Here is a 141,643-nt window from a genome sequence, read left to right as displayed (position 1 = left end):
AGCAATCCATGGTCTCCTCCGGCGACGGGACGGGATCAATCACCATCTTCATCGGTTGAGTTCCCCATCTTCAGTATGCAGTCCAGCTCCACAGGATCTATTCTCGATCCCTTTTTCTTCTTCATGTTTGCCCTATCCTTCACGCGCCGACCGTTTGTTCCTTCGTACGCAATCGAAGTTTCTCTCCTCTCATTCATTTGCTGCGAAGCCCACCTCCTCAATTGGGACATTGTCCCGATTTTTATATTCTTCGGAGCAAAATCCTCTTTCTTCTGTGATTCGCGCTTCGCGGAAATACTACGCTTCTTCTAGCCGTACTCCCCAGACATTCTCTTCCAGGAGGTCTGTAATTCCTAAAGAGGGCGACAACTGTGCTGGGTTTCGCTCCTTCTCCTTTAAATCTTCTTATTTGGGTAAAGTCAATGGAGGTTTCGCAAAAAAGGTCATTGATAAGCCAGTGACTGCAGTGCGTTCTGCTTTCTCCCGATACAGTGAGGCCATCGGTTTGCAAGTTGAGGCATTCTTTAAGAGGAATTACCTGTTTCTACTCGGGGCAGCTGGCGTTATGGTTTGTGCGCTGCTCTGGAGGATCATGTTTGGGATTGCAAACGCCTTCATTGGGCTGTCGGAAGGCATGGCTAAGTATGGGTTTCTTGCCCTTTCATCTGCTATCGTTGCTTTTGCTGTAAGTTCTTTTAATTGTCCTATGTATTGTACCTTGTTGAGTTTGTGTTGCCTGAACATTCCTTGCCTTTCTGACTGGATCAGTTCCATTACTAAACGCTTCATATACCTGTTACTTTGGTTTGTCTCGACTAAGATTAGCATTCCTCCTGCATTAGGCATATTAATGTTGTATGATGTCTACAAGCTTTTCCTGAATATGTTAGACAGATTATTGTATTTTGTTCCCACATACAAACTGGACTGGAGCTTCAGAGCATAGATCAGTTTGCAGAGGGATAACACAAACAATATGAAATGTAGCATCCATAGCCTCCCATTAAGCTAATGGTTGGTTCTCCCTTGCCGAACTTTCACTTGGAAAAATGGTTTTCTCCTAAACTTTGCTCCATTGATCGATGGCAGTGATTCTATGTTCATTTCTTTTCTACTTGCATTATGTATATCAGTTATATTTCAAGATTCACTTTCCAGGATTTTCAACTCTGAGACATCGAAGTCTAGGCTACAGAACGCTACTTCTTCAGCTATTTGTTAGAGGTGCTTGTTCATAATGAATATTTAAAATCATGGGATGCTTGCTAGTTGCTGTCATGAAGTGCAGCCCTATGTATACCTGTGATGCCCAGTTGCTGATCTCATGATGTTAGAGTCAAACTGCACTCCTAGTTAGTTTTCCATGCACCCCTTTTGGACTGTTGATCAGCAACATATTCCTTATAGTCACTAGCCAATAGGTTGTGATTATTCCAATCGTAAATTTCTGTGCATAGTGATAGTACACTCCTTAATGTACTTCCTAAGAAAAATTTTGGAACTGTATGTTTGCCACTGTGAATTACTACTGATGGGACTAATCTCTACTTGTTAATAAATCACACGTTAGCTTGTGGATCATCACTAATTATCTTTAGCACTTTGCATTTTCAAGGGCTTGTACATTCGCTCAAGATTCACAATCAACCCTGATAAAGTATATAGAATGGCCATGACAAGACTTAACACTTCTGCTGGGATTCTTGAAGTTATGGGTCCCCCCCTTTCAGGAACTGATTTAAGAGCCTATGTGATGTCAGGAGGTGGGCTGACAATAAAGAAGTTCAAGCCAAGTATTAGGAGCAAGCGATGTTTTCTCATTTTTCCCATAAGAGGTTCTGAGAGGAAGGGTCTAGTAAGTGTTGAAGTCAAGAAAAAGAAGGGCCAGGTAAGCTTTGAAGTGTCCTATTTGATTCTGAAATTACTGCATCTAGCCTGGCTTATATGAATGTGTCATATCTCCCATACTGTCCACACATTGTCTTTCAACATCAAAGTTTGCTACGTGGTCATTGTAACTGGGCATGTTTTGTATCTCCGTGTTCTGGAATTCAACATGACATATCGCTAAAGTATTAAATCCTCTTAAATTGTTGCTGCTTGGTGTATGAAAGGGTTATTTTACTTACGCAAATGGTTGGAATAAATAGGTTGGAAATAGCTAAAACCTAATTGCTTGAATTAGCTTGAAGCAAGAAATAGATTTTTGTCATTGAATACATACACAAGCATGCTTTAAGTATGTATCTTAGGCAACTCCCACAGAATTAAAGACCATGAAATCACTAAGAAGCTACATGTTTGCCCTTTGTTCCTGATTTACACCATTCTTGGGGGCCACAAATTTCTTCAATTCTCTATCTTTTCAGTATATATCTTAGAGATGGTAGAGCGGCAGACTAATGTGGAGGAAAGCTTCTGAAAGCTGAATGACGGAAGCATAGCTAGATTTTTTTTTTAATTTGGTTTCGTTTCTTTTCTTCATTACTTCCTTTTAAAAAAAGAAAAAAAAAGAGCAAGAGGCTTCTGCCACCTAAATTGAAATTAAGCGCAGAACAACTTGGAAACATGATTGATTCAGTACTGGATAGTACTCATCCATTCAAGAGCAACAGACGTATTATGAAACACAACAGCCAAACTGGTAAATACAAAATGCAAAAATAAGGGAAGGAAACCATGTTTAGCATTCAAAGAGAGCTCTTGCCCAGAGAATCCTTCATCAAAATCGTCACACGTACCTACCTGCCTACCTACAAGCAAAGCACTCTCAAAATAACCTTCTGTCTCTTTCGTACTTGTCTAGTTTCCCATAGGTCCATGCCTCAGCAGAAGTATTTATCACCGGGGGTTCTGCTTTCCACCATCCTTCCTCACTCGTCTTCCTCTTGCTCTTCTAGAATACGTTTTCAACCTATTACTTGGGCATCAATGTTCGGGGTTAATTACTACTAGATACTTTAATAATATCGACCTGGAAAACTCATCAGGGTACTCAAAAAGAAGTGGTTGCTGAAGCTATTATTTGGGCCTTTGGACCTTGTATGCTTAAAATATTCCCGCTGCAGGTTCTATGACCAGAATGGGGTCTTGTTTGTGCTCAGCAATATACATCTAGATGCTTCAGAACAGCTGATTTTGATACTGTGTATTATTGCCATAAAAAAATTGAATGCAAGCGTCTTCTGGGTTCCTTTGAAGTCACGTCTATACTTATGGTTTGTCATGTGGCTTAGCCTGAAAATTTGTACCAGAAGTGAAGATATTTATTTGCGGCTTTGTGTGTATAGAACAGAGCTGCCAACTGAATGTACATTGTGGAGACGGACTTCTGCACGCCCCCTTACTCACTGGTTGAGCTGTTTGCTGTTTGTAGAACCTGTACTTTCCGCTTGGTGAATTCACTGGTCCTTTTCCATGACACAAAAAAAGTCAGCTCTAGTGCTCTCAGTTTCCAGAACTCTGCCATAGTATCGTTTCTCTTGTAACCCAAAATCTGTGAAGGATAATCACAAACGTTTTTTTTTTTTGTGTCTGCATCCCCCCCCCCAAAAAAAACTTTATTATTTCTTTGGCCAAAAACTTGTCCTTTAAATTAGTTATGGAAATTTTCCAAGAACTAAAAGAAACGGGAAGTGAAAAACTTATGCAGCCTTTGCTGTAATCTATCTATGCAGTATGATATGAAGTTATTGGCTGTCGATGTTCCCATGGCTTCAGGCCCAGACCAGCGGTTGTTTTTGATCGGGGATGAAGAAGAATACAAAGTTGGCGGGGGACTGATATCACAGCTTAGAGATCCTGTAGTGAAAGCAATGGCGGCAACCAAAGAATTTGATGATCTTGACCTGATTGAAGAAGAGGAAGATGCTGAAAGAGAACGTCAGGAGGCTGAAAGAAAGCAACGTGAAGAAATTGAAAAGCTGGAAAGCAGTGGCCCTCAGCAATAGTTCCTAATTTCTGGTTTTAATTTATTGATTTGTTATCTAAGTTTGTTTGAAGGATGCTGAGGCTTCAGTTGTCTGAGCTGCATTATTGTGGTTTATAACACATTTTTTTTGTTGAGTTTCAAGCTAGGTAAGTTCACAACATCCTGTACCGCAAATTGCCAATTTTATCCGAACCAAAGTTGAGAAAATAAAGCATACAGGTACTGAGGTGCACAATAAAGGTTTTGACGTTTGACCCAAGTGTTTTAACCTTTATGAATGGTCGTTACTGTTTTAGACTTTAGTGTTGTTCCACACAGCGATGGCCTATGCATTTCCAAATAGAGATGTCCAGTTTCTTATTTTGTTGAAAAGCGTGTGTTATCTCTGTAACGTCAGCATGATAGTTGCTGACAAGCTGTGACAGCCCACCTTGCCCTTAGAGATGCCATGAGTGAAGAAGGATCTCGAGGTTGGTTTGTGACAATAACTACGTTCTTGCTTAATTGACAAGTCTCCACCCAATTGACCCCACATTCACTCTGAGAAATTTGCCGACTTTTTAAATGGCACTTCTGCTCAACCTATGTTTTTCCTACTTGTCTGCATGGGCTATCTCCCGATCAACGTTCAATGTCTCTCTCTTTCTCTCAGGTTCATTAGCGACCGGTTTTGAAGAAGACAACCAACCAAGCATCAAGAGAACGAACCAATGCCCAATGGACGGTGTGAGATTTTGGCAACTAGGCCCAGTTGCGAGTTCCTCCTTCAGAAATCCAAGTTAGGTTTGACCAAAAACACAAAAAATCCAAAATGAAGGTGTGTCTTTTTGCTGAGTTTAGTTAGATTGATGATGATGTGCCCGCCACGTCATATCATGACTCCTTTCAATCCATGTGCGGAACATTATGACAGGTTCGATGTTGAATATGAAATCAAAACAAACAATGATGTCTGTCATTTTTCTCCTCTCTGAATCTGAAATTACTTTGACCAAAGGTTCTAGCTTCATCATACCCCATTTGGCTCCTACCGATGTTTTGAGGATTTGGCGCGCAACTTCCAGGAACTCCTCATCCTAGCTCTCGGCTCGGTAGGCTTGTTCACAAAATGCTCACGTATAATACTACTGGAGGTAGAGAAAAGGAATATTATTTGAAAAGTGCACAACTGTATAAGGAGGAGCGAGGGAGTGGCCTTTTTGAGTGGTGGAAGTTTGAGCTTACAGACAACAGTACAATTCCTTGTATTGTTTTCATCAATGTTGCGTGGAATTTGGTGTCTGCAGTGTGGTTTCAGTGTTCAAGAGCAAGGGGTGGACAGGACAACACTAATGGATGTGGTATGGTACTTGGTAGTTAAAAAGGCTTTGTTGTTAAACTCACTCATTATTCATCATTGCTGTCATTGAAAGTTATGAAGAACAATTATTTCCGGATTCATAACCAATCCAGTCTGGTATCAATGTCATTTAGCTAACTTTCACTCTCTCTTTCTCGCTTTGTGCAATCTGACCTGTGAAGGACATCAAAAGTCAGCCGCTGATATATTTCAGTATTACTTGTTTATTTAAGATTATTATATATAAGTTAAGAAGTATATAAAATATAATCTATTTGTATTTAAATTCGTCTCTCATTTAATGCCCCTAAAATATTATAATAATAGATAATTAATTATTCCAGAAATGAAATTAAATTTTTTTTACTAAATGTTGTATTGGAATTTTAAAAACACATATAATATGAAATAATTTTTTCCCCAAGGACTAATATAATAATAGTAAGATGGCGGGAGTAATAAAACTGCCGTAATTGTCAGTCTGACGCAACCAATCCCCAGGGTGATGAGCAATCGAGCATCAGCAATTAATAGGGCTGTATCGAATTTTTAAAATAAATTACCATGTTACTCATAATATGTAAATAATATAATTTGAAGTGAAAAAGTTGACTTTACTAATAAAAAAATAAATTAGTAGGGGATTAACTCTTAAAGAAATCGTAATTTATTTAAGTCCTTAAATTCATATGTAATAAAAACCAATGGTACATTAATTCAATAAAATTTCAAGGGTGTTGTGAAATTAACCGGTAAAGAAAATAGATTAAAGAAGAGATGTAGATAAGAAAATGAGATAATAATATTGTGTTCCTTCACTTGTTTCACTTGCATCACAATACAATAGTATGTCCTATTTATAGACATAGTCTTACATATGAGTTACATTATTACTTAAATGATAGATAGTATATAATAAACCAAATGAATGTAAAGTGGGGGTGAGTTACAAAATTAAAAGTATAGTGAAGAAGTAATGGAATAGTGAAAAATTAATGCTTAGTGGAAGGAGTGGGAGTTGATGAAGTTGAAGAGGAAGAGGAGATGGACATTCACATTTGATAATATTCATAACACTCCTTCTTGGATGTTCATTATATCAGGATGTGCTTTATTAAAAAACTTCAATTAGAAAAAACCTTGTGGGATAAAAACCTAGCAGAAGAAAAAGAGTACACATTCATTGATACACTATTCGGTGCTGCCTCATTAAAACCTTGCTAAGAAAATCCAGTGAGAAAAACCATAGACAAGGAAAAAAGAGTACAGTGTGTATTTAACTCCCCCTCTTGATAACATCAATTGATATCCCTGAGTTTGTGGCATGCGATATCATGAACAATTTTTTCAAATATTGTAATTGGAAGTGACTTGGTGAACAAATCTGCTAGATTTTTATTTGAACGGATTTGCTAAGTATATATTTCACCATCTTTTGAATATTATGAAATACTTCATTTGGAATTACTAATATTTGGATCAAAAAAGAATTTACAACCTTTATTTTAGTGTCTTCGTGTTGGTAAAAAACTATATCTTACTAGTAAGTTAACAACAAATGATATATCAAGTCATATGTGACTAGCAAGATATACAAGTGCACTAATTGTACTAACATATGGTACTTTTGGATCAAATAGTTCTTCATCAACTTCTCAAAGCCTAAAAAGATCTTTATTCACATACACAAATCTCACAACCATCGAAGTACATAATGAATATGATTTATCTATATAAAACACTTTAAGACCTTTCTTGTATCAATTATTTGATACACAAAAGTTTTTATTTCTCAGGCATTCAATTTGCAATTCGAGACAAAACTTTGTTCTTCCCAAGTTCTTCATTTCAAATTCTTTCTTTAAACAATCCATAGCTTTTGTAAGCTCTTCAGGAGTTCCAATAATATTTATGTCATCACCATAAACAACAATTATAGCAAATTCATTTTCAAATCTTTTTCATAAAAATGCATTGGCAAATTGGATCATTTTTATATCACTTTTTCAACTGATATTTGCTTAGTCGATTATACCACATATGCCCTGATCGCTTCAATTCTTATAGAAACTTATTTAGCTTAATTAAGTATTATTCTCAAGACCTTGAATTATATGTTTCTGGCAAGTAAAATCCTTCAAGAAATTTCATATATTTTGATCCATAATTATAAAATGAATGATACATACTGAAATTATTTTAATCTTCATAACATTTCATATACTGAAATATTTTCTTATATATGCTTTTGGTATATTTTGGATACTTTAAGAATTATCATGTAAATTTTACTATTTAATGATCCTTGTAACGTACTATTAAAAATATATATATATATAAAATAAAATAAAATCAATTAATTAAATAATATTATATTATTATATTATAAAAACAAAATAATAATACCCACCTTTCCACCGAATTCGGTGGAAAGGCTGGGCATCATTTAATGAAACAAGAAAAATGGGAGGGGGAGGTATTAATGGTCGAAGGAAAAGAATGGGGAAGGAGCAGATGGATGTAGAAAAATGGACAGGGGCGGTGGAAAAATTTGAACATGGTGTTATTAAATACCTTCACCCCATATCTTTTTCAAGTCGAGGGAGGAGACGAAAGAAGAAGAGAGAGCGAAGGAAGAGAGAAGAGTGTGAGAAGGAGAGAGGAAAAGAGAGAGAAAGCTAAGTTGCAGAGTACTTGACAAGTTTTGGGAATAATTTAAGTACACAAAACTACTTCTTTCTGTCAAATTTTTTTTATAAATATTTCCTATATATTTATAGCTTTATATTTTTAGTATCATTATAATGTTTAGAGAAAATTTTACTGTTTGGGTATAGAGTAAATATGGAGTTTTGACAATATATGACCGTAGAAATTTAAAGATCCATTATTAAGGAATTTTAATCAGTTTATTTTTGTTTAATGATTATTTTGAGAATTTTAAACTAAGATTTTAGTTGAAAAGTTTGTTATTTAGACTTGTAATATGTTTTTACCGATTAAATTTGAGTTAAATAATTTATTTGAGTTATTTAATATATTATTGAGATTTTAATCGATTTAAATATTGAATAAGTTAAATATATATTTTTGAAATAATTTTTGAAGGATTGAAAAATTATAAATTGAGAATTTTGTGAAATTAAATAAAGCTACAGTTTGTTTATAATTAAATATATATATATATACTTTTGTTAAATTTAAATAGCCTTATATGTAAATTATTTTTCAAAATAATATTTATTATAAATGCTTAGATTTGGGAGAGTTAATATATTTATGTAATTTTGGTTTAGAGGGTAGTCTTAGAATTTTAGAGTAGCTTTGGAGTAATTTTGAGTTTATGTTAATAAATATTTATGTGCAATTTTGTAGACTTGAGAATTTTGGAGTAATCTTTGTGTGAACATTTGTAAGCTAAAGAGTATCAGGTAACTCTGAAAATTCTTTCTTGTACATGTGAATTGTGTATGAATATATTGTGGATTTACTAATTATTATATTACTGAAATATAATATTATGATTTTTTTGTAAAATAAATGTTTTGATATGCTACCTGTTTTATTAAGGTTTGTTGCTAGTAATTATGATCAATATTTAAATATATTAATAGCTATGAAATTATCATGAGATACTGTTAAATGGTATATGAATTTTATTGCTATCTTATTTTTAATAATATATTTGAGAATATATTTATGATGTACCATTATTTGCATATGACATGCATTGTTGGGTTAAGAATAGAAGGAGATTACATGAATATAAAATTACCACATGGTATGCCATCACTCGGTGCACAGTGGATGGCACTTGTCAGGGCCCCTTCTTCCATGTTTTCCTTTGGCCGGGAATTCATTGGAACTGTAGGACATGTGACACCTCCCTATTCACAAAGGAGGGGAGCCATAGTCCGAGCTTGAGCTCTATATCTTTGGCCGGATATATCTCTAGTATCGGTGAGCTTGGAATAATTCAGTAAAATGGATTAGTTCCTATCGGACTATGTGTTAGCCTATGGCTCTAGTCAGCGGTATAAGGGTGGACGGTGATATAAGGGAGGTAGCATATTGCATTATTTTTGAATATATTAGAAAAATGATATTGGTTTATTGTTGGGGAAAAAAATGAAATTGAATTGGATGTCTCAAATCTGTGATTTTTAATATATTTATATACACACATATAAACGGATTTTTGGGTTTATCATATGTGATTTGCTTGTATAGGTTAGAATTTCAGTAGTTACTGAGACGTTTGATCTCATCCCATATCTTAACAATTTTCAGGCGAAGGACATAATAGGAATCAAGGGAAGGCACCAATGGAGTGAGCCGTGAAGGCTTTTGTACTCCTCAACACATGCTATGTTATATTTTTATTTGCCATGACTATAAGACTTTAATAGTTTATTTTGTTGTTATGTTAGAAATATTTTGAAATTTATTTGAGTTGTTTGAAGTATTAGAAATATGTATGAACTTTTAAATTAAATATTTTGTTGCGTATATTGATATAATTATGTGAGGTGTTACAATCCTCATCCATGGGTCATAATAATATCTAACAGGCGCATTTCATAACTGCCAAACTATTCAAATATATAAAATTGTATCCATCACAGAGTAATATGTCTCATCATAATTATTTGTGAAAATCTTTATTTTCACATAAACATCCATATATTCCATAGAAACTTTATATTTCATGTGTTTGGACTGCAAGTTTATTTTCACATATCGAAATAATATTTTCATCACATCTTTTCCTTTTTACTTTTGTTCTTGGCCAAATTTATGTCTACTTTATATGATAGATCTATGTGCAAGATCCTCTTTTTATCACGTGATATTCTTACGAAAATCATTGTCGACAACTTTACCTTTTCGGTTCCATTTTTCTTTTGTGACATAACTTGTTGAGATCTCTTTGTTCCTTTTTAAGTACCTAAACCTCTTATGTGGTTTTACAATTAATTATGTCTTGACACTTTTTTAGAGTACATGCCTTCTTAATACAACTTCTAAGTTGTATGCTCCTCTTTATTTAAGATATTTATATTGGAACCGATTAACCTCTCATGCTTCTGGCATGTCTCATTTTTATTTATACTAATTGAAGCATTTTAAGCTGAAATAAGAGATTTAAAATTTTTCATTCAGGTCAGTAACATATTTTGTAGCATTTCATAAATACAATTTTGATTAACTTTTGGTCCATACTGATATATTTGAGGATCTATATTTGATAGTAATAATGCATTTCATGCGTTCTCTTTTCTAGTTACTCAATTTCTCCTCCTCATGTTAGGAAAATTTTGTCGAATAACAGTCAACTAATTATATAGTATAAATCTTCTAAATCTATTTGTTTCTTTTAGGAACATTGTTTTGTTCCATTAAGAGACAAACAAGAAGAAGGGGGTTCTTACCCAACATATGTCCCAACTTTTTTTTAATATCCATCTATATGTATTGTACTAGATTGGTAAGAATAAATATCGTACATTTTAATTTTTAAATGAGAAATATTTGGCTCCTGACTAAAAGCCAATTTTATTGGGAGAATTTTATTGCTTTGATATCTATAAGTACTGCAATATATTAAATCAAATATGCCAACACTAAAATGGAAAAATTTGTTCTCATAAATATTGATTAAGCTATTCACGGAAGTATTAACAAATAATTTTACCAAATCAATTTATTAAACAGGCTTTTCAACATTAAAAGCCTGATATATAAATTCACTAGTATATTTAAAATCAAGTTTTGGGAATCACATAGGCCAGAAATATTTATCTAGATAATCTCGCAAACTTCATGTTGCAAGTTAATGTCAATCACACATCTTACCATTTTATATAGATACATCTATCAAATATTAAATACTTGTATGACTTATGTGCTTCTAAATGGGCCCATATATATTTCTAGAAATGTAGTGATCCATTCAAAAACAAAATATAACTAATGATATTTTATAATCAATTTTCTTTGAGAACAAGCAGCACATATGAATTCTTAAAAATGTTGGCTATTCGGAAGAACCTTCTAGTTCTTCAATGGATATCAATATATAATTTTCAATAATTTGTTATATCATATGGTTTAAGATGATCGAACAAGTCATGTCAACAATAAATCTAATTGTATCAATAAATTTCTGGTTTACTGTACCATGTTTTATTACCAACAATAAATTTTTTAATATAGTATATGATTGATGATATCCATTTATAAAATTGATATGAAAAATATATCTAATATCAACTCATACTTATATTCCAGTAATCTTCCCCTCAAGTTCGAGTCATTCAAACATGATTCCTTTATTCATATATTTCATAAACAATTATAAGCATATAATAGACTAAGGCCAATAACCCATCTTTTGCTTGAAAGCCCAAGTATTTCCTAATTCATACATAGTTATGGACTTTAATCCAATTATGCTATAACACTTACACTCTTTGGAGAACCAAAGTTATGATGTAGATCTATGGGTCATATTTTTCACTATCAATACTTTGTCTGCTCATAAAGAAAAATCAATATCAGTTTTTCTGAAACTATATTAATACTATTGCATCTAATTCTTCAAGAACTATATAATTTAAAAGGAACATGAAAGACAATTTTATTTCAATATATTATTAACATAATAACAAATAATTATGAGTATCGCAGATTTAACTTGCAATACACATAGAGAACACAAAAAAATGATGAAGAACATTTACAATGAACTTTTAAAAATAAAGTACAAATAAGACTCAACGTTCAAAATATAGACATTTAAAATATTCAAAACTAATATTGAATCAGATCATATAAATAAGATATAAATAAACAAAATACAACTAGTAACTTTTGGGTCTATTTGATCTATTTAGTTTTATATCACACACTTATTAATATCACAATATCAAATTCTTATAACAATTTGTTTCTCACAAATCACAATAAATTTAAAGACCGATAAAAATTAAACATTATACATATAGCCTTCTAGGCATATAGTTATATATCTTCTATTTTTATATATGCTTTTGGCATCTATTTTTCCTCACAACTTATTGCTTTCAGGCATTAGAATCGCTTTTGATATTTTCATAATATCACATGGTCTTTTTATTTCACAACCATTTTTTTAACATTTGCTTTTCAATAAATTAATACATATTTGTCTATATGACTTCTGGTCACATTATAACATTTGTTCATAATTTTATCATATTGATCATAGGGCTGTTACTAATTCTTCTGTTATGATTCAATAGTCAAGCCCTAAGATTACTACCCTTTTAGTTATCAGTTCTACTGATACAATGTGATCATACTCTTTATCACTTTTATGGATATATTCCTTGCTTTCAATAGCACGCTATCATTTTTCTCAACTATTAGTCTTCAGGACTATAACAAAATTTTCAAAACTACGAAATTCTTTTGTATTGTTTAATTTTTTAAACCATCAATCTTCAATACTTTAATATAGATTATCAAATTATGACAATTTTGTCATGCCGTCTGTTACTATTATAAGATGGTCTTTTATCAAATAATCATCAAAACATGATGTGACTTCTGGCCATCTAATTCCAAAATCAAGAGTACAATGGCTATTAGTCATTTATTTATATGTTTAACATTTTACTTTCTAATACAACAATTAAGTAATATTAGAGATGATAATCATATATAGTAATGTTATAGATGAACATAAACCTCCTAGCAAATCAAGAAATATAAGAATAATATGATCATGAAAATATAAGAAAAGTAAGAAATAAAAATAAAAATTTTCATATCTCAATATGATAAATAAAATATTCGGCTACCAATAAATCAATAAGATTAATATGCAAAACCACCACTTTCTCTAAATAAATTGGAGAAATCTTACTAAACTGTTCGGATCAAACTATCTTCATTCAACGAACAAAATATCAACGTGTATCAACTAGAAGTCATGAACTCTAATGGTGCCGGAGTGGTTATCTAGCATGACTAGAAATCATGTGGGCTCTGATAGTAGAGTATCGTGCTGATAATGTGTTGTGAAATTAACCAGTAAAGAAAGTAGATTAAAGAAAAGATGTGGATAAGAAAATGAGAGAATGATATTGTATTCCTTCACTTGTTTCACTTGCATCACAATACAATGGCATGCCCTATTTATAGGCATAGTCTTACATATGAGTTACACTATTACTTAAATGATAGATAGTGGATAATAAACCACATGAATGTGAAGTGGAGGTGAGTTACAAGATTAAAAACATGGTGGAGAAGTAATGGAGTAGTGAAAGAAAAGTGCTTAGTGGGAGTTGATGAGGTTGAAGAGGAAGAGGAGATGGACATCCACATTTGATAATATTTATAACAAAGGGATGTATTGTCAATAATAAAATTATTAAAAAAATCTGAATAAGCTATTAATATAATGAACCAATCTCTTGTATTGCTATTCAATAATTCCAACCTCAGCTATCATTTGAATTTAATCTTTAGTTGCAGGTAGCTGAGGGGCTTCATGGCAGCTTAAACGAGCAAGAAATCACCACCAATTATTTGCATAATATTTTAATGTTAGGATAAAGAATGCTACTTTTGGCAGAGAGTGCTTTTTCTTTAAAAAGAACCAAGCACAATGAAACATTAGCTTTTTCTTTATAAGTCCTGTTTTATCTTGGATTCTCTATTATTACCATGCTTTTCTAAAGAGGAAAGTACACGATATTTTTTTTATGAAGGATTTAGTCAAATTACATTTTTGCATCCTTTAGTTTTAAAAATTATACTCGGAATCTCCTTTAATATATCTTTTTATCCTTGGAGGTAGTACATATTTTTTTTAAGAAAATAAAATCATCATCATCTTCTTCGGCTTTATTTATCATAATAAAAATAAAATGATATTGGTTTCTTTTACTGAAAAAGAAAAATTTTTACAATACATTTCAAAATAAGAAAAGAGGGAGTATTATTTTGTTTTAAAAAAATATCTTAATCTACAAAAATCTTTGTATATCTATATCTATAATTTAACTAGGCCTCAGGGAAATACATGTAATTATACTGCTTTCTTTAAGGATTGATTTTATTCGTCTCCCTACTTACTAATTTTTCATAAAGGCACCGATTTTCTTTATTCTATAAAAGGGAGAACCTTAGTCCCCCCACTAGTTAAAGTTCAGAGCCAAACGCTTTTCCTTTTTAGCTTTTTCTCTTCTTTCAAACGGAAGGGTCACTATAACACCCCTCATGGAAAATTTGAACTTGGCCCTGTTCATCCATCTGAAAGGAGTTATCCCTTCTTCAACTCCTGCCTTATGGTAAGCATGCGCAATACTCACTTTTGTTCATGTTCCTTCTATTCAGATTTGCGATAACTGATGTTTCTGCATCAACTCCATCAAAATTCTAGTTTTCAGAAACAGTACTTTGTTCAGATTAGTTGAATTGATTTATGCACAATTTCATTAATTACCCTCAATCCGCAACCATCTCAACTGTTATTTGGGTTGAACATGAAAATCTGGGATGAAATTTCTTCTTCATTTACAGAGTGAAAAATCATTCTCATTCACTGAGTTTCTAGCAGAAACCAAGTTTAAGCTTAGTTCCGAAAGATTCCTGTGTTCCTAATTTCAGCTATATGATCAAATCCAGGAAAGGATAGAGAACAGATAAGGTCTGAACTTGGAGCTACCACTGGACTTACTTTTTTGCAAGCACCCATGATGTTCAAGTCCTTAATTTCTGCAATTGTTTCACTAAGCTTCTTGCCAATATTCTCTGGCACGACTGTAGCTGATCTGAACTCTGATGGACAAGCTCTCTTGGACTTTGCTTCCAGTGTCCCACATGCCCGAAGACTCAACTGGAATGATTCTGCTTCAATTTGCAGCTCATGGGTGGGTGTAACTTGTAACCCAGACAAAACTCGGGTCATTGCTATTCATCTTCCAGGAATTGGCCTCAAAGGCCACATTCCAGAAAACAGCATAGGAAAACTAGATGCCCTTACAGTACTGAGTCTTCACACCAATGGCCTTAATGGGAAGCTTCCTTCAGACATCCTTTCCATTCGTTCACTCGAGTATGTACACCTTCAGCAGAATAATTTCTCAGGTCCAATCCCTTCATCTGTCTCTCCTAAACTCATTGCACTTGATATTTCTTTCAACTCCTTCTCTGGCACTATCCCACCTACATTTGTCAATCTCAGAAGACTCACCTGGTTGTATTTTCAAAACAATTCCATCTCTGGACATATCCCAGACTTCAACCTCCCAATGCTCAAATATCTTAATTTGAGTAATAATAACTTGAGTGGCTCAATTCCAAACTCTATCCAAAAATTTCCTCACACTTCTTTTCTTGGGAACTCTCTTTTGTGCGGGCCACCTCTGAATCATTGCTCTGCAGTCAACCCTTCTCGATCTCCTCCGTCTGCTTACCCCCCAGTCACTCCATCAAGTACCCACAGTCAAAAAGCTACCAACCCAAAGAAAAGATTTGGATTGGCTTCTATACTTGCTCTGGTAATTGGGGGCTGTGCGTTCCTAGCTCTCCTAGTTTTGGTAATCTCTTTGTGCTGTTGCAAGAAGAAAAACGGTCAAAGCAGTGGCATACTGAAAGCGAAGGCAGCTTGTGCAGGAAAGAACGAGATTTCAAAGAGTTTTGGAAGTGGAGTACAAGAGGCTGAGAAGAACAAGTTGTTCTTCTTCAGAGGGTGCTCTTATACCTTTGACCTTGAGGATTTGCTAAAGGCCTCAGCTGAAGTTCTTGGAAAGGGAAGCTATGGAACAGCCTACAAGGCTGTTTTGGAGGAGGGAACAACAGTGGTGGTTAAGAGGTTGAGGGAAGTTGTGGTCGGGAAGAAGGAGTTTGAACAGCAGATGGATATTGTGGGGAGAGTAGGAAGCCACCCTAATGTCATGCCTCTTCAAGCTTATTACTATTCCAAAGATGAGAAACTCCTAGTTTGCAGCTTCATGCCAGGCGGAAGCTTGTTTGCCTCATTGCATGGTACGTTTATGTTTCCCCTATGATCCTGCTCTGCTTGCTTCATTTAGTCCATGCACTGACCCTTTTTCTAGCATTCCAAAGAATGGAGAAAGTGAAACTCTTCTTTCCTTCGATCCAAATTAGGATTTTTTTCCCCCAAAGGGAGCATCATCACATTACATACTATAAATTAGGTAGACTGACTAAATAACCTTTCATTTTCCAGAAAAATAGCTTCTATAGTCTAAAATATTCCCTAGATCATGAAGACAGTCAAACATCTCAACGAATAAAGCCTTTTGACAGTCAAAAGCTTTGGCTCCAGCCTTCCATTGAGAACTGAAATTTAAATTCGACGACGACAAGAAAAATTTAGAACCAGATTAGGTCCCCCGTTGTTATCATTCTGCAGCTGCTTTAGATTTTTTTATATGGTTAAATATGAGTAACGAAAAAGGGTGAAGTGAATGTCAGCTGAAGCGTTTGAAGGAACTCTCTAAACGATTCATTATTCTGGCAGAATTGTGCTCAGTTTGTTTGAGCCAAAAACTTCACTTGATCACAAAATTAAGGAAATTATAATCAAATTCCTCGCACGCTTAAACTGCATACGCATTTGTGAGAAGATCATTTTGTAATTAATAGCTTGGTGCATCTTCTGATAACCCAACTGCTAGTCCAATTTGTGCATGTGCAAGCAGCTTAACTACTACTAATAGTGAGCTGAATGAACATTTGCAAAAGCAAACACTTAACTACCATGAAGATTCTTCACTTGGTTTTGTTTTATTAGTCTTCTATTCATCTAAAATTGTCAGCTGCGGTAATGTTGATATATCTGCCTGAATCTTCGATCCCAAAACAACACCAGGAAACAGGGGAGAGGGAAGAACTCCACTGGACTGGGATGCAAGAATGAAGGTCTCACTTGGAGTTGCCAAAGGAATCGCTTTCATACACTCCGAAGGGGGTCCAAAATTCACACACGGCAACATCAAGTCCACCAATGTCCTCCTAACCCAGGACCTCGACGGCTGCATCTCCGACGTCGGATTGCCTCCGCTGATGAGCACTCCGGCAACCATGTCCAGATCTAACGGCTACCGAGCGCCAGAGGTGACGGACGCCCGAAAAATCACCCACAAATCTGATGTCTACAGCTTCGGGGTGCTCCTCCTGGAAATGCTGACGGGGAAATGCCCGATGAGATACCCTGGTCATGACGAGGTGGTGGATCTGCCGAGGTGGGTTAGGTCCGTCGTCCGAGAGGAGTGGACGGCGGAAGTGTTCGACGAGGAGCTATTGAGAGGGCGATATGTGGAAGAGGAAATGGTGCAGATGCTTCAGATTGCGCTGGCGTGCGTAGGGAAGGCGCCAGATATGAGGCCCAGGATGGAGGAAGCTGTGAGAATGATGGAGGAAATCAGGCAGCCGGAGTTGAAGAACCGGCCTTCTTCCGAGTCCGACTCCAATCTGCAAACACCTTGAATGTTGCATCAAGAACGAGCCGGAGGTTGAGTGAGAGAGAGAGAGAGAGAGAGCATTTTCATGGTATTGGGGACAAATTCGAGCACCGATTCACGACAGGTATTCTGTGTCTTCTGCCAATAACAATTGCATTGTATAATAAAAGTGGCTGCTTCTCCCCGGTGGGATTTTAGTTAATGTTGATTCCATTTGATGCCTGTTTCCTATCATGTGGGCTGTAGCTGTCTTTGTTCAGTGACAAATCAAACCTATTTTCATCCTTATAAAGCCTAGAGTTTCATTCTTGTTCTGTTAAAAGTACATTATACATGCATATACCACCGAGCACTAGTTGTTTCTAATTCCTTGAAGGAGTAAGATAAACATGGTGAGACCGCTTACTACATTAATTAACAACTTGTTAGTAAAAAAATGTTTATAACATATTTCTCTAATACTCGGTCCTTAATATAGGACATTCTTAAGTTGGTTTGGTCTAAATATAAGACCCATTTATCATATTTATCAATTTTCTCTAAATTACTATAGATACTCTCAACCATAATCGTAAAAGAAGATGATATTAAGAAAGATGATAGGAATGTGTCATATTCTTATAATTAACTAACTTACCTAACTCCTTAATCTAATCAATAGTTAAATGGGTCTATATTCCTAACATTTATGATCGATCTTTCTTATTGGCCTGAAATAATTATAATGAATCTTGAAGTAGAGCCCCCAGGCCCGCACAATGATCTGGCCTGGATGCTTACCTAATGCTTATCTTTTCATCGATTCGAATTTAATATTTTTAATTAATTATTTTATATAAAAATGATTTTTTAAAAAGTGATTATTAAGAGATTATTTTTATTTTAAATTTTATACTTATTAGAATAATATCTTGAAAAACAAAAGTAAAAAAATAAATTTAAACCGCTAAAACAGATTAGAAAAGATGAGAGCTGGTTGTGCACTCAAAACAGATTCGTCGCATATCCTTCCACTTTGGTCAGGGTTTGTGCGTCATGTTTCGTTCCAAACTCGAAGTCAAGATTGTTTGGAATGAATAAGCCATCGCGGACAATGATTTATTTCCTAGAACAGTTTCCCACGTACGGATACCAAGCAACTTGCATAGCCTCCCTTATCAGGGATCGTGTTCCGACGATGGCAAAACCAACTTGCGGGACATATAATGTGCAAAACAAGCTCTTGTTTAATACGAAACCGGGTGCTCATCGGCAACCAAACTTGTCAGATTTGGAGATTTGGATCGTCTTCATCTAAATGAATAGTACAAATTTAAAATTTATATTTAATTATTTTTAAAAAAAAATATTGTTTAAAGATTGTCTTTATTTTAAATCCGATACTAATTAACATAATTATTTTAAAAATTAAAAAGATAAATATGAATTGTCCAAAACAAATTTAAACGATCCAAATCGGATGAGTTCAGGATGGTAAGTCGAAACATATTTAGTCTGAAAGACTCTTGAGATGGATAAAAATAATAAGTGTTAATACAATGTTTGGCCCTTATAATTTATCTTTAATTTGGTTTTAGTCTATATAATTTTAAACATAGGTCTTAGTTTCTTAAGAGAGGAAATGATGCAGGTTCTTATTTAAATATAAGAAGTAACATTTTGGACGCAATAATTGAGGAACCAAAACCTACCGTTTAAAATTATAAAAATCAAAACCGAAATAAGAACTAAATATCAGTGATGACGATGATGGAAAAGAGGAAATGAGAGGAACGAGGGGGGGATGGTACGTACTTACAGTGGAGGTATTTCATGTTGAAATTTGCAACTCGAGAGGAACTTGTGGGGCAGCGCAACCTGAGGAATCTGCCTGGGGACGTGATGGTGTTGGATAGGAACAAAATTGTGTTTACACCTGTAATTAATTGCAGGTGGCAGGTGCAACAAGTATATAAAATGAGAGAAGTAGAATATCATTTTCATGAGGCGGTGCGTAAAAGCACTTCAAGGCAATAGCACCATATCATGCGGTGCAATTGCATCAGAGGACGTCTTCCTTTTATTTCTAACCTTTTAAAACACCAACCAGGAGAGTTTGTGTCTTATATTGAACCAACGGTGTTCTTTATTTTCATAACAATATCATCACAAATCTCCCAACTGTCCAAGTTCAAATACTCCTTGAACTTGAACAATTTTTACATAAAAGTACAATGATGAATCCCAAATTATTGCGTAAAATGCCACAAGGAGTATGAAATATTAATATGGGGGATAATCATCATCATCATCATCAGTGCTGGATATAGAAAGTGAAAAGATGATCCTTCCAGGCGTTGGTGCTACCCACATCCAGATACATCTCATAAAAGCTGACTTCCCCACTCCATGTTACAGACAGGGCAGTGATGCTCCGAGTCCCATAAACACCCTGCATCTCATCAGTATTACCACTATAACAAGAACAAAGAAATGAAATGGAAAGGAACGTTGAACGAGAAATGAAGAAGGTACCAGTGCGGTTTGGCAATGGACAAAAATGGGGCTCAAGGAAAGTTCCCAGTCAGGAGAGCAGATGTGAGGGAGGAGGGCAGGTGGGGATTTAACAGAGTCCTTCATAATAGCACCAGCAATGTGGCTGAGTGAAACTGGTTTTTCCCCGTACTTGGCAAGCTCTTGTTGGAACCGCACACGAAGCCTCTCAGACTTGTGCCAAGGCGAGTCTAGCTGAGCGTTACACAGAACATGGAGGCCCGGCTTCACCTCCTGTATGTAGAACTTGCCAGCCTCTGCTTTTGGTCCCCTGTTGCTCATATAAACCATGGATTTCGTCTCTATGTCTCCCACCACCAAGTTGAAGCCGTTGTAATACTCTCCTTCTGTCTTTAGCTCTTCTGCAAATTCCCTCGGGCTCTTTCTGCTCTGTCACACCCACACCCACATGAATATATATATATATAAATATAGTACATAATTTTTTCAGCATGTAAATGTATCTCAATATGTACCTTGAGAAACAGAAGGGGAAGCTCGCCCCGGGTTCTGGCACGAGGACTAGTGTGAGGTTCCAAGACGTTAGTAAGAAAAGCGATTCTTCCGTCTCTGCAACAACCCAGCCATGTCCCTCCCCCCAACTCGTCTCTTCCTCCCAGGATCTCTGTTTCCGAATCTTCCCACCATGACGCTGCCTTCGTCGCCCTTCATTTCACCGACATTAACATTAATTCACTCCTCAGTTTTTTTCATTCATATATATATATATATATATATTAATCACTGTCTACATAGTCAATAAGAAGGATGGAAGGAAGGGAAAGAAAAGCTTGCCTGTTGTGGTACTCGTCTCTGTTGTTCAAGAGGATCAAAGGGTAGAGTGGGTGGGCTTGCCAAAGAAACGCCACTATGCACATTTGGAATATTGAAGGGTGCTGGCCGATACGGAAGGAAGGGCTGAGTTAGAGAATTGATGATGACCCAGAGAGTGAGGGATATAAATATATAGAGTCTATTATGCTCTGATTAAAAAAAGAAAAAAAACATGATTGAACATGGTCGTTTCCCAAAGGACACATATATACGTGATTAAGAATGAATGGCCCTATGAAGAGGTACTGTGGTCCTTTGTATTGGAAGCATATATATATCAATAGCTCTGTTACTTAATATGGAAATTTATTTAATTTTTATTTTGATTCTAAATATAAAATCTTAATTCATTTTGTCTCTCATATTTATCTATTTTTTTTATATAATTCTCATAATAATAGTAAGTCTAACCAATATACTGAATTAATAAGGATATTTTAAGAAAGATAACACCTATTTATTACAGATAACTAACTTAACAAATTTTTTTTAATCTACTCAAATTAGTTAGCTAGTTCTTATATTAAGGATCGAAACTAATATTTTCTTGTGAGTATCATGCGTCGCTCCAGTATTTGGTGCGGACCTACGGATATACGTCTGATTCAGAATTTGACAAAAAGACGTGTAAAGGAAAAAAAAAACCCTCTAAATTAACCAATAATACTAAGAGAAAATTCCAAAAAAAGGTCCTTGGAATATAGAAAATTTCAGATTGGGTCTTGGAATTTTGAAAATGACAGAAAGGGTAAGTGACCCAATTTGTCATTTGTAAAATCAAGAGAAATTGACAATTTTGCCCTCATTTGTATTCATTTACTACAATGATTTAAGGAATCACTATAAGGGTTTAGGCGTTACTTAAATTTGTGTAGCGAATAACTACTCATTTTTTCATAGTCAGGTGTCTTGTTATTAACTACAACTAATTTTGTAATCATTAAAACAATGTAAGCATTACCTAGATTTGTGTAGAGAATAACTACTCATTTTTTCATAGTCATGTATCTTATTATTAACTACAACTAATCTTATAATTACTAAAACAGTGTAAGCGTTACCTATATTTGTTTAGAGAATAACTACTAACTTTTGCTTAGCCAGGGGCAAAATTGTCAATTTGTCTTAATTTCACAAATGACAGATTGGGTTACTGACCCTTTCTGTCATTTTCGAAATTCCAGGATCCAATTTGAAAATTTTTATATTCCAAGGATCTTTTTTGAAATTTTCTCTAATACTAATAACTTTAAATATAGTAGCATTATCATTTTCAGTTTTCAATGATTTTGTGAGATTTGGGATATATTATTCCTATGAAAACCATGACCTGCCGTTGAGCTTCGTGGCTCAACGTGATCCGTGTGAGGATCCATTAGTCACGCACGTGTCGCCCAAAAATTAGGTGCGGATATGTGTTTGATTCAGAATTTGATACGACCTCATCTAGTCTTGATTATAAGATTTTATTTATAATTTATAAACGAGATATTATAATTAGAAAAAGATTAAAGAGAAAATTATAGTAATGTCTTGCTGGACTATTAAAAAATCATAACTCTAATAATAAGTCAACAATTGAAACTATGTGTTATTTCTTGTTCTCGTGCTTATCATTACAAACTACTCACTTTTTGTAAGACTTTTTTGCAAGTTTGTTCGTGCTATGAGATCTTATTACAATTCTCCCAAAATTAAATGTGCTGATTTTTCTTTTTTATTAGATAAAAATTTAATTACATACTACCTCTAATCTTTACTATAAAAGCTAATTTGACATTTAATTTGGTTTTAAATATAATACTCAAATTTATTTAGTCTCTCATATTTATCTATTTTTTTGGAGGAAGTCCTTGTATCAGTTATGCATGTTAAAAGTTTTACCAAATGATAGTTCAAGCTAATACATATGATTAATAAAAATATTTAAGAGAAAACAACACTTATTTATTACTCCATCCGTTCCTTATTATAAGAGACATTTCATGCTTATGGTATGTTCCTATATATAAGAGACAATTAAAAGTTGTCTCTACTTTTTTTTGTTGATTTCCTATTTTATCCATATTTATTATCTCCAACTCACACTCTCTCTCTCCTACTTCTCTTTCTTTTAATAATTTAATTGTTCTCTCTCATGTTCTCTCTCCTTATTAATGAGGACAGTTTTGGAAAAAGAATTATACTTTTTACACATTGATGTTCTTAACTAATTTTAACTGTTTTTTTTATCAACGTAAATCGGTTATTTGTCTCTTATAATAAAAAACGGAGGGAGTATAAATTACTAATTTACTCCTCACCCGAGGTGCGTGGATCTGATCACATGCGGAATGACATTGCTTAATTGCTTTCTTGTTTATTTTTGGGTGTTACTTTCCCGAGTTACAGCTTGACCCTTCTATGTTTTTTTTAAAAAAACAACATGCGAAGAAAGAGCCATGTAAACCAATAACACTAATAACTTCATACATATATGGGGACCAAGGTTCCACCAAAAATATATACTACTTCTCATCTTTAATATAAGATCTCGTTTAATTTTTATTTTAGTTTTAAATATAAGATCTCAATCTACTTTGTCTCTAGTATTTATATATTTTTTCCAAGATAGTCCTTCTAACAATGATAGTTCTAGCCAATACACCTTATTAGCAATGATATTTTAGAAAAGACAATACCTATTCATGACAAATAACTAACTTAACTTTTTCTTTAATCTCCTCAAATTAGTCAACTAACTCTTGTAATTAGGATCAGAGATAGTGTGTATATATATATATATATATGGGGACCAAGGCTTCAAAATTTAAATACATACACACACAATATATATAATTAATATAAATTTATATATAAAATATTACATCACAATCCGAGTTTACCTTCTCGACATGAGTTTTGCTTAAATTCGTAAGTTTAACAGTATTAGATGAGATTGCCAACTCTGATTTTATGGCTGATGTGGAACTGGAAACCATCTACATCCAATATATTCCCCCCACTGCTGGCGTATGATATCTCACTTGTAATGATCCAACAGGAAGCAGCAGCATTCGGATTTATGCTATCCGGAGGCGCCGCCTGTGCCTGCCACGCTTCTTCTTGTGTGCCGTGGGCTTTCAAAACCGCGTTTTGCTTCTGCGTGCTTTACCGCCTCATTCGTTAAAAATTTAATTTTGTGACCTTAATTTATTTATTTATTATTTTTCCTTAAAAATAGTTTTCATAATAAGTGCACATCTTAAATAATCTTCATTTAGGAGTAACTTCAATTCAATACACATGGTTGATAATAGTATATATTTTGAGAAAAATAACATTCATTTATTATAAATAATCAATTTAACTAGTTCTTTTAATATCCATAAATTAGTTATCTTGCTATTATATTAAGGATGAGAGGTAACATTTATTAGTAAGAGTAATTTCTCCAGCTCTCCATCAATTAGTTATTTTATTACTATCTCCAATTCTTAATATAAAATCTAGTTGGCTAATTTGGAGAGATTAAGAAAATTATTTAATTTAGTTATTTGTAATATATAAGTGTTGCCTTTCTTAAAATACCCTTATTAATCATATATATTAACTAAAATTATCATTTGATAAAACATTTAACATGTGTAACAACAAAACTACTTTAAAAAAATGATAAATAAAAAAGATAAAATGAATTAGAATTGGAAAAATCACAAAAAAAAATTTAAAAATTTAAAAAACACAGATAAGAATGACAACATCACTATGACTTTTGAGTAAAAGCTATAGTAAAGTTATCATACATTCCTTTCTTTCGTAGAATATCGGAGATAAGTAAGCGTGCGAAGGAAATCCTCGTTTGTGTGTCAATAGGAGAGATAAAGAAAAAAGATACCTTTTATTTCGTCATTTGAAGAAGGGTGTGCTAGTTCGGCTGTATGAGACGTCACTCTGACTTGCAAAGCCACAGTAAAGTTGTTATGGGTTTTTATCCGCGTTTTTCAAATTTTAGAATTTTTAATTGTGATTTTTCCATTAGAATTTTATATATATAACTAAATTAAAAACTAAATTATTTCTTACTCTTCCGATTATTGATATATGACCTATTTAACTAATTTGATTAGATTAGGTAAGTTAGTTAATTATAAAAAATATGATGTGTTTTTCCTAAAATACTATAATCATTTTACTTAATATCCTCTTTCTTTCTTTTACTTGATTATGATTGAGAAAAATTTATAAGTATAATTTTAAAAAAATTAATAAATATGAGAAATAGATTTTATATTTAAGATCAAAATCAATTTAATAATTAGATCATATATTAAGAATCAGAGGAGTATATTAAGTAACGAAATATTTTATTTGGCCAGCGGCCGGTCTTTCCATCTCCAACTTGCTTAGGATCGCGTGTGTCACGTGCAGCAATTAAGTGTCAACACGTCAAAAGGATTTTTTTTTTGGTGACAACTTTAGTTTATCTCGTAATGAAAGAAATACCATAGACGATGATTGCAAAACCATAGAATGAGAAACCACATGCTCCGTGGGATATTTTATATTCCTCTTTCAGAGAAATTATATTTTCTATTTATTGTATATAAAATATGATTACCTCTTATCTTAAGTATAAAATTCAGTTTATAGTATAAATTACACTATATATTAGATCTTATATTTATGATAAAAAAATAATAGTACTAGACTATGTTGACTTTCTTGCATTTGTGCACTGTAAAATTTGAGAAATGAACTGCGCACACACGTTTTCTATAGTTGAATTTGTTCTTTTGAATTTTGTGCAATGTATAGAACGCAAAATTCATTATCTAATATAATATTTAGTTTGTACTTATAAAGCTAATATAAATTACTTTTACTTATAAGTAAAAAAATTATTTCTATAAATAATTAATTTTATGATCTCTTGTTAGCTCACGGATTGAACAATTCAGTTTGTTAGAAGCACGATTCTTTTATGCTTTGCTTTAAAAAAAATTCAAGAATTATCTGGTTTCTTATTTTGAAAATAATTTTCATTTTTAAAAACAAAAAAAAACCTTGTTTAGTGCTCCCTCAGCTTCAAAATATAAGATAAACGAGGAGTTTAATTTTTATTATAAGATAACATTTATTTTTGTTTAAGTATTTCATGATTTTTTTAAAAATTTCACTCGTAATATATATTCTCTTTTTTCTTTGATTCATTTATTGTATCTTTTACTTATCCTCTTTATTAATAGGGGCATATTTAAAAAAAATACATGCCTTACATATTTATTGTTTTAAACTACTTTTAATTAATTTCTTGATAAACGTAAATAGATAAAGTTCATCTTATTCTTTGAACTAGATGAAACAATTTACTCTCAATTGGCTACTTCAAGAAAAAAGGTTGATATATTTTTAAAAACTAAAAAACCCAAACAAAGTTTTAGATGTTTTCTTGTTTTTGTTTTTATATTTTTTATTTTAGAAAATTAGAGAAACTTTTTTTTCCCTCATTCCCCCCCGCCACGTATCAGAAACAATGCTGCCCACTGTCTGCCAAACCTAACTTTTTAGGATTTTTTTGGGTTCAAATATGATTTTTTTAAAATAATTATCTAAACATAGTTTTTTTTTATTCTCAAAAATTATTTAAAAATGATTTTATGAACTTGCTCTCATAACAAACAAAAAAAACAAAAAATATAAACAAATAACCTCAAAAATTTTTTTCTTTTTATAGGTCATATCATTAAATTTTTAATATAAATTTTATTTTTAATTTATAATTGTGTAGATTGTTATTTTATTGATAAGTGTATATATTAAATCTAGATTAAGTGAGGAACTTGTTAATTTTTAAGACATAGTGCTTAATAAAATTTAATATGTTTCGTCATTCCATAAAATCCGTTATAAAAATAACTTCTTTAATCATTATTTGCACACTCCATTATATTCTCTTGCTGCCTTATTCGCATCATTAACAGCGTGATGACAAGGTCAAATCCTCACAACTTCAATCAATTATTTCAAAACTAAACTCCCACACATCGACTTCCAAGTCTTTAATTAGACATCATATTAGTTTGCATAATAAGGTTAAAAAAAAAAAACATTAATGCGACAACCTGGGAGTAGATGCGTGAAACAATTGTATTCTTGTTTCCCTTTCCTGCAAACTTGAGTCATCCAAAACTGATGCCCCCATATGTGTACTGGACATTTGTAAGTCCACCCACCATCAACTAATTAACTTCCAATACATCAACAATATCAGAAGGGTAGATATATGCGGTCAAGAATAATGAAGAATTCTACACATACATACTCTTCCGATCCTTAATATAAGATCTAATATTGAATTAGTTTTGGTTCTAAATATAAGACCCATTTCTCATATTTATCAATTTTCTCTAAATTATCCCTATAGATACTTTGTCAACCATAATCAAGTAGAAAAAGAGGAAGTATTAAGAAAGATGATTATACTCCCTCAACCACTTTCCTTAATATAAGATATGAAGAGATAATATGGTCCTACAATGAATGCCTTCCTCCCCATATTAGGGCAGTGGTAGCTAGTCGAGAAAACGCGCGAGGCCTCCAAATAGATAGGAACCACTATAACTTTATCTCTCTCGCTGTAACACTGATAACTTTAAATATGAGGACCAAGCCTTCAAAATTTTTATATATAATTAACATAAATTTATATATAGTATATTATGTAGCTTTTTCCATTCGTATAAGTGCGAATCACTGTCTTCATAATGAATGAGAAGGAAGGAAGGAAAGGAAAACTTGCCTGCTGTGGTACTCGTCTCTGTTGTTTAAGAGGATGAAAGGGTAGAGTGGGTGGGATTGCCAAAGAAACTAAACACCACTATGCACATGAAAGAATACTGGCAGATATGGAAGCAAAGTTTTGAACTATGGAACTGATGATGACACAGAGACTAAGGGATATGCATATACTCTTCCGGTTCTTAATATGAGACCCAATTGTTGAGTTAGTTTTGTTTTAGATATAAGACTCATTTCTCATATTTATCAATTTTCTCTAAATTACTTCTATGGATACTCTATCAATCATAATCAAGTAAAAGAGGAAGGGGGTATTAAGAAAGATAATTATGGTATTTTAGAAAAAACATGTCACATTTCTTATAATTAACTAATTTACTTAACTTTCTTAACCTAATTAAATTAGTTAAATGGGTCTTATATTAAGAATTAGAGGAGTATATATATATATATATATATATATAGAGTAGTCTGTTATGCTTTGGTTAAAAAAAAACAGATTTTAATAAGCTCGCTTGTTAGCAAAGTTATATTGTACTCCTCCGGTCCTAAATATAAGACCCTTATACAAGTGTATATAAGGGTCTTATATTTAGGACCGGAGGAGAGTATCTACATTTAATGTCGAGTAGTAACTCAAATATTAATGTCTCGTGAGAGGATACATGAGCATAGAAAAAGAAAAGGTATACGTGGTTAAGAGTGAATGATTCTACTATATGCAGAGGTAACGTGGTATTGACGGGCATATGTTTGGCTTGTACTCCTCTGGTTTTATTTATAAGGGAGAGAGAAGGTATTTTTTGTCCTATTTATAAGCTACTTCATTAAATTTTTATTATGAATGTACTATATTGTCTTTCAATTATTATAGCATAGATATTTATTTTTTTAAAAGTTATATATATTAAATAGGGGTAAAATTGAAAAGTTGCTATAATTTAATAAATAGTTAATACAGTTTAAGGTTTTTCTTAGTTTATATGAAACATATTAGAAGCACTCTTCTGATCCTATTTATAAGACACTTTGGTTGTGTTTGGTACGAAGCATTAAAAATAAGGGATATGGATTGAGATTAAGATTGAGAAAGTTTATTAAAAGAGTATTGAGTATAAGAGATTACTTGTTATATGGGATTGTCCAAACTCATATATGTGAGATTGGGGAATACCATGGGAAGAAGTGATATTTCCCAATCTCACTTCTATAGGTTTGCTTAATCCCATGTGATAAGCAATTATTATACTAAATACTCCTTCGGTCCTTAATATAAGACCCAATTCTTGAGTTGGTTTTGGTTCTAAATATAAGACTCATTTCTCATATTTATCAATTTTCTCTAAATTACCCCTCTAGATACTCTCTCAACCATAATCAAGTAGAAGAGGGAGAGAGGGTATTAAGAAAGATTATTATGGTGTTTTGGGAAAAATGTGTCACTTTTCTTATAATTAACTAACTTACCTAACTTCCTTAATATAATCAAATTAGTTAAATGAGTCTTATATTAAGGACCGGAGGAGTACTATTTTAATAATTTTTTTAATCATAATCCCAATTCCCATCTCTTATTTTTAATGTTTTAAATCAAACGGGACTTTTAAATATGGAACCAATAAGGCTTCAAAATTTAAATACGTATATCACTTTCCAAAAGTGGAAACGGGGGCCTGTGTGCTGTTCGTCTTTATGGCTTTTCAGCTGTTTGGAAGGTGCGAAAATTAATATACAGTTCATGAACTTGGCTAATCTATCAGCCTCCAAAGCAAAATGCGCTGCATGCAAAAACTGGAACATCAAGTCACATCCATTCGTTGTCAACTGCTTTAACTACTCACTCTAATGCTTAATATAAAAACTAATACAAAAATTAAGTAACTAATTTATTAATATGGTTAATATAAATTTTGATCTTTTAAGTTTGTTCTAATTTTAGTTTTGGTCTCTCAAATTTTAAATCATAAATTTTAGTCTTTCAAATTTCTTTTCATTTAAAATATTAATTCTTATAATTTGATAAAAACTTGACCATTTTGCTATTTGAGGAATTAAAACCTATGATTTGAAACTTGAAGGACAAAAATCAAAATAAGTATGAATTTGAAGGATCAAAAACTATATTAACCCTTATTAATATTAAAAATAACTAATATAAAAAATAAAGTAAATTAAAATTTTATATGAAAATTAAATTGAATATTTAAGTAGTTCATATATTTATATTGAATATGGAAGGTGCTCAGAGCAAGGGTGTCAATAATAAGCAGTAACCAGCACATGCGTGTCCCCGTTCCAACGGAATCGGAGGCCTTTAACTGATGGTCCCTATGAATTTGGCGTTTCGCCATATCCGGGGCCAACGACATATCTGGTTATTTATTACACCTTTATTATACACCGGAAAAAACGAATGGATGCCAACGAGCAACAAGGACACATACTATAACGAGCAATGACGATAAAATAGACGTGGCCTTTATGTATTGGCTTGGGCCTTGATATTATTATTAATATTTGCTGGGCAGCACAACACACTCCTTGCAACGTCGGCAACTAAATTTTAAATTCTCACCAAAAAAAAAGGTACCCACATTTAGGTCTCATTTGATATAAAGTATTTTAAAAATAAAAACTAAGATTGTAGTTAAAAAATATTTAAAACATTTTTAGTATGAGTAATTCTTAGATAAACTCATGGAAACATGTTTAGAAAATATCACTTTCTCCCATGATATTTCTTAATCCCACATACATGGGTTTGTCTAATCTTATATAACAAGTAATATCTCATACTAAACACTATTTTCTCAATCTCAATCCCAATTCCTATTGTTTATTTTCAATACTTTATACCAAACATTACCTTAGTGCCCGACAGTGCCTTAAATATGAGGAAAAAAGACAGAAAAATGACAAATGAACTTCTAATGCAAAAAAGGTCTGCTGAATTTGAGAAATCCCAATTTAGTCTCAAGAGACTAATTTGGCATTTATAAGTTTGCTGAAATAATCATATTGCCCTTCATTTTATTTATTGTTTTTAAAATATCAAAGTCCTCACTGGCCAGTCGGTCACCGGAGCTCTAATGACTAGCTGATAATTAGTCATCGGAGCTCCGCTAGTTAGAAATAATTTTTTTTGAAAATTTTTACAATTTCAATATAACGGTTAACAAATTTTGCATCGTCATTAACAACTTCAGTATAGTTAACAATAGATTTTATAGAAAATTCAACAAGCTTCGACATCCAGAAACAATTTTTTTTGAAAATTTTTACAACTTTAGTACAACAATTAATAACTTTTGTAATGCTATTAACAACTTCAGTATACTAATTAACAACAAGTTTTTGGGAAAATTCAACAATTGGTTACCGGAGCTTCGGCGGCCAAAAACAATATTTTTGAAAATTTTTACTTCAGTACAACGGTTAACAACTTTTGTAACACTATTAATAATTTCAGTACAGCGGTTAACAACAGGTTTTTGATTTTGTTAATAGCATTACTGAAGTTGTAAAAATATTACTTTTTGAATTTTCTGAAAAACCTGTTGTTAACTACTATATCAAAATTATTAATAGCGTTACAAAAGTTGTTAACCATTATACTAAAGTTGTAAATATTTTATTAAAAAAAGTAGTTGTTAAAGTTATAAAAATACCATTTTTTTAAATTTTTAAGAAAACTCGCTGTTAAATGCTATACCGAAGTTGTTAATAGAGTTACGGAACTTGTTAACGATATTACTAAAATTATGAAAATGCTACTTTTTAAATTTTTTGAAAAATTTGTTGTTAGCTGCTATATTGAAATTGTTGATAACATCACAAAAGCTGTTAACCTTTATACTGAAGTTGTAAAAATTCTAAAAAAAAAAAAAGTAGTTGCTAAAGTTGTAAAAATGCCATTTTTTTAATTTTTAAGAAAACATATTGTTAAATGCTATACTAAAGTTTTTAATAGGGTTACGAAACTTGTTAACGGCATTATTAAAGTTATAAAAATGCTACTTTTTGAATTTCTCGAAAAACCTGTTGTTAATAGCGTTACAAAAGTTATTAACCGTTATACTGAAATTGTAAAAATTTTCAAAAATATTGTTTTCGGCTGTCGGAGCTCCGGCGACCAATTGTTGAATTTTACAAAAAACCTATTATTAACTGCTATATTGAAATTGTTAATAGCATTACAAAAATTGTTAACTATTATACTGAAGTTGTAAAAATTTTCAAAAAATTTATTTCTAGCCTTCGGAGTTTGTTGAATTTCCTAGAAAACCTATTGTTAATTGTTATATTGAAATTGTTAATAACGATACAAAAGTTGTTAACTGTTATACTGAAATTGTAAAAATTTTCAAAAATATTGTTTTCGATCGGCAGAGCTCCGGTGACCAATTGTCGACTGGTCTCCGGAGCTCTGGTGACTGCCGCTGTCGAAGTTCCCGTGACTGGTCGACCAATGAGAGCTTTGGTATTTTAAAAATAATACATAAAATGAAAGGTAATATGGTCATTTTAACAAACTTATAAATGCCAAATTAGTCTCTTGAAACTAAATTGGGATTTCTCAAATTTAACAGACCTTTTTAGTATTATGAAATTCATTTGTTATTTTTCTATCTTTTTCCCTGAATACGATTACCTCTTATTAAAAAAATATCTATATGTAACAAAAAAATGACTGACATGGCAATATATAATTAACATGAGAAATTTCCCCTGTTTCCCCTATTGGTTGATTCTTAATATAAGAACTATTTACATTATATTAAGAGGTGGATGTAGTATTAGAGTGCATATTAGTTTCTAAATAAGATAAATTAGTTTAACAAAAAATAATAAATATAAAAATAAAATGCATTTAAATTTTGTATTTTAGATGAAATTCAACATTTAATGGCTAAATCTTGTCACATAGCTCTTCATAATAGATTAGGGCTATAGTGTTTATTTTTAGTTTTATAATAAAAAAGTAACGTGTGTATAAACCATGATGAGGCCTCATGTTACTAGAAGATAACTACTCAATACAAATAATTCGAAATTATATTTAAATTTTAGTTTATTCTTATAATCATCTACACTAACTCTTCCTTTTGGGAAAAAAAAACATCTATTTATTCTAATTACCAATTATGGGGAGTACAATGAAATATTTAAATAAATTTAATAGGTAGGCAAAAGCCACAGGAAGAAAAACATTGCCATTTTGTGACCGACCCAATAAGGAAGGAAGCAAGTTTTTCTTCCATCATCATTAATTTTCTCAATCGTCTGGTAAACCTTCTCGATGTTTTCTGGTCATCGTGTTTTGATCAAATTAAAGCCCTAGAATTTTGGCATTCTGAGTAGAAGGGAAATCGTATGTGCTTCGAAACAAACCCTGTTCATGTACACGATCCAAGGTAAATTATGTGATTCGCCTTTGATTCTGATAAAATTGATCCCTGCAATTCCTTTCTATTTTCTTTTTAACTTTTCCCATTTGGCTAGAGGCGCTTCTTCTTCTTCTTCTTCTTCTTCTTGTGGGGGGATTCTTGTTTGTTTCAATCTAATATATATAACATCGTGTCGTTACCATCCTTTGTGTTTTTTTATATGGAGGAAATTAGAAACACATTTCATTTGCTGCAGAAAGGACATCATTTCAACAACGTAATGCGGTAATTTATATCGATCATTTTGCATTATGGTGATAAATATTCACGTCCTTTGCTTGTTATTGATGAATTAAATGTCCCGATTCCCATGTGCCAGCTAGTGACCTTTAAATATATATCCTCTGTTTTGGTAATGCTAATAAACTTTTCTTCTGAATTTCTGAAATGGGTATTGTTTCTCTGGTCTTCTCTGATATTAGAGTCGGGAAAACGGGCCGAGCCCGTCGGGCCGGCCCTTTTAGGCCCTGAAATTATGAGGGCCGGGCTTGATATTTTTCTCTTAAAATGAAACATAAGCCCTGGAGGGCTGGCCCTGGAGGGCCGAGGGCTTAAAAGGGCCGGCCCTGAAGGGCCACGGGCCGGCCCTTTTAAGCCCTTTTATATTTTTTTTTTTATTTTTAAAATTTTTTTATATAATATTAATGTTATTAATTTTTTACATTGTTAATAATATTTCAAATATTTAGTTATTATTATCATTTTAAAAGTAAATTTAGTTTTAGATAATAATTTATCCAATTAAATTTTTAAAAAATGGGTTAATTTGGACTTTAATAATGATTTGATTTATATTATATGCGTTGATATTTTTAAACTATATATATATTTGATAATAGAATATTTTTATACTTATATAACTTGTGATTCTATAATTTGAATTAGAAATTCATGAGTTTTAACAGCAATGTTTCTCACATTAAAGTAAAAAAATAGTTAGATTGCAAAATTTAAAAATAAAATTCTTATAAAGAAGAAAAACTTGATATTTTTGTTACGAAAGAAAAGTATACTTATGAAGAAAAGTAATTAATTATAGTGATGATGAAATTTCAAAAGATTAATAATAGCGTTTATTTATTGCACAATTGCATTATAGATAAAACTTTTAGATGTTGTTATCTTGTTAATGAATGTTTTAGATGTTCTTAGATGTTGATGAATATTTATATATGATGATATTTTATATGTGACTTAATTTTATTCATATTTATGTCTTTTATTAATAATTTCATTGATTTATTTTTATAAAAAATATGATAAATATAAAAAATAGTATTTTTTTCTTAAACGGGCCAAAAGTCCGCGGGCCGGCCCTGGCCCTGTAGCTTAAGGGCCGGGCCTAGCAAATTGGGGTATTTTTAAAATTCCAGCCCTGGAGGGCCGGCCCTTTTAAGCCCGTCAGCCCTGAAGGGCCGGCCCTGGAGGGCCGGGCCAGCCCTGATTCCCGGCTCTATCTGATATTATGGAAATTCCTTCTCCCAAAATAATGTAAGGAAAGCAGTAACAAGTGACCATTGACAACAAGGAATTTCCATTTGAGCGGTGCCTCGCTCCCCATTGAAGAAATGTATTCCGTAAAACATATCCACTATTTGGTATATCATGTAAACTTACAATGTTCAAAATAAAAAAGCTATATCTTTCTTTTTCAGACTCTCCTCCGAATCTCTAAACCTTCTTTAATTTCATTGCCAAAGTAATAGTATGTTTACTGATTCATGCGAAAAACATCGAGTAATGTGAAGCCATATTTAAAGCAGGTTCACTGGCTGGGCACATGGCGGCTATCTGATAGGGCTTCTTGGCAGGTATTGCGTCAGAGACTTGCTATAACATTATAAATATTCCATAGTGGATGCTCAATGGGCTGTTGTTCACTTAAACTATCAAAGCCCAGTTGTGTATGCTCAATCGGCTGTTTTTGGCCTCAGGTAAATTCTGCTCTGGACGCTTCTTCTGCTTTTAAGCTATCAAGGAGCTAAATTTGTTTATTAGAGCATCTTTTTCCCTTCGGTATATATTTCTTGCATGGCCATTCTTGTTACATGTGTGCTGAACTTTCCAAGTATGCTTCTCATTTGTCTCATGACCTCCCCTTTAGAAATTGGTCACATCTTGTGACTGACAACTTTTGCCAGTCTTCAAGATTTAAGCTGCGTTCCGGTCAAAAAAAAAAAAGATTTAAGCTGCGTGATTATGCCTAATGTAAAGCCCTTAACCCACAAAACATTATAAACTCGTCGTAAAGTCACTATTATGGTAGAAAAGGAAAGATGTTACAACAAATTACCATAGTAGAAAATTTTTTTGCATAATTTTAAAAATTGACATTTAAACTCGGTTCAAATCCAAACTCCGTTGCATGCAACTAAAATCATTCATTAACATCCACTGGGCCTCCGGCCCGGGTAACAAAAGACAACAACATCAGCCCATACAATTGGTTTCCAACAATTTATATCAAAGTTTCACAAAACACTAGAAATGGCCTCCGGGCAACCAAAAATAAAGAGATAACATTTCCTCCAGTTTACAATAAGACCAGACAATCAAAATATTTCAAAAGGGGCCCTAAATGTGGCAATATACAACTAGCCATACATATACAAGGGCCAGAGGCCTAAAGCTAACCAAGCTCAAACCTCTGCGTCTCTTCTCGAAAGCACACGCCTAGAACCTTCACCTAAAAACATGTAAACCACGGGGTGAGATAAACGTCCCAGTAACCAACCTTTTCAATTCAAGGTACTACTAAACAGGTACTCGTGAGGTGTCAAGTAGGGTAGTTTACAAATAATATGATAAATGATAGCCACAACAAGTCATGCAAGTGCAATGATGCAATCCCATCAACCATATCCCTCACTTTGGGAGATTTTCAAGAGCCGAACTCGGCCTATCCCTCACTATGGAGGACGTAAAGAGCCAACCATCATGCATTAATGGAGGCCTTACCACGTGGTAATAACAATCGAAACTCTCACCAATTCCTAATTCATGCATCATGCTCAAACCGTAATCAAAGAGTAAAGGATCATTTCACAATTAACTTCTTCCAGTGGCCTATCTTTCACAAGTTCCAGATTCAATCAATATCAATTTAAACCTCACAAGACGGTTTTTCCTTTTCAATATACAACATACACTTTGAACACAGTTCTTACTCGGAGTACAAAACATAAAACCACTTACAATACCACAAAAGCATGTACAAAGGATTGGAAAGTGGTTATCTCTCGCCTGAGTAAGGAATAACAAACCAACAATACGGCCCCGTGCACCAATAAGGCTCACAACCAGTCTACACAAGCACACAACTATCATGTATTAGCTTTCAACTAATAATGTGGCCAAAACAACACTTAGGGACACAAAATTTCTAGCTCCAACCACAACTCTACCCAACTAAAAAGGGTATAACCATCAAGGCAACATTCCAAGGTCATAAAAATCCATTAAAACCTTAATTCCTTTCCAAACATCAATTAAAACTCATAACCTCAAGGACCTACTATAGGAATTCAACACCCAAACATCCCATTTGAACAATTGAAGTCTTAACAACATTCTAAACCGATTAAACATCCAATTTAACCCTCCTTAACATAACCCAAATCACAAAACTCAAAATCAACCTCCACATTATCATCCTCAATCACAAACCTCCCATTTTCATAAACCCTAATTTCAAAAACTCAAAGTTCTTTAAATCTAAGAAAACTACACCGATTAAATACTTAGACTAGCCCAAAGCAATCAATTAAACTCAAAATAATCTATCAAAAACCTCAATTCCATCACAACCTAGAAAACTCTAGGGTTTCACCATAAATCCTCATAAATTCCAAGAAAGAAAGTAGATTAGAGGTTAAAATCACTTACTTGAGGTAATGGATCCTTAGAAATGCCCCCTCCAAGCTAAAAATTCAAAACCCTAGCAGAGCCTCTCTCTTTTCCTTTAGATTTTCTAATTTTCGCACATCTGACCCCTCCTGCGACTATATAGATTCGACCCCCTTCGCCGCGGCGAACTAATCCTGAAAGGGATTACTCACCTGAAAACCTGACTTCGCCGCGGCGAAAGCTTCCTGAGAGGAAACTCTCGCTCGCCCAAAAAACTTTCGCCGCGGCAAGACCTCCCCGAGAGGGAAACCTCGCTCACCTGAACAACTTCGTTGCGGCGTCCCTCTGATTTCACCGCGGCCAAACCTTCCTGAAAAGACATCCCCCTGGAACTCCCGGCTCTTCGCGGCGAACAAACCCTGAGAGGGATTGTTCACCTATTCCTTCAACATATCTCAATCCCAAGCCAAACACCAAGATCAAGGTTTAATCACTAATCTATCCTCAAAATCAACCAAAAAGAGGCTATTAAAACTCGATAAAACTCAGGACGTTACACCTAATACAACTCCACCAATGTGTAACTGGTTCCAAGCTTGGATAAAGGAGGAGGATTATATTAGGCTCTCAACAACCAGCGTAAAACTATCGAATTTACATGAACAAGGATCAACGAAGATTATGCCTATTGCCTGTCCAACATGACTAACTAAAAATGATCACTGGTTTAAAGGTGACATTTTGTAGAAAACCTCTAGAAAATCCTTTCTTATTTCTATCGATTTGATGAGAGTTATAAGGGGCATTATTCCTTTTGGGTTCACTTCTGATTGTGTGACTTCAAGGCATTTTGTTGTCTTTATAACATATGAATCATTTCCTGATTCTTGAATGTCCTGCGGAGATGTTTCACTGCTTTTCGAGTAGACATAAATATTTCCATGAAAATTTTCATGGTCTGTTCTTCCTTCATATTCATAAAATCAAGTAATTTCTTATTATTATCCCGGTCACATCAACTGATAGTTGCATGATTATTGCAGTTCTGTGGAAGTAATAGTGAGGATCAGAGTTCTGATAGACTGTACCATACTTCCAGGAATGTACACCACATAACTAGCATTCAGAGTTGGGAAACAAATCTACTACGAGCCAACCAGGAGGGACAGATTGTAAGTTTATAGTACAATGATTAGCTACGTGGGCCAAGAAACAAAATATTAATATGGAATGACAAAGGAATCTTGTCAGGGATTAATGCATCACGAGCTTCATTTCATTTGGTTGCTACTCGAGAAATTTAGCAGTTTTGTATGTAGTTTCTACTTTCAGAGACATACCAGTATTTTAAAAGTAAGCCAAAAAAAATCTACTCAGGCATCCAACGTTCCCACAGAAGTGCATTATACCGTTGTTGCTAGCTTTTTCTGAGTTAGTCACTTGTTTTTTTTTTTTTTAATTGGTGAACAGTTAGTCACTTGTTTTAGTTATAACTTAATAGCTACAACAGTGTCGTTATCTATCTCTGACAAGATTTTTTTTCTTTGGGTCCTGGGCATCTATTCTATAGGTTGTGGCAAACTTTACAGCATCTTGGTCTAATCCCTGTAAAGATATTGCACCTACCTATGCTGAGCTGGCCGATAAGTATTCGAGCCTTTTGTTTCTGACAGTAGATGCTGATGGGCTTGCTGTAAGTATAGATTTTTTTTTATATTGAAAAAGTATAGATTTTTTGATGCAGCATACTGTGACTAAAACAGTGAGAATAGGAAACCATATTACTTTCCCTGATTTAGGGTGTGTTTAGATGAAACCAAACCGTGATTTGAAAAAGTGATTCTGGAGAATAGATTCTGGGAAGAATAGATTCTGGAAAGAATAGATTTTATGAAAAAGTAATTTTGAGAAGTGAGAGTGTTTGGATAGTTGTTATCAGAAGCACTTTTTATATATACAAATTACTAAAAAAAAGACATAAGTTAATATGATAATTACAGAAAAAATAAATTTTATGATATATTTTAATTTAAAGGAATAAGATTGTTAATAATATATTTTTTATTAACGTAATTAATAATACATAAGATAATATAATTAATAAATAATTAATATGTATATATATTTATAAAATATAAGATTAAATGTGTTTATAAAAAAATATGTTTATAAAAAAAAAACAAGATACATATCCTATAGGCTCTCACACTCTCCCTTTTTTTTCCAAAAGCAAATTTTTTTTGCTTTTTCCAAAACCATGGTTTTGGTTTTTGGGTGGGTGTTTGGGTGATTTATTCCCCAAACCATGATTTGGGGTGTCACTCAAACACAGCCTAGTCACATGCCGTTTACCTTATCAATTGCAACCGAATTTTTCCCTCTAGACACTACCGCAAATGAAGCTGTTATCTGCTGCACAGCTTACGTTTGAATATGGTCGAAGCTAATTCCTTATTGGAAAACGTGTGTTGGGTAAATGTAGGAGTTGAGTAGTTCATGGGATATCAAAGCACTTCCAACATTCTATTTTCTGAAAGATGGACGACAAGTAGAGAAGCTTGTTGGGGCCAACAAGTCAGAGCTACATAAGAAGACAGCCACGATGGCTATGTTATCTAAGGCTCCTCATTGAGTCCCACCAACGTATCTTCCACTGGCTGCATCGGCATTATTGCTACAAATATGTATAAATCAGTTCTATTGGAGAGCGAGTAATACACTGGAGGAATTATTGCTTTTTCAATGCCAAAAGAGTCATTCATCTATTTGATTTTCACTTTTAATTAGGGCCACGAGTACCATTTATACTGAACATTATCAGAGAAAAGTATAATATATGAATTTTGCACACATTGGATACTTTCTCCCTCATATCGACTACTTCTCCGGTCCTTAATATAAGACCCATTTAACTAATTTGATTAGATTAAGAAAGTTAGGTAAGGTAGTTAATTATAAAAAATGTGACATGTTTTTTCTAAAATACCATAATCATCTTTCTTAATACTCCATCTTCCTCTTTTATTTGATTATGGTTGAGAGAGTATTCATAGGAGTAATTTAGAGAAAATTGATAAATATGAGAAATGGGTCTTATATTTAAGACTAAAACCAACTCAACAATTAGATCCTATATTAAGGACCCGAGGAGTATGAAGTGATAAAGCTTGCTTGTGTTAAAGCCTGAGAATGCGCATGGATCACCTGGGTTTGATGTTATGGTTTGTGACTCGTTTTGAGCTGAGGCTGTGGGAAGTAGAAGTATATGAAGTCTGAAATAATAGACTAAGCTAATAGTTCTGGCAAAAAAAAAAAAGGCTAAGTATATAACAGTGATATGAACATGTCCCATTATCTGAAAACAAGTTTCCTTCCCTCGTTGATGTGTTTAGAGGGGTGTTTGGCAACCCTCAAAGTCATTTTTGAAAAACATTTTTTCGTAAAACGAGATAAACTCCTTCACATATTTATTTCGTAAACTGTAAAAACACTTTTGAAATTCTGATTTGATTTCCATCCAAACACTCCCTAGATCGCTGGTGCGTATTTGTCCAAGTCACTTACCTATCATATAACTTTTTAGCATTTCAATTAATTTGAGGGACCGGCAAAGGAAATAGATAAATTTGCTTTAGGGGGTGCTTGCAACGTTGGGTTTATTTTATTTTGAGTGATTTTATGTTATACAAGATAAATATATGAGAGGAATTTTTCTCATAATTTCTAAGAGAAAACCTGCTTTTGAAGGAGTAAAAAATAAAATAAAAAATTTCTAAAAAAATTTGAAAGACCAAAACTTGTTATTTAAAATTTGAAGAAACAAAATAAAAAACAAATTTAAATAACCCAAAAATTTTTTTTTGGCCAAAACCAAAAATTATATTAATCCTTAAATTATATTAACCGCCTCTCGATCGCCTGATGGTTGTTAACTCTGTTACAAGCACATGCCGTGCGTTCGATTCGGCATGCTTCTGCTTCGCTCTGAATCTGGAAAATTATATTAACCCTTATACTAATAATAAATTTATTAAAACAATTATGCCACGGTTAAAAAGTGGTGTTCCCATAACATTCTCGCCTCGGCCACTATCAGAAACTGGAGAGCAGAGACGAACTTACGGTTTGCTTGAAGATGGAATCAGCGAAGGAAAAGGGAAGGAGGGGTCCCTCAGCTTTGGCTTAGGAAGTTGCATCCAACGTCAAAAGCTGCAGCTTTCACGAGCAAGCCAAAGAGGACGAATGGCGTGGAGAAAAACGGGCTATGGTCGCTGTCCAGTTCATACACTGCACATGGTGGCCACTTCTTTATCATCGCCTCTTGTTGCTCTCCCTTCACCACCTTATCGTGCTTCGTCCTTATGTACACGCGCCTCACCTTCTCCACTTCCCCTTCATCGTCAAATCGCGCGCTGGTCAGAGCTAGAAGCGGCCCGGGCTTCAAAAGCATCGCAGCTAAGGTTGAATCCTGAAACCCAAACGGCATTTCTTTGTGTGACATTACTGAATTGATAAGTCTTTAACTGTTTAGATATATGATCTAGGTTTTCATGTTCTCGCTAAAAAATTGGGGGCACTGGCTATAGCTATTTATGGTCCTACTCGTAGAAAAAGCAGATCTAGAAATTGTGGGCTGTGGGGTATTCTACAGCTTAAAGTCCTGAGAAAGTAATAATGGTTTTAAACAGTTTAATGGAGATTTCATTTTTGCCCTAGCTGCTTTGTCTGTTTTTTTTTCCTAATTTTTGGAGTGATTTACCTCATGGGGGCTCAAATGGTATATGATTTTGCGTTGAAACTCTTTCTTCACCACAGCACTTGTCGGGGGCTTATCCTTTCCCAGTCCAAATCCTAGCTCGTACACATCCCCAAACTCAGATATGTCAGGTACCCCCTGCTTGATGCATAACGTAAACATCTCTAAGTATATCATTATATCCAGAGTTTAAGGGCCACAGAAAGTTCGCTTTCTGATGTCAAGAAATTCAAGCAATTAGGGGTTCACTTGCAATTATTTGCTTCTGTTCAATTCTTGGCGCTACGTTAGACTCAGACACAATAGAAATTGCTATTATCAGTGGATGATAAAGTAGACCTGTGGGTGTTTTGCTTTCCAGTATATCAAAAAAAAAAAAAGTAGACCTGTGGGACAGGGTTGTCGGATATAATTCCTGTTCAGGTTAAGAAAAGGAAGAAAACACGACATTTAGCAATTTCTTGTTTGTTGGAAACAGGATAACGTGGCTATAAAAATGCTTATAAAGTTGTGATGATTATTATCACAATTTGTGTTATGGGTTTTAGATGGCAAGAAATTACTTGATATAGATAAGCACAGTTCGAAATGAAAAACTTCATTAGATTCGAGAAGGTAATGATTGTGAATGAGTTAGGGCATCATGGGTGGGGGAATTTTGCAAAGGATTTTCTCTGTTTAGGTTAGAGTAGACTCCTCGTCATCATTTTTCAGAATCAACCGCACGAAGGAGATAAGCACGCTGGGTCACAATGCATGAGATGAAATAAAGAAGATGACTTTTAAAGCCATTGTTATTGACTCTGATAAAATTAACAATAGCAGTTTGATGGCAGAGGAGAAAACATTGAAAACGAAAAAATGGAGGGCAGGCTAAGCAGGCATCGTAAGTGGTCTACCTTGTGAAGTCTAACAATGGCACAGAACGTTAAACCGTCTCCTAGATAAGGGCAAGAAGAAAGGGAGGAAAGAAGGGGGAAAGGAGGGAGAAAAGACAGAAGCCCCCCATTTTAAAACAGTGGCTACATTGTTTGTTTATGGGGGTATTATTCGTTTGAAAAGAAAAAAATATGACAGAGTAAGTGAGTGCTTTGCATAATAGTACTGTTGAGCCTCAGACTTGCCCAAGAATTCAATAATTTTCAAGACAGTTGGAAGCCAATTACTTCAACATACTACCATCAATATCATCCTTGCTGGAAACCTTCAAGATTCATATGTCAGGCAACAACGAAATCCCAGCATATGAATCACTGGCTCGTCCCAATTTTTCTTATCTGACTCCCAAATCTGAAGTCATTAAGACTATAAAACCTGCCTACTTACAAATTTCTTAAATTCTAATTCTATTTTGTTGGAGCCTTTCTGACTCAACTGTTTCCCTGCAATTTTAAGATCACACCTGAGGACTTTTCTACTCACATCTTGATATTCACATCCTCAGGTGGGCATATAATTATTGTTGTTAAGGTGAACTAATTAAGAAGAATGAGACATTAAATGTTTAAAACGATAAAAGTATAAGGAGTTGAATGAAAAGGAGTTACATCTTTCATATCCTCTTCTGTCTGGTATCCCAGCTTGAGCATAGTTGCGGCTAAATACACTGCTAATCGGATCTTCTTTGAAAACTTGTGACAGGCCTGAGTAATACTCAACCCTCCTGCGCTATGTGCTACCAATATCACCTATTTGATATCATCAGCAGTTTAATTGGAATCTGTGAAGAAAGAGACTGACAGATGGGGAAGAAGAGACAGGAGCAAGTGGTGAGCACAACCTGTTCGTTCTCAGGCAAAGCAGACATGAAATCCATGAGAGGTTGATTGTAATCGTCGAAGGAAATAATAGAATCGGCATCAGATCGATCAATTCCAGCGCTTTTGAGGTCTATGCATGAGACCTTGTAGCCAGAATTCTCCATAAGGCACCGAATTTTGTACCAGCACCAACTTCCTCCTCCTATGCCATGTACCAGAACAAAGTGCTGCCTCAAGGGAACCGTTCTTGATTCTGCCATGTCGACCCCTTCCTCTCTCACAGTCGCAGGCATGGCCTTCTCTGCGCTCGCAGCATTGTATGTGCTTACCTCTCACTCAGTTATTTTGCTTTGGGCCCTGTTGGTGAGGATACATGCGAGGCATATATGGGATTGGGATCTTGTGAATAGTCTCGTAGGGTCGAAACGCATGCTTTTTGATCATTTAAGGGGACTATTGAGGCGTTTCAGTCAACGTATGCCTTCGTTGGATTGATGGGGTCATTTTGCATCATGAGAACTTCGGGAATGTGAGTTAAAACTTGATAATTGTTGAGAAATTTGGGTGAGGTTCATCAAAACCGTAATTTTATGGTCAATATCAGTATATGAGTATCAATATATATTATATAAAACAAAGCTTTATAAGATGAAGGTTTGCTTTCACTGAAGCGAAGGTCGTCTGCGTGTTTGATTGCTGTTAAATCTGTGGTCATGGTCACTAAACTATTTTTGGATGGTTTTTATGGCAGGAAGCGTCTGGAATGTAATAAATTAGACCAACTGCAAATATTGAATGATTGTAATAATTCATAAATAAGATTAAGTGTACAGTGTACAGGAACTGTGATTCGCTTGAACCTGAAAGGGACAACAAATGGAGTCCCAATGCACTGAATTCACGGCGTCTCCTTGTTACTATTTACTACTCAAACTGGAATTATCGCAATATCGTCCCTTTCTAGCGAGATATTAAGTGGGTACCGTGTCCTGCATGGGTTGCATTTTATACCCGTTTTGCTTCAATAAATGTTTATTATAAATTTTATACTTCATTAGGCATGTTTTCTTGAGTAACACTTCGATTTCTCAAATTTTTTTTATCATGTATGAGAAGACACATCTTTTTAAAAATAAAATTTATATTGGAGTATACTATTCTCAGGTAAAAATATGCATAGGAAAAAAGGTAAATAATTAGTTATAATGAAAATAGAATGAAGAGGAGGACGTCCCAACACAGGACTTTGCACGGTCTATCCTACATGTGTCCGCCATCTTCTCTCTAAGAGACGCAACTAACCAAGACAAAAAATGTAACACGTTTGAAAGAAAAAAAAAACTTTTAAACATCACACTAGACACCAGTTAAGCCATGCCAACAAGAGTACGAGTTTATTTAGAATAGCTTATAAGTAGTTTTTTAATCATGATTTATAAAATATGAAACAAGTATGTGAGATGTGTTTTGTCTTAGTTTACATAAAATGTCTTTGTGAATGATTTTCACTGGTATCTCAAACAGGCCTTATAGGATTTCAAAGTCAATTCACAATTATTAAGGGTCAATTCACAATTATTAAGGCAGGAAAGAGGACAAAACACTGCTTTGAAAGTCTATCATGATTGAGTAAGAATCAACCCATAAATGCAGCGTTCATGAGGCCTTGTCGTGGTTAGAAAGAGCCTCTCATGGTATAAAAGAATCAACATAATTAGCGTCAAAAATCTTATAGCTTAGTAACATGAATACTTTTCTATACATGGGAGGTTATGTATTCTGGGTCGCTGACCAAAAGTAGCTTAAAATGAGTTTAAATTTTAAAATAAGTTAGGTTGCAAATGAGACCTGTTTGGTAGAGTTTAAAACTAATTGAGCTTATGTTAAAAACACCTATCTGAACGTCCAATTGCCATAAGCTGCAAAAAAGAGCTTATGACTTAAATTAGAAGAGCTTTTGGCCAAAAAAAAAAATTCAGAAGAGTTGTTCTGCAATGTTAGGTCCTTTTTTCCTTTTCCATTTGCCTGTGCCTCTCACAAGCATAATTTTCGTTTCTTTTTCACCCAGAATTTTATTTCTTCATATTAATTTATTTAAATTTTATTGTATTGTCTGAAATCAATTTTTCATCATGTTTTATTATTTATTAAAACTCATATCTATTTTGGTAATTTTTCAGCCAAACTTACTTTTACTCAATTATAATCTAAACAAGCTTTTACCAATTTCACTTGTGTAAACTAGCTTTTCTGAACTCCAATCCAAACACAATTCAGCTTATCCAATTTAACTTTTACCAACTTTACTTTTCTATAAGCTACTTTTTCTATAAACTGCTTTTCCAATCGCTGATCCAAACAAGCACTCTATCTCCTTGTAATCTCATACCACTGTGTCTATCTCTTCAATTCAAAAAATATATTCAACCAAACACTTTCAGAGAGTGAAAACATAAAGTTTACCGTCCACAATAGTGTATAAACTGACAATAACCGTGTTTAAACATATTGATTCAAATATCCATAATCAATCCATAACCTAACGAGGTTTGCACAATGATACTCAACAACATAGTCCAAATCCGAAATTCCATTAAGATTCATGGTTTACAACAACAAAATTTCAAGAGTATGCAGCATCCGCAGGGACGAAAACGCACCCCCCCCCCCCCTTTCTTTCTTTCTGCCTTCTGGCATATCTAGAGGGTTTATTACCCTTTGCCGTTCTTAGAAAGCAATGAACTCGTAATTATAATTCAAGTATCGCCTGACATTGACTACTACCTCAAAACGATGGCCCCAAAAGAAAGCGGCTCAAATACCAGAGTCATTTTTTTAATCTCCATATGAAAGTATCTCTCGCACGCAAACTTCTCTGGGAATAATGGCCATGATGATGAGCTATAAAATTGAGTAGCTATATATTTAATGCTAATAATTTCCTCGTAATTTTTTTTTAAAATTTTTTTCAATCGTTGTGGGAAAAAATAATGGGAAAAGGACAAAAGAGGGTCCGGGAGGAGAATTAAAAAAAAAACTAATGATTTCATACAATTTTCATTTATATTAATAAATGTTTCAATCAAACAACCAAGTGTATTATTCTTTAATATCATAAGTACATTTTTTCCAGGAAAAAAATAGGAACGAGAATTGACTCAAAAATAATAAAATTATCTGTATAAAAATAAATAAATTTATTTATTATATTTAAATTAAAAACCATGACATATAAACATGATAGATAAAAATATTGAGATTCAAATGAATTTCAGAAATTAATATCAGATTTTAAAAGTCCTTTTTCTTGTATTAAAAAATTTAGCAGCAGGCCAAGTGGGCCCCACAACGACAAAGTTGATGCGACATTTTTAAATTTTAAATGTTTAGGCGTTGTGAAGGTTTCTAAAATTTAAGCTCCGCTTTTCAAAATTCATTCATTTCGCGGGCATGGAACATCTGGGCCCAAGGCGTTATATGTTGCGTTCCCGAAACACCCCTATGCAGTCCTCTAATCATTGTCAAGATTTCTACGCGTCCAGATTCTTTGTTCCTTTCTAAGGGTTTATTTTGAACAATTTATAAATAATTTTTTAATAAAAATTTACGGAATACGAGGTAAATATATGAGAGAAATTTTATTTCGATTTACATAAAATGTGTTTATAAAGAATTTCTATCGCTTTGTCAAACGGGGCCATTGAAAATGTACATTCAAGTGATTAATCATCATTAATAAATTACTAAACCAATTAATTAACTTAAATATTTCATTTTTATTATAATGATATTAATCAAGTATCAAATGTTTATTCAAATAGAGTGGGAAGATCTTGCTTTTTTTAAAAAAGAAGAGAGGAAAATCCTAGAGCGGGAAGAGAAAGTGACGAGGGTATATTGGGAAAAAAGGAGCTTACATGACAGCCCAAATTGAGGATTTCTTACACAGTTGTCCTCAACCCATACCTTTCCCGTTGGCTTTGTTTCAAGGCAAACCCACATGCTCTGCTCTTGTTCACTTTCCCGTTTCAGCTTTTTTGGTGATCCATAGAAATCAGAAAAAAGTCTCTATCTCTTTTTTCTTCAACTTATCACAGGTCAGTGAACTCCCTCAATTCACAATTATCTCCATTATAATCTTAGTTTTACCTCGTTTAAATTAAATTCTTCACTTTCGCTTTCGTTGTTGGTCACTGTGAGATTTTGTATAAGCGGTTCACCCTAATTCCGACGGTTTTTCCTCTTATACGATTAGTCGGTTGCGTGCCGTTCTGTAATTTACTGGATCTGCTTTACGTCTTCATTCTGTTGAAGATGATGCGCCCCTGCGACCAGTTTGGCCGGGCAAGGCTTAAAATTAGAACTAAACAGAGAAAGAGGCGAAGATCGGTGGAGAGGCATATATTAATAGAAGAAATAATATAACTTAGAATCTTGGATTTGATTCAGTGCTTTGAAGGGACTAATTTCCGCTCACGAACTGCAAAAGAATATTTGCTTTTTGGTCCAATGTTAATATCTGCGATTTGAAATTCGAGCGACAACTGGATACTTGGTTTCAGTTTAGTGATAATTATGATATTATTTTACTTAGCTCCTTCGCTTTTCATTTTGTTTTTAACTTTTTAGGGGCGAGGGTGAATGAGATAATTAGTCAACCGGTGATTTTTGTGGCGTTGCATTATCATTTCATTCCATTCGTTCTTGTTAACTCTAATGACTTGGTCCTTACTGATTCTTGTGATTGTCCGGATGTAAAATTATAACTAAATCAGAGTTAAAGCAAAATTATACTGCCTTTATAGTTCTCTAGAGCATGACAATATCTTACCTTTTTGACTCTTTCGAATCTCATCTCCCGATGATTGTAATGGCCAAAATTACACTTTGAAGGCAGTTTACATTCCTTTAGGGCAATTTTCTTGTCTAAGCTGTTAATCTCTGAATTTTAGATGGAGGGCTTCAACAATTCTGCGTCAGGCAACGAAGGAACTGCGTTAATGACTCCATATTACACTCCATACCAGACGAAGGGGCTGAGCAAGTCTGATCTTCCCACTGTCGATATGGACCTGTTTCCTGGCTCGGCTGGTCATAGCTCTGGGGTTTCTTCAAAGCAGACCTCTGGATCACCTTTCTCCTCGTCCTCAGAATCAGAATCTGAAAATTCTAATTCATCCATAAATCGTTACCATGGCTTGCCAATGAATACTGATGGCAATGGACTCCACCACCGGGAGATCAAGCTGAATGAAGGATTTCTTGGTCCAGAGTCTCAAAAGCAGATGGCTGGGGAGGATCATACGGATAATACATTGTGGGAAAGTGATTATACAAGTTATGAGGAATTGCTCAGCAAACTCATTAAAACTGAGGAAGAGCTGAGAGATGCAAGATTAAAACTTCGGCTCTCAGAGGAGGAGGTTATCAATTCAAAGAGTCAGATTGTGAATTGTGAGGATCAGCTCCATCATGTGCTAAAGGAATTAAAAATGAGGGAGGGCGATCTTGAATGTGAAAAAGAAAAGGTCCTGAAGTTGCAAAATCAAACATCTGATATGGAAACTCGCGTTCAAGATTGTTGCTGCAAAATTGCAGAGCTGACGGAAGAATTAGCGGTAGCTAGAGAACATCTTAGAGTATCGAAATATGAGATTGCAGAATTAAAAAATAAATGTGATAGTGGTCATGAATTGCAATGTCAGCTTGAACGGGCACAAGAAAATGTCGCCACATTAGAAGCGGAGCTTGATTCAGGGAGAAAGCAGATTCGAGAGCTGGAAGAAGAAATTACATGGTACAAAGGTAATGAGAGCAAACGTGAGCATGAGGTGCTAAATTTGAAGGCTGAAATGCTTGATGCCCAGACCAGGTATTCTTTGGAGAAAGAGCTTTTGAAGTCTGACGTTTTAAGTTTGTCAGAAGCAAGAACACAGCTGGACTCTGCACTCAAGGAATGGGAGTTAAGAAGCCACTTGTTAGAAAATAAATTTAGGCAGTGTGAGGCTGAAAAGTTGAAACTAGAAGAGCAAAATGCAGCCCAAGAAATGGTTCTACGAGGTGAAATCAGTTTTTTGAAGGAAGAACTTGGTGAAAGAAGGCATGATATTGACGCCTTGAACAAGGAAATCGACGGCCATAAGCATAAGTATGACATGGTGGTGGCTGAAAATGACGGAGCCAGTGCAAAGATTCATAAACTCATAGCAGACGCAAGAACCCGAGACAATCTGATTGAGAATATGGAGAAAGACCTTTGCCTGTTTCATGCCCACCATGAAGAGCTCAAATCAATATCTGAAGCTAGACTTAATCAAGTAAATGAGTTGAAATTGAAACTGAAAGAGCTAGAGATAATGGTGGCTAGACAGAAAGCCGTAATGTCGGAGAGAGCTGAGGAGAAGAGGGAGGCCATACGGCAACTCTGCTATGCACTTGATCACTTTAAGAGTGGATACCAGGAACTCCGTCGAGCATTTACTGAGCAAAGGCGTCATGCTGTTGCAACTTCCTAAGTTACATTCAGTTTGAGTATCATCACTCCTATCTCGCAGATGCTAAAGCTTTGCTTATCATCAATATTTGCATTCATTTTTCTTGCATCTGTGAGCATATCAACATTATATGATGTTGACTAGCTTATCACCAAGCATCAAACAGTTAGATTGATAATTGACGTTGTGCAACACAACACTTGTTTTATTTTTGGGTAGCGGGGATTATAATTAATGCTTGATAATCTATTTCTCTTTAGATATTTGAACTGAGCCATTATGTGCCATCCATTTGAACTCTGCTTACTAGTCAAGTCAACTTCACTTGTGGCTGTGGGAGTGGGAATCTTATGGTTAACGTAGAAGACATGGTTGATCATCGAGCTTGACATATAGTAGTCTTTTAGTCAGGTCAAGCAGTCTGATAAATATTAGATGACGTCGTAACCCCTGCATTAATCTGCAACTCAACTACTCAACCTTAGAAAAAGACAGGTTTTAATAAGACAATCATCCTTTTAGGTTTTTTAACCATTTGAGGGTCACTTAATTCACTTGCGCATAGCTCAAAGCCTCAAAGTAGAAGACAGCTTTCAGGTGAAAATGTGAAATCAATAATACGCATGCTGCATTCCTGATAAACGTTTATTTGAAAATTAAAACAGCTGACTTCAACAAATTAAGCCATATCAACTACGATGATTGCTGCAAATATTAAAGCCATCCAGTTATTACACTTGGAAAAAATTAAAGATAAAAATGCCACGAAATAGAAAGTTATACATTTATATGTTGTTTTTTTATAATAGCTTGGTGCCACCAATTTTCATGTTGTTACTTGGGAGATACTTTGAATAAAAATTTTTTTATACATGTATTTTATTAAATTCAAATTCTTTTCCATTCTAAAGCAATGTGATAATATGTTGTATCGCCGGCATGGGAGCTTCCTTTGAAAGAGACTGTGACCTTTTACATGTGAAATATATGGTGTCTGGACGTAAATTAGTTGCTTGTTAATTTTCATTTATGAGATTCAAAAAGTAGGTTTCTCCCCCCGGGGTGGGTGGGGGGGGGGGAACGACTCCGCATTTAGGATAGATGAATTTTAATTGCGGAAAAAATGAAATTTATTGATGAGTCCCATGAATTCACACATACAATATAAAATTTATATGAAAAATCAAACCATTAACGAGGCATAATCAGATAACTTATCAGACAAAGCACAACGCTACAATTTTATTTCTTTTTTATATTAATGTAAGTCCACAGTGTGTTTGATATATATATATATATAGATATAGATATAGATATATAACTAGTATAGGTTTATATATCATCACATTGAAGATGTTTATTTTTGAATTTATAAAAATATGGTGCGGGAATGTGGCAAAAGGGGACTGAACTAATGTTGTTAAACTCACAAGTTTAAACAAATTCGTGATAATAATATAAACTCGGATCGTCGTAAGAGTTTACTTTTATTAATAAATTAGTATTAAAAGTATATAATCAGATAATTAATATATAAAAAATGAGAATAATTTTATTTAAATATATTTTAAATTTAAATAATTGAAATTATATTCATTAATGGTCATAATTTATCATATTTAACAAAAAAAATTTTATAAAAATCACATATAAAGTCATTAAATATAATAAAATTTAAAATTTTAGTACAAGTTTAAAAGCAAATTAGCATGATTTTGTAAGTTAAAAATGTAAAAACAATAAAATCAGTAAATGAACTTGTAAGTTTAACCGAGTTTATATTTATCACAAATTTAAGAACGAGTCAATACGATTTTATTAACTGAAAATATAAAAATATTAAATTCGGAAAGTCAACTCACAAGTTTGATAACAGTATACTGACCACAAATTCGGTTTTGTGGGTCTGGCTCTATAGTTTCCCTTGGCTGGGTCTGGGTAAGACACTCTCAAATCTCAACAATAGGCCGAGTAATGAGCAAGAGTGCAAGACTTTGACTTAGTCAATCATCATCGTCAAATCATCTATAAGTCAAACCTCCCGGGCTTCTTTACCAGGTCATCACCTGCCCCTCCTCTCTCTCTCTCGTTACATCCTCTCATCATGCCCGCAAATGAACACCGTGTCCGTACTAAAAGAATCCTTTTTTTTTTGGGGAGGAGGGGCTCATACATTTTCATTATTGTCACTGTTTGTAAATTATAGTAAGTTCAAAACAATCTTAAATCATAAATGTAAGAAATGGTTGTGCACTTGTGTTCTCCCTTGATTAATTTAATAGTAAAAAATTATTTTTCCAACATGAGAATATAATTAAATTGACGTTAGGGAGGATTTACTCCTTTTAGCAAGATTATCATGTACCGCCACGCGTCGGGGACAGCTCGCATGAACCCAGTCAAACCTCACCTGCGTTGACTTCGTCCAACGACTCAAAATTTTTCGCGCGGGTTCTTCTGCTGCGTTTCTTTTTCACTTTCACTTTTTTAAATAGTACGATTTTTTTTTTATAACTTTTCCCAATAAAAGATAAGCGGCACTGATTTTTATAATGTCTTAAAAAACACTCAAAACTTGTTTTTTTGACCAGCAAAAAAAAAAAACACTCAAAACTTGGAGGAAAACTAACGACGACATAATTAGATGAAAAATTAAGAATTGAGAATTTTTCTGAAGAAAAACCTTCTAATTATGAAATTAATACTCCCCTGATACGAGGGTCTTAGTTTTAAATATAATTTTTCATTTATTTTTTTATAATAATTACAAATAACTAAATTACTTTCTAAATTTTATAAATTAGTTAGAAGATCTTGTATTTATTAAAGAATCTACTCTTTCAATCTTTAATATAAAACCTATTTAACTAATTTGATTAAATTAAAGAAGTTATGTAAGTTAGTTAATTATAAGAAATATGACATGTTTTTCCTAAAACACCATAATCATCTTTTTTAATATTCTCTCCCCCTTTTCTACTTGATTATAGTTGAGGAAGTACCCATAAGGATAATTTTAGAAAAATTGACAAATATGAGAAATAGTTTTTATATTTAGGACTAAAATTAACTTAACAATTAGATCTTATATTAAATATCGAAGGGATATTTTATTCATCTTCATCGACTTACATCAATAAATATTAATTCCCTCAATTCTCTCATTCTTTCATGGAATGCAGGTTAACGAATTCATTTCCTATTTATCATTCAATGCGAAAATTACATAAAACCGTTTTAATTTTAAATAAAGGAATAAAAGTCTAAGTGGGACCCACTAGATGCCAGATCATCAATGGCTTTTGCTTTAAATGGCGAAGGCGCCGACTCCAAAGGTCCGGGTCCCCTCCACGGTGGAAAACACGCCCAACCCGGGAGAGAGAGATATGAATATGAACACAGACCGTCGAAGAAACAGAACATAGATTCAAAGCAAACGAAGCAGAGAGAGAAGAGAGGAGAGAAACTCAGTTTCCTCTACCTCAGAGTTGACTAAATTTCCTTCTAAACACGGAATAGAAGAATCAAGGAGGAACAAAGAGTCAGTCAAGTAACTTCATCCATCTCTTCCTCTCTCTTTCCTATTTTTATTTCTTTCGCCGTAAGATTTGTGCCACACGAAGCATTTCTCACTTCTGACAATTCTCTCTCACAATTTCCTCACAGGTTCGTTTTAGCTCCCCTGCTTTTCAAATTCAGTATACTTCGTGTTGACCCTCTGATCATGGATTTCGTCTCCTTTTATTTCTGAGAATTTGCGTTTGCTTTTCTGAATTTATATCTCTACACATACATTAACTTCTGTTTCTCTGCTTTCTTCAATTCATCAGCCACTGCTATTTTGTCGGTTGCAAGCTGCTGAAGAAACTGAATATCTCATTCGATCTACCCGGAAAATTAAGGTGATTGGAGGTAATTTTGGCATTTCTGCTCGTTCTTCTTATGTACGCATGAATGGGTTCTTTTTAATCATTTTCTTTTTCAACTTCTATTTCTTTGAAGAATAATGTTTCGGTATTTGCTACGAGCTTGTCATAACTTCAACTTATATTAACTATATTTGTTGGCTAACTAAATAATAATAAATATATTGAGATATGTGGATCACGGAGTGGTTGGCTGTTAGTGCTAATCTATTCATCATCTATAGGTAGATAAAAGAATGGGTACATAGCCATGTGCCTACAACACTTAAAATCTTTGTTTCCCGAGTTTGCTCGGGGAATTGAACTTCCTGTTCTGTCGTTTTTGTCCTCTTTTTTTTTTTTTTAATATTAGATTCAATTTGTAGGACGATTTTTAAATAGTTGCGTTGAAGAATTGAAGCCAAACTTTACTTTTATCTGATGCAGATAGCAAGAATTCTGGATAGATTTGTGTTTTTGGTGTCATTGTTGTGTGTGGATGAATGAGTTGAGCTTGACATCTACAATTATTTGGAGCGAGTTCCATTTTTAGTAAGATGACTGAACAACCTCGGATAGTTAGGTGTCCCAAATGCGGGCAATTGCTTCAAGAGTATTCACACTTTACGTTATATATGTGCGGAGGATGCTATACAACTCTTGAAGGTAACAAATCACGCCACTTTATATGATTTTGCTCCTTAATTCTGTGTTTAAACTGGGATTTTTTTTGGCTGTTGAACTCTCTTAACACTTCAAACAATGCGCTCGGGTTGATCACTCTTGTAGACTTGTTCAACCTAATTTTTGTGAACTTGTTTAATGTCTACATACTCTTTTGCTTGATTGCTATAATGTCTTGTACATGTGTTAGTTTTCAATGAATATCCAACTCCTGCAAATGGGGGTGTTGATTCTGTATGCCACGTATAGTTTTGATGTTGTAACCGAAATCATTTCATTTTGCTGTATACAGCCAAGAAACGAAAAAAGGAGGCTGCCAATCCTGAATCCTGCAGACGTGAAACTGATGCAGCTCCTAAAAACGTGGTGAATCTTGTTTCAGAAGATAAAGGATGCAGCAAAGTAGAGCAGCCTGCTCTTCCTCATGAGAATGTGCTGAGGAAAAAAACAACTAACTCGTCCTCAGAAGAATGCTCTTTGAAGGGAGGTGATGGCGGCAATCAAATTGAAAATGGGGAATGCAATAACAGGCAGTTAATTCTTCAGGAGAATGCTGATAGTACAAGAAGAACTAGTTCTTTCTCAGGAGAATGCTCTTTGGGTGGGGATAGTGGAAGTAATCAAAATGAAAATGGGGAATGCGATGCAAACCAATTAGTTCTTCCTCAGGAGGAAATTGTGATGACAGAAAGAAATAATTCTTCCTCAGGGCACTGTTCTTTGAATATAAATGTTGTAAGGGATCAAAGTGAGGGTGGGGAATGTGATGAAAAGCAACTGCCTCTTCCTCAACAGACTCTTCTGAGGGAAGAGTCAACTATTTCTTCCTCAGCAGAACATTCTTCGGATGTCAATGAAAATGGAGACCTCAATAGAAAGCAGCTAGGTCTTCCTCAGGAGAAAGTTCAGATGACAAAATCGACTAGTTCTTCATCAGGAGAATATTCTTTGGATGTAAACGACCGCAAGGATCAAAACAGAAATGAGGTATGCAATGGAAAGAAGCTAGTTCTTCCAAATGGGTCAAAAGCAACTAGTTTTTCTTCAAGATCTTTGGATCAAAATGGCAATGAGGATCAAGATGGTAAGGGGGAGTGCAACAGAGAGCAGATAGATCTTCCCCATGAGAACAATAAGATAACAGAATCAACAAGTTTTCCCTCAGGTGAATGCTCGTTGGATGAAATTCGTGGAAAAGATCAAAATGAAAACGGGGAGTTCAATGTGGCTTTCAGTCTATCAGATGAAGAGATGGAAAAGGAGATGAATATCGATAAACTGTCACATGCTAGATTCAAGCAGCATAAAATATCCAACAATGGCTGTCCTACTGAGCTAACAGAGACAAAGATTGAGGCCTCATCAATGATGGGAGGAGAGAGTTCAGCAGAAGAGACAACTGATGCCCACTTGCGATTAGCAAGAGCAGCAAGGTCACATAATAGAAACTTGGCATTTCAGGAAGCAAAAGAGCAGTTAATCAGTACTTCAGGTGGAGTAGATGCCAACAATGACAAATCCACTAAAATAGAACTGAAAACTGAAGTGGGAGTTACTAGAAGCGATGATACTGCCAAAAGTTTAACAGAAGATAACTCAGCATTGGGTAAGGGGAGTACGTCGGGTGATCCTGTATCTTCTCATGATAAACAAATGAAGCAAGGTCTGGAGCCTAAACCATATACTTCTGATAACACAGAAGCAATCAATCAGAGTTCAGAGATTAGTGGTGATCTTGGAGAATTGTCTAAATCCCCAACCACAAAAAGCTGCCATGCTTATGATGGCAGTGCCTCTTCTTATGATGAAATGGATAAGCAATTCCCTGACCGACATTTGAAACCTTTTGAGAACAATAACGATGCGGCTAATCTCATTTCTAAGGGAAGGCATAGAAGGGGGAAAGGCCCTATCAATAGCATGAATATTCCACCTGATTTGCCCAGGGGAAAGCATCATGTCATGAAAGACACCAAAAGGAGTCAATACGAAGTGCTAGAGACTACAAGGCATGACCGTGCAGTTCGTCATCGAATGAGAGCAGGGACAGAGCATCATCCACCTCGGATGCCTTACCATCGAAGTGGTTCACAATCTAGCTATGGAAGTGTCATCCCATCAAATCAAGTACCTGATGATGAGCACTATTTCAGTAGCTCAAGCTTTCATTTCACATGATCATGGACCAATCTGGCGACAAAGGAGTAAGATATCATCAATACCTTTTTCCGATGAGGCATCAAGCAGCACGCACCATGTCGATAGTTCTTGCTTCCATTGTCAGCGCCAAGAGTGGAGATACTCAGCAGAGTTGCCTCCACATGCTCTTTGCCAACATGAAGAGTTATGCAAATATCGTCCTGTTCACAACAATTGTTGCTTCCCTCACCGCTCTTATCCTTTGAGGGCACCAAGGTACATGAGCTCTAAACTTCAATTATATGGCCATGAAACAAAGTCTAATGATCAGAGGCATCGAGCTCATGAGAAGAGAATGTACTTTAGGGAGAAACAGAGCATGAATAAGAAATATTTTCGACCAGTTTCAGGTGGGGCCCCCTTTATCACTTGTAGTTATTGCTTCAAGCTGCTTCAGTTGCCTGCTGATTTTCTCCTTTTCAAAAGGGTGTGTCATCAGCTAAAATGTGGACACTGTTCGGAGATCCTCAAGTTTTCATTGCAGGATAAAAGTCATATAGTTTCTTATGACCCGAGTCAGCATGATGACCGAAGCGAGGTGATCAATAGGAGCACTCAGTTGGCTTCTTCAGCTTCTCGTGCCAATTATTTTCATTCTTCTCATGTGGTCCCCGTTTCATTTTCTGACGATTATGGAAATTATGTGTCTAAAAGCTACTCATCAGGAGGAGATCCTGTTTCACTGACCTCATTTCATCCATTGCATGGCAGTGGACATGACACAAATGACTCTAGTGGTGCTTTTGAGGAGGAAGACAAGATTGCTCCAAGACATTCTCATACAATTAAGGCTCCAGTAGGAACACATGAATCAAAAGGGGTCTCCTCAGAAAGATCATCATCAGACATAGAGACTGTGCCACCCACAAGGAGTTCGCCACTTCATCAATTGATGGGTTATTCCTCACCAAGTCAAGTGATGAGAGGAATTCGGTCATCTGGTAAAGGTAATGAGCTCATGAAAAATGAACACGACCATAGTTGAGTAGAAGTGCTTCAAGGATTAAAGCATAATTTCTAGGAAACATGATGTCATTGAGTGTGTCAATTGGATGTTCTTTTGTCAGAACGACATTTATTTTTTGTTGTTGGGTTTTGTAGTCCCCATTTTGTTATCGTCAATGTGAGCAATTGGATTGCCCTGTTGCTCTAAACATGTATACTGGAACTTAGAAGTAGCTTAGATTCATTTTTCAAATTGATCTGTATTACTCGGGCAGTTGCCCTCTTGTTGCGCATGGGAATTTAGGTTCTTGGTATTAAAATTAGATTTTGGTAAATACAGAGTTCTTGTGTATTTTAAACTTGTATTTCATAATTGTACATTGTATTGTGCTCACAAACGCTTAAAAAATATTTCTTTTAGAATAATCACCTTCTCAAGTTCTACAGCTCATTGGCACTCATAATTAATTGGTTGACATTTCACTTAGTTACTATGCTTTTTTAGATTTCCTATTTTTCTTCGTTTAATCCTATTCCTTCTATGCTAGACTTCTTGTCATGAAAACTACGCAGGCTCTTCTCAGGCATGACCCCAATAAATTTATGGAAAATTAAAAAGAATTGCAATGCAAGGTTTTCTTTGCTCAAATACAGGGTATGCTTTAACTGTAAGATGACAATATTGAATAAAAAAGTCAAATTAGTCATAAGAAGTAACTTTAGTTCACCTCCATTCAAACACAAGTTAGAACAAAACATAACATGTGGTTGAGATCAAGTCCAAAGAAGTTTGAAAGTGGCTTCAAAGAGCCGCTTTAGCAGATGAATTTATACTACCATTAAAGAACTGACATTTTAACTCAACAGAATCAGCAGACCAATAGAGCAAAGATCACTCTTCTTCTGCACATCGAACATGTCAGGCATGAATGTAATTTTGTTCAGGAAGATGAAGCTAAATGATTCAAGCATTTGTTTCTGAACTGGATTCTGATTCATCATCAGCTTGCAAAGCAAAAGGTCTCATTTTTTCGTGTACAACTTTCAATGGGCTAGTCCCTCATCTAACATCGCTGGACTCCATTTCATTCTCTTGTGGGAAGGCCTCTATGCAAACTTTAATTTGAATCATCTAAAACCCCAGAGTTAGAAATTTCACGCCTGTGTGAAACAATGCCGGCAAAAGTCTCTGTAGAATGAAGAGGATGAGATTTCTTTTGATGACCAGAATTACAATATGATACTTCAGCAAAGAACATAGTACAAGCTTCAGATTAGTGGGTATTGCTGACTGGCAAACTCGATCGGTTCAATGCTTTCAGAGAATGATAAAATTTGAGGGCAAAAATGGAAAATGCAAAAAAAAAAGAAGAAGAAGAGAGGAAAGGGTGAGGTAATTATGCAGTATTTTATATCTGCTTGTTAGCAAAATCAGAATTATCGCCAAGAAAACACCATTCTGGAGTAGTTTTTTATTTTTTTAAGCGCTCAGAACTCATTCCTGGAAAAGAACTGTGGAATCAATACATGCAACCTTGCTACCTTATTCAAAAGCCTTTTGCTTCCCACTTTCTTCAACCACAACAAAGCTCCCTCCAAATTGTGACAGTAGCTTGAGTTTGTTGGGCAAAATGAAATGAAGGTGAAATTCAATCAAGTAGCTTCGAAACCCATGACCATTTCAACTTTGTGGTCTCCAGATCTCAAAAATCACCGAACTAAAAATTTCCAATGTCCCCAGACCACAATATACGTTACAAACCACCGACTCATATGCGGTCCTTTGAAATTTGACCAAAAAGCCAAAGTTCAGATAAGATTAGCTACTGGTGAAAAAGAGGGCCAAGGATGAGTAAACTATGCAGAGTGTGATTGAGCTTGAGGCAAGCTTGAGCTTTAAAAGGAATAGAAGTTGTGGTCTTGAGAAAAAAACTGGTCAATAATTTCTTCGGTATAGATAAAAGTTGAACATAGGTATGAGTAGCTTTTTCACCAAACTAGGAAGCATTAGATTGCTTCATATATTGGAAAAACCTCGTTTTGTGCACTTGCTCCTGGTATTTTGCTGGAAATAGAGCTAGGAATTTCTCACCACGTGCTACACGTGTTGGCGTGTAGGTCAAGGAGTTGGTCAAACACTTCTAAAAATGGGAATGCAATCTTCAGGTATCCAATTTGAAAACAATTTCAGAGGGTGGACCGAAAGGAAGGAAAGTGAGATGCTGGAAGCCAAATTGAAGAGCGACACGAATATTAAGACAAGGGAAGATCCTCATCGTTCCCACCGAATTTCCAAGGTTGTCTTTGTCTTTGGAAGATGCTAATCACAGGCTACATACAGCTCTCCCTATACGAATCGCCTCCCTCTGAAATTTTTTTCACACCTTCGTTTCTAGCCTTTCAATAAATAATAAATGATTTTTAGTGTTATAATCATGTTTATTGCTTTCAGAATCTCGGCATGATAAATTGCTTTCGATAAAATACTTTAAAATTTAGACAAACATGCCATAAGTATCTAAACTGTTTCACATCTATAAAAAGGCCAAGGGTTAATTTATATTTAGCATATTTAACAACCAAAAGTAGTTTTACAGTAGTAGTAGTATTTTCAAATAATTTTTTTGTACATTCAGCATTTTAAAATATACTCTTCTGATCCTATTTATGAGTCACTTTCAACATATTTTACAAAGACGAAAAAAACTTTAAATTTTACTGACTGTCTTTTAAAATTTAACAGCTTTTCAAATTTATCTCTATTTCATATATATTATATTCCATAAAAACAATTAACATAATAATAAATGAAGGATAAAATTATACAATTATATAAAAAATTTATCTCTCTGTCCTATAAATAGGACTAAGGACTTTTTTTTTCTCTTTATCTGATAAATAAAACTAAAAGAGTAGTTTTCAGTATCACTTAATATCATAAGATGATTTTGATATAATTAGCATTGTATTATCTTTGATCCTTAACATAAGATCTCGTTTAATTCTTATTTTGGTTTTAAATATAAGACTCCAATTCATTTTGACTCTCATATTTATCCAATTTTTTTCAAAGTAGTCTTTGTAATAATGATAGTTGTAGCTAATATACTTGATTAGCAAGAACATTTTAAGAAAAATAACACATATTTATTAAAAATAACTAACTTAACTAATTTTTTTAAGTTACTTAAATTAGTCAACTAATTTTTATACTCCTTCCGGTTCTTAATATATGATCTTGTTTGATTTTATTTTGATTCTAAATATAAGACCAAATCTATTTTTGTCTCTCATATTTATATATTTTTTTCAAGGTAGTCTTTTTAACAATGATAATTCTAACCAACACACTTAATTAGCAAGGATATTTTAGAAAAGACAATACCTATTTATTACAAATAACTAATTTAATTTTTTTTAATTTTTTTAAATTAATAAATTAGCTTTTATAATTAGGACAGAAGCTAGTATTAAGCACCGGTATAGAAATGAAATGGGTGAGGATGTTTGGACCAAAGCATCGGACCACATGCCGAACCTCAAGCTAAAGGATGTGAATGAACAACTTGATGGTATTGGTTTGTGACCGATGCATGTATGGTAAAAGTTAGATCAACTTTCTAGTGATTATCGGCGGCGGCGGCGGTGACAGGAACTGATGCCATTGATGATAATCAAAGAGAGAGAATAAAATATCAACTAGACATCTGGTGTACTATTTCGTATCCTATTTGTTGACCTATCATTCCTCTTTTTATTTATCTAGTTACCCTTACCTCCCATTCCCATGTAACATCTTAGGTGTAAGTATATAATGAAAATTTTAAGATGATGTAAACGTGTCATGATCGCTGGCAAAAAAGAAAAAAAAAAGCCTCATGATCGTCAACTCAATTAATATTAATGGTTTAGTAAATATATCAATTAAGAAAATAGTGCAAAAGTATGTATTAAAGCTTCACTCGTACCCCATGGTCATGGAAAATGCAAACTCGCTGGAATAATGAAATCTTATTTTATTTCTTTTGACCTGACATTATGAGATTTTCCGATCAATATATCAATTGTGTTAAATTCGATTTATGACAACCCCGAACGCTGTTACAGGATACGCATGGTGAGAGAATCGTGAGACGAAGCGAAAGACAAAAGGTCAGGGAAATTGGAGGAGTTGTAATTGCGGACAATCACTCTTTCGGACGCGTGCATCGTGCCCTCTCTGTCTGTCTCCTCTTGCTGCTGCCAAGTGGATGCCATCAACCAATCATCTCCAATTCTCTGTCCCTCCCCTCGTCTTCTGCCACGTGCACCGGTGGGGTTGGGCTTCTCTTCCGTTCTCCGCCTCTTTTTATATATATATATATATATATATATATATTCCCCTCCACAACGTCAGGTCTCCTCATTCCAAGTTCCAACCAAGGAACACGCATAATCCACAAAGCCTAACCATGAAAGCGTTTCTGTGTCAAGCTAACCCACAAAGCCTCTGTTCGCTTCTCGCTCCTTTCGGCCCCAGCCAGAGCAGCTACTCCTGCCCTCTGGTTCAGAGTCATGGCTTCAAACCTAGCAAGATGAAGATGAGCCAAGGCTGGAGGATAGTTCAGAGGAGAAAAGGAGATGATGGGGCAGCAGTGGGATGTGCGAGCTGGAGTTTGGAGGCAGAGTTGCAGAGAGAATTGGAGGCAGAGATGAAGGAACAGGAAGAAGGAGAAGGTGAAGAGATTGGGATGGCGAGGTTCAGGCATAAATGTGAGGAAGGGCAGGGATTGGTGGAGCTGTTGGAGTGTCTGGAGAGGGAAGCCATAATGGGTGAAGATGTTGGCAAGGAGCCTTTGGATTACAACAGAAGGGCTCACATATTTGATACAACCTCCAGAGTCATCCAAGCTCTCAGGCAAAACGACACTTCTGTTTCTCCTCAACACTCTTCTGAATGAACAAAGCGACGGACCCATGATTTTGATATCCATGCTTGTATTTCCACGACTTTTCCTTTCTTTCTTGTCATGTTAGTAACTCCTGAGTGTACGTGAAGGGGTTTCTGTAGCTTCGATTTCTTTCTGCATTGTTGCTGTCACATAACTGCTTCTGCATTTTGAAAGCTGTTCTTGGGCTTTCCTACAAGATTCTGGCTCAAGGGTTTGCATCCACCTTTATTGTTTGGACCCACTATGTTCAATCGTCTTTGTAAGTGATACTGCTACAACGTGAGAATTTGACAATGATGCCTCACAAATTTGAAATTCCAATGATACGTTAAGAACAGGGAAGCAAATCATGAATTATGTTCTGGCGGCAGCAAACACAAAATATGACTGGCAACGATTTTGGTGATTAATTAGAAATTGTGTACAATATCACAAAAACTTCAAATAAAATTCTGCATGAAAAATAGTTCCAGCTTGAAAACTCAGACATGGCTGCAAAACTGAGCTGCTGTGGCTGTAGCACTTGCAGTTTCATAAGCACCTAGTGATGCCGTTGCCAGTCAAAACAGTTCCAACGATATCGCTAGATGGTGCGAGTGACAGAGGTTGCCTCATAGGTCCTATTTGATAACATCTACCACATTTGGATTGATTACCTGGGGCTCTAGTTTGGCCCGCACGTACAATTCTGTAACGAAGCTTTCTTCCTCAATCCCCCAATCCTCCTTCCTCTGATCACTCGCCATCCCTCCGAAAATCTGGTTATTTGCATCTTTCAGATTAAATATTATTTCTATGGTTAATATAATATTTGGCATTGCACTCATTTTGATTTTAATTTCTCAAATTTTAAATCTTAGATTTTTAAGAACCAAATTTTAGATAAAAAGAAATTTTAGAGACTAAAACCAAAATTAAGACAAATTTAAAAGACTACAAAATATATTATCCCTTATTTCTATTTCAAATTCTTTAATTTTACACAACACATTTCATCGCTTCTCCTTAATAAGATTGATTCTGAAAAAGAAATTCAGATAAATAAGCTAATCTGTTCAAGTCGTTCGTGCAATAACAGATCATGTCACATTTGACAACCAGAGTCCTATGGACTACAGCAGGGGCGCCGGCGAAATTGTGAGCTCATCACTCTAATGAGCACCAACCAAGAACTTAGGTTCATGAGCGCGACTGTGCTTGACGCCTGAGGTCTGTGTTTGGTGCGTATTTTGGTGATTAATGTATGCATAAAATCCATCTGCAACAATCAACTAACTTTTGGGCGAATCGGAACTAATCTGAACAAATCTATAGTTAAGATCGGATGAATTTAAGAATCAAGAGTATTTATTGCCTTTCTTAGTTATCGCAGCGACTATCTCCACAACTGAACTACAAAAGGAGGAAGTCCAGACCAAAAACCATGAGAAAAATTAAAATTCAATATCTATGTCCATCGCAGAAAGAGATGTGAGAAGTTTCTCCGCAAGAAATCACATTATTCAACTGTTCTCAAATACTCGTCATTGAAATGGAAGAAAAATTTTGGACAATTTCAGATCCCAACTCACTTCTGCTCAGGCTCAGGCTTCTCCAAGAAAGTCCTCTTCAACCAACCCCACGGCTGTCAATCGTTTAAAGAAGATACATTAGAATTGCAAAATAATAAGGTATTGGAAATTAAAGTTACGAAGGATCTTACAAACAAAAGCATGATACCCAATCAAAAGCTGAATTTAAATCAAAGTCTAACATTTTACAAAGAGTTGATGCAAAAGTTGCTAAAAATACTGATAGAAGGAATTTGGAAGATATTAAACCCCAGCCACAGCCACTCCCCACGTTTGAAGTGAACATATTACGACGACAAAAGACATTGGGACTTTTAGCAACATGACCATCGGTTAGCTTTTTTCAAAGGTCAGCAAACTTTGGCTTAAATTTCATGCAACTTTCTCAAATAACAAAATTGAGCTTAGACCTGTTCAATGTACCAAACAAAATTTCTTTATTTTCTCCAGACAAATTACGTGAACTAGTTTGTTAGGACGCAATTTCTAAACAGAACTTCCATCGCCAGTATCACAAAGACACAAAACAACAGTTTATCGTTAGGACGCAATTTCTAAACAGAACTTCCATCGCCAGTATCACAAAGACACAGAACAACAGTTTAAGACCCCCAGCAGCTATTCACAGTGGCATTAGAAAAACTCAACCAAAAAAAAAAACAACGACGTTGAAGAAGATAAGCTCGTTTGACATTATGGTTGATGGGACAAACCTATATTTTGAATATACGTATATAAAATTATAAAGAAAGAGGACCTCAAAGATCATGATTATTCATTAAACCACACAGTTGATGAGAATGCCACAATGGGTGGTTTCCAAAGGGCCGGAACGGACATGATAGAATGGTATTTTTCCACGATAGGGAACAAGGCTACAGAAGCCAGAAGCAGCTCCCAACGTAACGCAACAAGATCTATTTCACACACTGTCATATACCAGAACAATGTGACCAGGACAATACGGTGCACAGAATCATTAAGATCATAAGCCTTATGATAAACTGCTCGATTATCTTTCTTCTTTCAAGCTTCAGATTATGAGAATTAATTGCCCAGCGGCAGATGCAGACAAAGGCGGCTCCAATAATTGTTCCCCAAAAATTTTGAAAATCACAGCTCGTTCACAAATCGAAGAGAGTTTGACAGGCGTTAAAATCAGATGTGATTCCAAGAGGTTTTGCGGATCAGCAAGACAAGAAAATCATAATGCCCTCCAAAAATATTTAAAAAAAACAGAAGCATTAAAGGACAACGAAATGGAAAATCGCAATATCTTGAGGGAAAAGAGAGGAAATTAGGAGTTGTGCAATACCTGAATCAGATACAGAGCTCCAGTGGCGGCGGTGACGCCCCACATGGCAGCAGCTTTAACGTCAGTGGGTTGGACGCGAAGCTTCGAAGCTAAACCAGCCATTACTGCAATTTCCGAACGCAAAATTCTACGCTGAAAGGAACCCTAGCACTTCAATTAATTCGGAATGTTGTGAGGGAACATATGATCTGGAGTTATATAACACGATCAAATCTAGACCGTCAGATCCTTGTGGAAAGGATTGGTATGAGCCCCGTTTTCGTCTTTTGGTACGGTCGCCAGTAAGGCCAATGATAATGCGCCATGTCAAAATAATTAACTAATTTTGTCCATAGCGCAACCGAGACATCATCGCTAAAGCCCAGAATGTTCCCCTGATTTCAATGCTGTACTAAATAATAATGTGACAAAATGTAAAAAATAATTGAAGATGACGTTCAAAAGAAATTCCACTTCCTCTTAAAAGGCTGTTTAGATAACCCCAAAATCATTTTTCTGTAAATAGAGACAATACTCAAACACCCTCTTAGTTGATCAAGTGATTAGTGATAAGTATGATTTACCCTTTTCTTCTTTTTTCACAAGACGGGGCATCAGATTAAGAAATATACATAGTACTCTAAGTTGATTAATGAATCCCACTTATGTTAGTGAACATAAATTACCCCATCCTGGCCCTAGTACGACCCTTTTTCACAGTTGAATTACATAAACGAATCCACACAACACTGCATCCCTCCCCCCCCCCCAAAAAAACTAACTTAACGGTAGTACTTCAAGCTTTTCTTCATTTCCTAATTACGGAATAAAAACCCAAAATTTGCTTCAGATTATAACTAAAAATCACCATGAAAGCCAGGACTGAAGGAAAATAAGACAATATTGCCATGACAAAACTCAGTGAACCCACATGGAAGGGGAAACGTTGAAGGTAGAACTAAAGAAGTAAAATAATACAGTGGAGTTTATGCTGAACTAATCAGTTACAGCACAGCACAGAATGCCAAAAGTGAGGCTTCTCAGGCTCAAAGCTCACAAATTGTTCCTAGGAGGAAAAATCATACTAAACGTGCATCTATCAGTTCACTTCACTCTGCAAGAATAAGAAAGCACAAACCACTTGTTCAAAGCAGAAATGTCTAGCCTTTTCTGTCTGATTAGTTAAATTGAGCGTGAAAGCTGATCAGATTTCCTACTGCCACTATCCGGTTTACATGCTGGTCGGCGACCTTTATCTGGACCACCTATGATTCCCCATCTCTGGAACTGTCTTTGCCGAGCTCGAGCCCTCTCCTTCTCTTCCTCTGATTTCTGTGAAAAACAATGTGGGCAGGAAACTCCATATTCAAATTCTGGAGCTTCCATGTCAGCATCACTCACAGGCTGCTTACAACCATAGCATAGCTTGAAATTTCCTTGCACCAAACCATGGTCCACAGATACTCGCTTGTCAAACACAAAGCATTCACCCTGCCATAGGCTTTCTGTTTTTGGCACTTCCTCCAGATATTTCAGAATTCCACCTTCCAAGTGATAGACCTACAAGATTCCAAAACAGAAATATGATGTAATTATATAGCATTAAAACAAATCGAAGTATGAAAAAAGATAATGGTGCTGGTGGTGGTGTCAACTAACACCAGTGTTACGACATAAATTTAGAACAAGATGGATATTTTGATCATATTAATGAAACATCGGGAAACTGCTTGATTAAACGATCCAAGGATACGTCCGAAGAGCTAAAAATAAAAGGAGGCGCATACCTTGCCGTCAGAAATGTTAATTGTATTTCAAAAGTGCACTTGATGACAACAGAATTACGAGAGACAGGTCAAATATATTATAAATGGTTCCAGAAATTGAACGTAGACCTGCCACTACTTACCACTACGCAAAACAAATGGCAATTTATTTTATGCACAAATATAAAATAAAGGTAATCGTAGCTAACAAGCAAGGGGTCTTTCCTTGCGGCTATTAGATAGGTTATACAACATCCAGCGACGTTTCACAAATAACCAGAACATGGAATTTAAGGGGAGAATCACCTCTTTGAAACCTTTGCTGAGGAGCAAACTTGAAGCTTTTTCACATCGAATACCTCCAGTGCAATACATTGCAACACGAGGCATACGTTCAGGATTTTGTGTTTCCTTTTCTACGCTTTCACCTGAATTGTTCGCCTCAACTGGTGCAGGCTTGCCATTGTTTCTAGTAAGTTCAAAATTATCCTCCACCCAATAAGGGAATATATAACACGATCAAATCTAGACCGTCAGATCCTTGTGGAAAGGATTGGTATGAGCCCCGTTTTCGTCTTTTTGGTACGGTCGTCCAGTAAGGCCAATGATATGCGCCATGTCAAAATAATTAACTAATTTTGTCCATAGCGCAACCGAGACATCATCGCTAAAGCCCAGAATGTTCCCCTGATTTCAATGCTGTACTAAATAATAATGTGACAAAATGTAAAAATAATTGAAGATGACGTTCAAAAGAATTCCACTTCCTCTTAAAAGGCTGTTTAGATAACCCCAAAATCATTTTTTCTGTAAATAGAGACAATTTATTTCGTATACCATAAAAATACTTTTAAAATTATGATTTTGTTCTTCTACCTAAACACCTTCTTAGTTGATCAAGTGATTAGTGATAAGTATGATTTACCCTTTTCTTCTTTTTTCACAAGACGGGGCATCAGATTAAGAAATATACATAGTACTCTAAGTTGATTAATGAATCCCACTTATGTTAGTGAACATAAATCACCCCATCCTGGCCCTAGTACGACCCTTTTTCACAGTTGAATTACATAAACGAATCCACACAACACTGCATCCCTCCCCCCCCCCCCCCCAAAAAACTAACTTAACGGTAGTACTTCAAGCTTTTCTTCATTTCCTAATTACGGAATAAAAACCCAAATTTTGCTTCAGATTATAACTAAAAAATCACCATGAAAGCCAGGACTGAAGGAAAATAAGACAATATTGCCATGACAAAACTCAGTGAACCCACATGGAAGGGAAACGTTGAAGGTAGAACTAAAGAAGTAAAATAATACAGTGGAGTTTATGCTGAACTAATCAGTTACAGCACAGCACAGAATGCCAAAAGTGAGGCTTCTCAGGCTCAAAGCTCACAAATTGTTCCTAGGAGGAAAAATCATACTAAACGTGCATCTATCATTTCATTCACTTCACTCTGCAAGAATAAGAAAGCACAAACCACTTGTTCAAAGCAGAAATGTCTAGCCTTTTCTGTCTGATTAGTTAAATTGAGCGTGAAAGCTGATCAGATTTCCTACTGCCACTATCCGGTTTACATGCTGGTCGGCGACCTTTATCTGGACCACCTATGATTCCCCATCTCTGGAACTGTCTTTGCCGAGCTCGAGCCCTCTCCTTCTCTTCTCTTCCTTTCTGTGAAAAACAATGTGGGCAGGAAACTCCATATTCAAATTCTGGAGCTTCCATGTCAGCATCACTCACAGGCTGCTTACAACCATAGCATAGCTTGAAATTTCCCTGCACCAAACCATGGTCCACAGATACTCGCTTGTCAAACACAAAGCATTCGCCCTGCCATAGGCTTTCTGTTTTTGGCACTTCCTCCAGATATTTCAGAATTCCACCTTCCAAGTGATAGACCTACAAGATTCCAAAACAGAAATATGATGTAATTATATAGCATTAAAACAAATCGAAGTATGAAAAAAGATATGGTGCTGGTGGTGGTGTCAACTAACACCAGTGTTACGACATAAATTTAGAACAAGATGGATATTTTGATCATATTAATGAAACATCGGGAAACTGCTTGATTAAACGATCCAAGGATACGTCCGAAGAGCTAAAAATAAAAGGAGGCGCATACCTTGCCGTCAGAAATGTTAATTGTATTTCAAAAGTGCACTTGATGACAACAGAATTACGAGAGACAGGTCAAATATATTATAAATGGTTCCAGAAATTGAACGTAGACCTGCCACTACTTACCACTACGCAAAACAAATGGCAATTTATTTTTATGCACAAATATAAATAAAGGTAATCGTAGCTAACAAGCAAGGGGTCTTTCCTTGCGGCTATTAGATAGGTTATACAACATCCAGCGACGTTTCACAAATAACCAGAACATGGAATTTAAGGGGAGAATCACCTCTTTGAAACCTTTGCTGAGGAGCAAACTTGAAGCTTTTTCACATCGAATACCTCCAGTGCAATACATTGCAACACGAGGCATACGTTCAGGATTTTGTGTTTCCTTTTCTACGCTTTCACCTGAATTGTTCGCCTCAACTGGTGCAGGCTTGCCATTGTTTCTAGTAAGTTCAAAATTATCCTCCACCCAATAAGGGAATTCACGAAATGATGTTGTACATGGATCAACGGCTCCTTTAAATTTTCCTATTCTGGTTTCATAATCGTTCCGCACATCAATCACCACCTAGACATTTACATGTTTGATAAGAGACAGGTTTGCACATCTAGTAAATAAAATGCCTATACCACGTCTGCCAATAGCTATTCTAGTTCCTGATGATGTTCATAATTTCATATAAACTGAATAGCTGAAATTTTTATTCAACCACATTGGAGATATAAAATTTGCAATCCATATACAGTAGGGATAAACAAAAATATGCTCAACTAGGTGGAAGAAGAGCCTGTACCCCTCAACTTTTTCTTCCCCGCTTGAGAAATAAAATTGATAAGAAAAGACAACCAAAACATTAAACTTGGACCATGCATTCAGAAAGCAAACAAACTACAAAGCCAAACATCTAGAGAAAAGATAGAGAGGAAAAGATAATTTCATTCATCAAAATGCCACCCTGTGATTATGCCAATGATGATTAGAGAACCACAAACTTTAACCTTTCAATACTTTTTACAGATGACATGAAATCCTCTCCCTTTTTGATAGAAAAATTAGGCAGGAACTAGTGCTAATACTTTTTAACGAAGGAAAAATAAAGATAATTAATAAGAATAACTAAGCGGAAAAAAACAATTTTCCAGAACCAAAATGTTTTGGGTTTTGAGTGGCAGGGAGGGACTACGGCACACTTTCTTTGGCATTACATGTCACCTTAAAAGGGGGAAAGGTCTCACATAAAATATATAACCAAATGAACCATCACACTCGTTGTTTTTCCATCTCTTGTCAGTCAAGTTCGGCCAAACAAAGCCTTTAGCGTAATTAAGAATTCCAACAATTTAAGAAAAGCAAACATATTTGACATAATAAGTTCCTGCAGTGTCATGTAAAAGACGGCCAAAGATCAGAGAAGAATAATAATATACAAAGTAAGATGCTCACTATATCAGGTTCACTAATCAATGCATTCCAATCTCTCGCGCTCACATAATTTCCGACCCTTTCAATGGGCGATACAGCAGGCATCCCAAGCGTAACAATCTGTCACCACCAAGCAAAAACAAAAGGAAACCAGAGCAGATAAAAATGATGAGATACTTAAACTCAACATGGCCAAACTCTTTGTAAATCTATATTTGATCAAGTTTTTCATTCTCTGGGCACTGTGAATGATTTACCTCTTTCTTCAACTTAACCCTCACATGATCCCATCGGAAAGGTGCATCTTCCCCTGCAGCAAGAGGAGAACTGGCACTATGGCCATGATGAATAGCTTCTTCCTCAGGACTCACAGGTGATTCCACTTGTCTAAGACCCTTGAGACGGTCGTCACTTTGTATAAACGCAAGAACTTTCTCCACCGACACGCGAGTGCCACATATGCTGCCATTGATTCCTTCAGGTGCAAGAATGATACCCCCTGAAACGCGCTGAATAGGATCAGGGCGGTGAGGCACGCGGAGTACGATAGTTTGAAGTCCCAGGAATACTAATGAAAAATCTCAACATGCTGCATGCACAATCTATGATGAAGGGGGGGCAAAAAAATTCTATAAATAACAAACCATGCCCCCACATTCTAAAATTTTGAGTTAAAATTATGATCTCAAAATATTGTTGCCCTGCAAATAAATACTGTAAGCCAGAAAGAATGAAATTTGCGACAACGCGAATGCATTAGTTCCAGCCATTCATAAATCCCTGAACCGTCATATCTTCTAGTGTTGTGTGTGTGTGTGTGTGTGTGTGTGTGTGTGTGTGTGTGTGATAATATGCTTAGGCCACAAATATGCTTTGCAAAAGAAAAATGTGATTGAGGGTTATCACAAGCAATGAGGTTCCAGCAGTCAAAAACTCCGGATTCCAAAGAAGCGTCTTCAAAATGTATTAAAAAAAAAAAAAAAAACGAGAGATAACATTATACTGATATTTGATTCCAACCACAATAATAAAGAGTAAACATAGTTTGTCTCTTGATTTTGTGCTTGAAATCCATAGATATAAATAAGCATTGCGAACACCCGGAATTCAAATATGTCTTGAGCTTCCAGTGGAAAAGAAAGCACAAGGATGCGTTAACATTATGAGCACCAGAAGAAGTACCAGCTCTTCACAGAGTGCCTTCAAAGGTTTCCGCATGTTGGCGTGGTCAGGGAAATCCGCGAACTTGTAGAAGGACACCACCACAAGCGACTGATGGTCATCGGATTCGGGTTCTTGGTTTTCCAAATCGGGTTTTCCGGATATGGGAATGGGGCTGCTGGCCCCAAAACAGCTGGTCGAAAGCGTCATTCTTTGAGGGCTGGTATGAGACTTTGAAGACGGAGGCGGAAGATAAGGGAGAGAGATTCCAGGATTTGAAGAAGGGGTTCTGAGAAAGGAGGGTCGTTTACTTTCACAAGCAGCAGCAGAAGACAACGGTGACGACGAAGATAGCATCCTCAAGGTGGGCAATGGCAGGGGCGGTGTCCTGCTCCAACTTCGAAGCATTGAGGCCGTGTTTGGATATGGCACATTAAGACGACGATGGCCGCTAGCTATGAAACTGGATTACTATAGTATCAAAAAAAAAAAAAAAACTGGATTACTAAGCCACAGTCATTTCCTGCCTTACAACAGAATTGGGCTCGATCATGGCCCAGGCGTAGCATAACAATCCAAATTTTTAAGAATTTGTTGGCGATAAAACATAATTTTTTTTTAAATCAAAGGATTCTTAAAAGTCAGGATATTTTGCAAATAATTTCTCTTATCTTGAAGGTCTGACAAGCGACAACAAAATCTCCTATGAGCATGTTTGCTTCAGTTTTTTTTTTTTTAAATGAAAGGTCATTTTGATATTAGTAAATGGCGCCCCCATAATATGCCTGCATCAAATGCGATTCTGGTAATTAATATAAAACTTAATTAATGTGATTAGATTCAGGAAGTTAGGTAAGTTAGTTAGTTATAAGAAATATGACATATTTTTTCTAAAATACTATAATTATTTTTTTTAATATCCTCCCTCCATCTCTTGTTTGATCATGATTGAGTGAATATCAGCAGAGGTAATTTAGAAAAAATTCATAAACATGAGAAATATATCTTAAATTTAGAATCAATATCAACTCAATAATTAAGTCTTATAATAAAAATCGGATGGGTAGATATTATCTAAAATATACTACCTCCGGTCCTATATATAAGAGCTAGTTGATTAATTTGAGTAGATTAAGAAAATAAGTTAAATTAGTTATTTGTAATAAATAGGTGTTGTCTTTCATAAAATATCCTTACTAATCAAGTTTATTGACCAAAACTATTATTATTAGAAGGACTATCTTAAAAAAAAAAAAGATAAATATAAAGACAAAATGGATTGGGGTCTTATATTTAGGATCAAAATAAAAATCAAATAGGGTCTTATATTAAGAACCAAAGGTAATATATCAATGAGTTGAGAATAGTGGAATAGAGCAATTTCTCATAACGTGACGAATCAAAGTTTAAATTCTTATTAGAAAATATTCTCACGTTTGGGTTTAATAACAGTATTTCAAATAAGAGTGCCCATAACGGGAGGACATATGTGATAAACTCAAAAAAAAAAAAATCAAGGCACATGAGGCATCATCTTCCACACAGACTAAAAAAAACTTTAAATTTTATTAACTCTCATTTAAAATTCAACAACTTTTTAATTTTATCCCCATTTAATATACATATATTTCATGTAAACAAAATCAACACAATGATAAATGAAAGGCAAAATTATACATCTATATAAAAAAATTTCTTAATACCATATAAATAAGATAAAAATATCTTCTCTCTCAAATTTATAATAGGACTAAAGAGTATATTTTAAAAGGGAAAATACAATGATTGGTCCCCATAGTTTACCTTCATTTTGCTTTTGGTCCCTGAAGTTTCAAACCGGAGCTTTTGGTCCCTCAAGTTTGCTCCTTTTAAAACTGTTAGTCCCTCTAATTTAGAAAGAACTTGGTGTTTGTGTTAACAGTGTTAATTATGCTGACGTGTCTTTTGACACCGTTTTATTGGCTGACATGGCATGTTGACTAGGCAACAAGGCTTAGTGATTAGTTTGCCAACCTGAATTTGTGATTTTAAAAAAACAAGAAAAAACAAACAATACCCACACTTGAAACAAGTGCACGCGCATGATTGACTGGGAAACAAAACAAAGACGGTTAAAGGCTGAAGGAAAAAGAAGAAAGTGCTAGGTCAAGTTGGACCCACAGCCGAAGAAGCCTTGCATGGCCGTCGCCGGTGCAGTTGAGTCCGGTGACCGTGGGCGAAGGTCAGTGAAAGTCACAGGAGCGTTGTCGTCTGCATTTCATTTTGTTGAAAGGTAAGGATTCCTCTTGTTAGTCTGTTCGAAAAGAGCACGAGCAATGGTCTGTTGTGGTGTTAACTCTATTTAAACAGTACGTGGTTATAATTATTTTAGACGCTTTCCTGAAACAGGTTCATTGTCTCTGGAGGAACAAGAAGGAGGCATGGTTTTACTCACAAGCAGCAGCCATAAATGGCAGCCAACAACCTGACCATCAAAGACGGCCATGGGTGCAGAGTACGATAATACGCTTTTAAGGGGATAGATGCGGCATTCCAGCCCCAATTATCCCGACGCCACATGCCCCTGTCAGTCGTGGGTTTGGCATTCGCGGAACATAAAAACAAAAAGTTAAGTATGGACCGGAAATACTCCGTAATTTCTATATATATTACTTTTACTTTTTAACACGAGAGTTAAATAATTTAAAAATATTAAAAAGATTAGTTAAATTAATTATTTATTACAAATATGTGTTATTTTTTTAAAATTATCATCTTCAATCATGTTCATTAGATTATTAAAACTATCTCTTGATAAAACTCTTACAATTAACTTTTATAATTAACAACATGTATAATAAAATTTACCATTCACGTAATGGGATTTACCAAAAACCAGCAGGCATATGACAGCAGTTACATTACTTAATTGCTTGCCATTATTTTCTGATTTCTGCTTCATCATTCACCGAATACTAAATATAAACCCTCAAATGCAATAATCCTATTCCTATTTCACCATGAAGCAGCCACAAAAATGAATAATCCAAATTCCGCCATCAACTTCTTTCCCACAGGTTTACTCCCTCTCTTACTACAAATCCTCTTTCCCACAACTAAAACCCACCAAATCAACAATCTCTACAGAATGGTGATGCGGAGGAGTAAGATAATAGTATTTCCAACACTCTTCTTTCCTTCTTTCCGTATTTCATCAGCGTCTTCCTCTCTACTTTCTCTCACTTTCAGACAAGGAATTTCAGTCTTTTGACCAAAAATCTAAATTCCAAATTGGTATCCAGTCCCCTATATGTCATTTTGCTTATTTAGGTGCCTTATTTGTCTTTTTGAAATTAAGGTGGTATTTTATTGTCATTTTCCCTTAAATAAATAAATTTAAAAATATTAAAAAGATTAGTTAAATTAATTATTTATTACAAATATGTGTTATTTTTTTGAAATTATCATCCTCAATCATGTTCATTAGATTATTAAAACTATCTCTTGATAAAACCCTTACAATTAATAAGAATGTTTAAAAAAAAAAACAGACAAGATACAAAATAAATTAAGGTAAGACTAAATCCAACTCTCAATTTGCTATTAGATTAAGAACTAGAGGTAGTATAAGATAGAGAGAATTTTTTATATATATATGTATAAGTTATAGTATTATTAAACTTTTTTATATGAATGTATAATTTGTTCTCATGAGGTATAATATATATTAAATAAAAATAAAATTAAAAAGTTATTAAATTTTAATATTATAACAAGATTTAGGATTTTTTTTTTGTTTCATTGATATATGCTCTAAATAACTTGTAAATAAGACTACATGGAGTATCTTTTTCTAAACCACATGTCTTTGAGGAGGAAAAAAAAAGGTGAAAAAGGTCTATAATTCACACAACGTTTCATTTTAATTCCCTAATTTTAAAAAACCCCCCTAACACTAATGCTTTTAACAAAATATGCTGATATTGAAATTTTAAATATTGATAAAATATTTTTTGATACCAATTTTAAGTTTATCAAGAGACCCTAACAATCTTCTTATCAAATGTAATAAGCTTCCCATATTGAGAATGCCATAAACGTTACGTACCGCGACCAGCATCAATCATATCATTTTGAGTTTCAAACGTTGTACCACAGATGAGTCAATGAGCTTCAAATTCAACCAGCATTCATGTTAGATTTCTGATCTCCTCCACCCCAATGGCTGTCCCTTGACCACCGTACCCCGCTATGCTTACCAGGTCCCATTTCCCAGTCATCCTTGTCATGAAAACCCCAATCCAACTGCTCAGTTCATCACCCGTGTTATAAATAAAAAAATAAATAATAACATTACTTTTGGTCTTTAGTATAAGACCAAATTTGATTAATCTAAAAAAATTAAAAAAATTATTAAATTACTCCCTCCAATCCATGATATAAGAAAATAATTAACTTTTCTTGCATATCAAGAAGTGAAAGTTTAGTCATTAAATTTATCCCAATTAAAATGACAGAATTTTCCAATGTGTATTTTCTTTTTCAGGAATGGTATCTAAATACTAATATAGTAATATGTGCAATTTTACTGGCCTTCTTGAATATATATTCGAAAACTGGTCTTCTCGAATACATATTCAAGAACTGAACTTTTTGTTTTTGTTTCATATTCAAGAACAACCCTTCTCGATGGCTAACCGACTCACTATAATATATTTAAGAATATATTCAAGAATTAGAGCAAATTAAACGGTGGTAGTTAATTTTCAGGTCCAGGTCACCCACTCATATAATCACAAATTTATTTTTAAAAAAAGGATTTCCAGGTCATAAGTCTATATGGCATGCCACGTTAGCAAATTAAACGATGTTAAAAGACAAGTCAGTATAGATAACACCCTTAACACAAACACCAAGTCCTTTTTAAACTAGAGGGACTAACAGTTTTAAACGGGGTAAATTTGAGGGACCAAAAGCTCCGATTTGAACTTCAGGGATCAAAAACAAAATGGAGGTAAACTATGAGGACCAATCGTTGTATTAACCCTATTTAAAATTCAATGTAGTATAAATTTAGTTCATCGTTGGAGGGGAAGAAGCAGAAGCGAGAGTTGCTTCATCTAAGACGGTAACTGAACTCAATGAGAGGAAGGAGCATCAAAGCTATCATGCTATAACGTCTATTTGAAATAATTTATAAATAATTTACGAAATATAAAATAAGCATGTAAAATAAATTTTAGGCTTTTAACTCTATTTAAACAGTACGTGGTTATAATTATTTTTAGACGCTTTCCTGAACAGGTTCATTGTCTCTGGAGGAACAAGAAGGAGGCATGGTTTTACTCACAAGCAGCAGCCATAAATGGCAGCCAACAACCTGACCATCAAAGACGGCCATGGGTGCAGAGTACGATAATACGCTTTTAAGGGGATAGATGCGGCATTCCAGCCCCATTTATCCACGACGCCACATGCCCCTGTCAGTCGTGGGTTTGGCATTCACGGAACATAAAAACAAAAAGTTAAGTATGGACCGGAAATACTCCGTAATTTCTATATATATTACTTTTACTTTTTAACGAGAGTTAAATAAATAAATTTAAAAATATTAAAAAGATTAGTTAAATTAATTATTTATTACAAATATGTGTTTTTTTTAAAATTATCATCTTCAATCATGTTCATTAGATTATTAAAACTATTTCTTGATAAAACCCTTACAATTAATAAGAATGTTTAAAAAAAAAAAACAAGATACAAAATAAATTAAGGTAAGACTAAATCCAACTCTCAATTTGCTATTAGATTAAGAACTAGAGGTAGTATAAGATAGAGAGAATTTTATATATATGTGTGTGTATAAGTTATAGTATTATTAAATTTTTTTATATAAACGTATAATTGGTTCTCATGAGGTATAATATATATTAAATAAAAATAAAATTAAAAAGTTATTAAATTTTATAATTATAACAAGATTTAGGGTTTTTTTTTTTTGTTTCATTGATATATGCTCTAAATAACGTGTAAATAAGACTACATGGAGTATCTTTTTCTAAACCACATGTCTTTGAGGACGAAAAAAAAGGTGAAAAAGGTCTATAATTCACACAACGTTTCATTTTAATTCCCTAATTTTATAAAACCCCCCCTAACACTAATGCTTTTAACAAAATATGCTGATTTGAAATTTTAAATATTGATAAAATATTTTTCGATACCAATTTTAAGTTTATCAAGAGATCCTAACAATCTTCTTATCAAATGTAATAAGCTTCCCATATTGAGAATGCCATAAACGTTACGTACCGCGACCAGCATCAATCATATCATTTTGAGTTTCAAACGTTGTACCACAGATGAGTCAATGAGCTTCAAATTCAACCAGCATTCATATTAGATTTCTGATCTCCTCCACCCCAATGGCTGTCCCTTGACCACCGTACCCCGCTATGCTTACCAGGTCCCATTTCCCAGTCATCCTTGTCATGAAAACCCCAATCCAACTGCTCAGTTCATCACCCCTATGTTATAAATAAATAAAAAATGAATAATAACATTATTTTTGGTCTTTAGTATAAGACCAAATTTGATTAATCTAAAAAAATTATTAAATTACTCCCTCCAATTCATGATATAAGAAAATAATTAACTTTTCTTGCATATCAAGAAGTAAAAGTTTAGTCATTAAATTTATCCTGATTAAAATGACAGAATTTTCCCATCTCACCCCTGAAAATGACAAAATTTCATTTAATGTTACACTTTTGCCATCTCTCCTCTCTCTCTGTGACAACGTATTTTATGTTGGATCATAATTTTTTTTAACCCAACCTCTGATATCATGGATAAAAAAAATACTTAGCTATAGCATGTTGCGTGATTTTTTTTAAATTCTTATATGTATTATTAGATTATATATCAATTTATAAATTAGACATATTAGTTTTAAAAAAATAATGAATATAAATACTTTAAAGTAATTTAGTAATTTTTTTAATTTTTATAAATTAATCAATTGGGTCTTATATTAAATTAACAGAGGTGATACTTTGCTTAGCACCCCTACTTATTCTTCATGTTAATTGATGAACATGACCCTCAGGCCTCAACATATCGTTCCATTTCAAACCTATCTCTAGGCTTTTTTTTTTTTTTTTTAACCAGAAATATCTCTACACTCGTGACGGAAAGGGCTTTGTGTTAGAGCAGGAGACGGCTATTAGGGAATAAAGCTTTTGGTCAAAAGTGATCAATATTTTATCCATTGCTTCAAGATAAGATTATTATGTCGTTTTATTTAAACATACGTCTGTCCCCATGCCTAGCTGGTTGCTAACGGGGTCGCAACGATATCTCTCAGAAGTCAGAACAGGATAAAAACTTCTATGAATTTCTAGATTAAGAGGAAAATCTACAAATTAATTATAAATTAGTTTCAAAAATCCAAGAAAACACTAATTAATCATATTTCCTAATGTGTGCTAAAAATTTAAAACATTTATAAAAAGAAATAGATAAAATATTACTGATGGCCATGGCTTCAGATTATTCAATCCATTAACTGAACTTAAGTGAGATATGTTAACTGGTTATTTAGTAAACAAACCAATAAGTATACATTCAATTATTCATTACTTGGTCATTGAAAAAACCTGCAAAAACACATTTGGCACTTAATCATCATTATATATTTACGACGTGTTAATTACAAACCATTACTAAAAGAAATTAATATAATTAATTGTTTTACTCAATTTAAAAAAGAAATAAGATGAATTGTATAACGAAGGAAGATGCTACACAAAACCCACGTAGACATTTGTTTTAGATTTTCCTTATGACAAGAAAGATATTAAAGCATATTGTACAGAGAGAGTGACAGAAAAAGAAATTATAAATTATAAATCTCAAATTAAGTTTGGTTAGACAATTTTATCTGGTATAGACAAATCTGAATTATAACAAATTTTTGTTAACATTCTTTATTTAGTATTTATAAAATTTTCATTTTGTTTTTTGGTTATTGTCCCTATTATACAGCTCATTTACGCTATCTTCCAGTATTCTCAACAACCGTTTTCGACACAGGATCGTTTCAATGAGGCGTCCTCCATCTGTTTTGTATTTGTCTGCATTAAATTCTTATGGATCAGCACATTATAAATGCACTAGCAGGGTAGTACTCCTTTTTTTTCGATGAGAAGCAGAGTAGTACTCCTATAGTATTAAAATAATTCTTCACCGCAAAAAAATAATTAACATCTACTTGTCTCATTAAAAAAAAAAAAAACGTTTTTGGTTCGTACTTCTAACAACATATTCGATTCAAAAGCTGAGTTTTCAGAGGCAATTAATTTTTTTTTTTGCTCTGATGGCAAATTTAATTGCCACTGAAGACATTTCCTGTGATTTATGAGCCTGCTTAATACCAAACACTCCTTTGCATCTTAAAATCAATCATGAAATTAAAAAATTGATATTACCTTAAATTCTAAAGATAAGATTTAATTTGTAGTGTAATTAAATAAAAGAAGTTTAGCTCTATTTGCGTGAAGAAAGAATTTTTATCTTTTCTTTAAAAAAACTAAAATTTAACTGAATTAGGTTTTGAGACATCAAAACCAAAACAAATCTTAAGGTTGAGGGCATCCGCTTCTTAGCATATTTATAATAAATCATTTATCAATAAAGTACTAACTCCTATCCTTAATATTACTTCTGATCCTAATTATAAGAGCTAGTTGATTAATTTGAAGAGATTAAGGAAATAAGTTAAGTTAGTTATTTGTAATATATAAGTGTTGTCTTTCCTAAAATATCCTTACCAATCAAGTATATTGGCTAGAACTACTATTATTAGAAGGGTTTTATTGTAAAAAAAAATGCATAAATATGAGAGACAAAGTAGATTAGGATATTATATTTAGGACCATAATAAAAGTCAGACAAGGTCTTATATTAAGGATCGGAGATAGTATAAGAGCTTGTTTAATTTTTATTTTGGTCCTAAATATAAAACCTTAATCCACTTTGTCTATTATATTTATCTATTTTTTTCCAAAGTAGTTCCTATGCTGTAGTAATGATAGTTATAACTCATATACTTAATCAGTAAGGATATTTTAATAAAGACAGCATATATTTATTATAAAAAATAACTTAACTAGTTTTGTAAAATTAATTAATTAGATTTTATATTACGAATCAGAAGTAATACTTGCATTAAGAAGCAAGCTTTTTTTTTTTTTTTTAGATACAACGAAAAGCGAAAAGCAAAAGAGACAACAGCAAAAAAACTATCCTGTTCCTTCGAGCTCTAGAAAGTTACGGACACTATTGGGGCCTAGGATAAGAAAACCCACGTTATCATTCAGGACTATCTTTACTAGTGTGTCTGCCACAAAGTTATCATCTGTAGCAATAAGCTGGCAATCGAACTTCCAACTCCGTCTTGTACCAAAAAAAAAAAAAACTTCCAACTCCGTGAGATCATCCCTTTTATCTCCGGTCTCCCCAGCGAGAGACCAGTTCTCGTGCAACTGCAGGGTAGCATTCTTTAGCAATTGAAAAATTAGTCAATTAGATTTTATATTATGAACCAGAAGTAGTATTTGCATTAACAAGCAAGATTTTTTTTTAATCCACACCTTTTATAAAGTATGATTACATTTTTATCAACTACTCTTTTGGTAGAAAATTTTTGATCATATTTATAAGGTAAAGAGAAAAAAATTTCACAAAAATGCACAACTTGATCATTTATTTATGATGTTGATTTTGTTCTCATGAGGTATATTATATATTAAATGAGGATAAAATCAAGACATTATTAAATTTGAAATGAGAGTTAATAAAATTTAAAATTTTTATTAATCTATATAAAATTTGTTAAAAGTAGGGCAGACGTTGGCTAATATTTATCAATATAAATAATTCTTTTTGTGGCACAAATATCCAGATGGGTAATATTTATTTCCCTTGCCTGTCCATATCTGGACTGTTTTAATTCTCCATTTGGGACACGTTTGCTAGCTGCTACTCAGGGAGGGATGGAATTGGCCCCGGAAAACAATACTACCTCCGGCCTTATTTATAAAAATTAATTGACTAATTTGAGAAGATTAAAAAAATAAATTAAGTTAGTTATTTATAATAAATAGGTGTTATTTTTCTTAAAATATCCTTACCAATCAAATGTATTGAGTAGAATTATCATTATTACAGGGGCTTTCTTAGGGAAAAAATGTATAAATATGAGAGATCAAGTGAATTAGAGTTTTATATTTAAAATCAAAATAAAAATTAAATGAGATCTTATATTAAAAAGAAAGGGTAGTACTCCTCCGGTCCTTATTATAAGACCCCATTTGACTTTTTATTTGGTTCTAATTATAAGACCCCAATCCATTTTGTCTCTTATATTTATGCATTTTTTTCTAAGATAAACCTTCTAATAATGATAGTTTTAGCCAATATACTTAATTAGCAAGGATATTTTAGAAATGATAACACTTATTTATTATAAATAACCAACTTAACTTACTTCCTTAATCTCCTCAAATAAATCAATTGAGTCTTATAATTAGGACCGGAAGAGTAATATTTTTGGTAAAATGTAGGATGGAAATTTCATAGCCACTACTTAGTGCATCCGCACGAAACAAAACCAAGTTGATGTGACTCCTACTTCGCTGTGAAGGAATAGTAAAATATCTGAATGATCCCATCGTAAGTAGTCTCTCCAGATGAAAATGATTTTAGTATAATCGTGCATTTTCCACATAATTTTAATTTATTTATTCACATCCTCGCACAGAAAAGAAAGAGATGGTTTAATTTGTGTGGGTTTAAAAACAATTTATTTGGTTTCTAGCACCGCTGAAGATTTTATGGTCGTGCATCACGGACATTATTTAATTTCGAAATGATTCGGTGTAGCATTTTTATTCTAATTAAAAAATATATTACATAATTTTTTAAGCTAGACTGTTATAAATAATGTTCTTAAACTTTACAATTTCAAGAATAAGTTTCCCAGGCCTTTTTTTTTTGGCCATGCACAGTATCTTTTCATTTGAGATAATTTTATTTGAGACAGGATAAACTTTTAAATCTAGGTGGATAATCCCAAGCTGGATAATTTTATATTCTCTTAAATTTATTTCTGTATGCATATGAAATTCTTAAACGTAACTTTAAGTTGTTTATAGATAAATAACAAACAAAATCAATAATACGAAAACCATTTGAATAGATGTAAAAGTTTATGAAGGCTTATTATAAAGCTGCAGAAGATAGAATAATTATTTACATAGTTGAAAGAATTTTATATAATTGAACTCTAATTAAAATAATCTTTCCGTCAAATAAAACACATGGTTAGGTATTCTTCATAATTCATATACTAGTTGCTAAAATTGGATCAATTGAGATTTATTCGATCAAGATAAGGCAACATAGCTGTCACTGTCTTTTCCAACGGTGGTCCACAATTGAAACTTATTATCTCTTATTTTACTATAAAAACTTATTTAATTTTTATTTTGATATTAAATATAAGATTTTTATTTATTTTGTTTCTTATATTTATCTATTTTTTCAAAGTGGTATTTATAATAATAGTAGTTCTGATCAATATATTTAAGTGAGAAGGATATTTTAAGAAAAATAGTACCTATTTATTATAAATAATTAGTTTAATTAATTTTTAACCTATTTAAGTTAGTTAGCTAACTTTTATATTAAAGATGTATTTCATAATTCATATACCAGTTGCTAAAATAGGATCAAAAAACATTTATTCGGTCAGCTTAAGGCAACGCTGTCACCGTCTTTTCTCTCAAACGATGCTCCACGATTACTTGACCTTTAACACTCTTATCCTCTCGTGGAAATCTTTAATTTGCAATTAATAAAAATATTTTTAAAAAATGACAAAATAAAGTAAATTGGTGTATTATATTTAAAATTAAATCTAATTTTAATTAGTTTTTATATTAAATATTAGATGGAGATAATATATTATTTCTGCACAAATTCTACTCTCTTTTTTGTGTGGGTATTACAGTGTTTCCTTTAAGTGGATATCTGATAATATGACAATAGAGAATTAAATGATATGTGCGTATAATCGTGGGTAAAAAAGTTGATGAGCTGTCAAACAACATAAATAGCCGCAACAACTAACGAAGCTTGTGTTTGGGGTGTGGAATACAACCTATCTTGGCCTAATCTTGTTGATTAATAGGCTAAATATGCCTTAATTAATGCTACTCCTATCACAAAATTAAACTATGGATAACTATAGGTTTGCATGAATTGGACACGTGATAATAACTTTTGTAATACTACCTTCGGTCCTAATTATAAGAGCTAATTGACTAATCCGAAGAGATTAAAGAAAGAAGTTAAATTAGTTATTTGTAATAAATAGGTATTGTCTTTCCTAAAATATCTTTACTAATTAATTATATTAATTAGAATTATCATTGTTAGAAGGACTACCTTAAAAAAATATATAAATATGAAAAACAAAATGAATTAAAATCTTATATTTAAAATCAAAATAAAAGTTAAACAAAACCCTTATATAGCAAGGTAGTATGATTTTCAAGAAAAAGTCCCGTCATTTTGTTAATATTACTGTACAATGGCACGATTTGAAATGTTTTGTCCACTCAAATTATCGCTTTTTAAAAAAATAAATACACGAGGATGGATAATACTTGGATCATAAAAAGACACATGAAATTAGTCAAATTCATGAGCAAAATTTAAATACAGTTATTATTGAGATTAGCGATGGTCCAGCGCGCATCGCGGAATAAAATTAATCCCAGATATGTTATTGTGCGCTTAATCAAATTTCTTTTATTACATCCAAGAACAAATTGAATTAATTAGTGCTCGCTAACCGTGATCTAGAGATAATAAACACCCTGGCCCAAAATCAACAGAAAGGGACATTAATTGTGTGTGTGTTTTTTCCCCCCTCAAATCCCAATTACAAGATAGTTGTCGCTTTCACAATTTGAATTTATTACTCGAGCACAATTTTTGCTGTCTTCGTTATGAAATATTTGATAAAAGATAAACATACCTTTTTTAAAGCTAATGCTGTATACTCCTCTTGTCTTATTTATAATACAGAGAAAGAATATTTTTTCTAGTCTTATTTATAAGTTACTCTTCCGATCTTTAATATAAGACACATTTAACTAATTTGATTAGATTAAAAAAGTTAAGTAAGTTAGTTAATTATAAGAAATATGACACGTTTTTTCTAAAATACCATAATCATTTTTCTTAATACCCCCTCTTCCTCTTTTACTTGATTATGGTTGAGAGAGTATCTATAGGGATAATTTAGAAAAAATTGATAAATAAGTCTTATATTTAGAATCAAAACCAACTCAACAATTGTCATATATTAAGGACCGGAAGAGTACTTTATTAAATTTTTAGTATGAATATATTATTTTACCTTTCATTTATTATAGTCTAGATAGTTATTTTTTAAAAATTGTATATATTAAATAGAGATAAGGTTAAAAAAATTTTATATTTTAATAAAGAGTTAATACAGTTAAAATTTTTTTTCTAATCTATATACAATATATTAAAAATGTTTTATAAATAGGATAAGATAAGAGAGTAAGTTTTACTTAACGTTATTAAATAAGTTTTACAGTGCGTCAGGATGTGCATCAGCAGGGCAACGTCATGTGAAGCATTGTAAGCAAAGCAAGTTGGAAAATTTTAGGCGTTTCACTCTCACACACACTCTCTCTCCCCCTCCCCTTCCCCACAATTTCCATTCAACTGTTGCTCTCTTTCCTCTTATAAGTCCATTATCTCCTTCCTCACTTCTTTTCTTCTCTCACGTCTCATCTCATCGCTCCCCTCAATCATCCCCCCTTCCTCAAACTTACCATCAACTTTCCCCACAAATCCTCACAGATCCTTCACCTACGTTCTTTTCCGCCATTTTTGACCAGATATATGGCCACTGTTTCCCAAGAAAGTAGCTTGCTCTCGCCCAAGAAGGAGAAGATAGATGTCATCGAAGGGCTCGTCCAGGGTTACCAGTCTGCTTCCCAGCTTAAGTTTCTGCTTCAGAAGCCTTTCGATGCTGATGGGACTCTTTCTGCTCATGAACATTTGGCCATAGTTCTTAGATCTTTCACCCACTCTCTTTCTCTTCTCACTTCTTCGTCCTCTGACGTCGAGGTTGCTCAGAATCTGGTGGTTTCCGGTGAGAATGAGCCGCCGGCCGCTGACAATTGCCTTGACCGGAAGTCATCCGATGCGAGCGAGAATAGAGGGAGATCGGCGCCGGCCACCAAGAGCCGGAGGGGTTGCTACAAAAGAAGGTCAAACTCTTGTTCTTCTGTGTGTTTTCTGATCTGTGTTTAACTGTGACTTCTTTGTTCACTTCCTAGTCAACGGGGCTTGTATTGCCAGAGATTTGGATGAATTGGGAATTGTACGGACACATTTCGCGATTATGGGTAAAGCTGTTTTTTTCTTTTTAAATGGGAAAAATAAAAAATAAAACTTTCAGCTTTACCTGACTTATGCTTATTACAATGATGGAGAGAAAACCGCATCAGCTAATTTCGATCATTCTTAGTAAATCCAAAAGGTAGGGTTCCTAGATAATCGAAAGCAGTTTCCTTGCAATGGGAAAAGATTAATTCTTTTTTATTTCTTTTCTTCTCCTACTTCAGAGTCTGATTTCTGAAACCACCACACTTGGATTGCATATATTTCATGGAAGAACACAAGCTTGGAATCTTAAAAAGTTGCATCCTTTTGCAGGAGGACTGAGCAAACGCGGACCGTATTATCTTCCACTGCGGATGATGAGCATGCATGGAGAAAGTACGGACAGAAGGAAATCCTGAATTTCAAATTCCCCAGGTAATCATTATTTTCCTTTTCCTCTTCCGACAAAGTACTTCCCTATATAGACGCACACATATATAATACGACTAATTCCAGGCTCTGTCTAGTTTATATATGTGTTTTATGTCAAAAATTTCCTAAAACCTGGGCATATTTTTGTCTAGTCCTTTCCTTCCCTTATCCTTTCTTTCCGTGTTTTTGTTCCAAATTTCATGCTTTTCACTGTTCATTAAGCTATTATATATATTTATCCAAAGAAACAAAATCTGAGCCTTGGCCATATACAAATATCGGAATCACTTTAATTACTTTAGTCTTTAGTCTTTTGCTAGAACTGTAAACTAGCCTTGTTTTTTCGGCATCACCAGGGGTGGAAACATGACTTTCAGACCATCATGATTCGTGCTTCCTGTGCAAAGCACATTAAACGTTTTAAAAAGAAAGAGCCATTAGTCGTTTTCATCATGTCATGTTGGGTGACACCTGTTTGAAACTTACATTAAGCACAACACAATACTTTCTTTTTTTTAATATATAATACCTGTGCGATTTCTTCCTGTACTTTACAAACAATTCTATATATATGTATATATTTATATGATCCGTATTATGAAACATAGGCATTTCGATGTGTCGCAGGAGCTACATGAGGTGCACTCGCAAGTATGAACAAGGTTGTCGGGCAGTCAAGCAGGTGCAGCGAATCCAAGAGAATCCTGAAATGTACCAGATCACGTACATCGGATATCACACATGTAAAGACATCCTTAAGACACCCCAAGTGGTCACAGAATCTGGTAATTGGGAACCATTCTTCGCAGATTCAAAGATTATTCCAAACGAAGTAATAAAGGTCCATCCCATAAAACAAGAGCATCATCATCCCAGAGAGGAGACACCGAGTTATCTCACCAACAGCGGCTTGGACGACCCCATTTTGTGGTCGGACCTTAAGGATCTGTCCGAGGCTGCCATGGTGCCTTTGGGGTCGTCTGATAATGCAGATACTGTGTATTCATGTTCTGGCTCTTTGGATTTCGGGGTGGAATATGATTCTGTTCGTTTTGCCTCTGATGATTTCCACTTCGATGGATAGAGATCATGGGATTCATCATCAGTTCCTCCGTAACTCATCATAACTGAAGCATCTCTCCATATATATATAGTGATAATCTCTAGATTTTGGTTTTTCGCATTTTTTCAACATTGTTGTACGTACAATATTTGATCATTATTGTTCCTAGGGAGTTTCATTAATAATCAATCTGATATATGTAACCTGTAATAATGTGTGTGAATCTTGTGATTATTTAATACTCCTCCGGTCAAAGTTGATGTTGGTCTTAAATATAAGATCTAGTTCATATAATTATGAACTTTTTTAATTCCAAATTAATCTGTTGATGTTTCTTCAATAATAATCAAGTAGAAAAGAAAGGAATGAAATTAAAAAGATACTTAGAGTGTTTTAGAAAAAACATATCATATTAACTAATTTAATTAACATCCTTAATCTATTCAAATTGGTTAATTATATTTTATATTAAGAATCAGAAGAGGATTATTCTCCCACTTGAAAAGGGCATTATATTGTGTGGTGTATGTGTGTGTGTCTATGTGTGTGTGTGTGTGTGTGAAGTGTACATATGTTTTTGTGAAGTCGAAATCAAAAAAGGGTAAGAAGCCAAGGTTGGAAGGCAGTGTATGGGTGGAGCCCAAAGGACAGAAAACGTATAGGAAGGGTAATTTAATGAATGGGAGGCAAGTGGGGAAAAAAACAAGATAACATCTGATCAGAGTCTTGCAAGGTAACAAAATGGATCGTTTTCAGTATGTGTAAAGTTGTTGTTGGTCATTTCAGGATATACAAGTCATGACTTCCTCTTCAACACGTTAAAGCGATGTGGCACAGTACCAACACCAGCAACTGTGGAAGATTCTTAGACAGCCATAGAGAAAAGTCCCCATTTCTTATTTCACCTAATTAAAAGGGTTCAACCTTTTCTAGTTGATGTTTACTTGTTTAGTGTCATGCTAAACATAGATTAATTGATGCTCCAACTCTAATCCCCCCCAAAAAAAACAAAAAGATATCATGATTATAAATTTAATTAGATATTTTTAATTAATGGAAAAACTCTAGTTTTTCTGTACCCATCCAGACTTGCTCTGATTTGTTTTTACAAGTCAAACATATGAATTGTTCATATACATTCAATTATTTTAATTTGTGTCGTTGTAATACGGTGAAAGAAGATTAATTTAATTCTCAATTGGTATTCCTCTCTGAAATTCTCTAAAATTGGCCACTGCAACCCTGCAAGCACGCATGGTTGACCGAAATGGAAAAAAAAAAAATAGAGAGCGGAGTATGTTGGAGGCCAGGCCATTTTCAGGAAGAAGATAAGCTTCTAGATATATCTTTATCTACGGCCGCCATACGTGAAAGCCATTCTTCCAGAAACTATCCTACTACCTCGGATCCTAATTATAAGATTAAGAAAATAAGTTAAATTAGTTATTTGTAACAAATAGGTGTTGTCTTTTCTAAAATATCCTTATTAATCAAGTTTATTAGCTAAAAATATCATTATTAGAGAGACTACCTTTGAAAAAATGTATAAATATGAGAGATAAAGTGGATTGGAGTCTTATAATTAAGACTAAAATAAAAGTCGAACGAGATCTTATATTAAGGACCGGAGGTAGTATAATTTATTAAACAATAATTAATGGAAATTACCTAAAAACTTCGCTCCCTCAAACTCAAATCATTGCTGAAATTTTGAAAATTCCTGGGAATATATTCCGTGCTCATCATCGTGATCATCCTAATTTGAACCAACCATATCGATTTTAGATGATTCAAATTAAATTTACATTTCTTATATATTTTAAAATTTTTTTATTTTAATAGGTACAAAAGTGGTGGATGTTTAGCCCCAGTAACAGAGCCACCAACAGACTCATCTAAGACACACTAATCAAATTAACCTCCACATTTTTTAATATTCACTCTCGGTACTATTGCCACTCTAAGTTGCAAGTAGAATCAAAATGAATGATATGCATATATTCACCGTATCAAAGAAATACATTTATGCAGGAAAAAAAATTACAAACACATTACATTACAAAGTTCTTTTACGAAATCGTCCTCGCTGATTAATCATCAGCATCAAATGACTCTACAGATGAAAGCTATCATGGGTGTGCTTAAGAATTCATCAATTCATGAACCAAAAGCATACCTATAAATCAAAAGCCAGAATGTAAATAGTTTAACCCAACCTAGCTCTAGTTTGTATCTATCTCTTATAACTCTTTAGAAGTTGATTATAAATCCCAGATTTTCAATTACAAATCCCTCTTTTGATTTTCCCCTTCTTAAGTCCTAATACCCTTGTTCATATATAATTCCAAAGAAGCTAGATGAAATTTTTCCCCCAAAAGAAAAAATGGTCTGCCATCACAAGTGACCAAAAATTTTTTTTTTCCATCGGCAAAAAGAAACTTATTTGTCACTTGAGATAATAGAATTTTTTTCCCTGCACATTTAGATCATCCTGTAAACTTGAACATAGAGGAAAATTAAGAAGGGATTATAACTGAGCAGACTAATTAGAAGCCTAGAGAGGGATATATGATCAACTTCTAAAGTATTTGATGGCATAATTAAGTTGCAAAATCTCCCAATTAAGCTGAAGCAATTCTTGGCAGTCCGGCCGGCGGTTTGCCGGAAGAAAATAAAGTATTAAATTAGCAAAAAAGTTTCCTCCTGCAAAATCGGTGAAAGTTCTTTAGCTTTTCTTGTTGTCGCCTGCTTCATTTTTCTCATCAGCAGAAGCGAAGAGAGACTCCATGCTATTATTACCACTGCTAGAACCTGAATGAAACATGTCCATAGCCATATCTGCCACCGGGTAATCAGCTCCAAATCTCGAGGTGGAGGGGCCGGCGCCGCCAGCCTCGGCACCAGCCTGAGTAACACCACCACCACTGCCCCCGCGGGCAAGGAGGCCGAGGTGGACAGAAGGCAACCAACCAGGAACCGAAGCAGAAGAAGGAGACAATTGGGAGGAAGAAGTCGTACTAATGTGTGCTATGTCTTGTGGCTGTGAGATCATTAGGTGTGGTGGTGGAACTGAAGGAGATGGAGCTGTGGACGACATGTGGCAAGTGTGGCTTCCTCTATATGTTACTGCAAACATGTTAGGGTTATTATCCAGACGCTGCACTTGTTTCTTCGCTAGGCAGTGATATAGTTTCAGGTGGGTGCACCTGAAGTAACTCCTGCAAATGATAATATTATCATTCGAAATATTTATTAATCAGTCACATAATTATATTTAATCCATCCAATTAATCAATCCTCTACACATATCCTGCTTTTGCCGATGCTTACTCTGAAAGAAAGGGAGAAATTTGGGCAAAAGAAAATAAAGGGGAAATTTGTCTTCATCTGTAGCCAATTGGGCAATAATGAAGTGGGTCACTATATATACCTACAAGGATTAAAGTGGATGTGCCAAACCTCGGCAGACATATACAGGTGTGTGTGTGTGTGTTCACACATATACATAACGTCAACGAGCTATAGTTTGCTGGGTGGGAATGAGTCAACTAGGGCGTATGGATAGAAAATTATGAGTTAGTGAGATGGGGATGTGAAAGCAGAAAGGTCGTAATTAGATCTGTAATGCTTTGAATTGAATGTGTCAATGTAAGATATATTTGTTTTCAAGTTTAACCAATCTCAAACATGCATGGACCCATTTGGGTGTCTATGTTTAGTTTAATGAACTAATTAACACCAACCCCAGGCATTTGCACAAATATATATACCACCCCCGGCTCTACTAGTTTTTATTTTCTTTATAATGGTAAATTCCTCCTGATTTGAATTTGGGGTGTGTGTGTAAAAGCAATCATGTTACCTGGGGTAATTAGAGCCTAGGATCTCTTTTTGGCCATATTTTCTCCAAGTGTAGCCATCATCTGGTGGGACACTATCCGAGTTCCCCAACTGAACTGCTTGAACCGTGAATGTCATCTTCTCTGCATCATCCTTCCTGCTATAACATTACCAACACAATTATAAGCACGGATCATAGCATGATGCCCATCAATATAATTAACAACTCCATATGCTGAAGCAACATTGTATCTGTCTAGTACTATGAAGTAATCATTGCCTTTGTTATTAGGAATCATTGGTTGGATTTCTCGATCGGCATACAAAGCAAAAGGCCAATACAGCACGAGCCACATGTAATAGAATTTGCTTAATTACCAAGAAAGATGTAGGGAAATTCTTTTCTCGCTTTTAAGCAAAAAGAGCATCCAAAATTCAAAAGCACACACTTGCTTTTCATTTCTTGTGGGGTATGTATATATAAAGCTAATACTAGTACCACACAACACAATATAAACATAGCTCATGATCTCCATTTCACATATACTTTAGAAAGAAGGCAATACAACACATACGAGATATTTAAGAGAATGATTGATTAGATCAATGCAAGTCACAATCATCGTATATATATGTATACCTGTGTATATGTATATCTATCTATTCACCGGAATTCATAATATTATTCCAAGCCAGATAAGGACAGTGTAAATTAATACTAGTCACCTTTTACGCCGTCGAGACGAAGGAGATGCCTCAACATCACCTTCTGCAGAAGCATCTACATCTCTCGCACCCAAGTCAGTCATCATCTGCAGTGTGCCCCTGGGCGGCGCCGCCGTCATCGCCGGCGCTTGAAGTTGCGGTATTTGGACAAACCGATTGTTCGCAGAGAGCCATTCTTGCAAGAACGAAGAAGCTGAAGAAGAAGCCATGTAAGGATGCTGCTGTATGATTTCCTGCTTCGCAGCTTCTTCGTCACGAGACGACGACACCGCCATCAACTTCCCTTTAGCAGCATTCAGTTTCGCCACAATCTCATCAATACACCTCAATATCGAATCACGAGATTCGCTGGGCAGGTTCAATTCAAGGTTTCTGGCTAACTCACAGGCCCTCTGAATCAAAGAAGTAACGTCCTCGTCCATGCTTAGTTATCTCTCTGTGTCCTTCTGAATTTAACTTGGCTCGCTAGGTGTGAACTATGAAGTTTATCTGAAAATCCTTAGAATATATAAACGGGTTTGAATAACATGGCACTAAATTTCTTGTTAGCTTCTATATATATGTGTGAGTGTGATGGTGCTGTTGGGGACATACAGGAGAGAGAGAAAGCTAGCATTTTGTTTCATTTTACACGGTACAAGGAAAGAAAAAGAAGGGGAATATTAAGCGAAGACCTGGTCAGCGCCTTAGGTGCTGGGAAACTTTCAAAGTATCACAACTTTGTTTTGTTTGGGTCCAGAAGAAGAATTCTTGCCCATTTAAACCGCTTCTTTTAAATTTGGACCTCTTTTATTTGTGATGAATTTTCTTGGCGTTGAACCTATGACCATATCGTCACAAATATTTTCTTCTTCTTCTTCTTTGAGGCTTCCAATTTCTTCGTCTTTGGGAGATTATATTTGAACGTAATTGAACCGATTTAGCCCCGGGTTCTAGGAAAATCATCCTTGGCGTGAATTCACTAATCACTATATATCCTTGACTGCGCAGAGAAAACTTGCTGGATTTTGCAGGGGATCTGGATTCTTTGGTCCAATCTGCTTACCAAATTATTTGACCCGAAAAATTAACCCCAACTAGTTCTATTTTCCGAAAAGTTAATATTTTGCTAGCTATAGCTTGGACTCGGAGTATAACTTAATTTTTAAATTTTGATTCAATACAACTTAATTAATTGCTATAGTTTTATTAAGTTAAAACCCAATTGTTATACTTTAACTCACTGTGAATTAATTCTTATAGTTTTAACTATTTAATTAATTAAAATTTTAGTCCTTAAGCTTCATAAAATATGTAATTTATTTTCTAAAACTTAGGAACTAATATTTTAAATGAGTTGTATTGAGTTAGAATTTAAGGGCAGCCAGTTCAAAATTAAGGGACTAAGTTATATTGAGTTGAAGTTTAATTTAAAGACTACTTTATGATCAAGTCAAAAATATAAGGAATCTTGCATATTCTAATATAGCTTAAATCTTTTCTAATAAATAATAATTTAATTTTTTGAAAAATGTATTATTTTTTCCTAAGATTTAAGTTAATTAACATATGCAAGAAAAATGAAAATAGATGTTATATTGAATATGGATTATTCGTTTAGCTTTTTATACGAGGGTACATAATTTTCACTTCCTTTGAATATTATTTAAATATTGAGTTTTTTCGGGCCAGAATATTGAGCTTTCCTAATCATAGTTGTCTTTTTTTTTTTTTTTTGCTCGATCCTAATCATAGTAGTTAAACTCAGACTTCTTCCTGCTCAGATGTATCAATAATAAATTGTAGACCTTCCCTAATGCCCAGTGGTTGGACTTTTTTTTTTTTGGACAAGAAAGAACGGTCTCGTCTCGTGTCCTATGTATCATTAAATGGACGCCAATCTCACTTGTCCGATATGGAGCTCCACCAATGAGGTTCTGTTTTGTTGGTAGCATTAATATACAATGTCACTTGTTTGTAAGAATATCTTCTGTGCACTGATTAATAAAAAACTTTCCAAAAAAACCTTTCGTCATGTTCCTTCAACATTTTTCTCACAAATAGTAATATTCTACAATGCTTCTTTTGTCCTGTATATAAGTTGGAAGGATAACTACACTGCATATGTTTTTTGGTGCACACTTTATCTTGAGTGCTCTTTTTTTTTTTAGTGATTTAAATGCTGAGACTTTAATACAACGTCCAATTTTAATTCAATTTCTATTTACTTTATTATTCATTTTTCATTAATATACTCCAAGTTAATATAAGAGCTATTAACTTAAATAAGAAATTGATACTCCATACCTTAATATAAGAGCTAAAAAATTAATTTAGAAATAATAATAAAAAATTTAAGTTAGTTATTTGTCATAAATATGCGTTGATCTTCTTAAACTATTATATTCAATTATGTGTATTAAATTAGAAAGATCCATTGGTTGGAATTCCTTGCACTCAATAGGGATATTCTAAGGAAAAAAAAAGAGACAGAGTGAATTGATGTCTTATATTTAGAATCAAATTCAACCCCAATTAAGGAGCAAAAGTAGTATGTCAAATATCAAGGGGACATTTGAATAGAAACTAAATCATGATTTTAAAAATAATTTTACAATATACGTTCGGGGGTATGTGGGTAGAAACCAAGACATATAGAGGAGTTTGTCTCAATCTACGAAAAATTTCTTTTTAAAAATACTTTTAGGATGTTCCAAACACTTCTAAAATAACAAGAAAAATTTTATCTCGATTTATGTAAAAATATTTTTCTTAAGTGATTTTAGGATAACCCAAATCTGAAATTGTGGCTGGAGATTATTCAGCGTTAATTTGAACTGTGACCGAACTGAGAGGAGGACTGTCTGAGTAAAGGAAACAAAAAGCAAATTCGGAAACAAGTATAATTTTTTTTGTTCAAAGACATTATTATAATAAATGCACTGAATTCACAGGATGATTTGATTCAAGTTTGATTTCAATGAAATGTCCCACACGATCTATAAGCCGTGTTAATTAACTTCATTACTATATATAAAAATATAAAAATATATATGTTCATAGAGTAATATATGTGGTTTCACACGTTTATGTGGTTTGCGTGGCTTTATATGTGTATATAAACATACATATTCAAAGCCAAATTGCCATGAGTGGGAGTGGTTTCAAATACAATTGAAATGGAAACAAGGGAAAATTGATGCAATGGACTTGACTTTCTATGTATTCCCACCAACCCTACTGCCCCTCGTCTTCTTTTCCCTTTTTAATAAGTTATCGCGTCTTTAATGACATGTTTGGCTGATCAAACCATTATGGACGTAATAAAATCTAATTAATGGGAACGGAATATGACGCAGTCAAAAAAAAAAAAAAAAGAGATACCATTCTGGTCCCCAAAAAAAACCACAAAGTACGAATCGAAACAGTATTTTACGGGTCGAAGTAGTGGTTTGAGGGGGAATGAGCTTTGATGCTAAGTAGATAGACATTAGACCTATGAGCATTAGGAATTCCTCACCGTTACGCATTCGCATGCACCGTCTAAATATAATTTGGATGATACAAATTAATTTTTTTATTTAAAAAATATTATTTTAATACGTACAAGAATTAAAATAAAAATAATTTCCTAATTATCAGCTTTTTTAAACAAATATTTTTATTTACAAATTATTAATTAAAATCTTTAAATCCAGGAAATTGAATTTATATTTAAACATTACACATCTCATTATAATGATGAGTATTATGATAGCTGTTATTATTGTGATGAGCAGTGAAACTAATTCTAATAAATAACATTACAACATTTGAGTTAACTTGTGACAATAATGGGATGCATGAGGAATACATATATATTTCCTTCCATGTAAACGAATCAAACGGATGAAGATATTAAAAAGGAGAATTACAATTAAGTTCTATACAAGAGAAATAACTACTAAAAGATCTAATAACAATCTGAGCAGCATGTAACAACAAGTTCTAGGTGGAGAATAACAATCTTTAGAATTTGTTTTATAATTTTTTTTCCTTACATGGGAGCTCATTGTAATTCTCCCATATAAAAGCTAATTACTTTGCTCAATACATTGCCGTTTTTGCCTTAACTTGTGTTTGAGGAATAACTTGATTGGCAATTCTGGCCTCCTGGCTAGTGCTTGAAATCCTGCTTTCTCCTTCCAATGGCCGCATTTTAATGAAATAAAAATACTACAAGTTTAATAATATTAAATGCAGTTAGTGTCTTGGAACTAAATTTAAAAAAACACAACAAGCCACGTGTACTAGACTACTACTGGTGGCTAGATAAATAAGTGGACAATAGGCATATTCATGCATATTCTTATTCCTGTTTCTTTTTTTGCCAGACATAAATATTCATATCTGTACAATAAAATAATTCCATCACATGTTTACCCACGCGCACCAAATGATGTTGATTAAGTCTATGAGAATTTGACTAGCAATTTAAAAAACTGTGTTTAAATCTCAGTACTAACATGAAAATTTCGTCACTAGATAATATGTAAATGTCTCTATAAATACTATTTAAATTTAGTTATGATCTAGATAGACCTTGCAGTCTAATTCATCTCATTTTTTCCTTTAAAAAATATTTTATAACTCTGTTATAGTTTATTAGTTTGGTGTATTCTGACATGAGAAAAAACTGTTTTTTATAGGCCTAAAAAAATAATTTTATACAAGTTGAGATAAAATTTTTCTTATATCTTATTTTGACTTTCATAAAATTATTTTCAAAAAATTAATCCAATAAAAGAGACGAGAAAGTACATTGTCTCACAACGTGATGTAATTATAAGGCGGTGTACTTTCTCATCCTCTATCTAAAAAACTGCTTTATTTTTTCATATCAAACATCATTATTTGTTAAAAATAATTTATATTGTTTATATATTACTTAGTAATATTGATATTGATATGGTGGCATTATATTCAGCTTAAACATTTAAACCGAGTCATTTCTATATTCCTTTTAGGAAAAGGCTCCATACCGGGCCGAAATGAACCAGACTTGTCAATCAGTGACCGTCCGATAAAAGAAGACTCAATAATGTATCCAAAAAAAAAAAAAAAAATCAACACAGCAGCTTTTTGTTATTATTTTTTTCTTAAAAAAAAAAGAGGTTTGCAGATTTCTTCGCAAATATCAATAGAATTTTTTTTTTCAAAGTACTTGTCATGGTAATAACAAATGTTTAAATAATTTTTATTCCAATACATATAATTAAAAAAATATTTTATTAAAAATAACACTTATTTATTATAAATAATTAATTTAATTAATATTTATAAATTAGTTATCTAAATCTTATATTAAAAATTAGAGATAGTAATATAAAAGTTTTTTATAAGTATGGGATGACAAGTTTAATTTCATTTATAAGTCTGGGCATCAGTACTTATCCCTTTAATAAAAAAACTGTCATTCGACAATTTTTTAAGGGAGAATTTCAAAAACATATTTTTAAATTTTAGAATTTGAAATCAGTCTTATTCATCAAATTTTAATAATAATTGACAATATTTAAAAAACAAATGACAATGTATTTTTGTAATTATTCTTAATTTGAGATTTTAAAATTTTAAAATATTTTTTTTAAGATTCTCTCTCTTTTAAAATTATAGTTTTGTTTTCCTACCCTCACCGAATAATCATGGGCATTGAGTCAATAACTAGTTGTCACAGTAACAACACCCCTCTTTATGTTTAGACGAGTTTCCGAATTTAAGTCCGCATTAAATATAATTTAAGAGGATATTTAAATAAAAATCAAATCATAATTTTAAAAGTAATTTTATAATATATTTTTTTAGTTATATTTATAGGGTAGTGAAATTTTTTTTTTATATGAGTGTACAATTTTATTTTTTATTTATTATTGTATTAACTTTGTTTATGTGAAGTATAATGTATATTCAGATAAAAAAAAAAATAATGTATATTAAATAGAGATAAAATTGAAAAAATATTAAATTTTAAATGAAAATTAATGAAGTTTAATAATTTTTTTAGTCTATATAAAATATGTTGAAAGTGACTTATAAATAGAACCGAAAAATGCAAAATAAATATATGAAAAAAAATTATCTCAAATAATGTGAAAGTACTTTTTTTTAAGTAATTTTGAGGTATCCAAGCACCACATAACTAATATATATATATATATATATATATTGCCAACATATAGTATAAGTAATTATACTATACGGAAATATTCGTCTTAAAAATAAAGACGCCCCGACATAACTTTTCTAAAATCAGCAAAGTAGTACATTCCGCCCTTAACATAAAAAGTTGTTTGAATTTTATTTTTATCTTAAATGTAAAATTTTAATTTACTTTATTTTTTATGTTTATCTTTTTTTCTCAAAATATTTCTTGTAATAATAGTAATTTTAATTAATATATTTAATTAGCAAGAATTTTTTTTTAAAAAATTCATTTATTATAAATAACTAACTCAATTAGTTTTCTGAAACTGTTTAAATCCACTAACTAGTTTTTATGTTAAGAACCACAAATAGTATTTACTACTTACATTTGAATGTTATAAAATAATAACCAGGATTGGCTATCCAACAAGTAACATTAGTTTTATAATATCCATTTCATTACTATATCCTAAATCATATTAGCGTCCAGATATGGCTGTCATGTTCTTTGCCATGTTTATTGCTCAATAAGGAACCTTACTGTGTTTCTCGTCCTCAATAGACAGAAACGGAAATTCAGTAACTTGATTTAATTCCCCATTACCCTATAATGACTCCAAAAGGTGATTCCATTAGCGTAACCTTAATCTTTTTCACTGTTTCACATTAAAGAGAAATCTGTCAGTCTGGGAGCGAAGGACGCATAGTTGGAGAGAAAGAAAGATGAAGCCTCCTTCGCCATCTGATCTGGGTTTGATTGGGCATTATATTATCGCCTCTGTGATTATATATCTGAGCTGCTGCTCAATCATCCATGTGGGCGCTTCGATCCACGAATATCAAAACGAAACTTTTATTCACCGTGCGAATTCCTTCTTTTTCCATGGTGGTAGTGAAGGTCTTTATGCCTCCAGAGGTGTCTCCGTTAACGACACACAAGCTTCGGAGGACAAGTTCCTTAGTGGGAAATCTTTCATCAGGTAAATTGGAGCTATCCTGTACTCGTTTTTAGCTTCCTTTCGTTTTTTATAGGCGTACCCGTTTGCTTTGGGAACAACTAGGCGAATTTGATCTGTCTTTTTTCCCGAAAATTCATGGTCGTTCATCTCTTTCTTGTCGCCTTCTTCGATGGAAAATTTGTTTTTGTTTTGTCAAGGTGCCGGATTGACTCATTTTGATGATGTTGGCTATTGACTGAATGCACAAAATGTCACAGATATCTCTTATCATTATTGATTGAAATGGTGCGTTACGATGCTGATAAGAGTCTGCAACCATTGCCATGTCCAACAAAATCGTGGCAGAAGTCAATAAACAATATGATTATTGCTGTAGCCTTTTTAATCAAGGGAATATTGGGGAGGAAAATTTAACTGATCAAAATGGATCTTCATGGCTTTTTTGTACCATGTGAGAATGAATTTCCGAGGTTTTAATTTGCTTTATATCTCATGAACAATCAGGTTTGAGTCTATCACCTTTCGAAGAACGAAAGAATCTGCTGCCCTGAAGAATGAGATGCAGCAAAGAACAGGCTTGGTTGAAGCTATTATAGTTAAGGTAAAAGACAGAAAGAAGATTGGAGGTGCTTATTTGAACTCTGAAGCTATATGTTGCACCCCGGAACTTGCCAAGGATGGTTCCTGCAAGGTGGGGGAGGTTATCATCCATGAAGACCCTGATGATCCTAATGGTCCCAAACGTCTACAGACGTTCTTTGAAGGGAAAAATGAAGAGACTAAAATGGTTCTCCAAAATGTTGAAATAAACAGTACTGGGATGTATTACTTGTATTTTATGTTTTGTGATCCTGAACTGAAGGGTACAATAATCAGTGGAAGAACTGTTTGGAGAAATCCGGATGGTTATCTTCCCGGCAAGATGATGCCACTGATGACGTTTTATGGTTTTATGTCTTTGGCTTACCTTTTTCTAGGCCTACTCTGGTTTCTAAGGTTTGTGCAATATTGGAAAGACATAATACAACTGCATTACCACATCACTGCGGTCATTGGTCTTGGAATGTGTGAAATGGCCCTCTGGTATTTTGAGTATGCAAATTTCAATTCCACTGGAACCAGACCAATGGGAATTACACTATGGGCTGTGACCTTCACTGCTGTGAAGAAGACAGTCTCACGGCTTCTTATTCTAGTGGTTTCCATGGGTTATGGTGTTGTGCGCCCGACGCTTGGAGCTATAACCACAAGGGTACTTCTTCTTGGTGCAGCGTATTTTCTTTCTTCTGAAGCGCTTGAGCTGGTTGAACATCTGGGTAATATTAATGACTTCTCTGGAAAAACAAGGCTTTTTCTGGTGCTGCCTGTTGCTCTATTGGATGCATGCTTTATTCTTTGGATATTTTCATCGCTATCTAAAACGTTGGAAAAGCTTCAGGTAACTTTGTTTTTAGTAAACCCCCCCCCCCCCGGCTCTTATGATCCACGTCTTTGCTAAATACTGTCTGCAGTGCTTGTTAGCTTTGAGAGGAGGGAAAAAATTTAGTGAACTCAGTACTATTCTATGAAATTTGATAGTGGACACTCTATGGTCATAGTTGTGAGTGTCAATGGGTAAGAGTAAGTAAACAGCACTGAACTATGTGAAACATTCCTTTAACTATTTAGCCAGGTCTATGCCTATGTAGTTATATAGTTTTAGGTTATACATTCTGTTGCATTTTATCTCTTTCAAACCTGCTGTTGAAAATTATCCTAAATGCTTGGGACTGGTAAATGATTGAATTAACTACATGTATATTTTAGAAATTCCTAAGAAAATATTGTTCAGTTTGGTGTAAATTCAAATGTTTATAAGAAATAGACTTCCTTTGCTCAGGAACTGTTATAATACAAGCAAGAACACATGAGCAGTACCTGGAGATATGATCATTCTGGTTTAGAATATTACTGATAGTTCTGCCTTCGCTTTAATCGAATATCATTTACATCTTATTTGCTTGACTCTCCTTTATTGATGATTACGTCCATTTGTCTCTTGCATGCAGACTCGAAGAAGTACCGCCAAACTTGAACTATACAGAAAATTTACCAATGCCCTCGCGGTGACAGTGTTGCTTTCAGTTATTTGGATCGGATATGAGGTGGTTCTTTGTTCCTTATTATCTGCAATGCTTATTAATGACCATCAAAGAAAATAGACTCGAGTAAACAAGTTGGTTTTCTATCTAATCCGTCAAATAATTCTGAGGAATTCTTAAATAACGAGGGTCAGGATGGTTCTCTTAAATTATAGTCTTGTTTCTCATTTTCATGCTACATAGATATTAATAATTACAAGACGCTCAGACTAACAGATTTATTTTTTCTTCAGCTGTACTTCAATGCATCTGACCCTTTGAGTGAACTGTGGCGAAGAGCCTGGATCATCCCAGCTTTCTGGACTTTACTTGCATACATTCTTTTGGCGGTAATCTGTGTTCTCTGGGCCCCATCTCAAAATCCCACCAGGTATAATCTAACTTATCTACCCTTTCTCACCTCTCATCTCTTAAGTACTGATGCCCAGGACACATTTTGCTGAATTTCTAAATTTTTCATGTCTGCCACATATTTAATGGAACATTTAAGTATGATGGTCTCTCGACTCACATCCCATAAACCCGATTTTTCAAATCTAAACTGCACCACACTTCTGATTTCAATGTTTCTTCAACTTTTGGACAGTTACTGGGGACTTGGGTTTTTGGTTTTTGTGATATGATATGAATTAGGGATGGGGAAAGTAGATAAAAATGCAATTCTTTCAATTATATAAAAACATACAGTGACATAGCATAAAGAAGTAGAGTAACTAAACACCTTTCCTTTTGCAAGGGGTATGAGCTGCATTATTCATAACTTATGGATGATGCAGTTTCATTTATTAAGTATATTGATTTATTGATTATGTTATTAAATTTAGGCGAAACTTGTGTTCTGAGGATCCTAAGGCTTAAGTGAGTAGGAGGATAGAGCTTGTATGTTCAAGTTTCATAACGGTGGAAAACCTCCGTTTTCTTTTCAAAGGGACTTCTGCGCCAAAATACATTATTGACTGATCAAGTGAGAGAGAGTGTGTGTGTGTGTGTGTCCTTGATTTTTGTTGTCCATCTATTGAACCGGTAGGTATTCCTACGCGCACCACTAGGTTTCAGACAATAGCTTATGAAGAAATGTGATATTAGTGCTGGACTCAGGAGACAGCTTCAAACACCATGGAGATCTATTGGGCTTCTTTATTTATTGTATTTTGTTCCTTAAAAAAAAAAAAGAATTATAGGGGTGACACCATTCATTGACTCAAAACTATGTGGTATCTCATCCAAGGATCTTTCCCATTTACGCCCGCTTTCATTCTAATTCTACTAAATGCAGGATTTTTTGCTACTCTTTGCTTGACACTTTACCCTCTCAGTTCGAAGGCTGACTTGGAAGATTGGCTGGATGTTCACTTGACGTGTCTCATGTCATATTAGAATCATGGAAGCTTCTACTTTCTGTTTAAACTTGTCCCTCACTTACACTTGATCATATCATATATTATTCTAACCTGCTAATATGGCCTCATGTCACATAATTTGGTGGATATTAAGGCCTTCACGATAGGCTTAAAGTTGATCGGAATTTTGTTGTTATGCAGATATGCATACTCAGAGGAGGCAGGGGAAGACTTTGACGAAGAGGCCATAGCAGTGAAGGTGTCTGGGGAAAGAAAGGAAAGGAAAGCCGCCGCCGTGGCAGATCATCATGTGTTTGGCCTTGGTGAAGATCGAGAGGAGGACAAAAGGGAGTAATGGCGCCTGCTTCTATGCTGCGTTTGAAGTTGAGGTTGTGTACGAATTCTTACAGGGAATTTCGCCTTCCATTCTTTGCTGTGCCTCTTCAAATATAGGGGAGGGCCTTGAACAAGGGAAAGCAAGTGTCTCCACGGGGAAGGAAAGGAAGAGGGAATTCTTCGTCTGGTAGAGAATTTTTTAGGCAAATATGATCTATTGAACATGTGTAAAGGACAAAACAAAAATAATAGGTGAACATAAAAAAATTAAACATCAACATGTGGCTAGTTTTAAATGAAGGTTACCTTCTCATATGCCTACCTATAATGTATAATTAATTTAAATTATCTATTTTTCTTAGATTTGTGTCTAATGTGTCTAGCTTAATATATACTCCTCCTTTTTATTATAAGCCTTATCAAGGCTAAGAAGAGATGGTAAAGTCATTAATTTAAAAAAGAAAATCCTAAAATTACTCGTATTTAGAAGCATTATTTGGATCTCCCTGTCCCGAAGTCACAAAAGAAAATTACATCAAACTTTATACAGGAGCAATTTTTTTTTAAAAAAATACAATTAATATCCAGGCAACTTATAATATTTTTTGTTAAAATATGTTTTTAATAAGTGCTGGAGGGAATGTGTTTACATATGCATCTTTTGAGATGGCCGCAAAAATACTAAAAGTGTAGCCAGGCACACGAAGTTTGGTAGTGTAGGCCAAAAAAAAAGAAAGAAAGAAAAAAAAAAGGGTATATTCTTCAAAGCAATTCAAATTCTAAGAAAAATAATAATTTTTTTTGGATAAGGAGAGAAATAAAAGCGATGTTTCCTCAAAAGAAACCAATGGTATAAATCAGATAAATACTGGTGCTGATAAAACATCACACTCACACACGTGGAAGCCACTCATGCATGCAAGCCCCCTCGGATAATTTTTTTAAAGTTCCAATTGAGGCCCATCTAAAAGAATTAAATACCAAAAAGTCCTTCAAAATCATTAAATTATTTTAAAGTTCCAAAAGATTTCATTTATTTAATTATGAAATTGTCCTTATCTTTTTTTGAAGTATGTCTTGGCAATTGAAAGTGTAGCTGTTAATAATTTAAGGTGTAAGAATTAACAACTACTACGACAGTTATTAACAACTCATACATTACATTTTTGTAATAGGATGAGAAAATATGTTGTTAATACCTGTCATAATAACTGTTAATCACTACACTTTATATTGTTAATAACTACTCTTTCAATTGTCAATATAAAATCTTAAAAAAAAGTTTGGTAATTAAATTAGTTTATATTTCAGAATAATTTGATGATTTTAAAATTTTTTTTATATGTAATTCTTTTATCTGGGATTTGTTGTAATTTTTCCTAATTTTTTCGCCCTCCCCCCCCCCCCCCCAAAAAAATTTTTTCGCCCTTAACAGCAAATGAAGAGATGCAAAACGTAAGCGCCGTCTGAAGAAAAATCTGGGAAGTTGCGAAGCCAAGCAAGGTACTGAGTTACAATTGGTCGAGCGGTAATTAAACCGAAGTTAGAATAACACTACCTTCGTGTGTTACGTTTTTAATATAAAAATTAGTTAATTAATTTACGTAGATTAAAAAAATTTGTTAAGTTAGTTATTTATATTAAATATATGTTGTCTTTTCTAAAATACTTTTAGTAATAATGTATATTAACTAAAACTACCATTTGATGTGTACTTATTACAAGAATTACTTTGAAATAAATAAATAAATATAAAAAAAAGTTAGGTTAGGATCTTATATTTAGAACCAAATTGAAAGTTAAATTAGTTCTTATATTAAGGATTGGAAATAATATATAATTTTAATTAACATACATAAAAATATTTATATATATCACGCTAAGAATACTAATATTTTAAAAAAATCTGTGAAAGTAAATGAAATACTACCTCCGGTTATAATTATAAGATCTCATTTATAGTCTATAAATAAAGTTTTATAAATAGGATCAGATGTAGTATTAATGTATAAATCACACGATCTGAAATGGGTTTTAATACATGAAGAGAAGTATCCCACTTGAATATAATCTGTTACCACCATCGCATGATAATTCACACTTCCTATAGCTTTTTGGTTATTATTATTTTTTTAATGGTTTTGATTCTAAATAAGATCTTAAGCGGTCCATGTGTGACAACTTGAACTTTGCAGCATATAACCCAATAAATAAACCGAAACACTGCAGGCTCGTTTGCAAATTGCAATCACTGATCTTGAATTTGATGAGTAAGAGGCTAAATTAAAAATAAAATTATGGGATAAGGAGTTAAAATATATTATTTTATATTTTTTTTCACAAACAAAAATATAATTTCTTTTATCGAAGGCTCCTAGTCACTTGATGTAGGGACACCTCTCCTCGTCCTCTCTACATTTATGATATCACTGTTGGTCAGTCTGTGGAACAGAATACTCTTAGAAATAATAGAATAAAAAATAATTTTTTAACCTAAAACGTCATATACTATTCTTAATAATAATTATCAAGCAGAAATAATTACAAAAATATAGCATACATTCACATATTGACTGCTTCTTTTTCTAGACACAATTATTTTTTTACTAGAAATAATCTTGTTCAAAACGTTATCAAGTATTAAACATGAACAACTCTCCTAATAAAAATTTAAATATTAATTCATCATGTTAGAAATAATTAGTTGTTTTTATTCCATTCAATCTCTGCTTGTCACGGAGATTATTGAGGTATTTAGATAGAATTAAAACTATAGTTTTAAAAGTATTTTTACGATATACAAAATAAACATAGAGAAAATATCAAAAAAAGCCCTTGGAATATAAGGAATTCCAGATTGGATCCTGTAATTGTGTAAATAACAGAAAGGGTCAATGACCTAATCTGTTATTTGTAAAATCAAAAGGAATTAACAACTTTGTCCTCATATGTATTCATTTACTATAATGATTTAAGGAATCACTATAAAAATTTAGACATTACTTAGATTTGTGTAGAGAATAACTACTCACTTTTTCGTAGTCAGGTGCCTTGTTATTAACTATAACTAGTCATATAATCTCTAGAACAGTGTAATCGTTACCTAGATTCGTATAAAGAATAACTACTCACTTTTTCGTAGTCAGGTACTTTGTTATTAACTACAACTAATCATGTAATCACTAGAACAATGTAAGCGTTACCTAAATTTGTTTAGAGAATAATTACTCACTTTTGCTTAGCTAGGACAAAGTTGTCAATTCCTCTTGATTTTATAAATGATAGATTGAGTCACTGACCCTTTCTGTTATTTGCACAATTCTAGAACCTAATTAGGAATTTCCTATATTCCAAGGGTTTTTTTCTAGGATTTTCTCATAAATATATGAAAGAGTTTGTCTCGTTTTGTAAAAAAATACTTCTAAAAAATACTTTTCGGTACTTCCAAATACTATTATGTTGTTGTAAATGGACTGCTTTTCGTTATTAGTAACTAGAGAGAAGGGGGGCCCAAATTTCACAACGCCGCTGATTATGGCTTTTACTGCCTCCCAACTCCAATCTCTGTTCTTTTTCTCCCCTTTTAGGGTACCATTTGATTTTTACATTACTATAATATTCTCAACCCATGAAATTAACTTCACGTAAAGTATCATTTGACATAATTAGTTTGAAAATCATGTTGATTCAATTGGATTGAACTTTTTTTAAAATTTTCTCCTAAATTCCATCTTTCTTAATCATGTGGTCCTTTACCATATTTTCAATTCAATTTTAATATCAGCAAAATCAAAATTCATGACGTGTCAAATTGTCAATTATACAAGAGACATACACACGCACACAAGTATTTGAAATACATGTGACACCTAAGCCTACACAATTTGAATTTGATATTATCGTTTTATTTTTCAAACTTAGATGTTGAATTTGAATATCATCATATATGTATACGAGAGCACTCTGGGTTATTTCAAATTTAACGACAAAACAATTCTTGTACGAAATTAATAAAGACAGTTGAATCTCAGGCTTATTGTACGGGAGCATTCTGGGTTATTTCAAAATTAATGACAAAACAATTGAATCTCAGGCTTATTAATCTGAGCCAACCATCCTCCAAATTAATACTGACCAGATTTCGTTTGTAAAAGGAAAAATGAGCAAAGTTGCAGAAACAAAAAGAAAACAAAATAGAATAGCAACTAAATTGGACAAATGGGACGACTTGATTGTGTTTGGTAGCATCAAGTCAGGCCGAAGAAAAAGATAGCATCATAAGACCAAACGCGGCGTAAACGCGTCCAAAATAAAAGAGTATATCACAGATGCAACTACAACCAGACCTGAATTTTAAAACTTGATCTCAACTTTGCTTCCTTCCTCACCAGAAGAAGCCTTTAAAACCGAATATTCTCCATTAAATATATTTTCCTTCCAGAATCAGTCTCTTTCCCCTACCATATAACCTTCTCATATTCATTCTCTGCCACCAACTGCAATTTCAAGCTAGGTAAAGATCCAATCCAAAGCTGATATCTTTGGCTCTGACAGGGGAATTAGATTTTTGGGTGTCTGCTATTTTTGCAGGATGGATCGCCGTGAAGGCAGTAGCAAAGGAAGGAAGAAGAGGCACACGAGATTGAAGGCATATTGTGGGTGTCCTTGTCATGCTGTGTCCACCATGTTCAGAGGAATCGGAAGGTGCATGTTTGTGTGTTGTTATCCTGTTATGCAGTGTACTGGTTTAGATGAACAAAGACATCGCCACCATCTTCCCAGACGCTTCAATTGGTGACTATGGATTATGAATCCTAATTCATCTGGGTCTCCAATCTCCACCCCCCAACCCAGATTGTTTGATTGCTTCATGGAATCCATTGTTTGAATAACAGAATCAGTGGTTTCTTTTGACTTCTGTCTTGTTCTTGGCACTTTGGGAAGAGAGAGTAAGAAAGGGCATTTTTTTTTTTTTGCAATATGGTTCTGAACTTTTTTTGAATAATTGCAATTGCAATTGTCTATATCTATGTATAAAACTTTGTTTATGGCTTCTTCTTAGTGTGCAAGTTGGAACTTATGCAAACATGTGTATTGCTGGTTCCAGCAATTCTGCCACATTTTTTGGTTTTTGCCTACCTTTCAGTTTCAGCAAAGTGGAAACGTCTATAATAACGCCCATTTTCTGAAGCAAGGAGTTCTGTTTTTTTAATGATCACATAATCCTTACTTCCATAAAAAACAGCAAACAGTCCCTGAACTGAAAAAAAAGATGGCGAAATATGTGCCAGGAAAACTTAACTGGTATGTACCGAATGAAAAGAAAGGAGACAAGACAAACATCCTCAAAACAATGATCTTCATTCTCCTACCTAAACAAGTTAAGCCGCAAGACTGAACCCCGATATGAAGTTACAGGGGCCCCTTTCAAAATTTACACCCACATAAAAAAGAAAGGTTCTTTTAGCTAGCCTCTGCAGTTCATCAGTTGACATGTCAGCTTCTTTACATCAGATTGTTTGAGGGGCTTTTGGATGAACATCTGAGCACCTTCCTCCAAACACCTTTTTTCACGAACAACAGAGAATAGTCAGAACACCAACAATATACATAGACACAAACACCATCTGTAGCATGTAGCTAGCTGTGAGACTCACTTGTTCACCCTAGTTGGGATGTTCTCAGATGACATTATCACCACGGGAACTTCCTTCATGATTGACGATTTCTGTTTTCAAAGCAAAAAAGATTGTGGCTGTTAATAATATAAAATTGTGTCACTGACTCGGGAAAATATCTTATACTCTTTCGTGCCCTCTACCTTTATTTTCTTGAGTAGCTCATATCCTGTCATCCCAGGCATACAATAGTCTGTGATAATCATATTCACTTTGGATCCCTACAAGAAGCATTTCATTATCAGTTTGGTGAAATGTATAGTAGTTTGGCCACTATGAAAATAGAACGAGTCACTTACTGTGCTCTTCAAGGTGCTTTCTTCATCACTTGCCAACCCCAGAAATTCCAATGCCCTCGGTCCATTTTCTGCAGTTGTCACTGCAAGCAAATAGCCATTACAGTTACAAATGGCTGAAAAACTAAACACCAGAAGAGTGTTTCTGAAAGAATTTATAACAGAAAGTGCTTTATTTATGTATGTACCTTTGCAAGAAGAATTCCTGAGGAGCTTCTCAACGAGTTTGCGGTCAATGAGGTTGTCATCAACAGCTAAAACATGGGGCATAACTCCATTTTCCATGACCCAATTTGGTGAGGAAGAGGAAGAAGAAGCCATGCGTTTTTTGAATCTTAGAAACACAGATAATAAAGAAGGAGAAGGAGGTCTGCTGCAGAAGGTAATAAACGCAGTTAAGATAAAGGAGGGGGCTGCAAGAGTATTAATTGCAGGAGGACCAAGATAAAAACAAAACGCTTACTTCTTCTCTGACAGGCCTATAATAAAGAGAGAAAGGAACATAACAGCAAACAAACTTGAAAGTCACAAGAGATGTATGAAAGGAACGAGGTGGTGGTATATATACAGAGTAAATGCCTATGAAATCCAAAGTGGTTGGTAGGAAAGGAATTTGAGAAAACCGGAGAGAGAGAGAGAGAGAGAGACACAGACATACATAATATCAGGTCACAGATATTTCGTGATCCTTTTGGGGTATCTATGAGATTTGATTCAGTCCTAACCCACCCTTTCTCTCTCCCTCATTTATAGTTTCTTTCATTTCTGTCTTGACGAGATTTCAGAATCAGTATCTGCAGTCTTTGCATTCATTTTTGAGAATCCTCACCCTACAAACTTCTTTTAAGCTAAGCACAATTGCTGGTCAAAAAAAAGCTAAGCACAATTATTAATAATCTTTGTATTTGCCCTATTAATATATATTCCCATTTCCAGGTATTGATAAAAGATAAGCTTTGTAAATGAATAAGTTCACTGATATGAGGATCTCACCCAGAATGCAACTTCCATTTGCAATCAAGTAATTGATTTCATTTTAAAGACTCAAAGTTAAAAATACCTTCATTCTGGGAGAGGTTCTTAACTTATTCACCTTTGATACGGTTGGATTGGAATAAATCAAAACTTTTGGGACACAATAGTCTGCTAAGAGGTTCCAACAAAAAAAGATTATCACAATGTTAATTGTCTGAATTTCCCAGCCGGACCCGGCCTATCAGACATCGAAGAGCTTGATTTTCTGACGGAAATTGCATCTGATAAAATCTGGGTAACAAAAAGAAAATCAAAAGGAAAGAAGAAAAAAATCTCGATTTCTTTTTCATTTCCTTTTCTGACCCACCTTATTCCAAAGAGAGTACAAAAATTGCAGGAACAGCGTCGTAAGCTGGAGAATAAAATCCAAGTGCAGCATCCTGTGATTGTGTCATCAATGCAGAAAGAAAAGATAGCAAAACACAGATCTGTGACATGAAGTTCACTTTACAACCCCAAAACGTGAAGAGAATCAAACCCTTGTTCGAGTGCTCTCTCTGAACATGTCAGCGCTTATGTCAAACACAGTCATGATAAAAAATATTAGGTTGACCTGCAAATCAACAACATTTCGACTCTATCATCTCATCAGTACTCATCATCATTATTCAACATGTCCCTCACTTTATTTATTGTAAACTTGACGAAGGAAGTTGGAAAGAGTATAATAATTAAGGTTCTGTGCTTGACTTGGAGTTGAAGTGACGGTTGGATTCGTTTATGGGGTAAGATTCTGCATGGTAGAGGCGATGTTCATGACATAAATAGGTCAAATAAGCAGGTGACGAATGGCTCTGTGCATATTTCTATATGAGGAAAGACAAAAACCAGAGAGAGTGGAGGGCCAAGAGGGGTGACATGTTGTGACACGGGAAGGGAAAAGTCAAGCTGCAATGCAACGGGGAAAACTCTACTTTTTGCACAACTTGACGTGACTTAAGATTCTGATGATATCCCTTTTGTTTGAATTTTAAGAAAATATTGTGGAATGACTCAACTTTGTAAAATTAGTAGTTAAAAAAAAAAAGAAAAATGACTCAAAAATACATTTTGATATTTAAAATAACAAATAAGTCATGTAAATAAGTAAAAGAACCAAATGGGCATGAGGTGAGAATTTGGGATTTGCAAAGTTTAGCGAAAAGATTATACTGTCACTGAAATAAAATGAGAAGTATCAACAAGTTTTGTAAAGTGATTGACAACTTTTAAATTGAATATGACTATTTTCATAATGTGTTCTGTAATTTGTTATTAACCATTTACAAACTAGGTAAAACTCGGGGGATTGAGTTGAACAAAATTACTAAATATGTAAGGTGACTGATCACTTGTGAAATAAAAGTACCTATTTCCATAATATATTTCACAATTTGTTATTACCCATTTCGAAACAATTTTACTAAATATGTAGCATGATTGAGAACTTGTGAAATGAATTTGTCTATTTTCATGACATATCTCACAACTTGTTATTAGCCATTTTTAGACAATTTTACTAAACATGCAACGTGATTAACAACTTGCAAAATGAATTCAACTATTTCATAACACACTTTACAACTTGTTATTAGCAATTTCTAGACAATTTTACTAAACATGTAATGTGATTGACAACTTGCAAAATGAAAATGACTATCTCCATAATACATTTTGCAACTTATTATTAGTCATCTTTAGACAATTTTAGCAAATGTGTAACGTGATTAACAACTTACGAAATGCATATGGCCATTTCCATAACACGTTTTGCAACATGTTGTTGGTCATTTTCAGACTTGATGTAATTTTTTTAGGGCTGAGTTAGACAAATTGACTAGACATGTAGCGTAATTGATAACTTGAAATATATATTTGATCATTTTCATACTATTGACTTGGTCAATTTCACCAAGTATAACTTCTTGGGAGAATTAAACAATAGAGTAAATGTTTTGAGAAACTAGTAGACAGTAAACAAGTACACCTAAAGTATATAATAATAAACATATTAACAATAACTTTTATGATTTACTGCGTTTGTAATAGAATTGACCATTAAAATGATAGTATTTAACAAAAACCAGTAGTTCTGTGATATCAATTATATTACATATATTCAAATGAGGAATGAGAAAGCCCAAGCACAGATATGTGTTCTTCAAGCAGCATGAGGAAGGCAGAGGAATAGAGAAGTAGCCTATTGTATGATTGAAAAATGGTAACATGAGGAACGTAGAGGTAATTAAAATAGGCAATGCAAACAACGGGTCAACTAGAGTTGGAAGTTCAGAGAGGGATGATTTGGGGTGTGTTTGAATGGGGTGGCAAAACTGAATTTTATTCTAACTAACTTTTCTAGGCTTAAGTTAGAATAAAAGTCAGTTAGTATATGTTTGGATTGGTGCTTATAAAAAAACAGTTGAAAAATTTAAAACTTTTGGATGATTAATAGAAAAGTGTGTTCAGTTGTAAATGACAGAAAATAGCATGAATTTTATTAAATAATAGTGTTTGATATTATATGTTTTTAATGTGATAATAGTTTTAAAAAAATACCTAAAATTATTGTAATAAAATAAAATAATTTTTTTGGTGAAATTATAAAATAAAAATATTTGTTACCGAGATAATTTGATAAAATTTAAAAAAGTAATAAATAAAAAATAATTAAATTTCTATTAAAAAAATCAAATTATTGGATCAAAATAAGACATACTTAAATACATTTATCTTTCTTTTCATCCTCATTTGTTTTCTCTCTCCGCGTTAACTGTAAGAGCTCAAAATTTGAGCTTCTCATTGCAATCAACTTTTGAGGCAGAAGTTGGTTGTACAAGATGGCTATCCAAACAACCCAAAAGCTTCAACTTACCTACAAGCTTTAGTTTCATCAATTTCAATACAATTTTTCTCCTTCTAATGACAATCCAAACACGTTATTGGAAGTGAGAAGACGGTCTGTAATTGTTTTTGAACAAAAGGAAGCTAGAAATATTATAAGAGAGAGAGAGAAGAACTCTCTATGATTCTGACTGACAAAAAGAGAATGAAAGAAAGAGCACGTAGATAAATTGTCAAAATTTGTAAATCTCAAATTAATACTTATAAACTTATTTGTTTTTTATGAAATTAGAATGATTAATTTGGCATTTTAGAATTCAAATGGGATTGTCCCAAAAAAAAATCTGTCACATGATTATCGATATTTTAAAATTATTATTTATTTTTTCCAATTCTGTAATTTAATTATTTGATACAGAGAAGGGAAAAAGAGAGAATGGGAAAACGAGGTAATTTAAATTTCTTGATAAAATAATTGAAGATAATAATTGTTGACTAATGATATTATGGATAAAATATCTATTTTTTTAGCAAAAGGATAAAATATCTATTAAATGCTTAATTTTTATACAAGGGAAAAATATCTCTTCTTTGCAAATACTAAGTGTATTGACAAATAAAAAAATACTACTATATGAGAAAAAACATCAATCATCAATATATAATTTTAAATCCTGTGAATGTTAATTTTTTAAAAAGCAACAATTATTACTTTTATAGTTTTCATTTTAATTTTAAGTTTTTACTACTCATTTTTTTAATTTCTAAATCTTTAAATATTAATTCCTATCGAATTCTTTCTTTTATTGCGCAACACACAGAATTCAACGATCTTAGATCGACTTTACATTAAGCATGTCACATATTTGCAACTAACAAATATAAAGAATATTTCATCGACGTATTTCATTTCCAGTAATATGTGCAAGTTAACAATAACAAAGAAAAAAAAAACCATGTGAGGCTAACTTATCTAATTAAAACAGAGGGAGTGTAAGCTAAGGTCAAATATTCAGATACTTTTAAATATATACGTAATAACAAAAAAATTAGTTAAGTTAGTTATTCATGATAAATATATATTCCTCCGATCTTTAATATAAGACCCAATTCCTAAGTTGGTTTTTGTTCTAAATATAAGACCTATTTCTCATATTTATCAATTTTTTTTAAATTACCCTTATAGATACTCCCTTGACCATAATCAAGTAGGAAAGGGAGAGAGGGTATTAAAAAAAGATGATTATGGTGTTTTAGGAAAATATGTTACTTTTTTTATAATTAACTAACTTACTTAATTTTTCTAATCTAATAAAATTAGTTAAATAGGTCTTATATTAAGAATAACAAGACTATTATTTTTAAAAAAATATTTTTATTAATTATGTGTATTAGAATAAAAACCTTTTAATATATGTGATCATTATGGGGATTATTTAAAAAAAATATAAAATATAAAATAATTTAAAATTTTATATCTAAAATCAAATTAAATTTGTAATTAATTTTTATATTTAAGACACGAGGTTTGCGTGTATAGTACAAGACTCTAAGTAGGTAGCATAGTAACATGAAGCCAAGGCGTTTTGATAGGGAAGAAAGCAAAGGCCAAGGGAAGGAGCTCTGCAATATGACATATAGAGACGGAGATTCCCTAAAGACTCCTGGGGAGACGTGTCATCTCACCCTTTTTCCTGTTTGGTTATCTCCTTGCTCTTTCCAATCCAGCCACATGAGAATCTCCTTAGCTCTTTGTGTAATAATGCGCTAGAAACGCATAAAAACACAAACTGAAATCTAAATTGGATTGGGATTTCTTTTCAAGTCAAACGATCATATCTGCTTTAGCTTGGAATCTCACTAGCCTTTTGTGTGCTACTGCTATGATGTTTAAATAAAAGTTACTGCTTTCTGTCTGAATTATAAGATCTTGTTTATAGTCTATAAATAAAGTATTATAATTAGAATTGGAGTCGTATTTAACTGATTGGGATAAGTTAATGAATCTATATTAATTACTTAATTATAACAAATATGGTATAATCCCCCTAAAATACTCCCATACAATATTAGACTATATATCAGTTTATAAATTAAATTAATTTTCAAAAAATAATAAATATGAAAAATAAAATTGATTAAGGACTTACATTTAGAACTGAAAGTAACTTACTCTAAAAACAATAACCAAGACTAACTTTCTAACTCGTTCCAATGTTTAGGATCGAAAGAGTAATTTAAATTTTTTTTTTTGGTATTTCGTAAGTTGATCTTCCTAAAAATTTATAATTCGAACCGTACACGTAATTCTTATTTCTCAGATTTGATAATAACTATTGAACGTACAGATGTGCTAATACTTGTCGTTAATTGATTTGCAGCTTCACTAACAAAAACATTATAAATAGAAGACAAGCTATAAAAAATTCTACAAAAAAAACTTCGTATTTTGAAAAATTTAAATCATAATTGTATAATTTCATGGTTATGTTATGGTTTTGTATGTACAGCGAAGCTTTACTCATTAGATAAGATCAGCTATATGAATCACAAGATACTATTAAGTTCTATAAAAAATCAAATAGTTAGATAAATTATTAATCAAAAGATCTCACTGAATAACTTCATTGAGTATTCTTTTTGACCTTTTATCCCTTTTTCAGGAGACTCGATACTGTTTGTTTAACCCTTCTCATTGACGCATTCAAAAGCCTTATTTAAATATGATCAAATCATCTCAAACAAATAGAAGCCACTCTTATTTTTTCGTGTACGTGTGTATACTTATTACGGATCCTTTTTTTTTTTTTTGGTATAATCACGCTTTCACCTCAGCTTTAGCTATCCTCATCTTGTGCCCATATTTTCCATTTAAAGCCGGCATTCACTATCTACGGCAATGCCAGACTTATAGCTAAACGATAAAACTAAACTTTCATTTTATTAGATACTTTCCGGCAAGATAATAAGCAGTGGAATAATTTACTAAATAAAATTAGAGCATATTTGGAAAAAAATATTTCTTTTGGCACTGCTTTTGGACTAAAACACGCTACAGAACGCCCAGAGTCAGAAATGGCCCTAGAATAATTTAGTGTCCTAAAAATTTAAATTAAACATAATCAATAGATTTTCAATAGTTTAACATTTGGAAAAAAACAAAGAGACAACCTAAAACAAAAATATCCGCAATCAATTAAAAACACAAATATGCTCTAAATATTTTGGTGGGTTAATATAATCTTTCATCTCTTAAGTTTGACTTCATTTTAATTTTAATCTTTCAAGTTTCAAACCATAAATTTTCAACCTTCAAAAGGTAAAATTATCCAAGTTTTTATTGAATTATAGAGACTATTGTTTTAAATAAAAAGAAACTTCAGGAACGAAAACCTATAAATTGAAACTTCAAGAATCAAAACTAAAATGAAAATAAATTTAAACGACTAAAAATTGTATTAATTCTATTTTGGTACTGCTTTTAGACTAAAACATGCTACAAAACGGCCCGAGTCAGACATAGCCTTAGAGAAGATGCATGCCATGCAAATTGAAATTGAGAGATAAACATGTCATCCATTTGGACTTCTTGGTTTCGCTTTGCCGTTCAAAATTTGAAATACTGTGAAAAATGATAGGTACAGCCTTTGGATGGTCATCAAACTTAATAAAAAAGGGCCTTCATCATCCTCATCCTCATCTTAATATTACTTTATAGTAGCCTTGGGAATGGAAGAAGTACATGGTCCCCCTGTCGTCATAAAAGGTATTCCCTTGAATGTGGCCACTCCCTTCTCATCAGTGAAAAGATTCTGCATTACAAAACACCCACAACGCCTCAACATCATATGATCATGTTATAATGCCAAAAATCTTCAAGTTTGTGCATTTTAGTTTTTTCAATTAACATTTGTACTTTTGCCAAATACCCTGTATCGGGATTATTGCTTTATAAAAGCTTCTCAGTGAGCCATAATTTTGATTGCAGGACATCTCACACGACAGGCACTAGAACAGAGATCCAAAAAATTTTCTACAATTAAAAGGATTGAGGGAATACTGGTGTAATCTTCTCCAGCTGTTTCTTCTTTGGGTTAAGTACATCTTCTGGCTTCCCATCAATCCTAAAGTAGAGGAATGAATAATCAGTGTAAAATAAATAATCCCAGAAGGAAACCATATCCGAAGCATTATATGAAATAGTTTGTCAATCATAGTTCTAAAAAGTAGAGGTGTAACTTCTTCAGCAGCTACAAACAAGTTATTTTAAGAATACTTCACAAAAGATCAAGAGTTATAATTGCTAACATGAAAATGGCCATCCACAAATGTTCTCCAGCCATGAGCAGTCATTATTCAAAAACAGAAAATAGAAATGCTCAAAGAATTTAAAAGTAGCCAAGCTCAGAAGCTCTTAATGACCAGTAGCAACTGGCAAACTTTGAACTGCCTTGCTCACGTCTGTGGCATGTTCTATGCGGAGACATTAACTTAGCAAAACTACATATAGAGAATATAATAAGCCACTCAAGCAGGAAATCTTTGCCTGTAGGTTCAAGAAATTTTGCAAGATTACCCGGAAAATGAAACACGCTCTCCAATTTTAGCCCCTTCCGGAGGAAGCAAGGGCTCCACAACAGTATGATCTTCATTAGATGCACATAGGACCTGGGAAATCGGAGTCAAGTGCACGCACTGTCATTCAAACATCACAGGACACGCTTCGACAAAAGTTAGTTAATGTAGCAAAATGAGTATGATTTATTAGGATAAGTACCAGTCCCTCTGACATGACATCTCGTAGTTTTCCAGGTTTGACATTTGTAATAAGTACAACGCGACGGTTCTGAGAAGCACAAAGACATCGACCATAAGATTTAGGACATAAAATCAACATATCCAACAGCTACATGGCTACAATTCAAACTGACAATCTGATCGTATAACACTAGGTCAGGAAACCATATTACCGTCAACTCTTCAGGACTGCAAAACTTCGCCAATCCACTGACAACTTGCCGCGATTTGGCATCCCCAACATCTATCTCCTCAACTAGCAAACTGCATCAAGTTCAATAATTTTAATATATAAGTTGTAAAAGGGAGTCATCAAACAATAACAGCATGAATAAATTTATCATGAGAATTTCTTTCGTAAGATTATTTTGCAAGAGTACCTATCTGCTGATGGATGCTTCCATGCTTTACGAATTAGTCCAACCTGAATATTTAGCAAACTGACACTAAGTTCTTTATCTTTCTCTGAAGCTTCTGTTTGAGCAGGTTTTGTATTCCCTTTAGCAGCATCCTTATCTCTTGTTACTTTTTCCTTCATGTTCCAAATAGAAAGTAAAAGAGTTGAAAAGTTAGTGCGTTGAAGTGGATCTAATATACAGATCCCAATTTCCATCGAAGTAGCATGCACAAATTCAGCTGGCATATAAGTTTTTGTATAGAAAAGTGGCTTTTTTATCACTATTATGATTAGTACTATATGCTGTCGTATCTCCTCAACTAGACTATCTAGTAGTGAAATAAAATAAAATAAAATATGTTGTCACATAAAATAAGTCCAATCTTCAATTACTTTAAAAAAAAAAAAAAACAACTTGCCTCAACTTTGCTGCCCTTATCTGTGCTTACTTCTGTTCCTGGTTTGTCTACATTCTTAGTGCTTTGCTCGGTCTTTTTTGCCTTTGATTCTTTGAATTCAGCTTCAGCGGCTGCTAAAGATTTTGCTACCTGCAATTAAAATCAAATAAGGAAAATGAAAAAGCCAGCCCCCACGAGATTTCACATGTAATCAAATACACATCTTATGGTGCATAACAGGGCACGTCAAGATATCTAGTAGATATGCATGGATATAATCCATAATTTTAAGGGTTTGTACAAGGTGTTCCTCCAAGATGCCATGAAGTTGAAGTGAAAAAATTACAGATTCTCTGTTTTAAGTTTACACAATTTTAAAATTTACGGCAGTGCAATTTGCAAATAAGCACAAAGGTTATACTTCAGGAATCTACACACGTGAATTAATGATAAAGTTTTGTTGAGTCTATGGAAAAATGACTAAAAAGAAATAAGAAAATGATGGCTCACCGAAGGCTCAAATGCAGGCACCCGTATCAATATTTTCTCAAATAAATCTCCAAAATCCTCCTTGTGCTGAAACGAATAACATTTAATCAAGAACACAGAGATATGGTTAAGAGCAAGACTGAAGAGATATGGTGAAGATGCAAAAGCTTTAATTTATGCAGTATTAAGAGACGTCCTTAGAGCTAATACGGAATGTGTACCAAATCATCCAATCACATACTAACACAAAAAAAAAAAAAGGGCATACTCTCCAATTATGAACTTCTACATGCACCAACTTCCATACACCGATACACAAGGTGGTACTATGGAATTAAATAACCAGGAACTAAGTAGATTTTGAAGCATATTCCTTCTTCATGTGCTATCATCTCCCAATCAGGCTTCAGTACAACTACCCAATTCCTAGTTAAGGTCTTGCAATAATTTTCTATACTACTGCCTCCAATTCTAATTATAAGACCCTGTTTGTATCTTATAATTAGGACTAGAGGTACAAACGGGGTCTTATAATTAGAAACGGAGGTAGTAGTATAGAAAATTATTGCAAGACCTTAACTAGGAATTGGGTAGTGTTACTTTTCTTTAGCTGGAGAAATACAGAAAAGAAAATAAATATCAAGCAGGGTGCAGAGGAACTTTAGCTGTTGCCACATATTTTATTTCATATTATGAATGATCAAGATATCCAATTACACGGTAGAAAGTAGCACCAATCACCAGCAAATATAGTGTGCAATTTAGTCGCAAAATGACATAGTTCCTAACATGCAAGTGGCAATGGACATAGCCAAATTTAACCTGTAGAATATACCTGAACATAATCCATCCATCTCAACACATGTGGCAGTTTCTCTCTGTTCGTCTCTGAAAGGGAGACCTGGCAATAAGCATCCATTAAAACATTGTTAGATTTCAACTTCAAACTCAAAACATAAGTATTTATTCCATGCTGAGTTTCTCCCTAATTATGCCAGTAAATCATCCGTTCCTTTAATTTAGTGAGGGCTAGAAAGACGAAAAAAGGACCAACCAACTAATTTTAGGATATAGGGGGAGGGAGTCATCTTTTTTCTTTCTCTATTTTTTGAAATCAAAGTATGATGAGGATGGCATGATGCATACCAGGGAGGAATGTACAGCAGAAAAAACTACAAGATCAGCTTCAGACAGCTTCAACCCACTGCCTAAAAGGACAGACTTTCCAGAGAGTTCGTCATTTAAACCCTTGAGAACCTCAAAAGCAGCTTCAGGGGTTTCAGGAAAAGCTTCTGCAAATGCCACCCACTTCATCACCTGCATGTGAAAAATGTATTAAGGGTAAGAAATCAAATTAAACCAGGTGCCAGGCATAACATTCTGGGGAGTACATTATAATTTAGATTCAAATCCAACACTGGACATCAATGCTCAAAATACATGATTTTTGACAAATAAGACGCTTCACAATAGCCAAGAAATGGCAATAACGAAAGAGAGGGAGAAGAAAGCTAAGTAATTTAAAATCCTAATGGCCTATTAACTTGCATTAACGGAGAAATTGAATGCCCATTAACAGTTTATCAATGAGTAAATGCTGGAAAAAACTATTTACCTCGTTACTGTCATTGAACCCATGTCCTGATGCCTTTGAGAGGCTTAAGTAAAGACTCTTAACATCACTTTCTAAACCATCAGCTGGAATAACATTCTGCATTAAAAGATAAAGCAGGAAGTTTTTCAAAGATTCATTCTTCAGAGTCAAAAGAAAAACTTGCTAATATTCCTACTCCCCAGTTAGAATTCAGATATCTAATTTTGAGCAACGTTTTGCTAGCACGAATTCAGTGTCAGTTTACAGGTGTACAGTGAGGACTTTACAATATAATGCAATAGATGTAAAGATATAGATATGTAAACTGGGGCAAACTTGGCAGGTCAAACAATATTCTTATCTTCAGCTGGGGCGAAATTAGCAGGTAAAACGATATTCTGATCTTCTAAGAAATTTGTCATAGATAAAAATTCTGCTTGCCTCTAAAGATTTCCTCAAAGAAACGTAAATCAAAGAAAATGCGCAATAGCATACACATGCATCTCAGTGAAGTCCTATTGATTACGCCAAACTGCTTCTGCCCATTGAAGCAACCACAAATGGTTTTTTGAAAATATGCTCATATGCAATTAATAACTTTGCATATTGCCAGTCATTAGACGAGCAATCAACTACCAAAGGGCGGGGTCCTTGAAAGAGAAAAGGTTTATACACTCTGGGAAATCCTGGAGGACCAGATGAGACCCATTGAAAATCGAAAACTAAAGTAAACGAATATGAAATGAGTATTTTAAATCCGTCGATGACAATGAAAGCAGACTGAAAAATTGCAGATTACAACAATGAACTTCGACTTACTGGATTTAAAGAAAAGTGTTTGCAGAGAGCCGAGACCATTAGTTTCTTTCTGCTCACACTAGCAGTGGCAGCCATCTCTGATGATCTGGTGCTATTATCTTCCAAGTACCAAATTCAAAGTTCAAACTTTTTTATTGGCACTGAAATACTGAGCAGCTCTACGCTCTGCAACTTTGAAGAGCTTAGGTCAGGTTTTGCGCATCGCTTTCCCATTTCCCTGGTTTATCTTTTTCTTACCCCGGGATTTAGGAAAAAATAGTAACTCGGCCCCTCAAATTTGCATCGATTTTCAATTTACTTTCCAAGATATAAATTTCTTTCACTACATCTTACAATTTACTGTCCGTTAACGGGACTAGTGCTCAAAGCTTTTTTTCTTCGTCGCCCAGATTTCATAATTTTAAGAAATTCTTGACCAAATACGGATGCATAACATGTGGTAAGACTTGTCAATGTACAGTTAATAGTGTCACCTACCTTCACTTTTTGTATTTAGGTCGACTCATCCTTCCAATTAATGTATAATTGTAATTACAAATTGCAATTTTGGTGGTTAATAATATAATTTTTGTTTGCCATCGTTGATGGGTAATAATATTATTTCAAGGATTAAACTAAATTTGTTGCCTTTAAATAATACATTCAAAGTTTTTTCATCATACCCGGTTAGTAAATGAGCTATAAATTTTTTAGTGAAATTGAAAGTTAAACAATATCCAACTATTATTCTTTAACAATAATTATATTTTTAAAAAAAATTATGTCTTGCTTCATTCTATATCCTCCTGACACAGTCATAATTCCGTATAACTGTTCCTTCTCTTACAAATCTAGCAATACTATGGTACGAGAGGTTAATTTGCCTCTCTCGTTACTATCTTTATATGTATGAATGCCCAAATCCATTTTACTTGGACATTATTATTTTCAAATAGACACTCAACACATTTATGTTTGTCTCTGCCTACTTTGCACAAATCACAGCTTTGCATTTTTCTTTTATTGCATTTTATATCTTTCACTTTGTGTTTCAGGTTTTTGGCCAGCTCATTGACCATGCAATCTCTTCTGTGACGCCATCTCAACTTCAATTTTTGGTATGACCATGTCAGTATCGTATTAGTACCAGGGTTCTTTCCATAAGGAGCAGCAAGGATTCAATTGAAAGCTTACAAAAGTATGCGGGCTGACATAGATATAATAGAAATATCAAGGACTGATTTGAAAGATTGCAAATTATGTCAACCATGACGTTGAGACTGATGATGTAGCTACAGTGGCTTCCTTCTTTCAGTTTTCTTCACCCCCCCCCTTTTTCAATACAACCTTCCTTCAGTTTTCATACTCACAAATTACAACCCCCCATGTCAATGGGCTTGTTCGGCCCACCCAATAAGTATACGGACCCAATTTTTATCAGCATTCATGGGAGAAACAGCTAAAATTCCCCTATGGGCCCCTTGCTCTTTCAGGAAATGAGCTGTGATAGTAGCAAGATGGACTTTTGATGGGCCAATCGAATGACACGTCTTCGGCTCATCTTGTTTTGCGAATGCTATGAGCTCTGCATTGCAAACATTTACTTTAGCAGAATAATCAAAATAAAATTTTTAAATGGTGAGCTGTCTCAGTTTAAAAAAAGATAACATAAATTCAAATTTTAAAAAACACGCTTGTTGTCATCCTGACAAAAATTAGACTCAAAGTTTAAAATAATTCAATAATACTGTGAATTATAAAATAAAAAGAATGAAAATATTTTCAATGTGAGAAAGACAAAACTGGGGGATGATGATATCATGATAGTCGCCCAAGTGCAAACGAAGCGTGATGCCTAATTTGGTAAATTCAGGGGCCGGGTTTCGAGGAAGCCCAAAAAAGGACGAGGTAGGTGGGTGTGGGCTAGGCTATGAGAGAGAGGCGAGAAATTCCAGCGGGGAGAACCCGAAAAGATTGACGACCAGGTCAGAAGAGAACAAGAGGGGAAAGACAAACGACCCATAAGAGGCCTGTCGTTTTTGCGCCTGCAATTCTCATTCATCGCCGCCTCGAAAGACGGGCTCCCGAAAAAAGAAGCCCCCAGACAAAAATGAAAGCTTGGAGAATCGCTTTCCCAGGCCAGGCCCGGCTCTGTGACTCTCCGTGGCGTCGTTTCTCGGGATTCCGCGACGCTCACAGAATGAAAAAGCTTCGTTACAGTTGTTGTGTGTGCCGTTTACTTGCTGTTTTGTGAGTTATAGTAATTCATTTTAAGTTCACATTCACTTAATAATTAGTACTGCCTCTATTGCATATTATAAAAATTTGTTTAACTTCTAATTTAATTTTAAATATAAAATTTTAATTTATTTTGTTTTTTATGTTTAACTATTTATTAAAATAACCATTGTAGTAGTTATACATGTTAAAGATTCTATTAAATATTAATTCTAGTTAATACAAATGATTAGTAAGGATATTTAGAGAATACAACATATTTAATATAAATAACTAATCTATCAAATTTTTTTAATTTATTTAAATTAATAAATTAGTTTTATATTAAAGATAGGGATAGTATATCAATGATCTTCTTTTTTTTTTGAAATGTACAGATAAATTACTAATATTCGATAAAACAAAATTTATTATATTTGAGGGTCACAGCTTCTGGGCATGGTCTCCTATTATAAGAATCCATTTTTCCCTTTCTCTGTAATCTGGCCTTCCTTTGACTTCCTGGATCTTGTCTCTTTGCTATTGTCAACTTGCCCGATTATTTCTGTAGCATTATCCTAGCCTGCTAGGCTCCTCTCTCCTCACATGCATATTAGTCTTTATTGCCCAATTATTTTTTTCAGTGAGAAGCTGAATTTTTTTAAACGTAAAAATGCTAGATAAATACCATAAAAATTACATAATTCAAAATTAGGATTTGTTAAGGTTTTGATAATTATTGAATTAATGTATTTTTGTAAAAATTACGTGTTTGGAATGCTGTAATTTTCGCTATCTTTTTCTGTTAGTTTCTGTTTTTTAAATGCGCCTATCCTAATCCTCTTTACAGGAGGAGCGACTATTCACATAGCCGCACTCTCCTCCTAGGCAAAATGAGGATTCTCCCCCGTCTCCTTAATAAGAAGGGTGTGGTTATGTTATCAGAGTCAAGATTCATTTGCAAGAATCGAATTAATTTGATTTTAAATATAAAATTTTAATTTTATTTTGTCTTTTATTTTTTTCAGAAAAATTCTTATTAAATGTGAGAGGTTTTAACAAAGGGTATTTCAGCACACATGATTAAAAAGAATAGTTTAAAAAAATTAATACATATTTGTAATAAATGATCGACTTAAATAATTTTTTTAATATTATCAAATTAATATATAATTTTATATCAAGTAAGAGGGGCAGTAATATATACTCCTTTGGTCTTATTTATAATGCAAAAAGAGAAGATATCTTTTTGTCCTATTTATAGAGTATTGAGAGAAATTTTTTACATGAGTGTACAATTTTACTTCTAATTTATTATTATGTTAGCTTTGTTTACATAAAGTATAATATATATTAAATAGAGATAAAATTAAAAAATTGTTAAATTTTAGATGAAAATTAATCAAATTTAAGATTTTTCTTAATCTATGTAAAATATGATAACAATAATTTATAAATAAGATCAGAAAAGTAAATAGTGTTAATAACTTATGAGATGTCCGGCAAAAGAGGGGGAAAACAACTAAGGAGATGGCATGGGTGGCAACAAGGAAGCGCACATGAAGGAGGTCACCTGCTCCCTTATTGCCGCATCCGGCAGCTACTGAACAAACGAACTCCTAACAAACAAAAACATATTTATATTTAACATATAAACATATGCCTCTAACTTTGGCTTATTTGATGATCTCAATAAATATTTATACACATAAATCCTCCTGTCAAAGCAATATTACCACAAACGCCCTTCACATTTAGTCTCTCATGTCCCCCCACCTGCATGACCTGTGCTTATTTTTCTGAAATGCATCACATCACTTATACTTCGAAATATTAATTATTTAATTCTGATATTCTTGACTTGGTTTTCAGGCACCCCAATTGTGACAATAAATATGATCTGATGATAAAATGTTTTGGCCTAAATTATTTTTTAAAAAAATTAAAGTTTTTATCTTATAGTTATTATTACGACATCACATTTTTACCCTGAAAAAAAAATGAGGGGGAGTTTGAGCTTTGACTACTGCTAAAATTACACCCTAGTTAAAACTTTTACCACAAACTTACCCAGAATCATAATTACGCTGCTTTCATGAATAACTCTTATACTCTTTTGATCCTATTTATAAAATATTCTCAGCATGTTTTACACAAATTAAAAAAAATCTTAAATTTTATTAACTCTCATTTAAAATTTAATGAATTTTCAATTTTATCTCTATTTAATATACATTATATCTCATATAAATAAAGTCAACACAGTAATAAATGGGAAATAAAATTGTACATCCATACAAAAAATTCATCTCAGTGCCCTATAAATAGGATAATAGGAGTATATTATTGGAAAACAGATTTTGTGTCGTCTAACTTTAATTAACACGGTGCATGCATGGACTAATCACATCATAATCTCGTCTATAATTAAGATCACCTTTGAAAGAAATTTGATCCCACTTCAACGTTAATATGATTAATCACCCCACAATCAAAAATAATCAACTCTCCTAGTCAACAATGATCTCTTCGTAAAGGAAAAGCTAATTTGACCGACATGAGGAAAAGTTTGTGAAATAGCAACAAGCAACTCTAAATTTAGCAACGCGAAACAATTCACATGCCTTACTATTTTTTTGAAAACGGAGATATTCTTCTATTTATTTATTTTTTTTACCAGAAATCTTCTATTTAAATTTTAAAACAATACCATTCGAAGCAAAAATATAGGCACGTCTTTTAATAAAAATTCGAACATTATTCGTTGTCCTCCTGCAAGGAATCAACGCATGCGTTGCTATTATGCTCAGGCATTTTTTAGTTAAAAAAAAAAAATTCTGTTGGCCCATGGTCAGCTAACAATGCCCTCACAGATTATGCACGTAAAGTCTCTTGTATTTGCACATATAGAATATGGTCAGTTAACTGAGTTTTATATTAAGAATAGAAGCTGATACTGGCAAAAGATAATTGACTATGTGAGTATGCTTTTACTATGAATTATTTGGAATGGGATTACCAAGATTTTTGCAATGTTGAATAATTATACATGTACTACCTCCGGTTCTTAATATGAGATCTTATTTGACTTTTATTTTAATCTTAAACATAAGACTCCATTTTTTTTAAGATAGTCCTTCTACCTAACACACTTAATTAACAAGGATATTTTAAAAAATACAACACATATTTATTATAAATAATTTATTTATTTTTTTAATTTTTAAATTAGTTAACTAATTTTTATAATTAAGACTGTAGATAATATTTCTTAAAAATATTCACAAGCAGTATTAATTATGCGTGGTAGGAATTTAAAAAACAAGGAATCATAGCGGCATGCTTTATAATGCAAGGCAGGGCTGTGGTGGATGTTGGAGGAGCAATAGTACAGCGTGCTTTTTGAGGACGCTTTAGCTTTTCCTTTTATTACTCCACCCACCTTCCCCACCAACTCACTTTTTTTCCCTCTCTCTTTTCCCACAAATCCATCTTTTGCTTTTTCTGTCCTCCCCCTTCATTTAATTGCCTCCCTCTCTGCTCTGCTGCCCATTAAACTCTCCAACCTTTCTCATCTCTCCTAACTCCTGCCACCTTCATTCCTCTCCACTCTCCTTGCCATATGCTCCATCCCATGGCTTTAGTCTCTTTATTCTTATTATATTCTTCTATTTATTTGTTTTTTAATTATGGTGGGTGATGGTGCAGGTTTGTAGAAAATCCATGCATTTTGATTGTAGGCCAATTTGGGGCCACTCTTGAAAATAAAGGAACATATAATAGCATATCCCTTCACTTTTCATGCCTCTTTTGTTGCATTTTTCGAGCTCCCCTTTAGTCTTTCTGCTCCCCCTCATCATTCTAACATGCCCTCAACTTACAATATGCCCCGTCATTAATATAATTCTCGCTAGAAAAATAGTTCATTATATACTACTTCTGGTCTTTAATATAAGACCTCATTTAATTTTTATTTTGGTTCTAATTATAAGATCCTAATCTATTTTGTTTCTCATATTTATATTTTTTTTTCAAGATGGTTCTTCTAATAATAGTAGTTCTAGCTAATACACTTAATTAGTAAGGATATTTTAAGAAAGACAATACCTATTTATTACAAATAACTAACTTTACTTATTTCTTTAATCTCCTCAAAGTCAACTAGCTCTTATAATTAGAACATATTAAAAGTAATTCAGAATATGAGGCAAAAACGTCAAAGTACAAAAATTCCCAACTAGCCCTGCTTATAATTTCAACTAACACATAGCGCTAACTAAACTTCTACAAATTTCAAGGAGCAAAAACAGCTTAGGCTAGGCCAAACTAATAACACTAAATTTTTTTTTGACCAGCAAATAATGACACTAAAATTTAACAAGTGGTTAATCGCTTTTACCATGAACAATTGTCAAAGCCTATGGTCAAACTACACACAATTTTCATTCAAGCATGCCAACAAAATTATAATGAATCATTTTATTTTATTTTTTAAAGTTTTAATAATTAAAAAATCATCTTATGATCTTCAAGCATAGATTTCCAACTCAATATATTTTGTTTTTAAGTATTCTTAAAAAGCTTTAAATCAAACGCCTTTCAAGTATATAAATACTCTCTTATTATTTGCCCTTCACTTGAGGAGAAGAATCGAGAAACGTTATTCGCACTGATCACACATTTGCAAAAATCAATTTTAGAAGGACTTCAATGTAAATTTTGTAAAGATATTTTTTTAGTTTCGTAAAATGGAGAAACGATCAGCATAGATTTTAACAAGATGGAGAAGTGTTTTTAGTTGGAAGAAGACCCCGCCAGATAAGCTCTCCATGTCAAAAGCATAACTGACAAAGATGACGTGTAAGACACGCAGGACATTCTGACCCGCACGGACAGCGACACGTGGCCACGATCTAATTTATTGTCCCCAGCTACCAAACTGGACCCTTTTGCCGTTAATAAAAACTGAAATAATTATTATTTTAGCTCAGTAAGTGCGCATCAGACAGTAGAGAGAGGGGTCGAGGAAGAAAGAAGAGAGAGACTCTGCTCTGCCCCATCTTTAAACGCCAAGTGAAACCCATTTATTACTCCTCTGCTTCGTCTCTGAACTTTCCGGCCGCTCTCATTAGACCTCCGTTAAGCTCTTCTTCCCTCTTTGGTGACTGAAATTCTGCTGGGTTCCCCGGTGTTATTGTGTTAAGTCTTTGGTGGAGACTCCAGAAGCTTTATCTTTTTTCGCATTTGACGGTTTTCGGATCGAACTTCCTGACGCACTCTTTCTCTCTTCTTCAGCTTGTTTGCACTTCAAAGGCTCAGTAAAGCCTTTACTTGAGTGATTTCTAGGGTTTTGTACGCTTTACCAACTGCAGCTCCCATTTCGTCTACATCATCTTTTGGGGCTGTAAGCTTGTTGCTTCGCTAATGCCAGTGCTCTCCCATACTCTAGAGTCTTTTCTTTGACCTTTAGAGTTTTTCCTCTGGGTTTAAATCTAGCCGTTGCAGAAAGCTGGTCTTTTGGCCTTTTGTTTGGTTTGCTTGGCGTTTTTCCGTTGGTCGTTTTTAGAGCTTTCAAAGGTCAGAATCAGTGACCTTATGTCATCTTCTTTTGATTGCTGAGAATAATTGCATATGGGTGTGTAGTTTGTGATAATGCGAGCGGTTTTGAATATGAGAGCTCTTTCCTACCTGTTCTTGTTGCTTCTTATAGATCCGGGGTTGGTGGTGATTTCTGTGAACCCATCCCTGAATGACGACGTTCTGGGTCTGATAGTATTCAAAGCTGATATAAAAGATCCGAAGGGGAAACTGGTAAACTGGAATGAAGATGATGAGAATTCCTGCGGCTGGGTCGGTGTGAAATGCAACCCTAGATCCAACAGAGTCGTCGAGCTTAACCTTGATGGGTTTTCTCTTTCGGGTCGGCTAGGTCGAGGCCTCTTCCAGCTGCAATTTCTGCGCAAACTTTCGCTGGCGAAGAACAATCTCACCGGCAGCGTAAGCCCCAACATTGCTCGGCTCGACAACCTTCGAGTGATCGATTTGAGCGAGAATAATCTCTCCGGCGAACTTCCCGATGATCTTTTCCGACAATGTGGGTCTCTAAGGGCGATTTCATTAGCGAGAAACAAGTTCACGGGGAAAATTCCCTCTAGCTTGAGCTCATGCTCTGCTCTTGCTGCCATTGACCTCTCATTTAACCAGTTTTCGGGTCCCCTTCCCTCTGGTATCTGGACTTTGAGTGGACTAAGGTCACTGGATTTGTCGGATAATTTGTTGGAAGGTGAGATTCCAGAGAGCACTGAAGGATTGAAGAATTTGCGAACGATCAACTTGGCTAGAAATCAGTTGTCTGGGAAGATCCCTGATGGGTTTGGAAGTTGCTTGCTTTTGAGGTCTGTTGATCTCAGTGAGAATTCTCTCTCTGGCAGCCTTCCCGCGGATATGAAGGAGCTCACACTGTGTAGTTATCTTAGTGTTAGCGGAAATGCTTTTTCAGGTGAGATTCCTGAATGGATTGGGGAAATGAAAAGCCTTGAGACATTGGACGTGTCTCTGAATAGATTTTCAGGTAAGGTGCCAAGCTCTATCGGAAATCTTCAGTCATTGAAGACAATGAATTTTTCCGGAAATGGTTTTTCTGGTAACCTGCCAGATTCTATGATAAATTGTACAAGCCTTATAGCCTTAGATGTTAGTCAGAATTCAATGTCAGGAGATCTTCCATCGTGGATTTTTAAGTCAGATTTGCAGAAAGTTTTGGTATCAGAAAATAAATCGCGTGGAGGTCTGAAAAATTCTCTATATTCTTTGGAGGCAGTTGCTGTTCAAAGTCTTCAAACTTTGGATTTATCTGACAATGCATTCTCTGGCAAAATTACATCTGATATCTCAGTCTTGAGCAGCTTGAAGCTCTTGAATTTATCAAAGAACACTCTGAGTGGTCCTATACCAGCTTCCATTGGAGAATTAAAGTCCCTGAATAGTCTTGATTTGAGTGAGAACCGGCTAAATGGAAGCATACCTATGGAAATAGGAGAAGCTGTATCTTTGAAAGAACTGAGATTGAGGAAAAACTATCTAGTAGGAGACATTCCAATCTCAATTGGCAACTGCACTTCTTTGTCGACTTTGTAAGTTCTCTCTTCTTAGCTTTATGTCTCAAGTAGGTAATTGAATGTTGCTCCACTAAACTGATTTGATTGAGACTTCTTTGGAACAGACTTAGCTAAGTTGCATGCCCCAGTTTTTACTGAATATTTTTTTGTCGCATCTTAATTTATTTAAATGCATGCACCCTAAAGCGAACATCTCTAGCCTTGGCTGAAATACTGAAGATGTCTAATTTATGTCAAGAGTTACTTATCAGATATCGTTATCCTTTTGGCATAAAAATCCATAGGGAAGCGCTCATGTCTTCTAATAAGGCATATTACTGTTGCATTTCATTATATTTCTTCCCCTTTTTATATATGCTGTTATTGTTTGTCTTTTAGGATTTATGATATTGCAACTTCATGCCTTGCTATTTGTGGCTCAGTTGATTTTCTGCTATCTTTTCAAATATAAAATCCATGCATTTGCATCTTGCCACCTTTACTTTAGATGGCTCTGACAGAATGTCTTTCCTTTTGTGGTGGGTGGGGGCTTCAAATCTCTAGAATTCTATCACAGAACAGCCTGACTGGTTCAATACCTGCAGCAATTGCAAAACTGACTAATTTACAAGTTGTGGACTTGTCTTTGAACAATTTTACTGGAAACCTTCCCAAGCAATTGGCCAACCTGCCAAATCTTCTCTCCTTTAACATGTCCCATAACAACTTGAAGGGTGAACTACCAGCTGGCCCCTTCTTCAACACCATTTCACCTTCCTATCTTACTGGTAATCCATCTCTCTGTGGTGCTGCTGTCAAGAAATCATGCCCTTCTGTCCTTCCAAAACCCATTGTCCTAAACCCAAACACCACTTCTGATTATGCTCCGGGGTCGTTACCTCCCAATGTTGGTCACAAAAGAATCATTCTCAGCATTTCCGCACTTATTGCCATTGGTGCAGCTGCTGTCATTGTAATTGGTGTCATTGCCATCACTGTTCTTAATCTCCGTGTGCGGTCCTCTGCATCTCAAGCTCCAGCTGCCCTCACATTTTCTGCAGGGGAAGAATTTAGCCATTCCCCAACTACAGATGCCAATTCTGGCAAGCTTGTCATGTTTTCAGGTGAGCCAGACTTTAGCACGGGGGCACATGCTTTGCTTAACAAGGATTGTGAACTCGGGCGTGGCGGGTTTGGAGCAGTATACCAAACAGTTCTTAGAGATGGTCATGCGGTTGCGATCAAGAAGCTCACTGTGTCCAGTCTTGTCAAGTCCCAGGATGATTTTGAGAGAGAAGTGAAAAAACTAGGAAAAGTCAGACACCAAAATCTTGTGGCACTTGAAGGTTACTATTGGACCCCATCCCTACAGCTCCTCATATGTGAGTTTGTTTCTGGTGGCAGTCTGTATAAGCATCTCCATGATGGATCAGGTGGAAATTTCCTCTCGTGGAATGAGAGGTTTAACATAATTCTTGGCACAGCAAAAGCCTTGGCGCATTTGCATCACATGAGCATTATCCATTACAACATCAAGTCAACTAATGTCCTAATTGATGGCTATGGCGAAGCTAAAGTGGGTGACTTTGGCCTAGCAAGATTATTACCAATGCTTGACCGTTATGTTTTGAGCAGCAAAATTCAGAGTGCTCTTGGCTACATGGCACCAGAATTTGCCTGCCGTACCGTGAAGATAACAGAGAAATGCGATGTATATGGGTTTGGAGTTTTGGTCTTGGAAGTGGTAACAGGGAAGAGGCCTGTTGAATACATGGAGGACGATGTGGTGGTGCTTTGTGACATGGTCAGAGGAGCTTTGGATGAAGGAAGGGTGGAAGAATGTATTGATGGGAGGCTGCAGGGAAAATTCCCAGCTGAGGAAGCCATTCCTGTGATGAAACTAGGCTTAATATGTACTTCACAAGTGCCCTCAAACCGACCAGATATGGGAGAGGTAGTCAATATATTGGAGCTAATTAGATGTCCCTCAGAAGGACAAGAAGAGCTTGGATGAATGGCGAAACAACTTGCTTTTTTCTTCCTGACTAAGAAGCATATACAAATGGGTTATCCGGGGAAGAAGAATCCGGTTTTGTTTATTGTAATTTTTGCTGTTCCTTCTTGGTAGTGTTCAGCCTGTGTTTTAAGTTTCTCTCTGTATGCTAGCCGCACCTAGGGTACCGGATTCCTCTTCACCGGCTTCCAATTTCAGATTCCCTTCCAAAACTGTTTGGTCAATTACTAATCTTTCACCTTCCATTTTGTATTGTTGCGTTCCCCTTGTTAGGTTCTGATATATGTTGTCTTTACTCTTTAGAATATGAAATTAGTTATATTCCTTAGTATGAGGCGTACACTAGAGGACAAGAAAGGTAGAAAATTTTGGGTGCTACATGGCACCTAACAGGACATCTAACGAGTTGTGTTGTCTATTTTATCTCAACTCTTCTGTCGAAGTTGGGTTTATGGAATTGGCGGTATCTTGTTTAAGCTGTCAGAACGCTTGGCAAACTTCAAATTTTCACAAGTTAGAAAGCCTTAGAGGACGATCAGGCCCCTGCTTTTTTTTTTTTTTTAAAATATTTATGTTATTGTTAAATTTTTAACAAGTTCACTTTTCATTTATTATTAGTAGACTGTTATTGCTTAAAAATATGTATGTATTAAAATAATATTAAAGTTGAAAAGTTATTAAAATTTAAAATAAAATTAATGGAATTTAAATTTTTTAAAATGACTAATACATGTAGGACTAGAGATTTACAATACCCAATACCATGAAATATTTATGGTCTGAAGCTCGAGTTTACTTGTGTTAATCAAAATCTAATGGACTTGTTCTAGTGGCATGCATAAAAGCTTAAGTTTTGTTGGGGAAAAAAAAGAAAGCTTTTTTATTTTCCCCAAATTGGTTTGATGTTGCTCATAATTTCAAATTGCCAGTGCTTGCCCTCCAAAATTTACAAAAATGTCATCCTCAGTAAAGTAAGCTTCTTATCTAGTCCTCCTGTTCTTATTACTTTAAGGTACTTTTGACCATTTCATTAAAACCAAAAAGGTATAGTTAAATTATTACTTTTGTTTAAAAATAGCAAAACTTTTTTGAAGTTATGGAACTTGCAATTAATAAAATCTTACATAATTTAGGTAAAATAAAATAAAATTTTACACAAGGACAATTTTTTCCAAAAAAAAAATGATACCTCTTTCTTTTTAAAGCTACTTATTGGGAGTATGCTTAAAGAAATTTCAATTTCCGACAACAAAAAATATTGATATTCGCGGGAAAAACTGTGACCAATAAAATACAAGGGCTGGCTCCCATTTTAGTCTTTTAATTAGACTATTTAGACCCTTAATTTTCCAGGCAGGCACAGTTTAGTTATAGTCAAAAGGGGCTTAAGAGTTTCTGTCCAAAAAAAAAAAAAAAGGGGCTTAAGAGGGTTGGGAGTCCCGAGATTAGCAGCACCCAAATTGAAGCACACATGACACATAATAATGGGAATTGGGAAGATAAATAAATAAAGGAGTAGAGAGAGAGAGAAGGCACTAAAGCTGTGTGTAACTGGATTGCAGAATATTAGCCGATATGATGCTGTCGGAATAGAAGCTCTTTTTTTTTTTTTTTTCCTTGCCCCGATATGCTTGCTCCCAGGCTTCTCCTTTTGTTTTTTTGTTTTTGTTTTTATTATATTAATCCGTTGGAATCTCACTTCATGCAAAATTCTGAAAAGTGAAAACTTCCCCAAAGTTCCTGCCTTGCTTGATGGTATCTATAATTTAATCAAATACTTTTAAGGGGTGATCATGTGCTGTGTTGGCTGTAAAGCCTGTAAGTTCCAGACACATGTAAGGTTTTGGGCCCAAGGGAACCTACTACATTGGCATTTTCATCGGCACATGCACTCGAGACGGATCCTTTAATTGTTTAACTTGATTGATTTTAATTCCATTAGTTGAGGATGAGAGAATATCTGAGTGGAAAATGATATGGCAGAAGCTAAGTTTGTCCTAATGCTAACTGTCACTATTTCCTTAGGGGTCCCACCTCTTACGTTATTTGCGGTGACTTGTACAATGTATGCGGATCATTTGTTGTTTGTTGCCCACAAAATTTGAACTTTGCATGTCTCATATAAAATGCGGACAAAAACAATGTCTGAAACATTGCATAGCCGAGCAAGAATTCCAGAATTAATGACTTGGCAATGCTCATAATGAAGACTGTTTTGTGGCCATTCAGTTGTGAAAGAGCAACTCTTCCGTTAATTTCTTCTCGCAGAAATACATATATTAATGGCCTAATGGGCACTTGTGGCAACGGACTAAACAGATTGACTCTGCCTTCTAGAATTTTAATTTTCCTTCAGATTGATGAATAATCTGCAAAGTATTAGTATAACAGTTTTTTCTTTCTAAATATAGGTATTTTCTTGTTAAAAGCAATTTTATTTAAAATATTATTAGTCACTGAATATAAATTTTTTTAATAGAAATTTAAATCTTAATTCACCGTATTACTGGAGATTGACTCTTTTCTACTTGATGCAATCCCGTTGCTTAGGAGGATAGTTTATTTATACTGTCCTCTGTTCTTGCTTTTTTTGGGGTGGGGGGAAGCTGCCCATCATCCTTTGTTTTCCACAAAGAATTTTTCTCCGTGTTCTTTGTTTTACAATTACTGCAAGTGCTGACCCCAACACACCAACACCGAGACTGTCCCATTATTTTCCTCAGAGACCGGTGCTTTAAAATAATGAATTTTGACTGGCCTCCATCCCTATTTTGTTCTCATAGAAAAAAGCATACATACCAAAAAGAAAGCAACATCTTTTTTTTTTTTTGGACTAAAAAAGAAAACAACATCTGTGCTAAGGGCCAATGCCATGTGTTTTTTTTATATACAAAGAAAGTTTAGATGAGTTGGGTTCCAAGAGCTCACCAGGGTTTCCAATAAGGTTCTCACATCAGTAGCAAGATTTAAATTCACGATCTTATGGGTTATAAGCTGAATCCTTAATGATTGGACCAACTCAGGGCTAAAGCCATGTTGTAACCATATATAATCCACAAGTCAGGATTTTGCAATAATACCACAGGGATTGTTAGCCATTAAGGCCAAGTTGTGAGTTGTAAGTTGTAGATATAAAAATCCCTAACGCCCAAATCTCCGACCTGTTCAGGTTTTAGACAATAAAACTCTGCGCTTTCCACTAGTTGGTACTACTAATACTTTCAGTCTAGCAGGATTCCACGAGAATTCCAAAACGAATGACTGATTGACCATAACAGCACTGTTTTTTTTTTTTTTTGGGTGGTGATACACTGTAAAAGTACATTTTGCCCCTGAAAAAATTACTCACATAAAAGTGAAGGCCAGCGGAAACAATTCAGTGCTCAACCCCAAAACATTTGCTCTTAGCCCAACAAACCTTGGTGGTGGTTGGGCCTTAGTGGGCTGTATAGGCCACTTGGGCCATGAAGAAAAAGGCTGTGCTTGTTCCTCATCTCATGATCTCGATGTCCCCCAAAGCGTAAATTAATTGCGTCTCAATCTCTAGGGAAGAATTAACAGTTGTCTAAATTTCTGAATTGACCAGGCGCTTCACATCAAGCTTCCACAATATTTGTTAAGTAAAAGGCAGTTTTCTACGTGCGAAAACATGAGAAAGTGTAGGACATGATCAACTTCAACACCTTTATAAATAACTTCTCAACATGGCTTAGAACATCTTCCTATTGAACAAAAAGTTACACATAGAACCTAACTGAAATCCTATGCAGATTTCAGTTAAAGTTCAAAACTTATGAATCTGAAAGAAGAATTAACAGATATTCCTTGGACTGAAAAGTAAATTCTTCTTAACAAGACTGCCTAGAAAGGGAGGAGCACATTTTCAACAGATTAATCAGTCTCAGATTTTGTACCTGTCGAATCCCATGTTAGGTTCTGTACTGACATTGTATTTGCAGTAGTTCTGCTTGAAAATTTTTGTCAGCCTCTCTTGCAATTGCTCAATCAATATTTGTAGAACCACTGCCTGAAAAGTGCTCAGAATTCCATGCTTCATGTTTTTAGTTGTTGGATTCAAGCTGTTATGCTGTAGAAATGATTTTATTACTTCTTTTATGGATACTCTCTGAAACTGACAACTAAAGTTGGCATTTCTAGCAAATTCACCAACAAGATCATCTATCCAACTCAGTATTAGGCCAAGAAACCCAGTTGTGAATAAATTTACCCTACTAAATTTTCAACAATCGTCAGTAGGATCCTCTGTAACAACATAACAACGCGCTGCTCAAAAACCACCCCAGGTATATCCTCAAACCAGCAAGAACTACAGCAATAATAATATTAGAGGATGATGGCGATGATGTAGAAGTGATATTATAGGCTAATGGGGAACCAAATACAATTACTCAGCTCATTTTGTATCGTTTCTCTCCTCTATGTTTTCTCTACAAAGATAAAATTACTAACCTACTGCATGAAATTGATAAATGAGGCCAGTTGTTCGTGACATTGATTAATCCTTTTGACCAAAACATTTAGGGAAGCCTCTTTTTCCTCGGATTTCCCATATAGACAAGAGGGGTACTCTTTTTTTTTTTTTTTTTAATGGAGACAAGAGAGGTACTCGTATTCTTTATTAATTCACTCGAATCTCCCATTGCATGAATCTCAGTTATGAAGAATTATGATATAGAAAAAGCAGTGTCATGCAAATAAAATGTGGCTGAAGCAGATCGCAGGTATTGATCGAGAAGCCACAGTGATACAGAGAAAGAACAACATATGATAGGGACTACATTGTTAGACTGAGAGTGGGAAGTGATAACTTCACAATAAGAGAAAAAGCACGAGGTTGAAAAGAAAACCTCCAGAGGTCTCTGCAATAGCCAAATTGTGAAGCATGGAGAACGAAGGAATCTAAAATGTTGAAGATATAGTCAGTTTTTGGGTAACAAGTTGTTTTTACAGCCAGCAGTGCATTTATCTGAGAAATTTGCAAACCAGGTTATTAGTATATATTTTTAGCAAAAGTCGTCTTTAATGGTAACTGGTTGGTTTGGATTCGACGAGCAATTTGAGCGCGAAACAATTATGATACCTGAAGGACTCATTTATTTATGCACCATGCATCCAGAGTTCCTCTCCTACTCACTTTCTCCCTTCCTTTCGTTTGTTTTGTTCCAAATTATGAAGGGTCAAACACTTAGGAAGATTTTACTTGGGAGTATTGGTACTTAAAATTTTTTTTTATATACAAATTTATCTTAAAATTTTAAAATTGTAGTAGTGTTACTTATAATTATAAATATTAACGCTTAATATTACTATTTTAATAATTAACTGTAGTCTTTTGCCATGATTTTAAATTTCCGGACAAATAGAGTGCACACAGCACAACTCAGAATGCATAGAGGCTTTGAGAAAACTGCGCAATGCCTTTTTGAATGCTCTCTAGATGAGGATTCTATGCACCTTCTATGTGATTGCTTAAACGCTAGGGGCAGATGGAGATCGGTCATCAAACCTTCCATGAGGAACATTTTCTTTTCTATGCAGGGAACTAAGCGGATTAATTGGAACCTAACTCATGAAATAGGACTTTTGCACACAAGCAAGGCCCCTATGGCCTGCCCTCTTTAGATATATATGTTGGGATATATGAGTGGCTAGGTGTAATAATCTTTTTGACAATCATGATAACAATGATTACACAAATGCCCACTCTAGCCTCTTTAGAGCTTGCTCAGATCAAGATTTAATGAGTTCTTGTGCGTTCTACAACCCTAAGCCGGCAAATGAGGAACAAGTGGGAAGAACAATAGATGATGTAAAAACGCTTGAAATAGATGGTTCGGTGCTACAAGATGCATGAAGTGGGTGTGGGGGGTGCCATTATAGATAGGGCCGGTAACTGGTTAACTAGTTTCAACTGCAAACTTATTAGGATACCACCTAGCATTGTTGAGTTGATTGGTATTATTCATGGATTTAACATTTGCTGAAATAAGTGTCTAGACAAAATAACCATATTCTTTGACTACTTGGAAGCTATCAATATGACAAGCAGGGGATGTGATTTAAATCACTCTTTTAGAGACATTGTTGATGAAGGTTGGTTTTCGGTTCACAGGGATTAGCAAGTTATGTTACCTCATGCGTATTGAGATCAAAACTCTACTGTCAACTAATATCTTCGGTCCTAATTATAAGAGCTAGTTGACTAATTTGAGGAGATTAAAAAAATAAGTTAAGTTAGTTATTTGTAATGAATAGGTGTTGTCTTTCCTAAAATATCCTTACGAATCAAGTGTATTAGTTAGGACTATTATTATTAGAAGGACTTTCTTAAAAAAATATATATAAATATGAGAGATAAAGTAGATTGGGGTCTTATATTTAGAATTAAAATAAAAGTCAAACGAGGTTTTATATTAAGAATTAAAAGTAGTACTTAGCTAAATTAGTGCATCGGTTAGACACTCTGCTTCGTATCTTTAATCACCATCCTCCTTTTTTTTTGTAAGAGATGAAAGGTGATGAGGGAAGCTAAGCTTTGATGTTTCTTGCACTCTGTAGAGTGCTGTAACAGTATTTAGTTTTTATTTAAAAAAAATTCAATCCCAAAATTTTTTGGGAAAAAGACAGAAAAATGCACCTCCAACTCCAAAAGCCCAGAAACGTCCGCCCAATTCCACAAATCCCATTTTGGTACCATGAGACCAAATTGGGATTATTATGTGAAAGGAAAAGACCACATTGCCCTTCATTTTAAATATTATTTTTAAAATATCACAGCCCCTACTGGCCGGCCGGTCACCGGACCTCCGGCAGCGGCGGTCACCGGACCTCCGGCGACCAGCTGACAATTGGTCACCGGAGCTCCGGCAGTCGGAATTTTTTTTTTTGAAAATTTTTACAACTTCAATATAACGGTTAACAACTTTTGTAATGCTATTCACAACTTCAGTATAGCAATTAACAACAGCTTTTCTGGGAAATTCAACAAACTCCGGCGACCGGAAACAATTATTTTAAAAATTTTTACAACTCCAATATAACCGTTAACAACTTTTGTAATGCCATTCACAACTTCAATATAGCAATTAACAACAGCTTTTCTGGGAAATTCAACAAACTCCGGCGATCAGAAACAATTTTTTTGAAAATTTTTACAACTTCAATATAACCGTTAACAACTTTTGTAACCCTATTAACAACTTCAGTATAGCGGTTAATAACTTCAGTATAGCGATTGAAAAAACCTGTTGTTAACCGTTATACTTAAGTTGTTAATAGGGTTACAAAAGTTGTTAACCGCTATACTGAAGTTGTAAAAATTTTCAAAAAAATTGTTTCCGGTCGCCGGAGTTTGTTGAATTTCCCAGAAAAGCTGTTGTTAATTGCTATATTGAAGTTGTGAATGGCATTACAAAAGTTGTTAACGGTTATATTGGAGTTGTAAAAATTTTCAACTTCAGTATAACGTTCACAATTACGTTTTTTGAAAATTTTTACAACTCCAATATAACCGTTAACAACTTTGATATAGCAGTTAACAACAAGTTTTTAAATTCAAAAAGTGACATTTTAATAACTTCAGTAATGCCTTTAACAAACTCAAAAACCTGTTGTTAACCGCTATACTGAAGTTGTTAATAGGGTTACAAAAGTTGTTAACCGCTATACTGAAGTTGTTAATAGGGTTACAAAAGTTGTTAACCGCTATACTGAAGTTGTAAAAATTTTCAAAAAAATTGTTTCCAGTTGCCAGAGTTTGTTGAATTTCCCAGAAAAGCTGTTGTTAATTACTATATTGAAGTTGTGAATGGCATTACAAAAGTTGTTAACGGTTATATTGGAGTTGTAAAAATTTTCAACTTCAGTATAACGTTCACAATTACGTTTTTTTGAAAATTTTTACAACTCTAATATAACGGTTAACAACTTTGATATAGCAGTTAACAACAAGTTTTTAAATTCAAAAAGTGACATTTTTATAACTTCAGTAATGCCTTTAACAAACTCAAAAACCTGTTGTTAACCGCTATACTGAAATTGTTAATAGGGTTACAAAAGTTGTTAACCGCTATATTGAAGTTGTAAAAATTTTCAAAAAAAATTGTTTCCGGTCGCTTGAGTTTGTTGTTGTTAACCGCTATAATGAAGTTGTTAATAGGGTTACAAAAGTTGTTAACCGCTATACTGAAGTTGTAAAAATTTTCAAAAAAATTATTTCTGGTCGCCGGAGTTTGTTGAATTTCCCAAAAAAGCTGTTGTTAATTGCTATATTGAAGTTGTGAATGGCATTACAAAAGTT

At 34.1% G+C, this 141,643-nt stretch overlaps 16 protein-coding genes across 21 annotated transcripts in view; 10 read left to right on the top strand and 6 right to left on the bottom strand.

The window, feature by feature from the left end:
- Positions 1–4,186, top strand: part of LOC114735354 (uncharacterized) — a 4,269-nt gene extending 83 nt beyond the window's left edge. Inside the window, exons 1-3 of the mRNA XM_028923043.1 lie at positions 1–685; positions 1,616–1,888; positions 3,678–4,186. The exon at positions 1–685 is cut by the window's left edge and continues 83 nt beyond it. Coding sequence (XP_028778876.1) covers positions 1–685; positions 1,616–1,888; positions 3,678–3,950 — 1,231 coding nt within the window. The 3' untranslated portion in view covers positions 3,951–4,186. The remainder of the gene's footprint in view (positions 686–1,615; positions 1,889–3,677) is intronic.
- Positions 4,187–14,519: 10,333 nt separating this feature from the next.
- Positions 14,520–17,986, top strand: LOC114735353 (probable inactive receptor kinase At5g58300). Of its 2 annotated transcripts, XM_028923041.1 has the most exons (3): positions 14,520–14,611; positions 14,949–16,310; positions 17,161–17,986. In XM_028923041.1, the coding sequence occupies exons 2-3, from the start codon at positions 15,017–15,019 to the stop codon at positions 17,775–17,777; spliced, it is 1,911 nt and encodes a 636-aa protein (XP_028778874.1). In that variant the 5' UTR covers positions 14,520–14,611; positions 14,949–15,016; the 3' UTR covers positions 17,778–17,986. The 2 variants fall into 2 exon arrangements, with proteins under 2 accessions (XP_028778874.1, XP_028778875.1); XM_028923042.1 differs by lacking the exon at positions 14,520–14,611 and having other exon boundaries at positions 14,659–16,310.
- A 1,774-nt stretch (positions 17,987–19,760) lies between these two features.
- Positions 19,761–21,285, bottom strand: LOC114735364 (transport and Golgi organization 2 homolog). The gene is made up of 4 exons (XM_028923057.1): positions 21,080–21,285; positions 20,761–20,950; positions 20,267–20,674; positions 19,761–20,183 (listed from the first exon to the last, which is right to left on the bottom strand). The coding sequence occupies exons 1-4, from the start codon at positions 21,160–21,162 to the stop codon at positions 20,046–20,048; spliced, it is 819 nt and encodes a 272-aa protein (XP_028778890.1). The 5' UTR covers positions 21,163–21,285; the 3' UTR covers positions 19,761–20,045.
- A 13,781-nt stretch (positions 21,286–35,066) lies between these two features.
- Positions 35,067–39,823, top strand: LOC114735346 (thioredoxin H4-1-like). The gene is made up of 4 exons (XM_028923037.1): positions 35,067–35,156; positions 38,235–38,363; positions 38,762–38,884; positions 39,674–39,823. The coding sequence occupies exons 1-4, from the start codon at positions 35,067–35,069 to the stop codon at positions 39,821–39,823; spliced, it is 492 nt and encodes a 163-aa protein (XP_028778870.1).
- A 1,359-nt stretch (positions 39,824–41,182) lies between these two features.
- Positions 41,183–44,010, bottom strand: LOC114735349 (methylesterase 17). The gene is made up of 4 exons (XM_028923038.1): positions 43,728–44,010; positions 43,495–43,635; positions 41,951–42,085; positions 41,183–41,659 (listed from the first exon to the last, which is right to left on the bottom strand). The coding sequence occupies exons 1-4, from the start codon at positions 43,998–44,000 to the stop codon at positions 41,363–41,365; spliced, it is 846 nt and encodes a 281-aa protein (XP_028778871.1). The 5' UTR covers positions 44,001–44,010; the 3' UTR covers positions 41,183–41,362.
- Positions 44,011–47,704: 3,694 nt separating this feature from the next.
- Positions 47,705–50,563, top strand: LOC114735358 (protein NETWORKED 4A-like). Its single transcript, XM_028923049.1, has 2 exons — positions 47,705–47,804; positions 48,660–50,563. Exon 2 carries the CDS (start codon positions 48,660–48,662, stop codon positions 50,220–50,222), a length of 1,563 nt encoding a protein of 520 aa, XP_028778882.1. The 5' UTR covers positions 47,705–47,804; the 3' UTR covers positions 50,223–50,563.
- Positions 50,564–53,611: 3,048 nt separating this feature from the next.
- On the top strand, positions 53,612–56,968 carry LOC114735345 (uncharacterized). Its single transcript, XM_028923035.1, has 4 exons — positions 53,612–53,867; positions 54,032–54,113; positions 54,554–54,772; positions 55,083–56,968. The coding sequence occupies exons 3-4, from the start codon at positions 54,664–54,666 to the stop codon at positions 56,966–56,968; spliced, it is 1,995 nt and encodes a 664-aa protein (XP_028778868.1). The 5' UTR covers positions 53,612–53,867; positions 54,032–54,113; positions 54,554–54,663.
- Positions 56,969–62,346: 5,378 nt separating this feature from the next.
- Positions 62,347–63,102, top strand: LOC114735366 (uncharacterized). Its single transcript, XM_028923059.1, has one exon. It carries the CDS (start codon positions 62,386–62,388, stop codon positions 62,872–62,874), a length of 489 nt encoding a protein of 162 aa, XP_028778892.1. The 5' UTR covers positions 62,347–62,385; the 3' UTR covers positions 62,875–63,102.
- A 749-nt stretch (positions 63,103–63,851) lies between these two features.
- Positions 63,852–65,844, top strand: LOC114735344 (uncharacterized). Its single transcript, XM_028923034.1, has 2 exons — positions 63,852–64,498; positions 65,761–65,844. Exons 1-2 carry the CDS (start codon positions 64,397–64,399, stop codon positions 65,842–65,844), a joined length of 186 nt encoding a protein of 61 aa, XP_028778867.1. The 5' UTR covers positions 63,852–64,396.
- A 965-nt stretch (positions 65,845–66,809) lies between these two features.
- On the bottom strand, positions 66,810–72,649 carry LOC114735359 (rhodanese-like domain-containing protein 7). 2 transcript variants are annotated; one of them, XM_028923051.1, is made up of 6 exons: positions 72,241–72,649; positions 71,316–71,567; positions 71,080–71,178; positions 70,105–70,203; positions 67,803–67,991; positions 66,810–67,290 (listed from the first exon to the last, which is right to left on the bottom strand). In XM_028923051.1, the coding sequence occupies exons 1-6, from the start codon at positions 72,625–72,627 to the stop codon at positions 66,913–66,915; spliced, it is 1,404 nt and encodes a 467-aa protein (XP_028778884.1). In that variant the 5' UTR covers positions 72,628–72,649; the 3' UTR covers positions 66,810–66,912. The 2 variants fall into 2 exon arrangements, with proteins under 2 accessions (XP_028778884.1, XP_028778883.1); XM_028923050.1 differs by lacking the exons at positions 66,810–67,290; positions 67,803–67,991 and adding an exon at positions 68,954–69,404 and having other exon boundaries at positions 69,916–70,203.
- A 13,400-nt stretch (positions 72,650–86,049) lies between these two features.
- On the top strand, positions 86,050–88,441 carry LOC114735360 (probable WRKY transcription factor 70). Its single transcript, XM_028923052.1, has 3 exons — positions 86,050–86,576; positions 87,025–87,126; positions 87,751–88,441. The coding sequence occupies exons 1-3, from the start codon at positions 86,206–86,208 to the stop codon at positions 88,205–88,207; spliced, it is 930 nt and encodes a 309-aa protein (XP_028778885.1). The 5' UTR covers positions 86,050–86,205; the 3' UTR covers positions 88,208–88,441.
- Positions 88,442–90,643: 2,202 nt separating this feature from the next.
- Positions 90,644–93,214, bottom strand: LOC114735368 (WRKY transcription factor 55-like). 2 transcript variants are annotated; one of them, XM_028923062.1, is made up of 3 exons: positions 92,753–93,214; positions 92,049–92,186; positions 90,644–91,404 (listed from the first exon to the last, which is right to left on the bottom strand). In XM_028923062.1, the coding sequence occupies exons 1-3, from the start codon at positions 93,172–93,174 to the stop codon at positions 90,912–90,914; spliced, it is 1,053 nt and encodes a 350-aa protein (XP_028778895.1). In that variant the 5' UTR covers positions 93,175–93,214; the 3' UTR covers positions 90,644–90,911. The 2 variants fall into 2 exon arrangements, with proteins under 2 accessions (XP_028778895.1, XP_028778896.1); XM_028923063.1 differs by having other exon boundaries at positions 92,049–92,183.
- LOC114735367 (transmembrane protein 87A) lies at positions 93,187–104,051 on the top strand. Of its 2 annotated transcripts, XM_028923061.1 has the most exons (7): positions 93,187–93,190; positions 94,116–94,118; positions 99,638–99,894; positions 100,378–101,311; positions 101,922–102,017; positions 102,248–102,384; positions 103,556–104,051. In XM_028923061.1, the coding sequence occupies exons 3-7, from the start codon at positions 99,638–99,640 to the stop codon at positions 103,707–103,709; spliced, it is 1,578 nt and encodes a 525-aa protein (XP_028778894.1). In that variant the 5' UTR covers positions 93,187–93,190; positions 94,116–94,118; the 3' UTR covers positions 103,710–104,051. The 2 variants fall into 2 exon arrangements, with proteins under 2 accessions (XP_028778894.1, XP_028778893.1); XM_028923060.1 differs by lacking the exons at positions 93,187–93,190; positions 94,116–94,118 and having other exon boundaries at positions 99,451–99,894.
- A 4,935-nt stretch (positions 104,052–108,986) lies between these two features.
- LOC114735343 (two-component response regulator ARR17-like) lies at positions 108,987–109,985 on the bottom strand. The gene is made up of 5 exons (XM_028923033.1): positions 109,853–109,985; positions 109,668–109,747; positions 109,512–109,589; positions 109,348–109,418; positions 108,987–109,254 (listed from the first exon to the last, which is right to left on the bottom strand). The coding sequence occupies exons 1-5, from the start codon at positions 109,983–109,985 to the stop codon at positions 109,158–109,160; spliced, it is 459 nt and encodes a 152-aa protein (XP_028778866.1). The 3' UTR covers positions 108,987–109,157.
- A 6,966-nt stretch (positions 109,986–116,951) lies between these two features.
- On the bottom strand, positions 116,952–122,203 carry LOC114735342 (aminoacyl tRNA synthase complex-interacting multifunctional protein 1). 2 transcript variants are annotated; one of them, XM_028923031.1, is made up of 12 exons: positions 122,017–122,203; positions 121,219–121,314; positions 120,750–120,920; positions 120,439–120,504; positions 119,625–119,690; positions 119,136–119,264; positions 118,700–118,851; positions 118,493–118,583; positions 118,300–118,368; positions 118,099–118,190; positions 117,583–117,646; positions 116,952–117,334 (listed from the first exon to the last, which is right to left on the bottom strand). In XM_028923031.1, exons 1-12 carry the CDS (start codon positions 122,089–122,091, stop codon positions 117,230–117,232), a joined length of 1,176 nt encoding a protein of 391 aa, XP_028778864.1. In that variant the 5' UTR covers positions 122,092–122,203; the 3' UTR covers positions 116,952–117,229. The 2 variants fall into 2 exon arrangements, with proteins under 2 accessions (XP_028778864.1, XP_028778865.1); XM_028923032.1 differs by having other exon boundaries at positions 119,166–119,264.
- A 7,038-nt stretch (positions 122,204–129,241) lies between these two features.
- LOC114735362 (probable LRR receptor-like serine/threonine-protein kinase IRK) lies at positions 129,242–133,725 on the top strand. Its single transcript, XM_028923053.1, has 2 exons — positions 129,242–131,345; positions 131,874–133,725. The coding sequence occupies exons 1-2, from the start codon at positions 129,865–129,867 to the stop codon at positions 133,321–133,323; spliced, it is 2,931 nt and encodes a 976-aa protein (XP_028778886.1). The 5' UTR covers positions 129,242–129,864; the 3' UTR covers positions 133,324–133,725.
- The last annotated feature ends 7,918 nt before the right edge of the window (positions 133,726–141,643 follow it).

This window comes from Neltuma alba, unplaced genomic scaffold (genome assembly GCF_004799145.2).
Source record: "Neltuma alba isolate B1F8T4 unplaced genomic scaffold, ASM479914v2 tig00013204_pilon, whole genome shotgun sequence".
Taxonomy (NCBI): domain Eukaryota; kingdom Viridiplantae; phylum Streptophyta; class Magnoliopsida; order Fabales; family Fabaceae; genus Neltuma; species Neltuma alba.
This window is presented reverse-complemented; position numbering and strand designations above follow the sequence as displayed.

What these genes read in the sequence shown, in the direction of transcription:
- LOC114735353 (XM_028923041.1), top strand. Translation starts at nt 15,017, where the DNA reads ATGATGTTCAAGTCCTTAATTTCTGCAATTGTTTCACTAAGCTTCTTG. An exon ending in CTTGTTTGCCTCATTGCATG is followed by an intron (nt 16,311 to 17,160) that starts GTACGTTTATGT and finishes AAACAACACCAG; the next exon opens with GAAACAGGGGAGAGGGAAGA.
- LOC114735364 (XM_028923057.1), bottom strand. Translation starts at nt 21,162, where the DNA reads ATGTGCATAGTGGCGTTTCTTTGGCAAGCCCACCCACTCTACCCTTTG. An exon ending in AGAGACGAGTACCACAACAG is followed by an intron (nt 20,951 to 21,079) that starts GCAAGCTTTTCT and finishes GGTGAAATGAAG; the next exon opens with GGCGACGAAGGCAGCGTCAT. An exon ending in TTCCCCTTCTGTTTCTCAAG is followed by an intron (nt 20,675 to 20,760) that starts GTACATATTGAG and finishes TGGGTGTGACAG; the next exon opens with AGCAGAAAGAGCCCGAGGGA.
- LOC114735346 (XM_028923037.1), top strand. Translation starts at nt 35,067, where the DNA reads ATGCGAAAAACATCGAGTAATGTGAAGCCATATTTAAAGCAGGTTCAC. An exon ending in CTGATAGGGCTTCTTGGCAG is followed by an intron (nt 35,157 to 38,234) that starts GTATTGCGTCAG and finishes TGATTATTGCAG; the next exon opens with TTCTGTGGAAGTAATAGTGA. An exon ending in TAGATGCTGATGGGCTTGCT is followed by an intron (nt 38,885 to 39,673) that starts GTAAGTATAGAT and finishes GGGTAAATGTAG; the next exon opens with GAGTTGAGTAGTTCATGGGA.
- LOC114735349 (XM_028923038.1), bottom strand. Translation starts at nt 44,000, where the DNA reads ATGCCTGCGACTGTGAGAGAGGAAGGGGTCGACATGGCAGAATCAAGA. An exon ending in CAGAAGAGGATATGAAAGAT is followed by an intron (nt 42,086 to 43,494) that starts GTAACTCCTTTT and finishes TGCATCAAGCAG; the next exon opens with GGGGTACCTGACATATCTGA. An exon ending in ACCATTTGAGCCCCCATGAG is followed by an intron (nt 41,660 to 41,950) that starts GTAAATCACTCC and finishes TTTGGGTTTCAG; the next exon opens with GATTCAACCTTAGCTGCGAT.
- LOC114735358 (XM_028923049.1), top strand. Translation starts at nt 48,660, where the DNA reads ATGGAGGGCTTCAACAATTCTGCGTCAGGCAACGAAGGAACTGCGTTA.
- LOC114735345 (XM_028923035.1), top strand. Translation starts at nt 54,664, where the DNA reads ATGACTGAACAACCTCGGATAGTTAGGTGTCCCAAATGCGGGCAATTG. An exon ending in ATGCTATACAACTCTTGAAG is followed by an intron (nt 54,773 to 55,082) that starts GTAACAAATCAC and finishes TGCTGTATACAG; the next exon opens with CCAAGAAACGAAAAAAGGAG.
- LOC114735366 (XM_028923059.1), top strand. Translation starts at nt 62,386, where the DNA reads ATGAAAGCGTTTCTGTGTCAAGCTAACCCACAAAGCCTCTGTTCGCTT.
- LOC114735344 (XM_028923034.1), top strand. Translation starts at nt 64,397, where the DNA reads ATGGAAGAAAAATTTTGGACAATTTCAGATCCCAACTCACTTCTGCTC. An exon ending in CAACCCCACGGCTGTCAATC is followed by an intron (nt 64,499 to 65,760) that starts GTTTAAAGAAGA and finishes TACCTGAATCAG; the next exon opens with ATACAGAGCTCCAGTGGCGG.
- LOC114735359 (XM_028923051.1), bottom strand. Translation starts at nt 72,627, where the DNA reads ATGCTTCGAAGTTGGAGCAGGACACCGCCCCTGCCATTGCCCACCTTG. An exon ending in TGATTAGTGAACCTGATATA is followed by an intron (nt 70,204 to 71,079) that starts GTGAGCATCTTA and finishes GTAAATGTCTAG; the next exon opens with GTGGTGATTGATGTGCGGAA. An exon ending in TCAGCAAAGGTTTCAAAGAG is followed by an intron (nt 67,291 to 67,802) that starts GTGATTCTCCCC and finishes GGAATCTTGTAG; the next exon opens with GTCTATCACTTGGAAGGTGG.
- LOC114735360 (XM_028923052.1), top strand. Translation starts at nt 86,206, where the DNA reads ATGGCCACTGTTTCCCAAGAAAGTAGCTTGCTCTCGCCCAAGAAGGAG. An exon ending in AGGGGTTGCTACAAAAGAAG is followed by an intron (nt 86,577 to 87,024) that starts GTCAAACTCTTG and finishes ATCCTTTTGCAG; the next exon opens with GAGGACTGAGCAAACGCGGA. An exon ending in CTGAATTTCAAATTCCCCAG is followed by an intron (nt 87,127 to 87,750) that starts GTAATCATTATT and finishes GATGTGTCGCAG; the next exon opens with GAGCTACATGAGGTGCACTC.
- LOC114735368 (XM_028923062.1), bottom strand. Translation starts at nt 93,174, where the DNA reads ATGGACGAGGACGTTACTTCTTTGATTCAGAGGGCCTGTGAGTTAGCC. An exon ending in TCGTCTCGACGGCGTAAAAG is followed by an intron (nt 92,187 to 92,752) that starts GTGACTAGTATT and finishes GTAATGTTATAG; the next exon opens with CAGGAAGGATGATGCAGAGA. An exon ending in CTAGGCTCTAATTACCCCAG is followed by an intron (nt 91,405 to 92,048) that starts GTAACATGATTG and finishes TATCATTTGCAG; the next exon opens with GAGTTACTTCAGGTGCACCC.
- LOC114735367 (XM_028923061.1), top strand. Translation starts at nt 99,638, where the DNA reads ATGAAGCCTCCTTCGCCATCTGATCTGGGTTTGATTGGGCATTATATT. An exon ending in AGTGGGAAATCTTTCATCAG is followed by an intron (nt 99,895 to 100,377) that starts GTAAATTGGAGC and finishes ATGAACAATCAG; the next exon opens with GTTTGAGTCTATCACCTTTC. An exon ending in AAACGTTGGAAAAGCTTCAG is followed by an intron (nt 101,312 to 101,921) that starts GTAACTTTGTTT and finishes TCTTGCATGCAG; the next exon opens with ACTCGAAGAAGTACCGCCAA.
- LOC114735343 (XM_028923033.1), bottom strand. Translation starts at nt 109,985, where the DNA reads ATGGCTTCTTCTTCCTCTTCCTCACCAAATTGGGTCATGGAAAATGGA. An exon ending in AGCTACTCAAGAAAATAAAG is followed by an intron (nt 109,419 to 109,511) that starts GTAGAGGGCACG and finishes CTTTGAAAACAG; the next exon opens with AAATCGTCAATCATGAAGGA. An exon ending in ATCCCAACTAGGGTGAACAA is followed by an intron (nt 109,255 to 109,347) that starts GTGAGTCTCACA and finishes TCGTGAAAAAAG; the next exon opens with GTGTTTGGAGGAAGGTGCTC.
- LOC114735342 (XM_028923031.1), bottom strand. Translation starts at nt 122,091, where the DNA reads ATGGCTGCCACTGCTAGTGTGAGCAGAAAGAAACTAATGGTCTCGGCT. An exon ending in GGTTCAATGACAGTAACGAG is followed by an intron (nt 120,921 to 121,218) that starts GTAAATAGTTTT and finishes TTTCACATGCAG; the next exon opens with GTGATGAAGTGGGTGGCATT. An exon ending in AGCTGGAGAAGATTACACCA is followed by an intron (nt 117,335 to 117,582) that starts GTATTCCCTCAA and finishes TTTGTAATGCAG; the next exon opens with AATCTTTTCACTGATGAGAA.
- LOC114735362 (XM_028923053.1), top strand. Translation starts at nt 129,865, where the DNA reads ATGCGAGCGGTTTTGAATATGAGAGCTCTTTCCTACCTGTTCTTGTTG. An exon ending in TGCACTTCTTTGTCGACTTT is followed by an intron (nt 131,346 to 131,873) that starts GTAAGTTCTCTC and finishes TCAAATCTCTAG; the next exon opens with AATTCTATCACAGAACAGCC.